At 42.8% G+C, this 144,179-nt stretch overlaps 1 protein-coding gene across 1 annotated transcript; it reads left to right on the top strand.

The window, feature by feature from the left end:
• The first annotated feature begins 43,938 nt into the window (after positions 1 to 43,938).
• suclg2 (succinate-CoA ligase GDP-forming subunit beta) lies at positions 43,939 to 127,777 on the top strand. Its single transcript, XM_079156461.1, has 11 exons — positions 43,939 to 44,053; positions 61,397 to 61,538; positions 77,054 to 77,153; positions 78,183 to 78,273; positions 80,269 to 80,421; positions 81,482 to 81,571; positions 83,087 to 83,183; positions 86,404 to 86,565; positions 87,775 to 87,917; positions 119,048 to 119,168; positions 126,738 to 127,777. Exons 1-11 carry the CDS (start codon positions 43,970 to 43,972, stop codon positions 126,848 to 126,850), a joined length of 1,296 nt encoding a protein of 431 aa, XP_079012587.1. The 5' UTR covers positions 43,939 to 43,969; the 3' UTR covers positions 126,851 to 127,777.
• The last annotated feature ends 16,402 nt before the right edge of the window (positions 127,778 to 144,179 follow it).

Below are 144,179 nucleotides of genomic sequence, written 5' to 3'. Positions count from 1 at the left end.
CGCGGTAATTCTGCGGTAATTCTGCTGTTTTATCTGCATGTCCGTTGCATCTTGTGCAACAACTGGTAAAAATAAGAGGCTGCAGCTGTCTATGCATCATTACAGATGTTCATTGCATACTTTCTTCTTTTTATAGAGCAATGAATCTACTGACTTACATTAAGCGCAGTCTGCTATCCACATCAATCTTTCCTCTTACTTTTCTCCCGCTGATCTCATCTTCCTGTTACCCATCCTGTTCATTATCCCTGCCACAGATAACGACAACATCTCTGCCTTTCTCCCGCTCTCTGTTTTACACACACGAACAGGTACCTGTGCACATGCCACAGAGAAAAACAAAGAGTTTGTTTAAACAAACGCTGCCCTTTTGTTCCCTGCAGCGAGTGGGGTCAGGAAGAGGCTGGCAGCAGATAGTGTGTGTCCAATGGATCGCTGCTCAGGAGTCAATTAACCGAGGTCTGTGCAAATGAACAGAACAAGGGTGCAATCGGCTCCAATCTCCCGCGAAGTCCGACTCATCTATTAAAGCATGCTGGTAAATTGACCGCTCTGGACTTTGATGGGATGAATTTTAAATGGTTGGAGACTGAAACATGGTTTCGGCATTTTCAGAGGAGGCAGATAGTAACAGTAAGAGAGATATGGTGCGAAGATGCAGAGGCGTTTGGGAACTGTCTGCTCCGATAACCTCCACCTTCACTTCATCGCCTCAGCATCGGCGTTATCGGGCGGAGCCGGGTGCGATACAAACGCTTCTAATTAATTACCTTCCCGTAGTCACGAACGCGTCCTCAGTCACGCCGCACCACTGCCCCCAAACACTAATCCAGGAAATCCATGTTGACAATCCTCTCAAGGCTGTCCTCTTCCCTTAACGTTTATTTCCCCTCCCCGTTTTACACGCGAAAAGTCCGCTGGTGAAGTCTTTCAGGTCAAAGATGATTTCCCAAGTGTGATTTAGCCGGCCCTCCTCTGCATGTGAGCAGATCAATGAGTTCACTGCAACTCTGCCACGGGAGGCGATGTGTTTACTGCTCACCACCTGCAGTTTACCGACCGACTCATACCTCTTCCTCCCAATACATTTATGCATTATCAACCTACTGTACTGTATATTTAATGCCGTGCCCCTGGGCAAGGCTGGATATCGTCTGAGAATAATTTCCCCACATTTACGCAGTGTGAAGTCTGAATAATTATCTTCATATACATAATGTAGCGTGTGTTTCGAGGTAGCTTTTAAACCATTTTCCTCCACTTCCGTCACCTCCGGCACAGTAGCAGCGTGACTGTGGATTATTGGCATCTTGTCTCAAATCAATCTATATGTGGCCTCACTCCGTTTCCTGCCGTGGTGTTGTTTTGTTTTATCATCCAATTAATCTGGGGAAAGGAGTCGGGTGAGAGCAAGAGACGAATGCAGGGGAAATAATCAAAAAATGCTGCTTCACTCAAAACTTTTCATGACCGTCTAACGTGTCCTTTAAAAGTGTAGCCCATTTCCCCTGTGAAAATCGTAAAAAACATCACAGCCGTAGCAAACGGGAGCTAAAAACGAAAACAATGAAAGTCTGACACTACACTGTGTACCAGCTGTGACATTAGGAGTGAGTAAAACTTTCAAATAAAATATGTCTGCCTTGTTCCTCCTATATTTCATTTCAGCGGCGTTCTGTTCAGTGAGCAATGCAATAAAAGTTTGAATCATTTTTAAAGGCCTGTAAATCGAATCTGTGGATTGGACACAATGGGGAAAAGGGGAAGAAAGGGCACAGTCATCAGCGGGCTGCGAGATATTAGAAGCTCCTCATATAGGAAGGCTCCGGGCTTCCGTCAATGTCAGCTGGCACAATGGAGCTGGGTCTGGAGGACTCGTCGGTTATTTCATCGTTATTTGGTTCAGCCTATGTTCTTTGTCTTCTCCGGCTGCTATCACAGAAGTAAGTCATATTTTTTTGAATCTTTTATTGGCCCTATAATTTAAAAAATGTTCCCCCTAGATCTATTAGTACTGTCATCGGAATCCACCCAAATGTACAACAGGTATTTGACTTGATGTTTATAAGCCAATCCACAGTGTTGTAAAGTGGACTGCACGTAGAGCCACACCTTTTTTTCTTTTCAGCAAACATGGCCGACCGTGAGGCAAGCAGGAAGCATAAGGCCAGTTTTAATCTATTAATCATATTGTTAAAGTACATCATTTGTGTTCAAACTCTAAGCAAACACGATATGTTGTATTATTCATACTGTACATATCAGCATATCATATGAAAGAAGGGGGGGGGGGGGGGGGGGGTGATTAATTCTGACTATTCTGATTTGGTTTTCTAATAATATAAACAGCTTACAATGCATCCTATTCATTATGTAGACAGAGTATTCATCTCAGGAGGCTCTGAACATTCAGTTTTTTGGAGATTCATCACTAATTATTGATATTCTAAATAGTTATGACAAGGCTGATAATGAATAAATATGTAATATTGTTTAAAACCATCACTTTATCCATTAATATGACTTAACCATTCATAAAGTATAAATAATAAAATTATTCTCATTTTTAATTAGGTGTTTTACACTGAAATGGACAGGAGAAAACAACATGTAATAAATAATTAAAGGATTTTTCTCAAATTTGTTTGATTGCTCATGATTTATGAGCACATTTATAGTAGAAATACACCATTACAATATTTTTTTCAATCATCATTTTGAATGATTTAGATCGACGTCTACTGATAGTTGAGCCAAACTTTTAGAGACTGGCTTGCGAGTGTTATCTATCATTTCAGTGTCAGATCCATGTGACCCTCCTCCACCTCATTTACCTCCGGTCTCCATCACATCAATGAGCTCATCAAAAGTCCCGCTCCACGTCTCATACACCCAGATCTTCAGCCATTGCTCTTCACCCCTGTCGATCAATTCCATTTAAATATGCTTGAAGCATCTCTTTTAATTAATGATTTAGTTACAGACGTTGTAAACAACACTGTTTCGGATGCCAGCTAAGTCATTTGTTATCTTGTTTTGAACTTGAAAAGTAGATTTTTAACATTAGCTGTCATGCTTGAAAGATAGCTTGCTTGAGTTAATTACACTGCTAATGCTAATGTTTGTTGGAAAGATGAATGTTACCATTAATAACTAATATGATAGCAATCATGGCTCCGGTTTTGATATGTAGAAATCTGAGATCCGATGTGTTTTGCTGGGTCCCCGTCTGTTTTGATGGTCACTTGTGTATTTCAGTAGACATACACTGAAGCAGAAAAGTGGAGGCAAGTCTGGGAACGGAGAAGAGACCAGAGAGAAAAGACAAACAGCAGACGGAGGGACAGCCGCAAACAAAAAACTAATGTAAAATAAAGAGGGAACGCAGCAGCAGAAACTGATAGAAAAACATTATTATGTGTTGTTTTGACTTGTGATGTCAGAAAAAAAACTTAACAAACAAAACTGAGTTTAGATCTGTCAGGGAAAAGTCTTTGATTTGACCAAATAGTGTCTAAAAGCTTACTGCCAACTTTTCTGTCAGTTCATTCAGTAGTTAATACATTGTTTTTTGTGTGTGTTTTAAAACAAAGTAAGACTAAACTGTCTACTTTTTTAAAGAAAACCCTTGATTATAGTCCTCTCTCAACAGACGGGGCCTTATAATTGAAAGCGGAAAAACAAAGATTCAAGAATTGACTTCTAGAGTTACTTCAGGGTGCCTGCTATTTTGACAAATAAAAGAGAACTTTGCTGTGCATCAGTTTTTGTTTTCTTGGATGTGAAAACTTCAAAGCTCAATATCTTCAGATAGAGGCTGATAATTCTAAGGTCACACATTCTTGATATGTAATATCGTGTGTCATTTAAGCACTCCAAAAGATCTGACAGGGGCAAAGAAATAAGGTAAGTGTCTGTGTGTTTGTCCCCGTTTTCAAGCTGTACAGGGCAGGTAAACAATAAGTAAAGCAACCCTGTAGAAACAACCACAACCTATTGAGCCTGTCTGTGTTGCGCTCGTGTACGTGAACCCCACAGGATCCATCTATCTGTTACTCCTGCTCCCTGGTGAGCTGTGCATCTCCGACCCAATAAAAAAACTCCCGGAGCTCCGCTGACAGCTCTGTGCTGCGGAGGGCTCTGATCAAAAAAGAGCTACAGCCATTCTAATAGCCACATCCCATTGCATTATATTTCACACAGTAAATATGGCGTCAACCTGTCAAGGCCCAGCGAAATTTAGGACGCCGAGCTGGCAGCCCATTTTTACAGCCAGCCGGAGTGTTTCCATGTAAAATCAGGACAGAGTGATAGATTTATGCTCACCTTGTCCAGAATGTTTGAGGCACTGAGGCGTTATTGACCCTCGCATGTAATCATGCCAAAGGCACACTTAGAAAATCCTCTTGTATGACTAAATCAAGGATTTTGTTACTGTATGACAAAGACATGTGGCCTTGAAGAGAGCATTAGCATTTTGTTCTGCTGCTGCCTTTGAGCAGTTACCACCAGCTGTTTTGTTTTATTTCTAGAAGAGGGATTCAAAGGGATTCATCGTTATGCACCCCGAAGCGCCCTCGTTTTAGCCTTTGCTTAAGTGGCAGCCCAGACATCTTACTTCTATATCTTTCTGTGCTGTCATCAGTTCTGTTTTGTTTGTTTTTTCCTTCTGTTTTTTGGCTGCAGAGTCAGATTTTAAGTGCGTAAGCAGATAGCTAGATAATCCCACTTCAAGCTTCATTCCGGTGAGGTCGCACACAAACGGTTCAATTGTCTTCAAGAGAATCGGCTCAGAAAGAATCCAGCTGCTCCTCTGACAGCTTGGCTGACAGTCTAAGGGTTGGTGTTGCTGCGGTTCTATTATTGGTCGGGACTTTCCAGACAAAGACATGGCTCCTTTCAGAAACCTTAAGCATACGTAGGATTCTAGCCTCACACTCTTCCTATTTAGGAACGCTAACGATGCATGTTTTAGGCATTTTAGAGCTGCGCTAGTGAAAGATTCTCCCCTGTAAATATTAAAACCCCGGCAGTGAGGATCTAATGATTTCTAAGTTGAGCTGAAATCGGGCAAAGTTTTCCTTTAATGGAAGCCGTGAGGAACGCATTTCTGACGCAATGAGGCAGTCGGGCTGGAAAAGGGAATGATGGAGATCTCAGTCAGTTGCGCTGGTTGGAGTCTGGTTCAAAGTAGGACTTTGAATATAAATAAACAAGACAGTAAAATATGAGACTTTGGTGAAAACGCCTCATTAATTAAGGAATTGCTTTATCTTCCATCTACTCATAGTCCATAACATTGCAGTGAAAGCTGTTTTATTCAAAAACAATCAAAATGTTAGCTTCTTTGCCCTCATCGTGGTCCCTGCTGCACTTTATTTTCGTTCTTGTCTTTTCACTAAAACCCTATAATATATCAGATAATGCTGAGCTAGGAGTGAAGGAGCCAACGGATTCCATTACTCGCAGAGAGGATATGACAGGCCGAGGAAATGCCGCTTTAGGAATCCCGCGGGTGCCCCGTGTTCTCCCGCCACGCACCATGCACACTTAATGGAATCTGTGCACTTCTGGTTTCCATATCAGTGGAGCTGAAATGTCAGAGGAGTAATATGGACATCCCCTCCTGACACTGCAGACTTAATTAAAGGTCCTGGACATATCTCGGAGATACCAAGAGAAAATAAAACAGTAGGTTGATGGGGTTGATTAGCGTTCTGCGACGGTGGCATGTTCTTCTGCCACATGGCAATTGTAAAGGCAGCATCGTACATGGATAATAAGCCAATGTTGTGACACATTATGTTGTTCTTCGTCCTATGTTGTTGCTGAGAGATGAGAAGATAGCGCCCTCATATCTGCAAGATAAACTTGAAGCTCCTGCTAGCAGTTGGCTAACTTAGCTTAGCAAAAAGGCTGGAAACAGGGAAACAGTTAGCCTGGCTCTGTGTACTGATTAGCACGTTGTATATCTTATTGGTTTAATCTGTACAAAAACCAAAGTGTAAAAAAATCACAGATGTTTGTATTCGGACTACTGCTTGGTCAGGACAAGTTTCTTGCTTGAGTTTCTGCTGGTTGCTGGGCAACAAGTCAAGATGTTGTTACATTTGGACGGCCTTGTCCAGGCTGTTTGTCCGTTTCCAGTCTTTTATGTTTGAGCGAAGTTAGTTGACTGCTGGTGGTAGCTTAATATTTAGTGTACGGACATGAGATATTTATGTTCTCACCCAACAGTAGGAATGTGAACAGGCCTTTTCCCCCAAAATGACAAGCTTTTCCTTGCAATGTACAGTCCATCATATACTCTGTAGATGCTTTTCAGCACTCTGAAGCAACGAATAGTAGAAAAGCACAATGTATTCCTGAGATGCACCTACACAGTTGCAACATAAACCTAAAAATGCATGAGCCGCCTCTTCATGCCTTCAGTGCTCAACCTGTGGTTCACATTCTGGCCTTCGGCTCCAGAATATCATTTACAGACTCAACCAGTCTCATCCGATCCAATCTTTGTGTGTGTGTGTGTGTGTGTGTGTGCGTGCGTTGTTAAAGCTGAGGGCTAGGAGAGATGCAGCAGCAGCGTTTTTTGGTTAATGTCATATTTCAACATGAATGGAGTCAAGATAAAGTTGAAATCGTTTTTAGATTTCAGGGATTTTAGCACGTTTGATGCTGACTCTTTCCCCCTGATGTATTGATTTAGAAATAAGCTCCAACTCAGCTGGCACCTTGTTGTTAAATAGCATCTTCAAAGAATAGATAAATCAGCTAGCCTCTGGTATAAGAACGCTGGCTATCTCTCTGGGTTTTGGTCAGGCCTGGTATTATAGAGCTGAATGGCTGACCAGCTCCTGCACCCTGGCTGCGTTGCAGTAAGCACCCCGAGGTTTGTATACCAATAGTGCCAGCTGATGAATTTGCAGCTCCACAGATATTATCCCACTCACTACCGCCAGTATACTGGAGCACCTTTAAGCATATGGTGGGAGACCAGGAATAGTTCTGACCTAGTTGGAGTTCTGTACTTCACCATCAAACTTCTATCTCCCTCTAGAGTCTGGGTTCCCATGTACCGGGTACCAGCGCCAAAGAGCTTCACTAGCTTTACCTTGCACGTTTTGATGTAGCTCTCTTCAATAAATACCCAGTTGAAAGAAATTGTCCAATCAAAGCAGGACATTTTAAAGCAATTTCACTGGAGACTACGACTCAACTTCAAATACTGAGAGATATAGCTTTCTTGTTATCAATGTTTGAAACATATTCATATAATTCCTGGCATACATTGTTCAGCACATTAGTCAACGGTAAATCATTTAAAACACATTTTGACTACTATTGCAAAAATCTCTGCAAAAGTAAAAATGAAATACTCGGTTATTGTATAAAGTGCATTGCAAAACAGAGCTATTTCCATCATGCACTCCACAATAAAGCTGCAGCCGATGCACTTAATACTGTTTTTCATGACTTTCTGATGTGGATCGAAATATCCCCATGCAGTTCTGACTATTGATTGACAAGCCGGGGGTTCTAAGAGCTTTGACAAACAGATATAAGTGGAAATAATCCATGCTAGCCACACTGAGGGTAGTGTCCATTTATATACATGAAGGTCAGTCAATCGATAGTTAGTATTAAAACAAGAAACACAAGGTGAAGCTTTGTCAGATCAATGTGTGGGCAATCTATCGCTGTAACTCCGCTCCAAGTTCTGACCTTTTCAGTTAAATTCTGGATCACTGAGTGCCTTTTCTTGCCTCTTTTTGAACACGTTAGCTGTAAGCATCAATTCAGAAATTAAACTGAATGCATAAAATATTTGCTAGAAGCATATTTAAATTAACATGCATAAACATTCACGTTGAAACTCTTGGATAACAATCCAGATGAACTTAGGTTACAACAAAGGAGATACATTATTCATGACTGTGAGGAAGCGGTTTTATGAATATGATATAAACTAAAGTTCATGCTAGATGTCAGGGCTATAGTTTTATTTGTCTATATTCTTGTTGCCAATGAGAGGGCCTCTGTGCATGGTAGTTCAGCACCACTCACAGCTCTCCACCAGCTGCAATCGTATGTTGCAGTCTGAGTTCAGCACCGTGGACAGCTCCCACTGCTCATACTGTTTTATACAAGACACTGTTGCTCCCATGGCCAAACACCATCATGAGACCTTGTAGCTAACCTTTCATGCTCGTATCCTAGCTAAACTGGAACACTTTGGTCTTTGCGTTTCTATTTGTATGACCTTCCCTCTGTGCACATCACACCTCTTGGATGGGATCCACCTGAACCATTTTGAGACTCCTCTTGTAAGACTCTAAATTGACAGTTTACCAAAAAAAAAGACAAAGAAAAAGGAGACCTGTAACCCGAAGTGTACTCAAAGTTGTCTTTTGATGCTTAAATTGGTGAAGCCCTGCTTTGTCCAACTGAGACATTAAACCAAGATCAGGTCCTTCCTTATATCTGCAGACCTAGAAAAGGTCATCAATGCTTTTATCTTCTCCAGACTTGACAACACACATTATTCTGGTACCAGCAAAGACTGCAACGTGTACAAATGCTGCTGGCAGGCTTTTAAGCCAACACATCACGCCAATCCTTGCTGCCCTTCACTGGTTACCTGTGAGTTTTAGAAGTGGTTTTAAGGCCTGATGGCTGCCTGAGTTCCTCCATGGTTCCAAAATGTCCACCCAGCCTTCGCCAGCTGTCAAAATCACTTTTATCATGACTTAAATGACGGTATTTGTTGTAATTGTTTTCATTATCTATTTTGAAACGTACTTTGATTTACTTTGTTTTTACTGTAAAGCTTATTTTTAAAGATGCTACATAAAGAAAGCCATTATTATTAGCAGTATTATCATTGTTGATATTATTGTTATTATTGTCTAGTGAAATATTTGAGAGCATTCCAAGACGAAGCCTGAATATAACATGAATAATATGTCTATCCCTGTGTGTGAACGCCAGTCTCCCCTCGCATCACTACAGCTTCGTCTTCATTCCTGGGTAGTTCAGGCTTGCAGTGAAATTCTTAATTCACTTATTATGATATAGCAATGTGCAGGTCTTTGTCTACCTGTGCTGCATAGCAATGCATCAAATACGCATTATTTTGTAGAGCATGTCGAAGCCTTGGCTCTCAAGGGCAGCTACATACGATTCCAGATAGATATTCAAATTTCCTGGTGGAGTTCTCAATCAAATGCTAATTGAGTTGTTCTAAAGACCCTACGGCTGTAGACGGGAGAAGTGTTATGCTGTGGATGCCTCATGTAAATGGCCAGTAAGTAACCTGGAAAGGTGAAAAAAGGTCTTGAAGTTGATGTAAACCCCAGGTGTAATGCCTGCTGGAGCGATAAGGCCCTGTTTGTTTTTCCCCTCCGCTGCAGTAAGCTAAAACTTGACAGGCACTATCTAAGCCTCTGGCGATTATCTGACGTGCCAGAGGGTTCATGCTGCAAAGACTAATTAGTTTCATTAACTTGCACTCAAGATAAAAAACAATTGCTTTCATGTAATTGAAATGCTGATTTTCCTATCCCTCAGCTCTCCCCTCACCGCTGCCGTGGCTCATTCTTCTCTGGATGCTATATCTGTTCTCTGGCCCGCCCCTCCGCCTCTGTACTTTAGGGTGATCTCACCATCACCCCTCTCTTTGGCTTTTTTTGCTAATTAACTTTGTTTCACATTAGCATTTCATCAGTTTTATGAGCTCCTGTGAAAAGCGCTCTGCTTATTTTGGAGGTGTCCTATTCCATTTCAGGATCAAGTGTTGTGTGTGCTAATGAATTCACTCACGTAGACACAAATATGTGAAAAAGCCAAGCGCGGTAAAGGTCCCGTGGTCATGACCAGGCTTGTATTAATCATAAAACAATTTCGCATCACATCCTGGTGCTGGCAGGAAATAAAGACTCCAGTAATCTGGTAAGTCTGTTTTTTTTGTATCTTTCATTATGGTGAGATAAACATGTACTGTGATGTCTCTACAGGGAGAGCTTGTCACTCAAACAGCTTGAGTTTCTGCGGATGGTGTTCTTTTTTTTTTTCTGTCACCGTTCAGTGTTCAATTATCATTTCATTTATTAATCAATAGAGCAGCAAACAAGACATTTCCTGGTATGAAAATGTCACATTTTGTCATGTTATTAGCTTGTGTATGATCAAATGTCATCACCTCCCTAGCTAGCAAATCCATCACGAATCAGCAACGTCGTTCTCATCTCCATAATAAGCAATAACAGCAATACAATTTGCAGCATCCACAGCAGCAATAACTGCGACAAAAATAACACGATAGCTGATGTCACCAGCTGGCACCTTCAACATGAAAGATCACTTTCCCTTCAAGAGGAAATCCAGATAATCTAGTCAAACAGCGTTCCAGTAAGACAGCACAAGTGTGTCTTGGACTTTAAACACACACTCACGTGAGAAAGTGCTTATCGATTGCTGTAAATCAACGGAGCTGTATTCAAGGCCACTGAAAATGACACACTCTTCTCTTTTCATTCTGAAAAAGTTTACCTGACTTCATATGACCACACATTCATTGCCACAAAGAACATTTTTTTTTGTTTCCTGTCAGCTCTGCTCTTTTCTTTCAGTTGCAGTACTCCTCTGTGTTTTCTTACTCTTTCAGTAATTATTTTTTCATCCGTGGCTTCTGCTGTCTATTTATACCCAGCATGAAGGGATTTTGGGATTGGCAGCTAAAGCGAGTTTTTGTTAGACTGTTTGTTTACATATCATCATAATTACTGTAAAATAACATTTACACTACTGTATTTCAGTCTGTTGAAGGTCATCACCACATGATAATTAGAGTCACATAACTACTGTGGAAACACTAGTAGGTGTTAAACTGAATGTACACCTTTAGAACTACATTTTATGTGTTTTAGGGGTGGCAATGTTGGTTGGTCAACCACTTTACTCCAGACAGAATTTGTTGGATGGATTGTCTTGTAATTTTGGCAGAGACATTCATGATCCCCTGAGGATAAATCCGACTCACTGTGACTTTTCTTCTTTTTTTTTCTTCTGCACCACCAGCAGGTTAAACATTATCCTATTAAATCATCTCAACATCTGCTGGATGGATTGGGACTTCATGCTTCCCGGAGGATATATCCTGAAGACTTTAGTGATCCACTTACTGTTTTTTATTCTGCAAATAATCTTACAAATATTTCAACAACAGTTGAAGGATTGTCATACAATTAGGTACAGATTTTCATGTTCCCCTCAGGCTGAATTGTAATATCTTCGATGATCCCTTATGTTTTGATCCAGCAGCATCATCCGATCAAACATTTCATATGTATCAGCCTCAGTTGTACATTGCGTTTAGTGCTAATTAGCAATTGTTAGTATGCCAATAAACATACCTCCTCTTTAGCATCATTATGTTAGCAAAGTCCTTGTGAGCATGTCAGCACCCCGAAGTTATCATTAAGCTGTAAACCCCACTGTGCCTAAGTACAGCTTTACAGAGCAGCTATTATGGCTGTAGACCAAAACTGCACACAAAAGATAGCACCAACCCACTCCTGCCTCCTCTCCTCACTTCCCCTGCTCTCTTTGTCCACTACCTCTCTTCAAACAGGGAGGGATATCGTTCACTATGGAAACGAGGTTGCGGCCTACTGAAACAAACGCCCCGCACTCCGCTCACTTTGCATACAATTTACCCTTTTCCTCTCCTCTTCAGTGCTCCAGGGATTCGGATCTTTTATATCAAACTAGATGGGAGGGTGACGTGTGTGATTTTGTCTTGCATTTTTTCGGGAATACACACACCGGGGTTGGACAGAGAGGCCCAGCAGGGACTGGCTCAGGCCTGTTTGCCCTATAAAGAGATATCGGCGTTTTTGACCATAGGAGTCTGTGCCCATCATTGATGACCTTTTCAACCACACAGACTGAATACGTTGTATTGTGGGTGCACTGTCAAACCTCTTGCAAGCCGTGGGCGGCTTTATTCTCTAAAGTGTTAGGGCTGCATGAATTAAAGATTTAAAGAGTTTGATATCTTGCCTTTTAACACTAACACAGACGTGACAGAAGTAAGCCTGAATGGGAAAAGAGCTGCTGCACTGTGACATTCAGCGTGTCATTTGCCAGTAGCAGCACATATAAAGATAAATATATAAACAGAGGAGATATGTCATTATTTATTAAGTGCTTCATTCAACAAACAATATATTTACAAGTTTATAGACACCAATAAATGACTTAATGGTATGTTGTAAACATTCATAGGCTTTCTTTGAGGCCAACCAGGGGATGATTATAGTTGCTATTTGGATCAACAGGAAATACGTTAAACTGTATTCCTATTTAACTGTATTCAAATTAAATGGATTCATTAAATGAATGTGGGCAGTTAAGACACAATTCCTGTCAACAATTTCAGTATTATTTGAGAGTTTGGCCTAGCTTCTGTTGATAGGATATTAAAAAAATTAAAAAATCGGAGGAAAATTCTTTGCTCCAAGTTTTGAGCTTGCACGTGGATTTCAGAGCTGAACATGCTGAAAGTGATTATATGCCATGCGTGATTATGGGTTAATGCGAATAGAAAGTGACAGTAATAAAGCACCGCAGGATGAACAGACAGACTGACTGGCAGGGAGAGCGAGGCACTTCCTCCTTCTGAAGCATTACTTCCCGAATTTCCATTTCAATCACCGGCAGCCCCCTGGGAGTCACCCTCCCCCCCCCCCCCCCCCCCCCCCCCCCCCGGCCCTGAAGCCTGCATGGGTGGGAGGAGTCAAGCCCCCTCATTGCCAACAGTGGTTAGCGTCGAACAGCGCAGCCTGATGTCTCTGCGTTGTTCTCCTGCTGTGAGAAACTTTCCAGAGTTTGCATGCAGCACAATCTCCATCCTCCCCTTTTCTCCGTCTTCCAAAATCTCGCCATCTCCCCCTCTCCCTTTTGCAGACACCTCGCTATCTTTAAGCAACGTGACGGCACCAAACTTTACCACCGTTCTGCACAGGAGAAGTTATTCTCACTAGACTTTGCTTGCACTTTGCCGTAGTCATCACTACACTAAGTGGAAAATAATTGAATGCCTCAAACTATAAGGACTACTCAGTAGATTCTTGTCTGCCCCTGAGGCGTGTTTCCTCCCAGCTCAGTCATGGGTCATTTGAGTTGGTCGTTACACATTAGTGTCTTCTGGCCTTGGAAGTGGAGTTCCTATTTAGCAGTGTAATCTAGCCATATAATCTGGGTTAAAGGGTGACTGCAGCTCCATAAACAATAAGGCCATTTCCCGTGACGCCCATTGTATGCCCGGCTATGCTGAGGAGTAGCAGCAGCACTCTCTGTCTGTAAGTGGGATGCACTGATGCTCACTGACATAAATAGGTCCTGCATATTTGGTAACACATTGCCCGGATATATTTGGATGCATTGCAATAAAACCTCTATTTCCGCTCTCTCTCTCTCTCTCTCTCTTTCTCGCTTTCTCTCTGTGTTTTATATAAGACGGTCACAACTAAAATGTTTCATCTCTGCACAAATGAATCGTAGTGGTACATCTTCTCATGGGTCACACACATTATACTTTTGAATACGGACGTGCTGAAGAAGAGTGTGGCTAAAGTGATCAGGAACTAATCAGGCTGGAGTAAGTGGTCCTCTGTCTCCCTGTTTCCTATGTCTCATTCTCTCTCCCCCTCGCGCTGTCAATACTGTAAGTAAGATGAAAGGGCTGTTTAGGTGAAATACAATAAAGACATTTCGGCCTCCTGCCCACCGGCTTAGGATCGATGGCCGCCAGGCATGTTTTCCAGTAACTAACATACATGAATAACATTAGAAGATGGATCTGTAATTAGTCACGAAGATCTTTCTCTCATGATTTAAGACCAGCCATGCATGAGGAGAACTTGATCTTGATTTGCTGTGCTGCTTTCAGTTACGGCTGGAGATGGAGGGCATCTGCTAAATGTCAGAGAAATGATTCTTTCCATAGACACACACATTACATTGGATTATTTTTTCTTGCTGTAAGAGCCCGTGCAATGCTATGCAAAGCTGAGCTCTATGTAAAACATACTGATCTATCTATAACAGGCTAAATACGAGCTCATGGGACAGCAGTTATTCCCTCTGACTGAATCAGTTATTCAGGTTTTTAAACGCGGTTACTTTGGATATGACTTGTGACCTGTCATGTCTACTCTGATGTTTTTTTGAATACATTTACACTTTTTCTATAAATACCAACAATGCTGACCACATGGCACTGTCAAGCATTAACTGGGTTAAAATAAATAAAGATTAGAAGAAAAAACAACACCAGGCTTTCACACTTCTTCACTCTCCTCGGCTGAGGAATGCTGTATGAAATAACTAGATGAGAGCAGACACACGGCTGAAAGATACATTGTATTACAGAATGCTATGTTTTACAACAAGTCATTGTTGTTGTTTTTTGAATAGGTAATGATGCCTTATGCGTTCTCCAGCTCAAGAACAAATGCCGTAAAACAAATCTAGTCCACTAAATCAATTCATGTGTAAAAATCTACCCCACAGAGTAACCTGGTTCATTTCAATTTGCATACATTCATAGTTTGCATGAATTAACATGACAAAATGCATTGATTAATGAACAAATGTGGCACAGATAAATGTTTTCATGCAAACTATATTTAGCAAGGAAAAAGTAATTTAACAAGAGGGTTCTTTGCCCTCCCGGCTTGAAAGTATTTTTTATACAAGCGGTGCTGAGAAATGAAACCGAAGCGGAAGAGCCAAAAACCACAGTTCCTCCAAAAAACACAAAAAAACGGTTTTGGTCTCGATAACTTATTCCCCCTTTCAGCACAACTGTATTATATTCAGTTAAATTATGCTTTATTGACTGAAACATGACAGCGAAGGTCCCCTTACCTAAACTAAATTATATATGAATCCAAATCTGCTTAGAAGACATGTTCACACTACTGGCTTTTTACGACATATTCTCAAAGAACATGAAATAAAAAAATAAAAAAAGCCCTACGGTTTTTATCATACAACAGCTTCAGTCTATTGGCACCAGTCTCCACTCCAACGGCAGTTGGTACATTCGAAGCGATGAGATGGAATGACTTTGGCTTGATGTCGGTGTGAATATCTGGTCTCAAAGCTAAATATTTGTTTGTCTGTTGTTGTCAAGTCTAGCTCATTGTCTGTGTGCATATCTTCCTCTGCATATTCCTGGGCACATTTTCTTCCTGTTTCCGTGGATTCTCCATTGTGTTACTGTTTATTTTTTCTTGTGTGCACATTCTGTCTATAGATTAGCTTACAAGACACAATTCCTGTTTTTATTTCCCTTTCTGCTGGCAACAGAAGACATCTCCAGAAAGCGCACAGCTTTTAAATGAGCCGAGCAAGTGTTTGATGTGTAAATGTGTATTCCAGACATGTCAATAGAATGCTATCAGCTTCTCGCCACCTGTCTGTCACGAGTTTTTACTTGTCACCAATGTTCTTCCCCTTCATCTATGCTCACTTCTCTCTCATGTACTTTCCCTTTCTGCCTTGACAAGAAAGCAAACTGGCAAGTGTGGCCTGAGGCAGAGCAAGTGAGCCTTTGTTTAAAAGGTTATACATCTGGGCTCATGCTGATAGAAAAGGTAGCAACATAGCAGCTGTTTGAAATTGTTTCATCGAGGACAACGTCATCACATATGCACCTGAACATGACAAAGAAAGCAAAAAGACTAAAGGCCAGAGGTGTTCTGTCTTGTCATCAATGGAAACGTTTTAGCGCTATCATCATATAAATGGGAGTAGTTTAATGAAAAGAAAGTGTACGTGTCGTCATTAACGCACATATTCAAATACTGTAGACACGCATCTGTGGCCATGAAACTGACATTTGGCTTAATGTCAAATCCATGTTTTCACATCAAATTATTTCAAACATGACTTGAAGTGACTCTCATCACTTTTTTGCAGGTGGCTGTAAAAGGCTTTTTCCTCCTCACGGAGAATGGAAACTGGTCAGCTTGGATTTGTGACAGTTGCAACGAATGGCAATGTTTTCCAAGGGGAAACAAGTATGGCAGTGGCCAAAGCCACCTCATTACAATGCAATTCCACTCTCCGTCTGTGAATTCACTATGTGCCAAACAAAGAAGGATACCACAGAGCAGTTGTCCTGACCAGTGAATGAATGAGATTGTCCTAAAATGCATAAACCAACACACAATCCCGCTCATCAGCTCAACATACTGGATGGGCAGAGGAGAGGTGGACGATGCTTAATTTCATGTCGATGTTTAGACTTGTGGTGCAATTAAAACATGTCACTATCGGAATTTGAGATGATGCAATACCATTTCTTCTCTCCCCATACTGATTCCAATACCTGCACTTGCAGATCGGCCGACACTAGCGCATTCAAAATGCTGGCATTTTTGCTAGCTCCGGCTAACGCTCTCTGCTACCGCCCGTCTGATCGGCACTGCTTGTGTGCAACTCTCAATCATTGACTTCGGACACACCGACTGTGTTTTTCAGGAGGTGATAATGGATTTTTTTTTTCCCTTTCTCATCTCTCTTGAGGGTTGCACTACATGACCCCAAGCTGATTTCCGTTCTCTATGAATGTGCAAATTAAAAAAGTTTTACTACGACTTTAAGTCCACGAGAATGTTTAAAGAAGAAAATAACATATTATCCATTTCTTCATTTTCCCATCAGACTGAGAGGCCTAGTTTTCAATATTTTAAATATTAAACATTAAAAGTTTCACTTTTAATCTTGAGGACACTGTTTGATCTTACAGACACACACACACACACGTATACACACTGTTGACATTTAAAAGAATATGAGTGAAAGGAAATTTTTGTACAGTTCAATTCAGAATTTCTTATTATTCATGGGTATTTTTCTGTAGACACAACCTCCGAGCCGCAGAACTACAGCACACTGGGTGAAGCTGAATACAATCGTAATGTATTTCCTCTTTTTTTAGGTTCTCTGAATACCCATTTAAAATCAAATCTATCCTGAAAACTGAATGAATGCCCCTTTAATACCCCCAGGGCCTGGTGTCTATGACGTGTGTGTGTGTGTGTGTGTGTGTGTGTGTGTGTGTGGGTAGTGCCTAAAGAACAAGATTAAAAACATATATGTCCTGTGTTCTTGTACTGTAAACACCTTCTGTTGTAAAACACAGCTCTGGGAAATCTGCCCATATGAGCAGAACCCCTGTTGGGTAATATGAAAAGCATATTAAAGGTCATAGATAGCCAAACCTCCCTCCCTCCAGAGTCACCACTGCGTGCTGATGTTGCTACCACCGCTGCTTTCTTCATAACCCAAAACAACGTTCATTTCATTTGTGGCGTTTAGAGGAATTAAATATCCCAGAGATGTTTAGCCCTTTTTCGATGTCTGATCTTACCATGAGCTCATTAAAAATACATGAGCTGCATTCCAGCTTTGGCTGTTGGATAACTGCTTTTCTTTCTCCCTCTCTCCACCATCTGATGGAATGGAAACCTTGTTATTAGCGTGACTAATTCCAACCTCAAGGGGATTTACATGCCCACAGTAGTTGGCAACTTGTCAGGACGCACTAATCAGTGGCTGCTGTCTGTATATGTGCAGCGATGTATGTCCAATTGTGTCATGTGGAATGTACCATGAACTTTAACCAGGACATTAAAAAAAATGCAATTTTGTTAATGCCGTGCTTATAAATAGTTTGTATAGATCCTCAATGCTTTGGGATCTCAGGATGAATCCCCTGCAGCTAATCATTTTGTAAAGCTGACTTAAACAGTCAAGTGCATTTTATTTATTTATAGAGAGGACTTAGATATTAATTTTAATAATTAAAAAGAAAACAAGCAGATAAGTAGCTTCATAATCGACGAAATGAAAGCCTCTCTGTAGCCATGTTAACTGTGGGGATCAGTTATAAAAAAGACCTGAAAGTGAGGGGTTAATTGGGGGAAGCAATAAACTAGAATGTCTCCAGCCACGCTGGTAGCTCTGTGAAGATGTACTAAGGCACAGTGGTGCTTTGAGCTAAATTGACGGGACGGAAAAATCCCTTTTACAGATGCTGTGATATTTTGTTTATGATATATTTTGATATTACGATGAAAAGTCACAGGATCACCAAAGTCATTAGGATTTTCATCCTCTGAGCACAATAGATATCTGCACCACATTTTGCATCCATCCAGTAGTTGAAGACATTTCATTGTGTGTGTGTGTGTGTGTGTGTGTGTGTGTGTGTGTGTGTGTGTGTGTGTGTGTGTGTGTGTGTGTGTGTGTGTGTGTGTGTGTGTGTGAGAGAGAGAGAGAGAGAGAGAGATTCTCCGATTTCAGTATTGATATCACAGATTTCACACACCAGGCACCAAACTGTCTGAACACTTAAAAGAAGCTCCCTGCAGCAATAAAGCCTCTGTCTTATGCTAACAGAGACTCATACGCGTTCAATCAATGTCTGACTTTTCTAATTGTTTGAAAAGCTTTTGCTGCGTCGTCTTGTAGGACAGGCCTACTGCTTCTGACGTCGACTCAAAGCAACAACCTCTATTCGTCATATCTTTTTGGTTGTTGGTACAGTCTCTCTAAAACAAAAAAAGATCACAGGTCAATGGTCTAAGATCAAATGTTAAAGGATTAATAAAACAGTGGAGGGCAGTGAACTCTTCCCACTTCCTTCTGCTGTGGCATCCATAATATATGACCCACTATCAAGGCCCATCACAGTTGAGAAAGACAGACTTTGTACAGCATGCCGGTCATTCCAGGTCGCAAATCCAGTAATCTATATTTCAGGAGTCCTCTTGTGAATGTGAAACCCCTCTGTTGTTTATGATGAGTTATAAAAGATTCCTTTTTGTTTTCCTCGATACTTTTTTAATCTTATTTTTAAGTGCCTCATCAATCTTTCATGCGGCCGCTCTTCCTGTCTTTTGTGTGATGGCTTTGATGTTAGCCTGCACTTTCCCTACCTGAATCCCATGTATTTTTCATATGCTCTCTGACAAGCAGCTATGCATTCACAATGCACTCCGCATTGTGTTGTCAAAAGTAGTAGTTTATGATAATGCAGTACTGTACATATACGCATCGATAACATCCAAGGAATTAAACAGGTTACAGTTACAAAAACAGATTGAATCTTTTATAAATCAGGGTCAAAAGCCCCCGATTTCACAGTTCTCGCCTTTTAGGGAAAAAAAAGCAATTTTCCCAGCATGGCACTGCATCTGCACTGAAAGTTGTGATTACTTGTTGCAACTAAAGAGATCATCATGCTGAGAATAATAGGCAAATATTGCAGCCGTAAATTGTGGTCCATTAGTTCAGTTCAAGGATGGATGCACGAAATCCACGCGGTGCCAGGGCAATGCTCTGCTTGATGCACAGGGCGCTCCGGCTGTTAGCTGTACAGCCCAAAGTAGTGCAGGGTCAGGTGGGGGTATCATTAATTAAAAGCATGTGCTCCACGGAAGCGCCTCTCTGCAATGCAATAAAACAAGTTTATAGGCCTCCGCTGCCCACATTCTTTTCCCCCCTCTTTTCATCTCCATGACAAAATGCCCTCTCGCTGGTCAGAGCATAACTCTCCGCCCCCCCCCTGACAGCTCCAGGATTACAACTGTGGGAAAGAGGGTGAGGTGACAACCGGGCTCCTCAAAGTCATCCAGGCAGTATCCTCTCCCTCCCTCTTCTTTGGCAGGTGCGCATGCATGCTGATCAGTTGTGGGAGAGGACTAGGGAGGAAAGACGGGAGGACAGGATCGTATGGCCTGGGCCCCGCGAAGAACCGCCACCTGATCCCACAGCTGCTGGTGCAGCCCAGGCGCCTCTCACTCTCCAACTCAATAAGTGGAGACAGGACGGGCTGGCGTGAGCTGAGTGATATGACTGGAGCCATAGCTGTGTTTCCGTCAGCTCTTTGTGTCTGCATTCACACCTAGGCTCTTCACATCTGGCCACATTGGTTCTAAGAAACACAGTATCAATGGCAAAGGTCATCGCGGTCGCTGTGATCCTACAATCTGCAGTAATGTGTCTAGAAGATTTAACTGAGGCTCCCCAAAGCCTCTGAGGTCAGCTACATGACTTTTGTTCCTTATGTTCTACTTCATGGTCCTCTTCGTTAAAGCAAGCCTGAGGCCCGGCGCACGCTGCCTGCATGAGCAGCGCGTTTGCGTCACAGAACCTCTCGCCCATGTTAACAGGTTAGATGGTGCTGACAGCGAAAATGATCTTTTGACAGTACGTTAACATCATCCCATTATAACAACATTTCTACAGTTTCCATATTAAAATAAAGCCCTCTAGCGTCTTTCTGTGGACACAATCCATGTGAACGGTGTTGTGGGAAATGCAGTGTCCCGCACGGCTCCATGAATTAATAAAGTACCAGCTTTCGATTGTGGCTTTGTTATTATAATTATTTACAAATGAGCACATTGACTTCTTAACTTTTTTCTACCTAATGTAAATAAAAATGGCATTTATAAAGAAATGAAATGAAACATTCTGGCAAACCACTACGTTGAAAGATGGACCTGGCAGCAGGACCGACGCTGTCTGTGTGGTCACTACTCTCGTGAGAGGCGGCGCAGCGGTTCAGCGAGGCAGCTGTCACGCAGGCAGTGCGGCCCGTAGCGTCAGTAATCCTTGCTGAAGCGTAGTCACTCTTGTCACAAGCGACACTTAAAGGATAAGTGTAGGCAAAATGCTAAAATGTACTGTAGTGTAGAGAACAGGCATTAAGTCAGTTAACTAACCCAGTTATGTCAGTTTCACAGAAATATCTCCGTAAAGTTTGGTCTGTCATATACCAGACCAAAAGCAAAAAGGTTTTACTGGAGCCCCATCTCATCGGCAGGGGAGGTTTTGATTTAAAGTTCATCCCTCCAAAGCACCGCAGCAACGCTAAATGTATGTAGGCCGTATCCTGCTTTAATATATTCCCCACGATGAACGTGTTGACATTGTTCCATTTACTTTGTGATGAAGACGGTGAACTACACACGGAGACTAATCAGGGCACTACAGTGCGAGCAGCCCTCGGGTTGCCCCCCAAAATCCGGCTCTAAATTGGAACTGGTTCTGAATTTGTAAGAACCAGGAGCATTTTATCAGTGTAGTTTAAGAAAGCAGTGAGTGAGATTAGTGGATTGGAAAATAGGGCTTTGGTGTAATTTATGATCACACATGCAGCCTCTCCTCCTGTCTGGTTCTCCTCTGCTCTCTGTGTCTCTGTGGCTTGAGGGCGGGGCTGAGCACACACACACACTCACACACTCTCTCTCTCTCTCTCTCTCTCACACACACATATTGAGGCAGTGGTGGAGAGAATTGAAAGATAACATTTTACGCTTAAACAACTACTGTGACTGCAATAAAGCCTTCGCAACTGAAAAGTACTTCAGTGTAATTCATCAAAACATCCGTAACACAAGTATAAACTTGGAGAAAAGCGATGTTTTCAACCCCTTTGCCCTCAGACTACCCCTCCTCACTCTACCTGCCCAGGCAGTATTCCCACATCAGCAGTAAGAGAGAAGGTGTCAGTGAACCGGATGAATAATAATGGTTGATTACTCTGATTACTGGATACTTGGCCAGGTGTTTATATGTCTGTCTGTCTCTCTGTGAAGAGATTTTGCCACCACAATAGCGTTGCAACCCTGTAAGATGCAGTCACAAAACTGCAAAATGCAGAAAGAGTTCGCAGATGGTTGTTGTCCCAGCAAAATACCAGAAGTAGGAGGGTAGGCAAGGGCTAATGTAGCGATGGCTGAACCGGTGGCTTGCAGCTAACAGTGCTAACAGTGCAAACAGCGGTGCTGACAGAGCTAACAGCGCTAGCAGCTGTAAGTGCACATTGCACAGCGGCTAGCCAGTAGAGCTCAGGGAAGCTTTGATTACAACACACACTCATTCTCTGCTCATGTAGACATTACTCCACTTTATCTTTAGCAACTACAGTTGTTTGCTGCCATATTAATGCTCTAAATCCCGTATAGAAAACCTTGAACGTCATTAATATTATTTATTTTATTTACAATTTAGATTTGCTTCCAGAGATATGTTATCAACAGCAAAGTCAAAACATAAACTATTTGTATCAAGTTTATAAAATGAACCATCAATAAAGTACAGGACCAATAGTATAGATAAGAGCAGGCTAGTATCAATACAATCTCACATACTGACTCACATAAACGGTGCTCAGTGTTTCAAACATTACAGCAGCTATTTTTTTCACCTTGTTTCCCAAAATAAGCTGAGAGAAAATCATTTTAGCGACCTTCAAAGTTTCAACACAACAGGTTTAAAAATATTCAAAATATACGAGTGGATCGGATGCCGGATTCAGGCGGGATACAATGCTGAAAACCCAAACCTAACACTCTAGCCAGCCATGCTGGTTAGTCACTGTCAGCTCGGTTTATTCAACAGATGTGTTTGTATCTCCGGATGGAAATCGGATGCTGCAACATATATGTGCTACAACAGCATCCTCCATTTTGGACTCTCTGGCCCTCTGTTTCCTCAAAGGTCGGCGCTGTCGAGACAGCTTGCTGTTGGTCAACAGCACTAATTTGCATGTCAAAGTTCATCACCACTGCGATGAATGAAATAAGGTGGGCCTGTAGCAACACAACTCCTCTGTGTACTGAATTGAGTGAGGGTGTGTCTTTTGCTTATGTACAACTTTTCAGATAAGTTTGAATGTGCTATTTATTAATTAAATATCTTTCTTTAGCACTAGCTCAGCCAAGGCATATAACAATATGTCAGCTGTCAGATAAATTATATACTTTTTTTTATCGTCATGGCAGCACTGTCTAGTAGCACGCCTGTCACATGCATCACAGCCCGATTTTCTATGGTCCACAGGTTCAAAAGAATAGATGACATGCTGCTCTTTGCATCACATTTACTAGAAAATATCAAATCTGTGCTACGTTTGACATATGACCAAAATCTGAATCCAGGAGCTTTTCAGCTGCAGTGTGAATGTGCCCCTGTCTTTCCATCTATCTATCTGTTCCCTCTGTTGGCTGTAACTCTCCGCCTGCTTCTTGCCTGTGCCTGTCACCTCTCTGTCATTTCCTCAATGTCTTTTTCTCCCTCGACTGGTTTCCTTCACTGTCCTGTTTGAACCAATTTCCTCTCCTCCTCTGCTCACTCCACCTCCTCTTCCCTATCTCCTTCTCTCTTAACACCATCGTTTTGTCCCTTCAGAACCTGGCTCTCCTCCTGCCAAATCCCAGACGGATTAACATAAATTACACATTTCACAGTGACTCTGTAATAAAACACTGTATTCAGCTTGTTTCTCCGAGAGCAAAAAACCAGTATGCACAACTCCCCAAGGTCAGGACAGACCTGAATAGCTCACCTTAATTCGTTTCAGGGAGCCGGTACTTTGGCGTGCCGTCTTCCGCAACGCCTAGTGGCCCAGGTGTTGCTTTTAGATTACACTGTGAGCTCACACAGGCATAGGAGAAGGTCTGGAATCAGGTTAGTAAATAAAGAGACACAGCTCCTCTCCCTCTTCATAAAATTACAGCCATTTTGTCAACACTCAAGACCATTTATCCCTGAGGCTCTCTGACAAACAACATGGAGCCGTGTCTGGCTGTGTCTGGCTGTGAGGGTTTCAAGGTTGACGTTAAGGCGCCGCAGCCGGAGGCGCACAGAGGTTGGAAGAGACAGGACAGCAGGCCGCTGCGTAGGTGAGAATAGCCAGCTGACTCACTATCACAACACGAAAGAAAAAACATGCAATCAGACGCCATGTCTCACCACTCACCCAGACCCTTCTCCCACCCTCCTGGACAGGTGTCTACGGAGACAGTTGGCAGACAGCAGAGCGTCTGCGATTATCTCCAAATTTAGTCAGGATTCCCTCGTTCACCCGTCACTGATTCGTCTGCCTGTTACGCAAATCCCCACAGCAGTACACACACATGCATGTAGTATATTACAAATCATTGCGGTTGCCCGTCCGTCTATTAGGCAAATCACTCAAACAAACTGGAGAAGTGCCATTTCACACCATGACCTCGCCACCCACGGCCTCAAAATAATTGATAGTGTTGCGGGAAGACCAGGCGCACATCATTAATGTTCATCACAGTGTTTCTGACAATATCATGTGGAAACATACATATCTCTCTCTCTCTCTCTCTCTCTCTCGCTCTGCCTTGGGAGAGTGAGGTATTGGAATTATTGATATTGGCCCTGAGCTTGTACTTGCCATTCAAAAATATATTGAAGTTAGGCATGTGGGCTCTAATACCGGAAAAGATGGAGCAAACACAAATCCTCTTGCAGTCAAGCTTAAAGGTGCAATGTCTAAGATTTGAATTGTTTGAGTCACTGTAGTGGAAGATGGCTTGTCAATAATACATCCATGCTCCGTGTGCGTTTTGATAGTTCATTTATTGGATTAGACACCTTTAAAACCGTTGTGATTTTGACAGTGTAAAACATGGATACTTACATATCGTAGTTTAGTTTCGTCAATATAAATACACTCTGTCTTCTAAAATATCTTTTCCAATTTATAAAATTTCCATGTAATTATTTGTTTATGTCAGTAACATATTCGATAGTTTTATTACAACACAACCTCATCTTTTTAGACGAGCTTCATGACCTCTGAGTAACTGGAGGTACTTCCCCCTGACGGACTTCTGGCCTGGCATGATCCAAATCCAAACTGTGATTGGAGATGTGCGTGTTAATGGTGTGTTAATGGTGTGTTAATATCGCCCGCTATTATGTCGTGCAAGGAGTTGCTCTCATTTAATACGTTGCTGCTGAGCACTGTGCGATTTCTCTCGGTAAAGCAAAAGAAACAGAAAACCTGGTGAAACCTTCCTGCGTTCCCTTTTTCCCCCACCGGTTAATGCCATCTCATGAAAAAGTGTCACATTGTGTGAAGCGAGCTTCACTCAGCAGGAAACGCACATCTGCAACATTAAGCCTCATTAAACCTCAGGATGTTCACTCTATGCCACAGATGTCCCACAGCTCTTACGTTTTCCCATCACACCCTGTGATCACATGAGCAGAGTAGTATTTGTCTATAGAGATGAAGATAGGAGAAGGAATATGCATTCTTTTTTTTCCTTTTTAGCACTAATGGTCATACAGTCAACACAGTCAAAGTGTGAAAAAGTGCTATACACACACAAATTACATAAGCACAAGATCTGTATGCAAACAACACGCAGCCAGAGTAGCTCAGTAATTGGTTTTATGTAATAAGACTTTTCCCCTAAAGTATTTCTTCTCCTTGTGTATGCAGTGACCCAAAGTTATCAACTGACAACCAGACGGGATCAGGGATTTAAGATGAATAACACAAATCAGCTTACTCACAATAACACAAAAGGTCTGCCGAACACAGAGAGGCAGCACTGTCAGCACTTTGCGAGAGGCGGCGGCAGGAAACGAGCTCCACTGACAGTGTAAATCATAGATCAGTTCATTAGCAAAATGGCACTGATGGATTTACACTGGGGTCAAAACATTACCAAGCGCCTGGAGGATCCTGACTTTCTTCTACAACCTTGTGCAATGTTACACCTCTGTATCCTTTTTTTCGCTGAACATTTAAATTCTCCGTTCCACACCTCGGGCAGAGCAAATTTACACCTAAAAAAAAAAAAAAAAGGCCTCGCCAGTGAGGAGCTTTCTCTCATTGAAAGTATAACATACAAGCTCCCAGCGCAGCACAAAGAATCCTAATTCATGCAGTGACATACGTGACAGACTTATCTGCATTCTGTCACAGTGACATGCCCCATGGGAGCTTGTTCGTTACAATACTGTATCGGAGCCGAAACATATCCGCACATCTCGTCTCTGTGAACTGCTAATGTATGTTAATTTGACGAAAAGCAAAGCAAGGTGTGCAGAGACGAATCGGGCATCGCTGCTGCCCCCACAGCGGCCCAGTGCTCATGAAGTTTGCGTGTTCCTCCTGCATTAATGTATCAACAGGTGGACATTTCATTATGCGGGATTGATTGGCACGAAGCTTGTTGAAAACCATGTTATGATGCAATTATGGAATGCAGAATTCGTGAGTGATTTGTGCTCCAGTGAAGAAAAGGCTCTGTGTGTGTGTGTGTGTGTGTGTGTGTGTGTGTGTGTGTGTGTGTGTGTGTGTGTGTGTGTGTGACATGCAGCAGAAATCAGGCCGTGAGTCACAGAACACTTTCTCCTGCCTACACAAAGGTTTCTTTCTTTTCTTCCCTGGCATGAATTACCTTTGCCTGGAGCCCTCTCTTTTGAAAGTCAAAAAGGGCATTCATGTGACGTGCAGAAACTCTTCAACAGAATTGCATTTCCATTGTAAAATACCGCATGAAGGCCTTTGAGCTCTGGGCAAATCCTCGGTTTTGTCGGGTACAGTTTCATATAGGGGATGTCTGGCGGTGATTAATGACTCCTTTAATTGCTGTACTTCCACAACGTCACATTAATGCACAGCTCAGTGCTTAAACAACCACTGTATTCTAATCAATTAGTTATTTATAACAGACCGTCACCTGTATCTGAGCCCAACATGTATTATCATGTAACCCGCCCTGAGTGGATGTATGTGTCATTCTCTGTATCAGCGCTGTGCTGCGCCGCTGCTGCCATGGCTGTGTCGCTCTGTATTTCTTTTCAGAGCAGCAGCACCCGGCCGCTGCCTGCCGAGGGCAACTCCGTCCATACAAGGTCAAGTAACGGTGAAGCTCTAGTCTCTTTGGCCCCGGTGCGGAGTCTGCTTTACCGCTGTGTGAGAAGTGTATGCTGGGCTCTGCTCTCACTCCACCAGACCAGAGTGAGTGTCACTCCCTCGAGAGAGGAGCCGTCACAGGCAGGAAACGTGCTCTGAGAGGAAGAGGGCACAGTCTCTACAGCGGCTTGACCAACGGCGGACGCACACAACTGTGAAGGAAATGAATGGGAGCCGGAGTTAGAGCAGCAGAAGGCAATGCCTTTTAATTAGAAAGGTGTAGCTGTGTGGCTTTTTATCAAATCTTGCAGCAGGTGTTTATTAGACATGAAATGGATTCTGCTCGGAGTTTAACAACTCTCCTTCAGGACCTGGAAGAGCCTCAGAATTCAAATTACACACCTGGAAATTTCTGCACCAGAAATCGGTGAACATGATTACAAAATATTGAATATGAGGTGGTCTCCCATGGATCTTAATTTTGAGAGCACTGCTGTGGTGTAATTTATGATTTTACTATCTCAAAGTGGTTATAAATGTTTTACATTAACATCACCATAATCAATTTGATATTAATAGCTGAGCTTCACATTTCAGCTTCTGTTCAAGATGTTATTCTAGCTTAAATGCACGAGGCTCCATTATTTATGTTGCGCGCTAAATGCCTGACCGGCACGTGTCTGTGGTACAATAGGTGGGTTGAAGGAGGGACATTTTATGTGATGTCATTTACACACATGTATAGTCATGGGAGGCGTGTAGGAGGGGTAGGAGATTTTTCAGCTCGTCTTGTGACAAAGTAATGGCTTCCAGGCCTTGTTGAGGGTTCACACTCAACAGTGTTTGAACAATATGAGGCCTCGGTGAGGCCATACTTTTCTTCTAGTGAGGATTTCCTCTCAAAAGGCTGGAGAGATCAAGAGAAAGCACGCTGGTGGCCAGCAGGCTGGTATTGCTGGGGGTCTGCCTGAGCCCATATAACTTCTCCTCTTGAGCTCCTGGAAGGTTCTATCACTGAACCACCATCCCGCTGCCACTGATTGCTAAGACTTGCTGGTTTTGAACACCCCCGGGCTTTTTCCCATTCTCCATGAACCTTAGAAGTTTGTGAAGTTGTGCCAGAAATCTCTTCTCTCAACCATGACTGCCATGTAAAGAAAGTGGTCCAAGCCTAGACATAACACATGGTTCGGGCAATGTTGTGGGACATAAATTCAACGGATGTAAGCAATAAGCAATTTTCTTCCTGCAGAGAGAGATGACTTACATGCTAACAGGCACACAAGCAGCTGTATTTCACCATCTATTTATCGCCCTGCTGCAGGGGAACAGGACACAGATGATTTCTGTGAGCAAGCTGGTCAGAATTCATCCATAACATCTTCAGGCAGGAGACCTCTTACCCCACTAGCACGTCAATGGAAGCGCCTTGCAGTCCAGGCAGTCAAAGAGGTCCTCAGAGCCAGCGGCTTAAAATCCCAGGCAGATGTATCAGACTGTCTGAAGTCTTTGCCTCATCTTGTGCTGCCACAGCGAATCTCCTAAACTGTTCTCGTGAATATTAATCTTTCCATTCACTTTGGACGCATTTATGCAGCCAAACAATTTTTTGCCTCATAAAGTTCCACCCACGTCTGGCAATCTCCAGCAATGTGATCTTATATATCAAGTGGCCCCCACATGAAGGAAGGTTGAAAAACTCAAACCAAACTTAAAGCATATCATCAAAGAAAGTGCATTGGTTTCTTGCTGTCTCTTGGTAATTCTGGTAAATAGACCAATATCACCAATATCATGAACAACATTGCAACATAATTCATGCAAAAACCTAAATCTAAAAATACTGGGTTTAGAGCTCGTAAGATTGCTTAAATGGCTGTTTTGGGGAGAAGATGTGCTCATAGATGCATTTGCTTATTCACATTTGTTGTCGTGTGCTGCATGTGGATTTCACATATTCAAGACTGTGTGCCTGTGTATATGCGCTTGTGTGTTTTCGCTCTGCACTGGATGCAGGAGAAACGTGCATTGGAAGCAGAGCGGTGGAGGCGGGGGCGACATGACAGCACGCTTGGCTTGTTCAGCTGGTGACCCTACTCATCACCTACCTCCAGGCTCTCCCTCCTCAAAAAAACAATACAATCTTTTACTCAGCCTCTCCAAGCTGTGGGCTGTGGATTGGCAGCTGCCCAAAACAATGCAACTTTAATAAAGTATCTGTACGTGGGAGACCTGGCGCATAGGGGCAAAATAAAGGCATTAAGTGCTGAATTTAGCACCAACGTTCCTATTTGTGGAAGCTTTGTCTTGGTGTGTGGGGGTTTGCACAAGGCAGAGGATCATTTCTGTCATATTTACGTTGTGTATTAACTTAGGGATAATGCCATTTTTCCATTTCTTAATTCTTTTTTGACAACAACATGCTAATACTCCCAACTACAAGGACCAGCTGAATATCTGACAGACAGCCAGTATTTACATTAATGTTTGAACTACGCTAAGGTGTTGGCAGTGTTTTTAAATCGTGCCTGAGATAGAATCATCAAACAACTAGCTGTTATGAATTATGAATACCAAGATAACACATAAGTTGCAATCTATTAGACAAGTTGCCTATGGAAGCCAAATAGAAATAAAAACAGGGAACTATACGCTTTAATTTGATAAAACCCTGCAGGCCCTGCTTTGTGCTCTAAAAGGGTTAGCTTCTTCCTTTGGTTGCCTCAAATGCATTTTATGTTGTATATTAATTACAGATCTTATAGATCAAGTGAAATACTTTTGTATATCATATAGTAAAGTAGCTTGGGTCCCATTCACTTGCCATTTTAACAAATTGTAAGGCAGGAATTATGGACTCACTGGCTTCACAGGACATTACTGCTAAACTGCAAATATATCACAGAAAACATTTTCTTTTCATTATCTAACACAGCGGTAGAAATCTTGTTTCTGCATGGCATTGTCTTACAATAGCACAGTCATCTGAAATGTCAGCCCTTCGGTGTAACGAAAGCTGAGTTTGCATGAATAGAGAAAACGGAAAAATCGAGGCAGATGGAGTGAGAGGTGGAGCGTGAGTGGGAGGGTAAGGGGAGGGTGCACGAAAACAAAACAGCATAAAAAGGATAGAACCGCACTGGAATCCAATTTAAAGGCCTAATCAGAGCAATGCTACAGGAGAGAGACGAGCAGAGCTGAGGTGGAACGGCGTGTCTGATGAGATTCTGTGAGCACACATCAGCATCCATCTCGCCCTGTGTCATGGATAAGATTGTACGCTTGGCTGTGAAAATCTCTCAATGGTGGCAAATCTGACATAGTTATTTAACACAATAGGTCCATTGATATGAATCAGAGACTGAATTAGACGCTGTCAGAGAAATAGTAGAGCAAGATTTTACCTTTTGGAGAACAAAATCAGGTTGCTTTTTTGTAGCCTTTCATGCAAGTCAATTTTGTAACCCTATGTGTACCTTCTAAAGTAAAATGATGTACCTCAAGAGAACAACATGTTCCTATATACAGAACGTGACTTGTATTTTTTTATTTTACTTTTATTTTACCAAATAAGTCAAGTCAGAACCAGTTCTCATTACGATGACGACCTGGCCAAAAAGGCAGCAACAGGAGGCAAATCATCACGAATAAATAAAACGTAGAAACATCTCAATCAATCTCACACAAAAATGACAATATCATAACATGTACAATATATTTTTAAAAAGTGTTCTGGAGAAGCAACAGTTGCAGTTATTGAAGGAGGGTAACAGAATGAGGGTGTGGAGTTTTAGCTTCTTTTGCAACTCATTCCAATCTCAGGAAACTGGAATCAGAAGCGGCCGAAGGCAGTGCAGACTTTTGGAATGACCATGTTGATTAAATTGCTAGAGTGTAAATTGTAATTGCTGTTGGAGATGATGAGTAGAGGGCGGAGATATGTGGGGGTTTTACCAAATGATAGTTTTATAGATGAACTGATACAAGTGGATTAAGCTGCGGTTATTTAGTGATGGCCAGTTGATTAGAGAGTACAGGCTGCAGTGATGAGTGTCGAAAGGAGCACCGGTGAGGAAGAGGACGGTAGATGGCATCTAGTTTATTGAGAATATTTTTTGAGACGGACCTGTAGATTACATCACCGTAGTCTAAGGTGGGAAGGATCTTCATTTTAACCAGGTTGTGCATTGCAGAATGGATAAAGGAGGCTTTGTTACGGTGCAGAAAATATACCCAAGTACTTATAGGAATCCACAAATTGGAGTTCTGATCCATCCAGGGTGGAGATTTGTGGAGGGCAGGCAGTTTGTGGTTAGTGTCTGTTGAAAGCCATACATTCTGTTTTGGTCGTGTTTAAGAGAAGGTGAAGGTCAGAGAAAGCATGTTGATACTATTGAAGCTGTGCTGCAGGAAAGTCAGGGTAGTGCTTAGGGAGGAGCTAGATGTGTACAAGATGGTGTCGTCGGCATACAAATGGATGTGAGAGCTATACCTGCAACGTTGTTTATGTAGATTTTGAATAAGGTCGGACCTAGAATGAACCCCTGAGGACCACCCTTGGACTGGGCCAGTGGGTCAGGTAGGTAACCCTCAGCTCTCACAATTTGTTCACATCCAAAAAAATAGGCGTTAAACCATACAAGATCACCTTCTGAAAGACCTCTGTCCTTCAGCCTGTCAAGCAGAATGATATGGTCCACGGAATCAAAGGCCTTTGCCAAGACAACAAACACAGCCACACAGTATTCTTTCCTATTGATGGCACATATGATGTCATTTAACACTTCAAATGTTGCAGAGATACACCCATGGCCGGTTCTAAAGCCAACTGACTGCATGGAGGTGAGAATACTGTGGGACTCCAGGTGGTGGGTGAGCTGTTTGTTGACCAGTTTCTCAAAAACTTTGGACAGGCAAGACAAGATGGAAATAGTTCTGTAACAGTTTAGGTCTAACTTATCGCCTCCCTTAAAGAGAGGGGTGACAGCAGCCAATTTCCAGTCTTGGGGGAATACACTGGAGAGGTTGAACAGGTAAGTGATGGGGGCTGCGATAATATGAGCTGCTAACTTCAGGGAGAAAGGGTCCAGAGCATCCAATCCATCTGAAGTATGAGGATCCAGTTTGAGCAGCGCCCTGAGCACCTCAATCTCCTGTACTGACTGGAAGGAGAAGTGGAGGTCACCTGGAGGGAAGGGATCAATGCTTGGCGCTGAGCCAGCAGGGTTGCCGGTAGGAGAAGGCGTAGCAGCTACAAAGGCATGAGCAGCCTTAACAAAGTGTTTGTTGAGATAGTCTGCCATTTAGGCTTTATCTGAAATAGCAACGCTGTCTGCTTTGATTGCAGTAGGTAAATGAGAGGACGTATTTTTATTTTCCACGATTTTAACAGTTTTCCAAAACTTGTTTAGGGTCAGAGCCGCTATTTAAGAATTGTTGTTTATAATAATTCGATTTTGCTTCTCTGATCAATTGTGTGCATTTGTTTGTTATGGCCCTGAAGGATTGCCAGTCCGATGTGCACTTGGATGCCTTTGCTATACATCAGAGAAGTTGATTTTTGGCAGATCAGCTCAGACAGTTCAGAGCAAAATCAGGGGCTGAAGCGGTTTTTGATTCTGATTTCTTTTGAAGGAGCGTGTCTATTCAAAATGGAAATGAATGCGTTTTTGACATCCTCAACAATCGAGATAAGGACAATTTTGTGCCATTCTACAATTGTCATGTCATGTAAGAAGGCTTGCTCATTAAAGTCCTTGAGCATACGTTTATAGATGACCAAGGGAAGGTAAACTACAAATAAAACATACACTGGCGCCTCAAGTGTGTTCACTCTCCAGAATCATCCAGTGTCGATGCCCTTTTTCTAGCCTGGGCAGGGTGAAGGAGTTGCTAATGCTTCGACCACAGGTCATGATCCCGCGTTGATTTCTCACCAACTGATTGTGTTTGATGGGGCCAACCTATAAGCACTGCTGCCTTGGGTTGACCCTCAGGTCTCTGTGGTGATGGATGAGTGCTTTGTTTGCACCATCAAGGTGCTCTGATCAATTGCTATCTAACTGACTACAGTATCTCTAGGTCATGCTGGACAAAGCGATACGCATTGAGGTCTAAAAAAGACCCATTACATGGCTGTTATGGTGCATTTATGACAAATGTACTTTCCAGGACAAAAATGTTCTCCTCTCTCTGCGCTCACCTCTATTTTTGAGTGTGTACCATCTTATCTTTCACTTTAAGAGCTGTGTGTGTGTGTGGGTGTACGTTGAACAGTAAAACCTTGCCCCATTGTTATTCTCATAAGCTCGCTCCACGAGTTCATCAATCAAATAGCCAATTCTCTTTACACATAAGGAGCAATTAATAGTTAGTTAGTTGGAAAGCAGAGATGCTTCTTCTAAAAATACATGAAATCAATTAAATGTATTATTTATTGCTTAAATGCAATTCAGCGTGGCTTTTAAAAGAAATATTCCTCACTTTTTTTTGTCGTCACAGGGTCATGTGAATAATATGCTGTATCCATCACTGCCCTTTCGTGGTGCTCTTTTAAATTTGAACTTGACACTGCATTGGACTGAATCAGAACTGCTTTTGTAACCGTGCCCTAACCTCAGAGAACCTCTCTTGTTAATGTGCTTGTAAGTGTCTTTCAACTCTCCTGAAGCCGGATCATATTTCATGTTTTTATTGAAAAGAGTGCACATTTGAGTTCATAATCACCTCTGCATTACGCCAGGGGCCCATTCCTCTCTCGCGTCTCTGATTTATGTTTCACTTATCTCTGCTCGTGGGCTTGTAGGGAGCGTGAATGTAGCTAGTGGCTGACCTGGATATCTCAGAGCATTATAAAGCACTACAGGGAATCTCAGAATTTGAGAAATTGGGTGGACGGGGCATTGCTGTGAGCATACTGTTGTTAATACGTCGTCTGCCCCGAGGGCCACATCCAGGGGCACGTAAAGGGCTACGTTTATCTATTAGCTCCAACTTGTTGTCAGTGGTGGAGCAAATCACACAATGTTAAAACCAGATTGGGTTGTCTTGAAATGTCTATCTGCTGTATATGACATACATATAGAGAAGAGGGTTCAAGAAATGCTGTTATAGACAAAGAACCGTGTGAGTATCATGTTTGTTTTTTTTACATTTGATGTGGTCCACCTGGGGTCCATGCAGACTGGTTGAGAGGTTGGCATTCTGTGGACTTGCGCTTGGGCAGTGGTTGTTTTCCTGAGTGTAATTTGCACATCAGGGAGAGCGTTCCAGCTGTGATGAAAGGAAACCGATTCATAATTCATGGAGTTGTAAATGTGGGTGCAACAGGCTAATGGGTTATATGCTGTTATGTAATGAACCACAGCGTAATGAAATTTAGGGGATATTGTATGACCCCACCCTGTGAAAGAAACTACGGTTGCCGAATAGATTTTGAAGTTCTGGCTATACATATCAAGTTAATTTAATTTCACTATGATGCAAGACGACCCCCTCTCTGTTCAAGGTGAGCGGCTTAAAAAGAATGTGTATCCGGCTGGCAGCTAGAAAAGAACGCAGTTGCACTGTAAAGCAAACAGTCTCCACTTAATTGTTCATATCCAATCTTGTCATATCTCTGTCACTGTCAAAGATGTAGATAATTGACGTGAGTCTCTCTTTTGAAGTGACACTTGAGACTCCGTGAGAGCCCAGGTTAGGTCATTCTTTCAAAACATATCATAAAAGTGAGCAATAAAAGCAAGGTAGGAGAACAGATTGGAGAGAGAGGGGTGGATAAAAACAGAGAGGGAGCGAGAGAAAGAGACGGCAATGGCATGCTAAGGAAGCACTATTCCTTTGTTCTCATGCCACACACAGGAAAAGGCCACATCAATGATGTCGGATGTTTCCAGCAAATAGCATAAAAGAGAAACGGAGAGAGCTAGGCGAGAGGAGGGAGAAAGTAAGCGTAATCCATTTGAGATTCTGGAGGGGACTCAGTCCTCCCTGTCACTCGTCCATCCTTCCCAGAAAACACAAAGAGCATTATGCATGAAGCCCAGAAGGTCTCTGAGCACGCACCCTGCTGTCGCCCGGCTCCGCCGTACAAAGTCATTCCGACACCGTTTCTCTAGGAATTCACAATGCAGCACGACACAATACAATACGTCCAAATCAATGAGGGGTTAAGAGGTGATAATTCTTACACTTTCAGCCTTGACCACCGCCTCTGTTCTCTTATTGAAGTGTGACTAACAGCCAGGCACCTTTCAGATATGACATCTTTTTGCTCGTGGGTGGAGATGGAATAAAGACGGGAGGGTTATAAAAGATGTTCAAATACGTTGTGTCCTTTGCTTTTAAAGTCTCAAAGTGCTGTCTTGGATTTTTTTCAGATTTCTGTGGATTTTGTCTTGGGTAGAAGTGCAAAACTTCCTTATTCGGCTGTAAAGTTTAGTGAAGGAAAACAAGCTAGGGATGTGGCAACCACCCAAACATTGTGCAGGTGTGTTTTGCAGATAAAGTTAGAGTAAAACACACTGTAGGGAGGGGGGAATAAAGAAACAGATAAAGGCTGAATCAGATCATGCACAGAAGGTATATGACGGCATGTCCTGATAAAGAGCTGGTGAGAGAGAGAGAGCCACATTCACCTTTGTATGCATTTTTTATGACACTACTGCTGGCACAAATCCCAGCATGTCAAGCAATCTGATATAAAGCCAGTCAAAGATCTTAACATCCACCTGCTCGCAGGCGTGTTTATGCTGACAGCTTTAAAATCTTAGAGGGATATATTTCCTCTCCCTGTAGTCATCCGCATGACTGTTCATAATAGAATATGTTTTCTATATCATTTTCATGTCCAACAATGTCATCCAAAATACATATTATGACAGTGTAATGGATGGACGACTGATTTATATGTAGTTATTGCCTTGCTGAACTTTTCAACTAGGGTGAAAGAGCATCATTCAATATGAGGTGCAACAGTGACTTTAGACTGAATGACAACTTAAGCACATCTGTATCTGCAGATCAATTGTATTCCCTTTTCAGTAACACAGTATTGCCTTTTGTTTATACGGATATGTCTTTTCTCAGTGATGTAAATACTTACCATTCGAGGACATGAAACTTTGCCACAGTTTAAATTCCAGAGTCCGTGCGTGGTTGAATATATACAATCCACGCAGGAGAAGACGAACACGTGGGCTGCGGTTGAAATGTGGACCATGACACAGGGTTTAAGAGGACACTGTTCACCAATCACAAAATGAAAAAATCCAATCAAAGAGATCTACTGTTCCCAATGGACCCCACTTGAGAAAGGCTATTTACATAATACCACATTGGAATATGTGCAAATTAGGTTGGTGAAAGACGCATTCATTCATGTGGGTTGAAAAGCTCTATGCCGTGTGCTGCTTAGCAGTAAGCCGTGTTATCTCACAGCATAATATTCCTCGGTGTGATTCCCAGTTTATGATGACACATTCTCCCCGTGTTCACACTGGTTTCCTCCTACAGTGTTGTGATGCAGGTCAGGAGAATTAATGGATCTACAGAATGATTTCTTCAACAATATGCAGGGAGAAAAAAAACATCTTGTTCACATGAACGCCTTCTCGCAACAGAACTGCGGAGAGAAAAAGGCTGCGTGATGGTTGAGTTGTGCGAGAGGCTGAAATACGCGTGTCACTTAAAATTCAGCTGTGTCACACCCCGGACCAAGCCAGTGCAGACCAATATTGGTTTTGTGTCAAAAAGCTACTTGAAAGTTGGATGTGTTAATCTTCTTGCTAATGGCCTGGCAAAGGCCTCCTTATTATTCCGGCCCCAGCCTCCCTCTACTGAGGGTGTCTCCACAAGGTTAATTAGTGGAAGGTCCCCCGAGGTTCCCCACGCGATGTGGGCTTAGCATAGTGGAGGTACCTCTACACAAACAAGGTTAATGGAGCCTCAGATAACGCCCTCCTTCTCTTTCCCTCATCCACATGCATCCACATGGAGAGTGTTACTGCGCCTTAGTTATTCACCAGCCCTTAAGGTGGAGGGGCTGGCTACCTTGGGAGTTTGAACTCTAGGTATTAGCCATTGAGCTGACATTCACATCTGCTTGCGGTCATTGCATTATTTAAGTAATACTTCAGTTGGCAATGGGAAATGGCAGTATGGTAAACAACCCACTGCTATTTCCAGCTATATTATGTGAGGAAAACCACAAAGTTTAATCATCATGCGTCAGTGTGCAGAAACAGCAACAACAGAAAAACATTTTCGCTACTAAAAAATGCATTTGGATATCATTTCGCCCGGGAAACCATTTTGGGAACTATCATCCATCAATGATCTTGCTGTGTAGCAGCTTTTCTGATGTAGGCAATAATGTCCTATTGAGCTAATCTCGAGCCCATGGGTCCGTCATCATTTCCCTGGAGAGAGAGGCAGCAACGCAAGGCTTAAATCAAAGAAATAACTTACAGCGGGAGCGGGGGGGGGGCCCTGCAAAGGTCACTGTGTCACAAATGACTTTGCATCAAGAGTCACACTCTGAATCACACCTTTCAATAAAGTGTGTCTTTGAGCCATTCCCCTAAGGCATGTGGTTGAGCACTCCGCACTTTGCCATGCACACCCGTCTTCCCACCTTGCCTACCTCACCCTCCTCCCACCTCCCACCTCTGTGACCTCCGTCAGGAACAAGATGATTTATCACACCAGCATCCCCTTCGGCGCCATTCTGATTGCTTTGATTTCTCTATTGACATTTCCGATGGGTCCCACCTGCATGCATTTTTCATGCTTGACCCGGGCCGGCGAGTGTGCATCCACAGCCGATAGTCATGAAGACAACTTATCTCTCTTATAGCCTACCTGGAGATTCACGTGCAACAATCGTGTTTGCATTGTGTTCCGTGAGTTCAGAGGTTGACCAACACCGCCCAGTCCGTCTCTGCGCGTCCTCTCCTCCGTGTGAAGATGTCGCCTTCAGAGAGAAAGGGATGAGAGGCGTCCTGCTGCTTCTTCGAGGTCACAGGCAAGGAGGGTGCTGATATATGCTGGATGTTTGTGAGGGGAATGAAAGGCGGGAGAGGAGCAGCTTAAAGTTTTAAAGCATGACCCAGTACCCCTTTGGTGACGAAGGTGGCACAGCGTGTGCTGAGAGGCTTGTGAAGGAATCTGGCTCTTACTCTCTCATATGCACATCTAAGCACTTTCCCAGCCTCCGCTGGCCTTGACACTTTGTCTATGACTGCGTGTGTTTGTGTGTGTGTGTGTGTGCGTGTGTGTGGGTGGGGGTGTGCATGTTCGCGGGTGTCCGTGCCTGTTTGTGTGTTTATCAGGTGCAGTGCTTGGTTCTGTTTGTGGTATGAATTCCATGCTCCTCTGTGCAGTGAGCCATGCTGTGTGTGATACTGAAACATGAGGGGAAAAAACAGGGCCATCTATTGAAGCCAGCATCTCAGTTGTCACCTCGTCGTGCTGTTGAAGTTGAGAGTTTGTCAACATTAGTTTTCCATTTGTTGGAAAACAAGAAAGCCTCCTTCCCCGACTCCCTCCGAGGTGGAGCTAAACCCCTTAATGAATATTACCTGCATGGCATCTCTGTGTAGATGTCCTGAGAGGCTCACCAATGCATCCGCTCACATGCATACATGATTAACAGATCAGTCGCCGCCATGAGTGCTTCTCTCTCCTCCCTCTATGTGTAATATCGCGATAATATGTCTCCCCTGCTTTGATCCGAGCTTGTTATTCCCATCCAGGGATATCTGCTGCAAAAACCAACAGGAACATCACACACTCAGAGACCCAACACTTCACAAGCCCTGTTTGATGCATCTGTCTCCAAGCATGGAGACCCACTGACTATGTTATTCCACGGCACATTAATGGGGGGCCTCCAGCTGAGTGTGGCTGACAGACATCTGGGGGGGAGAGATAGCGAAGATGTGGCAGCTCCTGTCGCTGTATTGATTCACTCTACAGCGCTGACATTCAGAGCAGATGCAATGCAGGCTTTGACAATCTTATGTTCTTGGGCTGTTGTGGATTTTATGGTGGAGAAGTGAAAGTTATTGTGGCTGGTGCTGAGGTATGGCATCCAGCACTGGGACAAAGTCTGCCTTGCTCTCATTCGGGAGAGAAAACCGTTTACTGGGTCATAATCTGTCCAAACTCTTTGGAAGCAAATGAAAGGATGAAAGGAAGAGCTCAGGCTCATACATATGCATGTCTGTGACATTGTGAACTCACAGGGTTAGCAGAGAAGATGATGACTAATTATGTTTGCCGTCTGTCATATCAAAAGATGTGCTGAGCACGGGGTGGCAAATGACCGTCCCCTTCTCTGCCCATCTCTTTCACTCTCTCTCTCTTCGCGGCGATCTCCGTCACTCTCAGGTCTTCTCAGCGTCCTTCTTGTCTATTTTAATTTCCCTGTCAGACAGTCTGCTTGCTGTATGTGTGACTAAGCCTCTAGATTCCTTGCTTGTTGACTCAGCAGTTAAGTGCATTAATTCCCCATCTCTCTCACTCATTTGGTATTCTGTCGGATAGAAAAACAAAAGTGTTCTCCGGCTAGCTAATTCCACATGAATCTATATGTAAACATATCATAAAACAGAGTTTAAAACCCCGGCTTTGAGTAGAGTCACAGCACTGTTACAAAGCTGAATAGCTACTTTCAGAACTTATATGCACCGAGTGTGCCCTTAAACTTACATGCACTGCCTGTGCGCTTGGCCTCAGTGCATTATATACATATATTCACAGAGGTCAGACCAAGTCAGTTGGTGCTTGGCCATGTCTGCTTTCCTTAAAGGATGAGAGCCGGAGTATGAGCGCATCAGCATTCAGTCAGAGAAAGGGTCATTAAATTGTCCTGACTGTGTGTGTGTGAAAGAGAGAGAAAAAGTGAGACAGACAGACGGAGAAGCAAAACCTTCCAGATGCTTGTAGATTCTTCTTTCTCTCTCTGGTCATCTGCTATGCTGTACAGCCAGTCATGGTAATGAAATGGGCAGAGTCGCGCTGTCGTCGTCTCATTGACTTTTGAGGAGGGCCCTGCAGTCAGTGGGACTGTGCTGAATTTCGCTTTTGAACCCACATCTGGGAACCGTGGTTAACAGGCCGGTCAGAGAGAAGAAGACGCGCAGAGAGAGAGAGAGGAAGAGGAAACGGAGAGTGGAAACAAAGAGACGCCTGGGAGAACAACAGAGGGCGAGCGAAGAGTGAAAGGAACACGGCGAGCGGAAACACACCGAGAGAGGGAGAGAGTTGAGACAGAAATGAGAAAGAGAAAGGGGGTAGGCAGATAAACAGAGGTCGACGTGTGGTCCAGGTTCTGGGCAGGATTATGGTATAGGCTCCCTAGCAGTGAGCCCTGAGGGTTGTTAGCCAAGCACCATTGAGTGTGAGGGAGGGGTCAGAACTGACCACACGGCCTGCTGGGAGCTGTGGCTCTCCGTCTCTGGTATTCTGACAGCTTGCAGCTCACTGAGTGGAAACCGACGATAGATTATTGAGGGAAACCTCAAATTAGTTGCTCTGCCTGCACATTTGCTCACTTCCCTCAGGGGAGGGGAGCAGAGGGAAGAAAAGATGGGACATGCACCATTAATATTACCCTCAGGGCCACAAAGAGTGTACAACCAGGCAAAATAACCAGAAAGAATGATGAAAATGGAGGCTACATGTTGTAACTTGTGTTTGGTGGCTTGTCACAGTTACAACAATGATATAAACGCACACATTGTGTTTTCAGTTTTAGTGTCTTGCGTTACACTGCATTATTACTAAAACCTTACATATTGTACTGCATATATTGTTTTGATCCCATGCATTACTTTTCCCACATTCTGTATCGCATGCTATAGTTGTAAATAAAAAGCTTGTTTTTCTGTATAAATGATTTTAATTCATGAAAATATATTTGAGAATAAAGTATGTTAGCAAAACACATTCAGCAGTGTCTGATTTAAGCCTTATTCACTGTCATAAACATGTAAGTTACACACAAACTGAACATGTAATCGTATCACAGCTGGTTTATGATGATGGGTTGATGCTTACTTGGCCAACAGCTTCAAGATTAAAATCTGAGTTTAGTGGGTTAACTTAAATTCTTTTATTTTATTTTATGAACTCTGAAAGCAAGAGCTAAATATCTATATATAATAGCTTTTGTTTTGCAGTATTGATAATATTTTGTTCACATTTTAATAATTCTGAAAATGAGCATACATCTGTTGTTGCAACCCTGACCTTTTTGGATGACACGGTATAAAGATATAAAAAGATATTAGCCTATTGAAATCCAAAATGTGTCAGTAAACCAGAAAAGGCCGCCCTATTTGCTTTGTATTCGAGAAGAATAATTACATGGACAGGACAACATCTCAAATGAGAAAAGTTGAATTGCATTAGTAAGGGCCATTGATATTCTGACGGTCCTGTCTGAATATCAATCTGTTCCTGGTGAGACGGAGAAAAAAAAGAAACAAAAGCCGTAAAATGCTCAAGTGAATCATCTTTTAGTCATTCTGCTTGTCTTTGGCTCTCAGTGAATTTTTTTGACTCAAGTTGAGCGCCACTCTTCACTGACACAAAAAGACACGTAGTTATGCATTGGGAAGGATTTGTTGACGTTCCCAAATTTTATGCCAGTGCAGCACTTTTCACTTCATTTGTGCTCTTACCCGTCAAAGAATATCTCACTGTGTGGAATATGGATCACTGACTATCAAAAGCTCTCACCCAAAAGAAGGAGTTGAGAACAAAAGTATTAAATAAACATGAGATAGATTCCCTCCCAGTTGACATTAAAGTGGTTTACATTTGCACATTTCAAAAGTTTGCCATGGTTTTAGAATGTAGATTTAGTTTTTTTGACCATAACAGGGCTTAGAAAGAGATCTCTCGGTCGTAGCTGTTCATCATCATCATCTTCTCCCCTCTGCCTCGTCCTCCCTAGCCTGCTGACACTGATGGTTTCTAAGTGAGTATCTCATCCTTCTCTCTCTCTCTCTCTCTCTCCTTCTGTCATAATCACTGCTCTTTATGATCGGTTTGCCCTCTCTGCCCTTTCAAGATGCGGCATGTAATGAGGGCTCTGGAGGGCTGTGTGAGAGGGCTATTTAGCTATTCAGACAAGATCAGCTCACACATCCCACGCTCTCTGATTCGACTGGCTTCCAATACCTCTCAGCTGAGCGAAGTGATCGTTTGTCCCGCTCACAAGGTCACGCACTGGATGGAGCTGGAGAGGCTCAAACATTCAAAGCCGATGTTGGGCTTTTAGCGTTTACTCACTTCATGACTATCACATGATTAAAATGAGCAATATGAATATTTAACCTCTATCCCATTGATAAATATTCATTCTGACTGTTTTACACAATTAAATGGCTATAAAACAATTTATAGGGTTGGTTTTTCCCAATTTGCGAACACCCCATTAAGAAAAATCCACACAGAAACAATTTGCAAACCTCACTGTCAAATGAATGAATCAGTTATTGAAATAATTAATGAATAACTTTTTTTAATTTTTCGTGGGGTTATTAAGACACATTAATCAGTAAAACTCAACATTTACTCCAAAAGGTGTTGGAAGAAGTAGTCAGATCATGTACTAAAGTAACAGTAGCGATACTACAGTTGATAACTAATCCACCCTGGGGATCAATGACGTCCTATCCTAACCTAAAACATGACATTGTCCTTTATATGTTGATTCTATTTTGTATTATTTACCTGAATCTGCAGACTAACTAAATGTATCAAATAAATGTAGCGGAGAGAGAAATATTTCTCTCTGAAATGCAGTGGAGTGGAAATAGAAATTAAAATGTTTGAGTTAATGTCATTACACCACTGCCCATCATCACAGCATATTATTCAGGCTCTTGAAGTCCATCCTCAATTTTCACATTTTCATTGGGCAGAGTGAACTTCACATTTTAAACTATATACAGTATATTCTAAGTATACACTGCCATATATATGAACATACATGTGTACATAATGCACACATAACTACTCATCACACATGGGATTATTCAGACACTTAAATCATCAACAAACCACAAATTATCATACACTGTAAGAAAGGGGGCCGAAGGGGACATTTTTTTAAACTTAATGTTACTGTAAAATTACCTGTTGTGACCTTTAGGATAATCACAGCCTCATGAAACTAAACAACCTAGACTTTACTTTACAAACACCTACAGCATTCAGATGTTATAAGGCTTACCTATTGAAATGACAAAAATTGGGTTTCTGAGCAGTTTCCAAAACAGATCGGCTCGCTATTCAAACGCTGACAAATGCAATTCTTGCAGTATTCTCCAAATGTCAAAAGTTTGTGATACCAAATCCCAGCATGACTTTTTCTGAGGTGTTCCTCAAGGTCTTGGTGTCATAATGCGGTATTTTACTCTAATCTTTCAACATTTGAATAGGCGCCTAATGTTTATGATGTATGACTATAAAAACTTGATACACAGTGTTGAGCCGCATCTGAGATTAATCTTCAGGTTCCCAGCTTTCACAGAAACAACTTATATGTGGCATACTGTTGGCGCGCTATCTCCCCATAAAGATCCCCTGTCTCCCTAAAAAAGAAAAAAAATGTTATGATAAAGAAGGGTGGAGATAAAGACATAAAACTCTTTGGGATTTTACATAAATAAGTTGTCTGCATATTCATTCATGAGGCCGAGGTTTTTTGTTTTTCTTAGTAGTTGTGCTGTAGGGTGTTGATGGGTGTACTGTACATACAACCAGGTTTATAAAAACACACATGGAATATGAGTGTAATTTTAGAATGTAAACTCCTCCTCAGGTATATATATATATATATATATAAGGGTGAAAAATAAAATATAAAAAAGTAATAAACAAAAGAATAATAGACTGCTTGTAGCTGCAATTAGAAAATAAGATATTGACCATATTTTCAGAGTTTTAGATGTAATTGCACTGTAGCCTGGATTTTCCGACATAAACACTTCTCATTGGATTAAGTAGGCTGAGTGTATATTTAAAACTCAACTACTACAGTACATTTCAACGGTTCTGTAGTGTTCGGCGTGCACACAGTTCAAGCCCCGCCCATGTCTTCCCGATGACCTATGAACGGCTCCGCGTTAACGCACACATGCTCCCGACGTCATCTCTCTCTCTTTGGTCTTCCGTGTCAACATGGCGGCTTCCATGGCATCCCAGGCTGCAGCAAGAGGACTGAGAACAGCAACCTCAAAGCACTTACTCCTGGACAAACTCAAGGTACTGTTTGCGGCTCACACTACGGAGCTGGTTCCACCTCGCACGGGCGGGTTCGGCTGCCCCGTGTCCGTTGTCACCTCCTCGGGGAGCTTGTTCGTGGAGCTACGTGGCTAGCAGGTTAGCATGTCTGAGCAGAGAGCAGTTTGACAGATCAAAGTTGGAACAGTAGTGACAGTCCGCTGGTGCTGTAGCGACACTCTGTCCACCTCGTCACGTCATGTAACGACGGCTGTTCTTGCAATTGACACGAGCTTTGCTCTGCACTAATGTTACAAAATGCTAAGTACAACATTCATCTGTCATCTCTTGACATTGACTTGCCATGCATAGCCCTGTGTGTGTGTGTGTGTGTGTGTGCGCGCGCGCGTGCACATGCAATTTGTATTATGTTCGCTTAGATATAATATTTCTACATTGGACTATGTGAGCCTTTTGGTTCATTATTGACAGCACACGTGTCCTCTTGGTTATAAAGACAGCTATGGAGAATATACCTGAACATATAACTACCAGGACAAAGCTCAAAGTTCTCTGACTGCAGATAACACCACAGTCGAAAGGTAAACTGTTGCACTTTGATCCTCCAAATGTCTTGTTTGCGAGCTGACAACAGCAGCTCTCAGACTTTTTCCTATTAGGTTTGTCTACGTACACAATGGTGAATGATTACGGTTACATTGTCATCTCTTTTGCAAACAGAGCGTAGGGCCTAATGGAAAAACGGAATGAAACAAAACTCCGCATGAGCCACACAAAGGAAGCCGAAATAAAGCCCCCCCCCCCCCCCAGCCTTGTATTGACTAACAAACAAACACACTCTTACTGAGACGAAAGCAGAGTTGTGTTTTCGTAATACATTTCAAAGCTTCAAGAGAACTGATGCAGTCAGTATCCGAGGTTTGGTCTTTATTGGACTAGTGTCTGTCTAAATGTTTGTAACTCTCGTGCAGATGTCCGGACTTAGAGGACGGATTAGATCAGGAACCTGTTGATAATGTAAACATTGTTCCAGCCAAGTCGGCGCTCACTGTGGCACAGTGTTAGCAGTACAGTGCACTTTCATACAGTGTTTTTTTCTTGTCTTGCTTTGATAATTGGAACAGGTTTTTACATTGAGTGGAATATGTTTTTTTGTTTTGTTTGACAGCTGGTGTGCCTGGAGCACATCTGTTAACACGAAACTCTGGATTGATATTGTGAATATAAATGAAAACATTTCTTCATTCTGATTCCTTCCGGTGAGAATGGGATATCGCTACCAATAAGGCCACAGTCTACATGGCCATCGGGATGCAGCTCCTACTGATTAATTTTGATACTAAGTAATTTAACACTGAATATTGGAAACAAATGGGAAATGCTTGTAGGAACTTCCCAAACTAGGAACTTCCTTTTTTTTCTCCGCACACTGAAACCTACAAATCACTGTTCAGATGACGGAGGGAACGCTGCTCTGAAGGAAAAGGGCGACCCAATTAGGTTGAGAGGTAATTTCAGGTATCAAATTAAGATATAATATTAATTTAAATATATGTGGAAATTACAAGGACTGTGTAAAAGTTAGTAGTTATGTTGAATTCAGCCAATATTTTCAAACACTCTCTCTTTAGACCCAACATTAGAAATGAACTTTATTCATAAAAAATTTACATATTGTCACATTATACAGAATTACTGTATTATAGCCAAAGTAAATAATAACAAATACCACATGTCCGTATAAAATGTATGTGATGTCAGGCATTATTTTGGAATTGGTGTCTTAATTCCCCCTTTCCCCACCCACGGGATCAAATTTCAAAATCCATCTGCTCTATTTACGAGAAATAGCCTTAGTGTCATTGCTGCTTGTGATTGTGGTTTCTAAATGGAATACTTACTCTGCATATTTGTAGCTAAACAGTAACTAGCAGACACACACACACACACACACAAAAGCAGACAGACAGAGACACAGAGATATTCGCTCTATAGAAAACGGCAGAGGAGCAGAATTTCTCTATAGGAAACAGCAGAGGAGCAGAATTACTTGTTGAGCTGAGAAATGTTCAGGATACTGTTTGCACGACATAGCGGGGTGCTCTGCGGTATTTCTGCGTCCCGTGTGAACCAGGCATGAGCTGTATTTCCCAACTTTGCCCACCTGCTCTGTACCTTGTTCATACATCAGCTATGTATGCAAGACCCCATGCACTCTGCAGCAATCGGGAAGTCTAGTGTTCCCAAAATGTATTGTTTTACTCAGTGGTGTATGCAGTGGCATGCCCTTAAGAAGTAAATATTTGAAAAATGTACTAATCTCACATTTACTGGTTGCTGTACCTCTCTTCCATTACTGGCACCTGTGTGTCTCTCCCTCCCTCTCTCTCTCTCCCCCCCCCCCCAGGGGATAAGGGTTATGATCAGGGATTCTCTCTGCTTTATAGCACATTATCAGAGCCTGAGCTGATTGACAGCTGGGTATCTCTGCAACAGAATCAAATCCGCTTTGACAGTATGTCAGCTAAGCCGAGGAATTCAATTTGAGATGATTTGTCGACAACAATGCAAAGGACATCACAATATTCAGATGGCTAGGCTCCAGGATGCTCTTAAAGGGAGAGTGGGATGTTATTTTTTTTTCACACACACACACACACACACACACACACACACACACACACACACACACACACACACACACACACACACACACACACACACACACACACACACACACACGTATATATAAATCAAATCTCTTGAATTCTTGTCTGCACGGCGAGATAATCCTCCGGCTGTTTTTCACTGTCGCTGCACAGTGGTGAATTTGTAAACGTTTGCTAAGTTTCTACTTTTTCTGTAAGGTGTTCCTGCTTAGCAATAACCCAACAGTGACGAAGCCCAGCATGGTTTGAAGGGAACACACTGGGAAGAGAGGTGGCTCAATGAGACTCGGTCCTGAATATTTTACAGAGGATGGGGGGGGGGGGCCCTCCGCTTGCGACGACTTCTTTTGCTGGAACTTCAAACGACGGGCGGCTTCCCCATCTGTCTCAGCAAGAACACATTTACATTTCCTCCCCGCAAGGAATACTGGAGGACGAAGTTAGCTCTAACTGGATTTGAATATTGCCTCACCAAGGTTAATAGCCATTTCTGTAGCTGGTGAGGTGCTTAGGCTTTTTCAATAATTTAGAAGGGCTGCAGTCATTAGGAAACATTGGCAGCCTCTGAAACGGGGAATGCGATGAGTGAATGCACTACCTATTAGCTTAACTTCTGCTGTTGTTCGAGCGCCGATAATGAGGGAGATGTGGGAGTGATGCTGAAAATGAGTTGCGGGGAAAAAAAAAACAATGTCAGTGATTGCTGACAGCTGTAATTCATTAAAAGTGCAGTATGTTGAAGATTACGTTCAGCCGCCATTCTAGCCCATCCATCATCTTTTTGAAATTAGGCCTTCAAACATATCGTAAGTGTGATTTGGATTTCATAATTGAGTTTGCCTGGGGCAGCTTCCTGTGAACTTTTTTTTTCTCCTTAAAACTTGAGTTTCCCTCATCAATCTGAGTGAATTTCAGCAGCGTTAATCCGGCATCGTGATTGTATGCTTTTTTTGTGTCGTAAAAACAGTGATGTCCATGTAAAGGTGCATTCACACCAAACGCGGCGCAAAGTTTTCGCGCAAGTAGATCACATACGAAGTCTATGCACAGACGCGATGTGGAGACTGGAGTGATCCGAATTGGCGATGAAGCAGCGCGATTGACGCAAAATGAGTTGAAATATTTCAACTTCGCCGAAAAAAATCGCGTGGCGTGATAGCCTATCAGCATTGAGATGCTCCTCCTGTCATCACTGGAAGTAAATACTGTAGCCGTCTGTGTTCACCCAGAGCTCTACGATACCTCATATTAGTAGAGAAGGCGTTTAGTTTCCCGGGATATCTGGGACTTCCACAAGTACTAAGCTGAACTAGAGGTTATTTTTTCCATGGTTGAAAGGCGGAAATATATGGCGGACAGTTAAACGGCTTCCAGGGTGATGATCAATTTAGAAGCTACTTTAATATTATTAAATTGCCGGCAGTTATAGTACTCTACTGATGCAGCCTCAGAGACTTTGTCTGGATCTCAAGGCACTGGATAACCCTCTTGCAGTGCCAACAGTTGCTAATGTTGTGTTAACCGATCACAAATGTGGCTCCGGGCTATATTCCTGCAACCAAGGTCATGCATGTGGACTTGGATGTAGATGGGGTGAACTTTGACGTAGCTGCACATCCTCGTATGGCCTTCTCCTCATTACTGCGTTATCTACCCCCTTTTGACTCGACACCTTTGATTGTGACTCTGTACACCCTGTCTTATTAACTATGCTAATTACTGAAATCCCTATCTGTAGAGACACAACAGTCAGGTTTTCCTTTCTTAAGCCTGTCTGCAGGAGATTAGACCTGCCCTGCCTAAAGACCTGCCAATGATGCAAATCTGTCTCACTGATCTAAATCCTGGAGCCACGCTCTGCTGCTCCCGCCTCCGTCTCTGCACCTCTGTTCTATTACCGGCTCTCTAACAGGCACATGTCATTTTTCTCTCCATGCTCCAATGGTCTGGGCACGACCTTAGTTTTGAAGAGGCAAGGACATAGAATTTGGTGTTGCCCAAAATATTGATTTTTCAGTACATATCGATTCTGAATATGCGAAACTCCCTCACTCACAGTGCTGTCTTCTCGTCACTCATTCCATTGGCACCGGTGGTATACAATCATTTACTGGTTGGCGTTTTATAGCCTTCAGTGTTTCCCATTAATTACCTTGATAGTGTCGGCCCACCACAGTTTCATAATGAACCGGAAATATTTCCACACCTTGGTGGACTTGGTGTGATCGCTGCGCCTTTTCTGTCTGTTGCCACAAGATCATTTTTCGTTGTCTATTTTTTCTCAACAGTGTGTGTCTCGCTGATAAATTAGGCGGTGCGACACACCCCAAATCTCTAGATGAGACGCCTGCGGTGCTCAAGGTCCATGTGTCTTCCATACAGTACTGGTCCAGATATAAAATACTACTCTGTGTATTTTCAATCTCTTCATGTGGGTTAAGATGTAAAAGGTAACATCCGCTTTCGGTTCTGTCGGAGATGTAACTTCTTTCAGATGTAATGTTATTGGCTGTGGCCAAAGAGGTGAAATAATCTTTGAAAAGATAAAACCACAGTGAATTTGTGGATGTTTTACCCCAAATATTCTTTATTGCAGAGGTTCAGATTGTTACTACTGACTGAATGAATCACTTTACATACTCCTCCCAAAACATATTTAGATCTATATCTCATTTTCATTCTTAGTTGGAGCCAATAAACACATCCGTTTTGTTGGTTTCTTAAGATATGTTCCATTACGTTGCCAAAAGAGTGAGAAGAGGTAGAATCATGTTTTGAGTCAGTATCCCCTTTTATTGTTTAATACCGTTAAAAAATAAATAAATACAGAGGTATACATTTTAGGTCATATTGCCCACCCCTAGTTTATGAATAAATTGATTACTAAAGCACAGAGTTCTTTGTAGATCTTTCCTCAAGTGCACCGGATTGATGCATTAACCTTTAAAATGCTACAAAATGTTTCTTCCGGGGGAGCATCCACCCTCCACAGTCTCCCAAAATCCTGTGGGAAACACTGGCTTTATTACAGTAGGCCTACTGATCTTTTAATACAATTCTAAAATTGAATTGATATCATTCAAGGTAGCGCGTGGAAGTTAGAATTTCCAGTATCGTGAAGACACTCATGGTAGGAATGAGAGCAACAAAGTACGTCTCTTGTGCCACACGTCTCCTCTTTTGTCCCTTCGTTTGCTTCATAACTGATATCATCAAATTCAATATTTAAAAGACCTTTTCGGTAGCAGGTTAACAGAAAGTAAAGGTCTACAGTGTAAAAGCAGTCGATTATTGTTTGTGAGGATGAGTCATTATGCTGCTGTCAAACCAGGGTTCCATCCCCACTCTGTCTCTGCCATTACTTCTCATCCAAATCTATGGAGGCGGTGCCAAGGCTGAGGACAGAGGGAGGAACTTCTGCCATCAGTATTCAAGTACTTCAGTAATTAAAGGAGACCAGGCTAGTTGGCTCTCTGAATTAGCCCACTAATGCTTCATGAGGCGTGCTCCTGTTCCACGGCTGCCTTTCAGTGGAAATATGCCTGTGATTCACACTGGCCTGTTTATGCAGAAAGTCCACATCAACTCTGCTCCTTCGCCTCCTCCGTTTCCGTTACTGCGTGTCTCCCCTCTCACGGCTCGCCACATAGTGCTTGTCTAATTGCAAGGCGGCCCGTATTTATGAGTTGCAAATAAGTCGAAAACTGCCACCTCATTAGCGGAAAAAACATTCCACTGCAATAATAAGTGTGACGATGATTTTGATCGTGGCTCTGAGTACTGCTCGCTCTGATTTAGCCTGTGCTCATGGACGTGGAGACCATAAAGCTCCCCTTTTAAATTCTTCCCGGATGGTTAGCTAAATGGATGGGGAAAAGAGACGAGTTCATAACCTGAATGGGGACAAATCAATTACATAGAGTTGGTGAACTGGCAATCTGTTAATTTCTTAAACATTTGATAATGCCCCTTGAGGAGCATTCTGGTTAATTAACTCTGCAGTAATTTCTCGTCACTAATAAGGCTGTGTCATTTCAAAGGGGTTAGGGTCTGGCCATGACAAGTAATGAGGATTTTAACCTCACCAGACATCTGGGGATACTACTGTGTAATATGAAATATTCACAGCTGCAGTGGTCCACTCGCTGTGGTTAGCGGTTTCAGACCCAAATGCACTGCTTTGTGCCAGCTCTATCAGATCAAGTGCTTCCATTATAATTCCTTTTCACATTAAAGAAAACATTATCGTTCTAACAGGTTTAATGTGTACCGATAATATAATACGCTACTGCTACACAGCACTAAACAGTTTCCTTTAAGTCAACAAATCCAGCAAAAATTAAAACAAACAAAAAAACCACCAGATGCCCAAATGTACCAAGCAAAGCAATGCTTTGAGCTAAATGCTAACATCAGCATGCTAACAACACAATGTTTAGCAGGTGTAATCATAACCTCCTAAAAACGAGCCATCACGTAATTATAAATATTATTTTGGTGTATTGTTATCATATTTATAGTTACAGTAGGAGAAAACATTAATTTGCATCATTGTCAATTGGATCTTGGTTTTAATGGTGACATTGCCCGTAACTCTGCCCTATTTTTCTGCGAACATTTTTTTTTTCTGGCAATTAAAGAAATAAATCCACTAAGGTAGGCCTTCGGGGATTTTAGTTGGCGATGAATATCTGCTGGTCATCTGGAGAACAATAACTCGGAGGATGTTCAGCGTTCTAAAATTGAATATGTTTGTGTAGAATTGCGCCTCAGAAGCTACAGCGTTGACTCTCTTAGCAATTCATCCTGGATTGACATATTGATAGTTTCCCCTGTTGGAGTCGCACTTTGTCCCCCATTGAGACTTGTTAATGATGATGGCCTCTGTGTGAGTGTGGTAATGGCGTCTGGTGCTCAAGGTATATTCTGAATCCCAGAGTGAGTGATGAAGGCTCTTGTTCAGGTGTCCTATAAGGTATTGATTGGCTCATGCAGCAGAAACCGCTTTGCATGAGTCTTCCATGTCCTCCATCAGAGCAGTCTTTCCAACATGTCCGCTGACGGAGTTCATCCAGCAGAGCACTGCGTACTGTAAGTTCAAAGAAAACACAGCCTGAAGAAGGCCCGGGCTGTTGTATTGGTTTGCATACGTGTCGGTAGAGCGGCACATAATTACTTTTTTTCCCCTCCATTATAGATGAATGTACTTATTATTTTCTAGCTTACTCAAATAATTGCTGTCTATATAAAGGCAGTAAATAGTGAAAAAATGCCCAGAGACCACGTGATGTTTTCAAACCAACCGTCCAAACCCCCAAAAAATCGTGCAAATTGATATTTCGTAAGTGGATTATTCAAATAATCATTTATATGTAGGCCCGGGTGTTTGTTATTTTTTGTCCCTTTTTTTTACACTGCGTAATATCGGTAAAAAATCATAAAATGCCTTAAATATGCGCAATCACATGCTGAGCTATCAAAATATTCATTTAACTACTTGTCATTTTATGTGATGAATAGATGTTTTAATGATTAACATTACATTGTATGAATTTAACGGCATTAATAAAAGATAGTGTGGGCTGGATTGTTTAAACCCACCGATGCCCCCAGTTAGATAAATAGCCTGTTTTCAGAGATAATGGTCCCTTAGTGTTAACAACTGTCACATCTCCACTCACTATTGGCTGCATCCTGTCAGGCTTCACTCCCGGAAACAAAATGCGTTTTTTGACCCTTTCGAATTTCTGAGCCACAGATTAACGAGGAGTGCAGCGTTGACTGGCTGCTGTTTATGAGCCCGATCAAAGGTGATTGGCTGCTTTGTAACCTTCCCCTGTAAATTAATGCTTATGGCTCTAATAAATCTCCAAGGGAGGCAGAACTAGTCTGTCAGATGGTGACTTTTTTGACATTGTTCCCCTCTCTCTCTCTCTCTCTCTCTCTCTCTCTCTCTCTCTCTCTCTCTCTCTCTCTCTCTCTCTCTCTCTCGCTCTCTCTCTCGCTCTCTCTCGTAGTGATAAAGACAACCGCTTTAAACTAGCCCTAGGATATTGACTCCTTAAGTTTAACAGAAGGGCAAACGACAGAGGAGTGGCACACGTGTCTTGAGATGACTTTGGAAAGTGCCACGATCAGACGTCCCCCTCACTGTGATGACACTTCTCAACAACAAGTGCAGTTTGACATTGTGTGTGCCGCTCTCCAAACCAAAACACGAGACTGCACAATGTTGTGCCTCTCAGGAGAAGTCCCGATGTTGCACTGATGCAGTGCCGAATACCATATGGACCAGCCGATGAAGTGTTCTGGGAGCGGCGTTGACCGTCCCTTCATTTTGTCCTTCAGTGCCACTCGTGGTTCAGTACAGCTGCGATGAGGACTTAGCAATCTGATGCAGCTGCTGCCATCGCGCTGTCTGTCCTCTCCGCGTCTTTGTGTGAGGGCGCAGCCACTCTGAGTGCTTTGTGAAGCCGTATGGTCACATGCTTTATTCAGCACATTTTAATGTTCAAAAAGATTCCTCTTTTCTTTTATTTACTTATGTCAACACAATTTAGGAAAACAAAATTGCCTTTGTGAGTGTTCAGGTTGGTTTTGCAACTTTTCTCACCATTTTGTCACGACTGTTTGTGGTCTAATTCAGTTTATGATGCATTGCTTTTAATGATTTTCAAACTGCAAAAGGTCCCAAATGTTTCTTATTTTCTTTCCTAAAATATTTTTTCTATTTTGTGTCAAGAGATCAGCTCAACAGAGTAATTAATGCATTTCACTGAGACAATTACCAGGGCTACTTTTAATGTGAGTGTTTTATAAACAAATTATCCTCGTAAATGTCCACTTTAGGAGACAATATGAGCACATTACATATTTGTTTTTTAATCAGATTTTAAAATTCATACATTGCTTGAATTTGAATGAACATAAAATATATATATACACATACAGCACCCCACTGTGAGTGTTCTCAAAGACCATTAAGTGCACCATTACATTTTGACTGATTATTTTTTTTTTTTTTTAATTTTATTTTGGGCTTCAAACAAAGATGTTTCCTTAGGGAGGAAGAAGTGGGAAAAAGTTAGTACCCACCTCAGCTACGGTGTATTTCCGTGACATTTTGTGATCACTCTCTGAATGTCAAGTCTCTTGCTGCAAGCCTGCTGAAAGCAACGTTCTTTCACGGAATAAGTTCTTCGTCAATATGACTCCTTTCTCCTCTGCCTCATTTGAATTTTGTTGTCAAGCTTTTTGCATCTTGCAAAGGGTGTAAAGCATAATGGAGGATATGACGGGCTGTTATTGGAGTGGTGTTGCATTAATACTGAATGTCTTCATGGGTCTAGTGATGGCATGTTTCTACCTGCTGGACGTTCATGTGCGTAGAATGGCTGATTTGAACGAACTGGGAAGTGAAAGGAGACCGATCTCTGCTTAGTGATTCATTCCTCATGTTAATGCTTACATTTCCAATTTGCACCTCGTAGTTTCTATCTAATTCTGTTCTATGTCATGAATGTTACTGAGAAAACGCTGGCTCCATTGATTAGCAGAGACCTGCTCCTTAAATAGGCATGTTGCCTTGTTTTTCATCATCTCCATATATATTAATATAGCTATAGTTCTATCATCGTCACCGCTCCGACTCTCTCTTGCCGCTGCGCCCCGCTTCCTGTCACTTGGATGCACTCATGAGAAAGATCTTGAGTGCTTTTGTGTGTAGAGGAGTTTGCTGTGAATATTTAAATGCCATCTCGGGCCCATGTCGGAGCATGCGACTTTGTTTGTGCCTTTAGTGCATCTTCACCAGTCTGCATCGCGCATCCCATGTGTGTCTGCTTTTGTCTTTTTGTGTGTGTGTGTGTGTGTGTATATATATATTAAGAATAAGTAGAGCAGTAGTTGGGTATAAAGACTGGGTAGCATTGTCTCCAGAGTGCTGCTGATGATAATTACTGTAGAGAGAGGCTCTCAGAGGACTGCAGGCCAGCTGCCTGCCTGCCTTGCTGCAATACTGCCATTCGCCACTTACTGTACTGCTTTCTTCTTCTAGAGCAGACATGTAAAGCTTGGGTTATTTCTTTCTCATCAAGTCCTCAGCAGTATCATCTCTTCACTATCTGATAGCATTGAGCAATACTAGGAGAGAGTAAAAGCATAATTGTGCTCATGATTAGTCGAAGGGGAGGAGGAGTGTGTTCTATAAGAAGGACTCAGGAGGGATCTTTTTGTGATTTATCTGTTCCTAATAAGGCAAATTGGTATCATCCGTATTATAGTTCTTATACTTTAACTTTCTATCAAAGAACCACAGTATTCCTTTTTTGACTGCGGTGACTGGATGAGTCTTGCAAAGTTCCAGGTATATTCAAGGTGGAAACGTTCCATTCAAAGGAGTTTATGGGAATTAACAAGAAGAAATATGAATTAAATGGAAATATACATATTTATTCAGACTTTATTGACCATGTCATATACAGATAGAAACAAAGTGTTTACTCCATCATTAATAGATATAATCCATTAATTTGTCAAATGCATACAGTGTAAAATCTGCCATGTGGTGAGTTAGCAATAGCAAGGAAAATAAAGTACTATGAAAATTTTAGTGCAAACTTAGGGCGTAAAGTGAACAACACATGTAGAAATAATGTTTTACAGTAAAGAATAAATATACATTCATTAAAACTCCTCAATTAGCTCAATTAAGATACATCCCACATTGTAACGGCTAGCTAGCAGTTATTAACAAGTTATAAACGGTGCGCTTTCCTTAATGGCTACTATATGCTGGCTCACGGAAATGTTACAAAAAATAGAAATAAAATGAAAACATACATGAAAGTCTATAGGGATTTGGCTCAGACAGTGCTTTTTGTTGTTGGCTGCACACAGGAGAATGCACTGCAGAGGGATGCACTTTTATCAAATTCCTATTTAATGAGATGCTGGCAAATGGTCTGTACATGTGATGGAAGAGTGTGCTGCTGAAGGCAGTGCATGGTTACACTTTTAAATTTCCTTCCCTTTGCAGGGAAAAATTTCTCCCAAATGTCCCCAGCTAGAATTGAAGCAGATATCGGCTGTGTGTCTTTACAGCTTACCCACCACAACTCTGACCGTTTCACTTCAGCTGCCAGGAAAAAGGACTTTTCCTTTTTCTTACCCTGGAAGCCTGAAATATCTCCTCACACTTAGCAACTCTATAGAACATCTATAACACCTTCACTGATACTTAGGAGCACGGTTTCTTCTAATTAGAGAAGCGGCGTGGTGGGTTGTTTTATGGGTTAAGAGCTATTTTTATAGATAATGAGAATGTCTCTTACAGAACGTGTTGCCGGGTGAAGCAACAAGATTGCCGCCTGTTTTCTTATTCAGTGTTTACCTCTGGAAGGCGTCGAGCCAGATGTGTGTGCCTGCGTGCAGGTTGTATGTTTCAGCATTGCCGTGACTGATTTCACAAACGGCTGTAGTAATACAAAGCCTCACTTCATCTTTTTTAATTATGCAGTATTATTATTACTCAAGCAGTCAAGAATACCCGCCAAAGTCGAGGCAAAAGAGGAAAGAAAAATAGACTTAGTGTTGTAATTTACGGCTTAATAACCTAAGCATAAACCACCAGAACCACGATCAAAATGAAGAACACAACATTTACACAGGCAAACAAATGTATTCAGTCACGTGTCATCTGTCCAATCGTCAACATTGGCAAGTCTCTAATATCAGTCGACAGTAAAAGCATTTACAATACATATACATGTATACATTCATAATGCATCACTTCACCACTCAAGTGTTATCATCATCATCATCCATGTTTGTTTCTGCTTCCCATCCAGTGATATGACCTGAACACTCACAAAGTAAGTGAATGTGTCAACCAAGTGCTATTTTATGCACTTGGCTGTAAAAAAGAATTACACGCCTCTGATATGCTGATTAAAAATGTTTAGATTCTGGAGTTATTATGGCATATTAAATATCATCAAGTCTAGCGTGGCAGATTAGCTGTGATTCGTTAGTTGGGGAGCTCAGTTGTCCACAGTGTGGAAAATTCCCTTCAGCTTTGATACTCACGATATGAATTAAAAACCAGAAACGTGGCAATATAAATGTAATAACTTTAACACATGATGATATTACGACACTTGGGGGATATTTATAAATGCAGAGTTGACCGTAAAATATAGAAGACTAGAGTTAAAGTGTATTTCTATGCCATTAATGTTACAAATTAAATTATTCTTTGGATTTGATATGAATTACACACTCAGCTGCTAATGGTCTTCATATCTTTGTAGTTATGCACTCGTGTTACATTTAAAGTGGTAGATTGGAGATAAAGGAAACAAACAATCAGAAGTTGTGTGCCAATAAGTAAATAACTCACACTAGGCTCCTCTGAGTGGTTGAACCATAGGTTTTATTTTGAAGTGTTCTTTAAATAAAGTTTATCATTATCAATATATCATCATGATAATTTACACCTATTAAAAAGACATCAGCAGACAGTTAAATTAAAGTAAAAATACATCACTGGGTGACGACTTCCATGCTGCATGTGAGGTGGAATGGTCTTTGATCCACTGTGTCTCCGGGTCTGGTACGCATTACAGCGTGCTCTGGTGCCTCTCTGCTCCTCGGTGTTTTGCCCAAGGTAACTGCCAGCGCCTGGAGGGAAACCTCCAGGCCCCACTTGACTTCTCCAGTAAGCAGCAGCTGTTATTTTGGGACGTCTGCGTCGCTCTTTTTTCCCCCCTCCTCATCCCCACTCCTCCCTTTTCTGTTTTAATTGATATGTATTGCTTGGTTCGTCCTAGTTTGCTGGTTTGGGAATGCCAATGGCAGATTTACATGATTGCTGCATATTTCTCTACAAAGGTGAGCCCTTATTTTGTTCAGAGTTCTGGCTTTTTGAGACTCGACTTGTCCGTTTAGACTATGACAGTGGCTTCCAGGTCACATTATTGTCATTTAACAAAGGTGCTTTTGAGTCTGTGTACTGCAACACTTCCTTTATCTCGTGAGTGTTTTCTGTCTTCTCAACCTTAATAGGACTTTTTTGTACTTCAGTTTGCAATGGATCTTTTGTGATCAAATGTGCCAAGAGTACCATACGGTTGTACTTAGGCTTGCTTATTTTAACTCTGTTCAGATCACATTAACGTTTCCAAGCTATTTTATAAATAATTGTTGGATAAAATTAGGGATGCATGGACTAGTCGTGACGGAGCCTGCAGCCGGCAGGGGATTTATCCTGCTAATTGTTATCTTGAACCGTCCTCTGTTACTAAAGTGAAGCCATAACTGACGTTAATGTTTCGTCACCAATGGATTGTTGTCTCTAACACGGAGAGTTAACATCGCAGAAGCTTGGACCAGAATTATTGTAAAACATCTAGCTTGTCCGTGATCGCAGTGCCAGCTTGATCATATTCTGGATATGTTTTGGGTTCAGAGTTCAAAATCAAATCCTAATTGTCAGACCTGTCAGTTAACATGTCTCGCTGTGATCTTGTGCTACTTCATGTTGAAAGTGGGCCCAACCTGGTCCTGTGACAGCCTCTCATCTGCCATTTTCCTTCGTCAAAGGAAGAACAAAAGATAGATGGACTGGAGACATGCACCCAGGCAGCAGAGCTGATCCTCCCGAGGCAAACGGTTTAAATGGCGAGGGAAGTGGATGTTTTAAGAGAGGAGGCTCTGCCGGTACCTGACAGCAGTCAAATGAGTCCACAAAACAGGGAGAAGTCGTTCTGCAGCTTGGCTTGTTAAGGCTGTGGGATATGTTCTGTTAAAGTGGACATGCAGGCAGGAAGATAAAGAATGAAGAATGAAGAAGAACTCACAGACTCAACAGACGGACGGATCCATTTAGTCCAAATCTGTTTTAGTTTTTCCCCATGTGCACTTCTATTTTTATTCCTATTCTATTTTTTTCCGATTTATTCTTGTCATCTATATTGGTATGCAGACTTTTATGCAATATCGGCCGGTGTTGGAGATCGCCTTTAAAGCATTGCGCCAAATGCCGTGCACACTATCCAAAGAGCAATAACTGAAACGTATGAAGAGTATGGTATTGTAGAGGTGACCTGCAGATGCCCCTCATTACTGCATTGAATTATGCGAGAGAAGAGGCCAATCTGGATCAACATGTACTGTCCTTCTAGAAAACAACCCATTTGGCTCTAATGAAGTCTACAGACAGGCTCTCCCGAGAGTTGGAATGGAGAAAGCACGCTAATACACTGTGCGTTGTGGCACAGAGAGCCTTGGGTTTGTCATGAATTGTGAATCACCAATCATGCGGGGTTTTGTTTTCAGTTGAGGCCCATTGATCATTGTGCTCAGGTCTGGATTTAAAAACAGTGCTGTGCCCAATTAGAGTGGCCATGTGAAACTCATTAGCCTTTAATCACTGATAACTATTAGGCCCGAGGGTTAATTATGGTTACAATTCACTTCCTCCATCACTTACTGGTTGAGAGATGTTGAAACCCTCCCACCCATGTGTTCTTCTTATGTCCCTCAGAGCTCCAGTGACACGGACATCTTTGTTCCTGCTGTATGCAGAGTCTTAAGAAAAATGTGATTTACTTTTGTTGCTCTTGAATCCATCCTGTATATTATTGTTCCTTGTGTATGCAGTGTTTTTCAAGTATGAATGTTTGATTGCATGTGTACATATGTTGCATTTTTAAGGTAATCCTCGGGTATCTGAATGTTTCATTCATTTGTATGCATGAGAACACAATTTAGTCTTTTTCCCTTTTTACCGTGTAAGCCTTAAAAAATATAATACACAACAAAGACATGCACGGTCAACAGTGAGTCCAAAATATTGAATTGTATCTCCCTTCTAAATGAAGCTGTTAGCAGACAAATGACTTTGCATGAATCCTTTCGACTCTTTGTCATCCGTGGAACATGCCTCCGCCAGATGGCCCCGGGGCTAGTCTGTAATATACTGTCATAGAATATCTCTGTGACACAATACATTGACGTCTTTTGACATAACATCAACACTGTAACCTCTTCACATTCTGTTGATAGTGTTCATTCTGTTTGGTTATGTTTTAAACAAAAATTCTGGCCAGATCTAACACATCGCACCTTTAATTGTTAAGCCTGACGCTGAATGCTGCAGGTGTATTGTTGTCTTTGTCCAGGTCCCTAAGTTTAGTCAAATTCACTGCTATGAGTTAACGTAATATTTCCTGAAAAACCTTTTCAAATGACATTTTGCTCAAAGTGGCTTTGTGTCCCAATAACACCCACTGTGGTCCAGCTTCCCCACTTCCGACTCTTGTTTGTTATATAGTGAAAGTTCCTGAGAGGGAAATGATGGCTCAGCATGTAAATGATTCTCCAGTGTGTGCTTTTCCTTACCCAGTGAAGATTAAACTAACATGATAACAACATCAACATTGCAGTTAAACTGAGCTAACCTGTTATCCACTGTGACTCTGCCTGAGCTACACGAGACATGAGAGACTTTAGGAGATCTGCACCAACGTAAGGGGCACATCTGCACATGACAATGCAGACGACTTTATTTCACATACTCTTTGATGGTTAGCTAAATATTTACAGTATCTCTATGTTCTTGTAACATTTGGCCAAGTCTGTTTGTCCGTCTTTATCTGCTTTTTCAAAAATAATTTCACTCAGTCAGTTTCGAGGGACGCGGATTCAATTTCAAGGCTAGTGCACTGCTTGACGCTATTGCCATATTTTAGGCTGTGTTTGTCTGCACAGAAATGTATTTTTCCCACTGTTAAGCACAAAGCCCACCGGAAAAAAAATGAATGATTGTTTTCAAGAGTAGAATATCGACCGTGCAGACTTAAAGCACAGAAGGTGTGATGGAGCATTTGATTGTCCTGTGTTGATGTGGAATTGACAATGTACCACGAATAGTATCTCGGTATTAGTAAAACATACAGTTCAATAACATATGAAGAGCATCACAAGATGCCTTCATCATCTGCATTGTCATGTGCAGATGTGCCCCTAATGTTCATGCAGATCTCCTAAAGCATCTAATGTCCTGTGTAGCTCAAGCAGAGTCAGTAGATAAAAGGTTAGCTGAGTTTGACTTAGTCAGCAACAGAATGTAGTGCGATCCTGATATTATTATCATGTTAGTTTAATCTTCACTGGAAATACACACACTGGAGAATCATTTACATACTGAGCCATAACTTCCCTCTGAACCCTTGTTTTCCCTTTACTTTAATGGCTTTTTTCTCCTTAATGACTCCCCGAAGATGTTTCACGTGAAAACATTTGCACGTGCACTCGTACGCATGCACACAGTGGCGTGTGCTACTGTGGAGGCATTGTAAGTCTAATACAGCCTCAGTGTCTCCGTCGCATTAAAAAGCCAATTTCCTTTTAATAGCAACAACAGCTGGAGCTGACACGGCCCGTGTCTGCTGATGGAGCAAACGGCTTCAGAGCTGTCCTGCAGCTTAGGCCCGGGTGCCTGCCTCATTACAGGGCAAGGGCAGAGAGAGGAGGGAGGAGGGAGGAGAGGATGTAGCGTGTGAACTTTGAGGCAGGTGTTATTGTTTGGTGTTTAACGCTCGAGATCTGTACCATTTTATAGCACTGTTTTAACTATATCTTTCCCTTACTATGTGATAATCATACTCATCCTGCCTCCCTCCTCCCCTTCCAGGGCACCTGGCAGAGTCCCAGGAGATGGCTCAATCTGCAAGAGTACCAGAGCAAGAAGCTGATGCAAGAGAGCGGTGTGGCGGTCCAACGTTTCTATGTGGCCGACACAGCTTCTGAGGCCCTGGAAGCTGCAAAGAGGCTCGGTGAGTACACATACATACATGTAATTACTGTGTAATTGTACTTCTGTACGTTGTGAAACCTAAACAGTCCTATCCGTGCCGCTCTGCAGACCTGCTACAGGCTTTGCGTTATCAGGGTTGAAGTTTATCAAATTCAATCTCATCCTCATGCTGTTTATTTATGTGCGGAAGCATGTATTATTACTTTTTTGTGCCTGCTCAGTTTTTCATCACACACTCATCCACGCTAATTTGTTTCACAACCTCTCGTGTTCAGTTTCTCACATTTTGCATGTTTTGTTTCTCCTTTTTTTTTATGCATTTATTTTTAATCCTCGGTTACAATTGGGATTATTGCCCTCCCCTACACACTCGCACAAAGCCTTGCAAGGAAGTGCCTGAAACTCTAACTTAATTCTTGTCACACAAATACATTGTACTCTCATGAACGTAGATCGTTTAACACACATTTGTCTGCACCCACACATGGCGTTCTCTTCCATCTCCTACCTTCCCCTGTTCTACTTTCTTCCCACACACCGAACCGCCCAACATATACAGTATATATTTCCACCCTCAGCATTATATTTTATTCAGCGTCCTCTCCAACTCCAGCAGTGGCCTGCTGATAGTGCATCCAGGTTGGTTGTCAGCCAGCAAGGTGCCACTCTTGCTGCCTTTGAGCTCTCCGGCGCCCGGGGCGCTGCTTTCAATGGCCCTGGTTTACGATGCAGACAAAGATAAACTGAATAGGAGGAAGAGGACATATATTCTCATGACGGTACCTATATTGTTTGTTTGGTAGGAGAAGAAATGGAGAGACAGAAAACTCAGCACTAAGAAGTTAAAAGGGAATAGAAAGCAAATGCAGGATTTGCAAGTCGGATAGCTTTTGGATGGTTGTGGCATAGTTTATTGGGCTGTTTTTAGTGTTGTCCTGGCGACTGAATAGCGGCAACATTGCATGTATGGGTTATTGTATAATACATTTCGGGACATTTTTATGTTGAACTGCAAAATAAGGTGTGTGCAGAGGGAAAGGAACGTTATCCAAATGGTGGCTGGAAGTGATTTATCATTGCGGATTGTCCACTGCAGTGGAGGGAATTGCATGTCTGCAGTTCAGAAATGTTTTTATTGGTTTCTTCAACCGATATTTCAAGCTCAGGAGCAGAGAACTTTTTCTTGCACTCTATTACTTTCTAGAAATTGACAAGACACGTGTTTAATAGCCCAGCATCCGCTCTTAATTAGCAGCGGTGCATTCAAATGGACTTGACTGAGGCTGTGACCACTTGCGTCGTGAGTGTTAGTTAATTCCCAGCTAAATTGAAAACATGCTCCACCGCAAATCTTCACAGCTCAGGCAGTGATTTTCGGTTGGCTTAGTAAATCAACCCCTTTATTCCCACAGCGTGCTTCAGAGCTGCTCTATCTTCTTATCTCCAGTCATGCACTAAGCATTGGTCAGTGTCCTAGTACGTGTGTGTGTGTGTGTGTTTCTCACACTTTGTGTATCCTGTGACAATTGCTGGCTCGCCATTAAAAGCATGCAATCGAGCATCCACGGACGCTTCATTTCTTCAGATACACACCGTGTCCTTTCATGCTGTCGCATGAATGTGGACGGCTCGCTCTCGGGCCATGTTAGGTGACGGAGAATGAGAGTAAAAGGGGGAGATCAGTGGCCTCTTTAGTTCAGATCTGTTGGGCTGAAATGCTAAGTGAGACTTGTCGCGCTCTGGCCCCGGGCCGAGAGAGAGAGAGAGGGGGGGGGGGGGGGGGGGGGAGCAGGGTGTGAAGCCAGCCCACGGAGCTCCGTTTCATGGCTTTCCACCGTAGAGGACACGGGATACGGCTCCGTACGGGGGATAAGGAGGGCTGGAGCTATCTGAGCTGACCAGGAGGGACTCAAACAGATTTCTGTGTGGTGCTGATATCCTGCTGTGAGTCCCTGGTTCCCTGCATACACAGTAGAATGAATCAGTCAAGCATGACGTAGATGAATGACATGCGTAGCGTGAGCTTGCCCACATGAAACACAGACACACACACGCACACACACACACACACACACACACACACACACACACAACACCAACCAGTATTCTCCTCTCCGCTACACTCACTTAACCATGAAGTGGTTAAGTTGACAGTTCAATTGCAGCTATGCTTTATAGAAACTCTTCTCACTCCTCTTGTGTACTATAGAGTGGTCCAACTCTCCTAAAGTGGACACAGATTGATTTGTTCTATTACCGCGAAGGAAAAACAGCTTAAAATCTTTCTCCTTCTCTATCAAAACATAAAAAAAAAAAAAACAGATTCCGACATGGACCATTGATTCCCTTTACCTTGATTGACAACTCTGGTGGAGAGTTTACATCGTGGCAGATGGGTGACTCACAACCAGCACATGGCTCATTGAAAGTAGGGCCCCATACTGGGCGAGCTGTGCAGGGAGGTATCAGAAAGTCCAAAGTTTTTGTAATGTGCACTCAACTGGGACACTGAAAGAATGGCACTCTTGCTGTGTATCCAAAACCAATGAACCAGATCCACAAGTCTCATGTCCAAGCTTTTAATTTGTGTGTGTGTGTGTGTGTGTGTGCCAAGGACCAAGCTATAGTTTTGAAAAGTAAACTTTTGGACCTCGAGGTTACATAACATAACTTTAATATTTGTTTTGATTGAAAATGTTATATATCCTTGTCCTTTTTTGTGGATATTATCCACCTCCCAACTGCTTTTTAGACATTCGGGCAGTCAGTTCTTTTGTCTGCTTATAGAGCTAAGACAATTTATGCTTCCAAAAAACGTGCTTTGCTCCTCAACAGTAAATGGAGAAAGTACAAGTAAACGTCTCTCTGGCAGAATCAATAATTGACGTTTGTAATGCGATGCTACAATGGCATGCGGCAGTGGACTTTAAACCAGCTCTTCTGTTTCCTTGCTTTCTAATGTTTGACCTAAAAGCGGTCCCAGAAATTAAGCTACAGATGTTTGTGGTGCAAACCCAACACTCAGCCCATTAAAGATGGATATGATCAAGTGTCTTTTGTTGGCGCCTTTCACTCAGTGCTTCACTCAGTGCTTCAGGCTCGTGAAAACATCAAGGACTTGAGTAGCAGAGCACTTAAGTAAAAGAGTTCACAGGTTCACACATTATATATAGTACCCATTAGTGTAAAAAAAAAAAGAAAAACATGCTCAATGTCTTCAGATGGACAAATACAAAATATAATACAAGTTTGACTTCAGACACATCATCAATACATCTCAATGAAAAAACGATCTGTGGAGCAAAACGTGCACGTTGGATGAAGCACGGGCACACCTAAGATGGTGATGCTGCTTTGGGAAAGAATTATTCCAGGAAAATCACTTGAAAGAGTTTTGTGACACTTTAATACATCGCTCAAATAATCCCATATTTGAAAAAAGGAATTGTGGGTGATACAGATTTGAAAGAAGTCGTCTTCTTTGCCAGATCCACCTTCATATTTGGCTAAATATGTTATCGATAACGGTGTAGAGCTTCAGTCAATGCAAGATAACTGAATTACTTTTTCCTTTTGCAGTGACGTGAGCGCTGTCACATTTACACACAAATGCAGGTTTTTTTCCCCACAAAGACCTGGTTTCTATCTTGCACTTTTGAGACATCAAAGCAAGTCCGGTAATGAATATAGATTCCGTGTTTGCACGGCCATGCGCACACTCACACACTCCCACACATAAACACACATACCTGTGGTCTGCTACAGCCAAAGAGAATGTGATTATGCAGTCCACTTTGTGTGTCGCCACCAGCTTGACAGATGCATCTGTTGAGCAAATCTTGATGGATTTTCAGTCTGAATTTTAAATCAAAACCACATTTCTCCTCCCCTTGCTTGCTGCGAGAGCCCTTCATGTCTGTCATGGCTCCTGCCTCTCCCGGCAATCATTCACTGACAAAAGCAGCGATGGAAGAAAACATTGCTTCGGATTCTTATCTTGACTGCATGTTGAGCCTGCGTGATGAATGGGAGCAACATACACTCGCGCATGTGTACACCTCTTATCGGATGAGTTCGGAATGCGTTGTCTTATATCTTATATCTTAACCGTTGTCATCATCCTGACTCTCCTTTGAAAAATTGTGCTGCGATGACATTTTCTCTCTCTCTCTCTTTCTCTCTCTCTCTTTCTCTCTCTCGCTCGCTCGCTCACGTGTTCAGTTTTGGAAGTTATCTTAATTTCTTACACTCCTCATTCACCTCAGTCTACCTCTGCCTCTCTTTTTCACTTTGTGCTTAGCACAGCCTCACTGCCAGAATGATGATTAACAGAGGTGGGAAGCGTTTTAATTTATTTCACCCTGCTATGAATATTCAGTGTAAACAGAGCAGTTTTTATGCATGGCTGTCAAGTCTCATGTGTGCTTATTAGAGGGATAGTTAGTTTGATATTTTGGCTTACTGAATAATAGCGTGCTGCCTTGACATAAGCCAACTCATTGATGGAGCAGGTGTGTGTGTGTGTTTGCAGGTGTGCAGATTTGGTTATGCTTGGCTGTTTATGATGGTGTGTGAGAAGGATGGAAAGAAAGAAGCTATAGAATTTATTCATTTGACAAATGTGTCTCCATCAGTTTCATTTTGCCACGCAGTGCTGCCTAAAGCCGACATGCTTGAAATCACTCCAAATGTAGTTGACTGAGGTAAACATTTGTTCCTGCTTAAAAATAAAAAAAAATGTTTTCTTGGCCACGCTCCATACAGTATATTTATTTAGTGGTTTCTTTATTCCAGAAAAGGTGAAATGCTCTTTTTTTTCTTTCTTTCTTTTTGCCTACTGGGGATCCTCAATAGCTCAAGTCAATGAGGCTTACACTGTGCCACAGATAATGTGTAAATAAGAGTAGCTCAAGGCCGGCCACACTGTGTATTCTGAAGTGATTGTTTTCTGCTCATTTAGTTGTGGCAGCTCAGATCCCCGCTATGCTTCCGGCCTGTGGTCTTCAAAGTGAGACGGATGTCGTTGAAAACCAGCAGCTAGCATCTTTCCACACAATCCTGGCTCAGTGTTTTGTGCCATGTGTTGCCACCTAAGCGTTACGCCTTTAGTTTCAGACAGTGTATGAATTAAATGTAGAGTTAAACGCCCACTCGGATGATTCATCGATGAGCGAGTATCTTGTATTTTATGTTTACTAAGCACCACCAGCATCACTGCCGCCATCCTAGTGTGTGGCGGGTTTTGCTGTTGTCCAATATTGAATTTCTGAATTCAGTACGCATTTTATAAAAAAATAATATAGGATCTTCGCATAAAAATAAATAACCAATACGGGCTGAGCATGTGGAGATTGCAACAAGCCAACCTGCAGTAAAAACCGCCCAGGAGCGGAGGCATGCACCGGCACACCGAGGGCTGGCTGAGATAATATGATCTCGCCCTTCATGAAATCCAGTGGTATGAGTTTCCCATTGTGCGCTGAGGTGCAGAAGAGGCTCCCTGCACAGCAGCCTCTGCTGGACGGACTCCCAGACACATCCGCTGCGTTTCCCCGTCGCTAACCGTGTGGAGCGACATGTGATATACATACCACACACAGAGCCAGGGGCATGTCGGGAGGAGCCAGAGGGTCGAGGCAGCTGTGACTGTGACAGTAACTGGGAGGACAGACGTGAAGCGCCCTGCCATCCAGCATATTTCTGCTTTGGTGTGTAGGGTGAGGCGTGTACGCTTTATGATAACTTCTTGGTGAATGGAGCTGATGCGATGGTGTAAACGGGTTACTTTAGACTCTTTGTTTTGCTATTTAATTTGATGTTTGCCCCTATTTATAAAGTTCTCAGCAGTGACGATACATTAGAATGGTTTGTTGGTAAGGGTTTTAAATAAAATGTCTCATAAGATACGGCATAACACCCATGCTCACACTTGCCTCCACATTTATTTTGGTGGCGATATCAACAGTGGTGCTTTTTCTGGCAGCGTGCAGAAAAGCATTTACACCTCCGCCTGGGCCTGGTAGTGGTTTATGAGCTCATCTAGCGAGTACCATATGCTTCTTCACGAACCCAACACGCTGTCTAGCCTGTACCATCTGTCATAGAAACGCTCCTTCCCCACACGGGCATCACCGCAAGCCACTCCGAGGACTTCCTTATCCATGCGTGACGTTTGTGTCTCCCCCTAGTCCTCCCCCGTACTCCTCCTCTGAGATGCTGCGCTTGGCTTTTTCCCCGTCGTCTTGGTCTCGGATGTTACCCCGTCAGTAAACTACTGTCAGCTATTTTTGTTCTCTTTGTTAACACAAAACGTAGGAAACAAACTAGCATGAAGTCGTGTGTGGAAGCATTGTGTGGATAAAAGTAAAGGCTGTTTACTTTCTAACAGCAACATTATCACAGCAGCATATCTGAAGTCACCTGTTAGCTTGTCACAGACCCCGCCGAGCAATGTCAATCCTACAACGTAGTATCGGATTGGGCTGCGTTCAAATTAATTTGTTCTCATTCATTCAAACGTTATGAAAAAGCTCTAAAGTGCTGTGGGATTTATGTGCCAATCAAACTTGCATAGTTGCATTTTATGTCATTTTCATGTGTTCATACTCATTGACTTCCAGAAAATGTACTGTAGATAAAGACGGCTACTAAATCTAACATGCATGAGCATGACAGAAGGCACGCTAACAGGTTTCCGTGAAACATAAAAGAAACTAAAGTGCAGCTTTACTTGAATATAGATGATTATTGCTTTCTGAAGTTAAATGAAATGAAATGCCTAAATGTGTTTTATTAGGGCTATTCCATGATTCATTTAACAGTGAATTTGTAAGAAGCGATGCAGTGATATTTGTTTCTTATTGCTTTCTCTCTGTGAGCCTTTTTCTTTGTATTCGCTCCAGTTCGGTTCAAATTGTTTTCTTCCCGTGATTTGTTTGTACAACAGTGTCGTATAAGGCCTCGGTCCTTTGTCATCAAATTCCAATATGCTCAGCTCTCGATGTGCGATATCAATCCTGTCTCACCGATGACTCAGAAAGTGTTTGGACAAACCAAACATTTGAATGTTTAGTGTTGAATAGGAAAAAGGAACGTCTCAGCTGTACTATACACCTTGTGGACACATGGGACCTTCCTTCTTCACTGACGAATACATCTTACTGTCAGACATGGTACATGTTCAGGCCTATCCTTTTTACCACGCGCTCCCTCCTTCTCATTCACAGTCCCCACTAGAGCCGCCTCGTGCACTTCAACACTTCAAGCGCCTTTTAAGACCACTTTCATCTTCCCCCTTCAGAAAATGAGGCAGAGTCTCTGGTGAGGAGCGCTGACAGTTGCAGTTAGTGCTGAGTATAGTTGACTCAACCGCGGCCCTTTCACTTCTGTCTTTGTCTGAAGTAGTGTGAGGACCCTCTCAGAGCTTTGTGTGTTTGTACACCAGCTGGACCCCATGTCCTCTTCTCATTGGTCCACTGGGCCGAGGCCACGGAGGCAGCTGCTCATCTATTGATCGTACCATTGGCTCTTGAACATCAAAAGAATATGCAGCCTCAGTCTCGCGGAGTATTGCACGTGTATTCTCATCTTTATGCCATTTCATTTCCACTGGCGAGCGGCTACAATTGTCACCTTCGTTGTTTCCAATGTAAACACACGGCGGTCTGGCTGTGAAGGCAACAGTGTCGTGGAGAAACGGGGTCCGTTTAATGATGTCCGTTTCAAATGGGTGAACTCATGAGCCATTGTGGGAGGGGAAGGAAACATGAGACCCAATGGACTTTGTGTATATGTTCTCGAGTTCTACAACTATGCGAGACAAGAGAAGTTAGCAAGCTCTTTTTATAATGAGGTCATGGTGTCGGAGTAAGATGAGAAAGTGTGAGTGCAACTTTATAAAAAAAGCTACTTACAAAAGGTACTTACAGACTGAGTTGAACTTCGTTGGCGGACCACCAGTGTTTATTAAGTCCAAAACACTTGTCATGTGATGCATCATGAAGCTGCGAGCAATCCTCAACAGACACGTACAGCATGGTATATACAGTTAAGTGAATTGTTGTTGTGAATTGTTGCGGGTATATTAACTTTTTGACACTACTGACATGAGGACATTTGGACCACTTTCTACAACTGTACATTGCAAATGGGCAATTTGCAAAAGACTAAAATTTTATGATTACAGAATAATAGATTGTTCTAATTCACTTCGCTGTTCCTTGTTCATTTGTGTCGAAAAATCTTGAAATTGTACTCCTTATTTACACTTATGAGACGGATCTGGTATGTGCACACTAATAAAACAAAATCACTTGACAAAAGTGCAACCGTTAACCGTGCTGCTGCTGTTTTCGTGGCCAGCGTTTGGAACAAGTAGTGTATTACGTTCATAACCTCTACGTAAATGGGTTGAGGTCCATTTTACATAGCGATTAACTGGTAATGTGAAATCAAAACAACATAGTTCTGTCGTCTGCATTTTACCTTCATCTTCTCTCTTGCTTGAGTCCCTCTCTTTTAAGTCCTCTCGTCTCTTTTTCTCTCTTCGTCTTCCTCCAATTTGTTCACTCACTTCCGTCTGCGCTTTCATTTTGCCTTTGCTTCAATCTGTTGTTGCTCTCTTGTGCTCAGCGTCTGTCTCTGTCTGTAGTGCCTAACACACCTCTGTCCATGCCCCACCCCTCCTGTAAAAGAAAAAACCTAGTGCTACAGCAGTACCTCAGTCTCCTCGTTTGCCACTTTAATAAAATTGTAGGGGAACTAAATGAGTGCATGGGAGTCAGCTGGAGAACGCTGCGGGTATCTCCGTCTCGCCACCCAACTCCCCTGCGGGGCTCCCGTTGATGGACGGAGCCGCTCTGGTCCCTTCAGAGGGCTGGCCTGTCTCAGGGATACAGATGTTCGTCTGCAGTTGTCCTGTCGCCAGTACGTGCTGAGATAACACACACTGGGAGAGGATGGAGATGCGGGCTGGTTTGAAACATAAGCTTATTTACACGGGAAACCGCGGCCTACTGACAGACACCTCGCCAACTTCATTCAGAAAAGCCTATTGGCTTTTCCAAGGGCCTGTTGTCTTACGATACATCGTCTTGCTCTTAGGGTCTCTCGTTTTAGTCAGAAAACGCCATGCATCGGAAATTGTCTTAACAGCTGTAAATAGGCTTTGCGAGGTAAAGCGGCCTGTCTCTCAAAGAGCTGATTTATGTAAGCAGCTTAGTGTTTCCACCTCCTCATTACGCGCCCTAACCTATTCATGTTGAGGGTGAGACGTCGAATTACTTCTAACACATCCCCCTCTATCGTATTAGGATGATACTGGTGTGCCAGTAGAAGTGAACATGTAGCCTATTATTTGTTGTCGGGGTGCTTTTGCGTGAATGCAGTCGTGTTGGTATTAGATGGAGTTAAGTCAGGTCCAGAAAAAAGGAATAGTCCTAATGGAGTGAAATGCACAAAACGTCATTGGGCTTTGCTGTCGGGACCTCCAACCATTAGGCAAGCTTCATTACCCGTCAGGGGAAACGGCATTGCTAGTAGTGCACTGGCCCACCAGTGCGTCAGCAGCAGCAGATGTTGTTGGCTTTTGGAACGGTCTGATCTGCTATTGTTCATGCTGAACTGATGAAAAATGTTGAGTCAGTAATGAGAAGTGAGCAGCTCATGTTTGTGCAGCCATCTTGATCACTTATTTAAAATATTTGCTGGAACACGCATTGTGTGCAGCCCAGAGTCGGTACTTTGCTAGATAACTGTCTCATGATAGAAATAAATGGAGAGAAAGATACTTTGTTGTCAAACGGAATGATTCTCCCCACTGATAACCCCCGTAGTCATTAAGCACCCATCGTTCCACAACGCCATTATCATTACCGTCACCCCTCTGGTTGCACGGCGGTGGAAAACTCGCTTGTCAGGGATTTGAGCTGCACCTCTCCGTCGCTGAGAGGAGACGAGAGCTATCGCAGGATGTCATTAGAAGTGCTGTCTATGTCTGAAAGCCAGGTGGACTTGTCCTCTAATGAGGACTCGGCCGTCATGCCAGCGGTGGCTGGAGGAGGTGTCACACAGAGGTGCCACTCTCGGTCCGGGACGCTGATATTCTCCTCCGCTGAGATGGCATCGTTAGAGGGAGAGACGCTCACATTGATGGCGGGCTTAACCAGAAAAGACAGTGAGATGGTAATGATATATTAAGTTGGAGCGAACCAAGAGGTCAAATTGTTATCTTCGACCCTTTTTTTTTTGTGTGTCTAAATCTTTGTTTGTCCCTTGTTATACAAGTCCCAACATCTGGTCGTACAGACATGCCAGTAGCAAGAGGACTTTGCAGAGCGTGGTCAGGTTTGATCAACGTTTGTTGACTTTTCAACCTCAACTGAACAGGGAAACATGTTCAGCTTGAAGAATTCCAAGGCCATTATATGTCAGCATAGATGGAAAAACCCAAGGTTTTTATTTTCATATCTTTTCTTTTTTGGTTCACCTGCCTTCAGAGCATGAATGGACAGTCATTTTCTGCATGACATTTTCGCGCTCTGGCAGAATTGGAAACGGTAAAGGTTTATGGAAAGCTGCACCGGTCCGAGATGATGCCAGCATTACCTCTGTTGTTAAAGGAAATCATCACACAGGGTGTCTAAATATTAAACGCGGTCAACTCTGTCAAATGGCCCTACCGATGCCAAAGTGGAATTTAGGGCTCTCGCAACAAAAGAAATGAGTTACACTCATACGATTTTTTTCGACTTACCGATTAGTTGATTTAATTTGTTGAGTTTCTCCACAGAGAATCGCACAAAAACACAGCTTTAAATCTTGTGTGTGCTCATATGTTTCTTGGGAATAAGTCATTCAGCATGAAAAATGTCTAATCAACTCAAGAAATCTTAGTGGAATGAGACCAAAACGACTAATTAGTTGACTCATTGACTAAAGAAGGGCAGCCCTAGTGTGTTTAAATATATATTGTGAAGCAATGGCTATTACACTGAACATTGTCAGGCCATTAACATCAATCAATAAAGGGAAAACAGCGTGACCATGTTCAGTTTGCTACTTGCAATTAGTAAAGCTAATGAGATTGATGCCCTGTTTTATGTCATCAATATCCTGCATTGTATTTGGTACTTTTAACCTACTTATTTTAGGTTATTAGTTAATTGTTCCCAATATCAGTGAGTCGTGGATGTGACACAGCCCTGTGGAAAAGTGAGTCAAACGCTAGAGCCGCTCCAATAGCTTTCTGAAGCTATCAGTGTGCAGTTGACAACATAATTGATGTTGTTTAAAGACGCGCCATGTGTCACTAGATGGAAGCAAATGGAAGCACAGATTGTTGTTTGTTTTTATACTCATAAGTGCTGCCCGGAATACCCCTGAATTATGAATTATGTTTCAGCCGCTTGGATCTAACTCCAAACAAACATTGAGATATAGAACAATTATACGTCCAAAGTACGCTATTTATTATAATGGTCCTGTAGACTTTCATTTCAGACCTTTGCCTTTTCTAAAGACTACGTTTGGCAGTAATTAACACTTTCCTGCAACATTAGCAGGAGGCTTGCTGTCAAGATGAGCACAGATCCTGAATTTTGAGGTCCTTTTTTTTTTTTTTCTCTTCTCTTCATTCTGGTGTTAATGGCATGTCTCCATAGGAAGGCTCAGGCTCTCTGTGTTATTGGAAATGTGGTTGTGTTTGTGTGCGCTCGTGTTTGTTTTCTCCTCTCTCCCAAGAGTTTGATTAGTCGTCTCCATTTAGCCGCCACATTACTTTCATTACAGCACACATGCACGCCGGGGAGGGACGCCCTGATCCTTTTCTCTCTCTCTCTCTCTCTCTCTCTCTCTCTCTCTCTCTCTCCATGCAGATGGTTGTCACATCTGACTCTCTCTGGATTGGGCGAACAGCCTAAAATCTGTCCCCCCCCCCCTTCCTCATGGCACAGACCTCGAAGGCTTTATTAAATATCAGACCAAAGCTCACTCTGCTGCTGGCCACCCATTGGCTATGTGGAGAGTTAAAGCAGGGGAGGGGGGGAGAGAATAGGTATTTCCAAAAATGCACAGAGAGAAAGAAAGCAACACTGATTGTAGATGCGACGTTCTCTGTGCCAGCTGCTGTCACTGGCAAGCAGACTGGGAGTTGATTTGCACTCATTACTGGGAAATGAGTTAGGCCTTAGGATGATGACCGCATTACTCAGATCGCATGCGATGTGATTGGAGATGTTGTGTGATGTTAATCTCCTCCTCTGTGTCCCCAAGATATAGAAAATAAATGGAGATGGAAATCTTCCTCCGCATCTTCACAGTGGGCCATTTATGATACAAATGGAAGCGGAGAACTGATTATGCAACCGCGGTCCCCCCCCCCCCCCCCCCCCCCCCCGGTTTTCATCCAACCGATAATATAATAACCAAACCACTTTCTGCAGGAGGTGTTTCTAATTACTGTGACAAGTCAAATAAATGAGTTGTTGTGTATCAGGTGCAGATATGCACTCTGCGTATTGCACAGTACTGAATACATGGAGGCATCTTGACCAGAATGTAGAATGTATTGCTGTCTAAGATTACATATCGCTCCGTAACAGTGGAGCTAATGTGCCCTTCTTTCCCCTTGCTCAACGCGGTGTCTGGGTTGAACATAAAGCCATGACTTGTCTCTGATTTTTACATGCTACTACTCCCTTTTCCATCGACTCATCATTCTGCTCCGCACTCATTAGGGACCAACCTTTTTGTCAGGGAGTTAGATGCCCATCTCACGTCTGTCATACTACCAGATAATGGCCGCCCTGCTCTTTACCATGCGCCGTGTTCACTCTGATCTTTGAGGACATCATTATCCTCTCCATGTGTCCCAGCAGAGTGTGGTCTCAATGTTAACCACAGCATTTGGTGAGAGTCTTTTTTTTTTTTTTTTTCTGTGAGAATGGTACACATAGTTTCATCGTAGAGTCTTTGAAATGCAGTGTGAATGCATTTTATTACAGCATACCATTCATAATTGCTGATACCGCTACAATATCTCATAATATGCAGGTTTGCTATCAGTTAGTCGTGCAGAAGGAATGAACACCTGCCTCGTTCTCACTCCATTACCATACCTGGAACATTACATGCCTTTTTAATATATTTAATATACCCTCGCTTTATAAGATTTTTTGTTTTTTAAGACCTCATCAATGTGTCAATACTCTCACCTTTTTTTTCCTCCACACCTCAAACAATGCAATCTCCCTATTGGGCTCCACATCTTTGTTCTTCCACTTGTTTCCTTTTTTTTTTTTTTTTTTTTCTTCTTTCAAGCAAAAGTCATTTCCTCTGTGCCGTCCCTCTCCGCTGCACATGCCCACAGGACACTCTATTTCATCTTGCTTTGAACTCTTTTTAATTTTGCGCAGTAGCAGTTTTTTATGAACATATTTATTCATTTATGACTCCTCTCAAAGCCCTTTGCATATGAGCACACCTTTATTCTCTCGTTCTCCCTCTTTCTGTCTCCCCTCTCGGCTCTCCACAGAAAACGGGCCTGACTGATGCAGTGTTAGTTTAATCCCTGCCACCCTGTCAGAGGCTATTTTCTCTCGGTCCTTTTTCTCAATACAGCAGCAGTGAGCACGGACCGAGCTTTTTTTTTTTTTAGGCTCTCTCAGCTCACCAGCTCCTGTCTAGACGTTCTCCACACTGCTCGTAGAGTTTTTTTTAATTTCTTCTACGCTGTCAAAAGAGGGGCCTGTCTCCAGCCATGAAGGTCAAGGCGTCTTTCTCGCCACCGCACGGCAGATCATCCCCTTCCACTCTCCACAACACCCACTTCCCACCCTGATGGCAGCCACCTGTCAGCGGCTGAGCTCCCCCACCTAGATAATAATAACCTAGCTAGAACCCATCTTTCATCAAGTGTCCCGGCTCCATTTGAATAGAGGGAGATTCGGGGCAGGATGCCGAGCAGACAGCTGAGGGGGTCTCTTCCTGATGTGCGAGCTCCTGCAAGGTGGTAGTGACAGCAAAGGGGAAGCAGGGGGTTGTTATTTAATTGAAGCAAGGTCACGTGAAAGTTTCCAACAGTGTTGCCCTTCCTGGTGTGAGATTGTAACATGTTGCCAGTTGTATGGGAATGCACCATTTATACAGTTTTAAGTGTATATTGTATCTGGCGGTATAGCTCTACAGATGACAATGTAGGCATGTGGGCCGGTCCAGACTGAATTATTCGATGGATTGCCGTGAGGTCTTGTACAGACATCAATGTTCCCGAGAGGATGCAACCTACTGACTCTGGAGATCCTTTGGCTGTTCTGCTAGCGCCACCACTAGATTGACTTTTTTGGATTTTAGTGACATGTCTGTACAGCTATTGGATGGATTGCCATTATATTTTGTACCGATATTCTTGGTGCCCAGACGATGATTCCCAGTGATTTTTGGTTAATCCCTCATTTTTCACGTAGCACCACTAAGAGGTCAAAGTTTTCACTTATCCAGTGAAATATGTCTTCATCGACAAGATGGACTCAACAACTATTAGATGGAGAGCCATGAAATGTGGTTCTAACATTCATTCTCTGGCGTTTCCTGTTTCCTTGATGAAGGCTCCCATTCTGTCTGTGAGCTCGCCTGGTTCACTACTGGCGAGGAAATAAAATCAATTAATCGATACTTTGGCCTACAAACTTCTTCCCATGGAGCCGACGTGAAAACGAAATATTTAGGTCCAGTAAATGTCTCCTGTCACTTAGCCTGGGGAAGGCCGGTTAGCGAGCCGCTGTCCCAGGAGCTGCTGCTGACAGACGGGCAGAGATGTTTATCAAACACGGAGTCGGCGTGGATTGGAGACAGAAGGCTTATGCACTTCTCATGTATTTCTTTATAGTAGGGATTTCTTGTAAAACTCGACATTTCACTTTTCATTTAATGAGAGTGACGTCGGTTGACTCCCGTGATGCACGAGGAGCAGTGCAGTGTGCTTCTGTATTGCTTTTCTTTTCTTTTTTCCACAATCACATATTTATTTCCATACATGAATGTGTGTTTTTGTACTATTCCATTATTTATTTTTAGAATTTAAAATATTCATTGATAGCTGCAGTTAGCATGCTAACACTGTAAACTAAATGGTAAACATTCTCCCTGCTTAACATCAGAATGTTAGCATTGTCACTGTGAGCACGTAAGTATGCTGTTGTGCCCAAGTACAACCTCACAGAGTCGCTAGCAGGACTGCGCACTCTTTGTCTTGTTTAATAGATATTTTATGACCATTTCAACATGCGTACAGTAGTTCCGTTACTTCATCGTAAATTGGTAGTGCTAGGGTTATTTGCCTTTTGTGGATGGGTGCTGAACACTGGAGCGTAAACTTTCTCTCCATCCCGACATAATCCCTAATCTTATATCACATAACACACTCACCCCTGCTTCATTCAATCAGACGGACAGATAACAGGCAGACTCGAGGGGGCATTTAAGGTACTGAGCCTACATCTTAAGTGCTCTGTCTCTCTCTCTCTCTTTGTCTTTCAGATGCCAAGGAGATTGTGTTGAAAGCTCAGATCCTGGCCGGGGGCAGAGGCAAAGGTGTGTTTGACAGTGGCCTTAAAGGTGGAGTGCACTTAACCAAGGAGTAAGTATGCCCCTATCTCCATTTCACACTGCGAGTTACTGTAGGAGATAGATTCATGTTCGTTCTCCTGCGACAGCGACTTTTAGAGTGAGGAGGCTCAAAGAGCCCTCTGAAGATGCTCCCTTGGCGCTTGTCAGTGTTACTTGTGCTGCAAACAAACAGTTTTTCTTTCCACCAGTGTCTCATTTTCAAACAACTACCCTCAATTAAATGTTGAAAAGGGGATTTTGAGGTCGGCAGAAGCGTTTTGCACCCCATACTGAGTTTTCCTCTCTCGGGTTGGTTGGGTTTTGTGCCGCTGCTGAGATATATTTGGCTCTATCTTAGAATTATAAAGTGTGATGGGTGTATTCCTCCAATGAAGGCTTATTCTGAAATTGTGCATTTTCAAAGATTTTTGTTTGTTCGCTCAGGCACTGCATTTCCCTCGGCCACGTTTTCATGCACTAAAACAGCGCTATCTTTTTAGTAAAGGTACCGACCACTTACTGCCGCCTTAAAGGCAAAAAAAGTGATTTATGACAATTCGCCCGGCTATGTATCATCGTCACCCTACTTCAGGGTTCAGAATGGCCGGGAAACTTTTTCAAAGTGAAATACGCTGAAGTTCATCGTCCCCAGACAGTGTCATGAGTGCACAGTTCACCTTCCTCTCATCTATCAAAGGATGAGTACAACCCCATCTTCATTTTTACTCACTTACAAAAGCAGAGCAGGCGTACAGAAGCCGCCCCGGCATGTGGGCTGCTTTTAAACAGAGCGTACGTCGAGGTTCATTCACAGCGATGTGTTGATGTATCCGAAAACTGTGCTTTGTCAGAATGTTACATAAACGCCCAGAATATGCTGAGGCATGTCTCTCTTCAACTGGAAGAAAAAAAAAACCTCTAGAGAGATAAAGAAATACTTTTTCTGCTTTTCTCATCTTTCATTTTGTAAGTGTATGCTTTTCAGTGTTTGTATTTCAATAGAAATTAAGTCTGTTGTTTGAAAGAGGATACTGTTTGACTTAATACTTCTTTCAATCAGCCCCGCTGTGGTTGGCGAACTGGCCAATAAGATGCTGGGTTTCAACCTGACCACCAAGCAGACACCGAAAGATGGAGTGAAAGTGAAAATGGTGAGCCGCTGAAGGAAAGAAAGATTTATGTTGCGCTTTCTTCTTTTTTTTCCCCTTCTTTTTCTGACCTTGTTTTAAGGCATTTTGAGTCCAGCAATGCAGTTCTGTAAAATTAATGACTGTGAAGGCAGTCTGGCTCTATGGTTTTGTGTTGTTTTTTTTCTCCACTAGGTTTAAACAGTAGCCATCCACCGTTGTTTACTGTGGGTTTGCGCTGGCTGGTGTTATGGCTCATTGCATAAATTGAACCGGGCCCACTTTGAATTTCAAGTGTTTGGTAAACAACTGTTTCCATGTGCCACTAACGAGCAGGAATATCATTTTCTCTACTCGCATGCTGCATGCAGTACACTTCCAGGTGATGAAGCCTTCTTGGTCTGTAGCTTGTGTGTGGCCCCCCCGCTCTCTGTCTTTATCTCTCCCCATCTCTGTTTACCCCTGCTACCCCCCCAGCCCCCCCCCCCCCCCCCACACACACACACACACACACACACGCACACACACTTGTGTGGCCCCCCCGCTCTCTGTCTTTATCTCTCCCCATCTCTGTTTACCCCTGCTACCCCCCCCCCCCCCCCCCCCCCCACACACACACACACACACACACACGCACACACGCACGCACGCACGCACGCACGCACGTTCCACCTAACTCCTGCTCCTACCGCAGAGTTCAGGTGGAATCAAGGGAGTGTCACACATGTCATTTTTTATAGAAAGCCCCTGCAAGCTCAGAATTCTCTCTGTGTCTCAGAGGAACAGGTAAACAAACTAAAACTGGGCAAAAGTTGAATTAGATGTGAGCGAGAAGAGACATGACCTCCTGTTGGTTCTACCAAGAACATCCACTTTTGCCTGTGGCACTGGAACCAGACCTGGGAGGAGCGTCCCTTGACAGACTTGAAGGATCGAGAACAGTAACTGCGTCGTCACAACCTCGTCTGTCAGACGAGAGACAGAGCTTAGCTGTCAACCCCGAACCCCCTACTGCACCACAGAGCAGAGAACAAAGGAAGGGGGCACTTCAGCATCTGCATGGATTTGCTCTCATGGCACCGATGATGATGATGAGGAGGAGAGATGATAAGGGGAGATTGGGACAGAGGGTGTAAAAGATGGTTGTTGAAGAAGACTGGGTTTGAGGTGAAAAAGAAAGCTGGTGGGAATAGAAAAGTCTGAGTGAAGAATCAGGCAACAAATCGGAGTGACTTAAGAGAATGTTTGAGTGACTGGAGAGGACAACATTTGGACAAGGAGCTAGGGCCGCCGTCTGGGAACACGGAGTGGAGGGAAGGCTATCCATCCTCATTAGCTGTGCGGTAGGGTGGAAGCAGAACATAAGGGCTGTGCATGTTCAAACAAACACTTCATCTGAATACCTGCAGCCCATTAACCACCACACATCAGATTTTTCTTTTTTTTTTCTTCCTCTCTTTTCCAAATGAGCCTCTCGCTTGCTTCCTCTTTCCTCTTATCTTCCGGACTCTCAGCGTTGAGGTCCCTGCATCTCATTCACAACTGATTTTCTCAGAGCTATGCTTCCTAGATTCTGCCTGTGTATATGTGGACCCTGTTTATTTGCCTGTGCCAGTGTGTCCTATGTATATCAATGTAAAAAGTTAAAGTTAAGTTCGCGAAGGTTTGTCAAAAAACAAAATCAAATGGTGTTTCTTATTTGGGCTTCAGTAGGTACCCTTATGTGATCATGAAGTCCAAACAGTAGAGATCATCATTTATTTATAAAGCAATGTTTTAGTCAGGCCTACCTTACACATGCAAGAATGATCCCAGTCACTTTGACATAGTGAGGCATAAAGCTTGTTAATTAAACTCTGGCATGCATCAGTACTCACAATCAGCTGATACCCAATGCCCAGTTATCTGTATCGGTATTAGAACAAAAAATAGATAAAGACAAATCGGTGCATCTCTCAAGTTAGTATGGTAGCGACATTCCTCCTTCAGCCCCTCTTTCTCTTGCTATGCCACATCCAGGTGATGGTTGCTGAGGCCCTGGACATCATCAGGGAGACTTACTTTGCCATCCTCATGGACCGCGCCTGTAATGGTCCTGTCATGGTCGGCAGCCCTCAGGGAGGTATGGATATCGAGGAGGTAGCCGCCAGCTCCCCAGAACTCATCTTCAAGGTATACGATTTTTGGCTCGTACCCATCACTGCAATATCTTAACGAGTACGAATAACTAAATGAAACGTATCTGCCTCAAAAACCACGCAGCATGTGAAATGGACTAATCTCATCCGGCACAATGGAACTCTTAAAAGGGCGCAAACACCTCGCCACGTTGCTCTTTAATCAACAAAAGTTGTATTCGTCTTGATATCTCACCGGGGCTCGATTGCCCAGTGAGCCTTACAGATGGAAGCTGTGCTCATTTCGTATTTTTCAGCTAATTCAATTAATTTCTTTCCTGCCTGCATGTGTAGCGCAGCAGCTGAACATGATGCTGACATACAGCAATACACTGAAGCTTGACATGAACAAATACTCAGCCTTCTGTGCTTTATTTCGCTATTAATTAGATTCCATTTACAGAACATAATCCACTGCAGTCACTTGGCTACTAGGCAACAGGTCTTTGTCAGTGTTAACAGATGTACCATTTAAGCACTACAGATTTTCTATTGTTGTATATCTTCCTTTAGCATTTGTCCACAGATGTTAGAGCAGATTGGAAAAATCCAGCTGAGATTTATGTCCTTCATTATTTCCTCCGAAGATTTGCGGTTATATATGCAATACACAGCTGTGATGTTGCTCATCTCGCCCACGTGATGGCCCTCCGCACATCTCATTAAAATGTATATGGTCCAGACCTAGTTTAAGCGGAATTGTTTACACCAGCTTACGACAGCTGTCAGTTGTTTACTTTATTTTCCTCAATGCTGTGCACCCTGAAATCCCTCAACCATTTGTCTTCCTATTTAAACAGCTATATGCAAGCTTCTCGTTATCAAAGATACGAGGGTCTGATGATCATAAATCCATCGTTTCAGCCCCGAGTCACCCCTTCTCTCTGTGTCGGGCAGCTTGCCACTACTTGACTATGATGCCTGCAGTTTGATATGAATATCCGCTTTGTGTCAGATTAAAAACCCAGCGTTTGAGCCTCTTGCGCACTCTCACTCCCTTTCTCCATTTGTGTCCCACCCTTTTTTTTCTTTCACTTTCACTGCAAACCCTACAGGAAGTCATAGATATATTTGAAGGGGTGCGAGACGACCAGGCACTTCGCATGGCAGCTAATTTGGGTTTCAAAGGACCTCTGCAGAGACAGGTAATGGGCACGCTCGCTTTAATGACACGATGCAAGGAGGAGGCAGAAAAATCTACAATGCATTGCGCACGCACACACACACACACACACACACACACACACACACACACACACACACACACACACACACACACACACACACACACACACGCACACATATATCCTCATTGACAAACACACCAAACTTGGGCTATTATTAGTTTTCCGGCGACAAGTTGCGAGGCGTCATTACACTAGACTCACTTGCCAGGTGGTCTATTGTCTCATATCTGGCAGTGAGGCACAGCGCTGTGCCAGGCTGAGGATCACTAATGGTACCGTTATTTCATACAACATGCCTCACATGGATTTTGTGAGTGAATTATGCAGCGAGAGTCAAAACGCATCACAATGGGCAGACTATAATTTTGAAAACGGTGAAACAAAAGAAAACGCTTTCTTGTCATCTCGAGTTTTAAGAATGTTGCTCAGGCAGCATTCGCTAAGAAAACGAGGGCAAGGAGGAACACTCAAACACTCAGAGTCCACATTCTGCAAGAGTATAGAGTTCATTTAAATGCCATTTGTCTCTTGGCATCAGATAACTGATTTGTTTTCTCTTCTACAGGCACCGTGGCATGAGAAATCAGATCAGCTCAGAATCTTAGCACTTGTAATACATATACAGCAGCCAAGTGAATCTGCTTCTAGCGAGAGTCAAGGATGTTTTCAGCTTTGTTTGCATCATATTGTATGCGATCCTTTTTTTCTTTTTGCCAGATACTGAATAGGCATTGATTTTTAAACAGCCAAGGAGAGGAATAGAAAGTAAATGGTTAAGTTTCTGCATTGTCAGTATGCTTGTCCATGGTTGCTGCGAGTCAGCTGCCACACTGTTTAATTCAGAGATAATTACAGGTCTTCTTCTAAAAGACCTCTACTGTCTGGAATGAGTCATGGGATGACTGTGTGTGTGTGTGTGTGTGTGTGTGTGTGTGTGTGTGTGTGTGTGTGTGTGTGTGTGTGTGTGTGTGTGTGTGTGTGTGTGTGTGTGTGTGTGTGTGTGTGTGTGTGTGTGTGTGTGTGTGTGTGTGTGTGTGTGTGTGTGTGTAAAGTAGGTGAAATTGGTGGACTGTGTCTGGAACTGTGCAATTTAGAAGTCTTTCAATGCCATTTTAAGCCTTCAATACTAAAGAACATTTGCAGCAATAGAGAGATCATTTAAATTGGGGATTTTGAGAGAGATTATTTAAGTGAGGAATCTACTAAAGATTATATTCTGTAACCACATTCGCATGTGCTGTAACTCATGTCCTTTTTTGCCAGTTGTCACACCGTTTTGAGCAAAAAATAGAAACATTTAACATTTCAGCACAGAGACATACATATTCATACAATACAAACTAAGACAGCGCGTTGTTTAAGGTGATTTTGCCGTGTTTCATGTAGCCTGTGTGGGAGGCTGAGCGGCCTTGGAGAGGCCGGCTGCTCGGAGCCGAACCGTGAAGTAATTACTGTCCTATGTGGTCCTCGCAGGCAGCAGATCAGATAAAGAGGCTCTATGATCTGTTCCTGAAAGTCGACGCCACTCAAGTCGAAGTCAATCCTCTCGGAGAGACGCCCGAAGGACAAGGTACCATGTAACGCTGAAAATGCCCGTCTTTCTGCGTGTGTGTGTGTGTGTGTTGACTTGGCATCAGTATTTGTTTGTGTGAGTTATGCATGCCCATGCGTGTCTCTGCGTGTGAGTGTTTTCCTGTCATTAATTGTTCCCCCAATCACCCACACTATGACACTTTGAATAGAGAGCATTTTTGCACAAACATGGAGCTAGCTGTTGATCACTGACTGTGGGATACAGGCAGACCATCTCCTCGGGTCTGAATGCATTTAAGAATGTGAAATGTATTTGCAACACATTGACGTCAGTTTCCTATCAGCGTGACTTTGTCTGGATTAAAATCCAAATGGCTCCAGGGAGCAGAGATTTCCATATTCATAGCATGTTGATGTTTGTTGATGAGTCCTAGTTGCTGATGATTAACTAAAGGCGCACAGTCTATCATCGACTAGTAATGAGGAACTCCAATGAGTGATTGCAGCAACGTTCATCTTCTTCTAAAAACCAAAAAAAACGTTTGATCAGCTGAATGCTTAAATCAAGGCCTTAAAAGTGATTGAAATTACTTAAATTGAAATTTGTTTTAATTTGAATAAAAAAAACAATTATCAGTCCACCTCTTCAGCACCAAAATCTAAATAACAAGGTTTTGTTTCTGATAAAAACAGATGTGTGCTTATTATTTTCTACACATTTTTTTTTTTTTTTAAGTAAACGAGCTAACTTTAGTATCTTAGAATAAAACGTAATTTGCTAAATACTATTTCAACAATTAGTAATTGTTAGATTTGTCACACTATTCACCCTTTTGTGTCCTAAAAGAACAGTTTTCTCTTGAATCTTTTTGTTATATGTCTACCTTATTCTGAAAATGAACAATAAGGTGAACCAAAAACAGCTAGAAGAGCTGATCCTAAACGGTGTGTTCGGCTATTCAGCAATTCTGAGCTGTACCAGGCTTCTCCTGATCACTATTTACCATAGCTACCATTCCAGCTTCAATTCACGGGACCAAAGCCTGCCTCAGTCCGATTTCTACAGTCGCTGCATGCGTTTCTCTCTCTTCCTGTCTTAAGTGTTCCCTGACAAATGAAAACACGTGAATATCCAAATAAAAAAAAGCAGAAATGTGTAAATTTCAGTCCCTTGTTGTCACTTGAATTACAAAACATGACACAAGTGTAGGTTAGCAGGTAAACATTTCAAGCGCTCATCATTCAGACGAGAAAGACGTCATACATCGTCACGAAGCATTTTCTATTAGTTGAGACGCTGCTTTTGTTGAACTTGTAGTGAACTTTGTTTTTCTCCCAAAGCAATGAGAGCGATTATTTTGTCTGTGGCGCTGAACACGTATTGACTGTGATGTGTCCTATCGAGACGCGTTACGACACGCTGAAGATGCATCAATCCTTTGATGTTATTTAGTCTCCGCAAAAACAGATACTTGTTCAAAGTATGCTTTATCAAAGATTGACAAGAGGAGTTTTTTGTTTCATGATTTCTTATGAATATTAATGAAGGAAATGACTCCTTTCAAACGATGATTTTTCACTGAGAGGTGTGCGGCTTTCTTTTCCAGCAGCAGGAAGAAGCAGTGGCCGTGATTGAGGCAGGCTTTGTAGACAAAGCCTCGCATTAAAATCATTCTTTTGGTTCGATTTGTTCACGTCACTGGTGAGCGCGGACATTTTCCGGCAGGCCTTCAGCAGACGTGTATTGGAAAGGCAAATTTCTCAAGGGTGGAACATTTTTTTTTTTGTCTCATTTGGTAGTATCCAAATTCATTTTGTAAGATGGACTGCAGTAATGGATGTTTTAAAACAAAAACAAAAGGATTTGTGTAGTGGGAGGACACCGTATGTCTACTCCACAGTCCCAGGAGAGTGTTCCCTGCTTGTACCGTGTTTATGTACACATTTGTTTGTGTTTCTCTTTCTGCGTACGGCACCCCCAAAGCCAATTACCATATTTTTATATTTTCTTACACGTATTTACTCTCACATGTGGGTGATCTGTTTACCTGCAATGTGCTCATTAAAAAGGTTCAATGGAGATCTTGAAAAAAGCAATAGACGTAATACATAATAGTTGTATTTTCAATGTTTCAAATGTACAGACAACTGATTCCTAAATCTTTCTCAATGTTTGCCCCTGTTTTCAGTCTTTATGCTAAGCTAAGCTAACCCGCCGTTGGCTACTGTGATGGCAAATTTCCACTGTGACTTATTTGTGTTTTTATTGTCAGAACATTCAGTGTTTTGGCCCTTTTTGTCTTGTGAGATAAAACTTCAAGGTTTTAGGACTTTATAAACAAGGTTAATAAATGTCAGACATGGTCAGTGAGGGTCTCTCAAGTAGAGTAATACATATATGTGTGTGTGTGTGTGTGTCTTACTCAAGGGCATGGTATTGTCAGCTTAGATAAGGGGCTGAATGGGGATACAGACAGTTGACCATTCAATAGTTAACCACAGAATGGTCACTGTTAGAGAATGTCCAGCTGTCTTAGTGATGACTCATCGTACCCCCCCCACCCTGTGCTCAGGTCCTTTATAAGTCGTGCAAAACCTGCACCCTGGGTTTGTCCTTGTATGACGATTGAACCTTCTTTGTGCAGAGAATAAATACTCTAAAGACAAACTTCTTTTCTCAATGTTCTTAATTTAATGATCACAGGACTCACTCGGTACTAAGTCGTTTTTCCCACCACACTACAGCTACATATTTACTGTACAGACGACAGACGACAGTGGTCTCGTTCTTCTCATCTCAACAGCCTTTTTCAAAATGTTGTACTGTTCCTTTAAGTAACAGTCACGTTTTTAGGTGTTGTTGTGTATACAGCCCTTTGACTGATTTATTAGATACTTTTTCTGCTATTTCTTTAGGTAGCTTCATGAGTGTGCCCGGTCTCTTTGAAATGTACTCTCTTTGAAGTGTAAAGCAAATGTCCATTTACTATAATGGTCTATCCCTAAGAGGCAGTGTCACAAACACATGCCTCAGTGCGCCAACCTCTGAGATAATTAAGACCAGTATGCCGAGGGAACACCCCTCAGTTCATTAATTTCAGGTTTTAGAAATAATAATTAGCTGTCTTTTTACATCTGAAGTCCTGCTTCTGTTTCCTTTTCCCTTGCCTGCCTTCTCCCTCTTTCCCACTTTTGTGCTTCCTCTGTTGCGAGTCTTCATTCCTTACTCAGTCTTTGTCATCTCCTCATTCCTCCAGTGGTTTGCTTTGATGCCAAGATCAGCTTTGACGACAATGCTGAGTTTCGTCAGAAAGCAGTCTTTGCCATGGACGACATGACTGAAAGCGACCCCACAGAGACGGAAGCAGCCAAGTGGGACCTCAAATATATCGGACTGGATGGAAACATTGCCTGCTTTGGTATGGAAACAAAACCCTGTAACAGAACTCATTCCTGCACACACACGCACACACACACACGCCAGCCATTAAATTAATTTTCCCATAAGCGAACCTCTCCTGGCATCAGGGTTTAATGCGTCTCTCAAGTCGCATAAGTGAAAAGCTCGGACACAGTTAAAACTTAGTCAAAGTAAAGACAGCCTCGGCTCTCCTCCCGTCCACATTACAGGCAGCTTTCTGAAGACTCCAGAAGGAATGCTCCCGTAACCAATGCGTTCTAATTAGCTATAATCCGCCCAGAAAGTCTCCAGCGAGCCAGATTGTTAGCATTCTCATTAAAGGCCCCCTCTCTTGTCATAAATCAAAGCTTTTACAGTGTACAGCAGCACTAACAGGTGCTCTTGCGTCTCACCCCGTAGCCTCATAAACACATTAGATGTCTGTTAGCGCTACCCCCCCCTTCTGCATCCCCAGCTCCCGGCCTCTCTTAAAGTAACAGCAGCTTTTAAGGCCCTGCAGCTTCCTTGAGAGCTCCGTAAGCCACCAAAGTGGCAGCTGTTAAAGCAAATGTCCCTTTTATTGAGACCTCTGTTGTGGAGCTCGCGAAGACACAAGTTCAGCTCTGCTAAACCAAATGAGGTAAGATGTTTTTGTGCACTTGGCTCCTGCACAACTCAGCAGGGTGCCCCGCGCTGGCAGTTGGCTAAATGATGAAACAGGTCGCAAAAAAAAAGTGTAGCAGAGACACTTTTAATCAACGCTCTTTTCTCTGAAGTCGGGAGTTGAGTCATAATCAAATTTTCTATGTCTTGCTTGACTTGAGGCATTGAATATTCCCGTTTAGAAGATTTCCAACCAATTCACTTTTTAAGTGTGACATCTTTTTTACATTCTTCTTTGGTTGATGATTTACTGCTGGAGTCCTCTTTGGGTTACACGTCATCTTTCATTTAGTGAAAGGTAATGTTATTTTAATTCAATCAAGGCTGCTGGCGACACACTTTTCTCTCGGGGACTTTTTAAAATGTCTTTATTTCTGGACTGAATGGTCAGATTTGACTTGATTGCACTAAATAAATACATTAGGTCATTATTAGGCTATAGTACCATTAACTCTCACTCAAAGTATAAAATGGTTACACCTGACAGTCTTACTCTGAAAAGGCAACTTTCATTTGGCCAAATATATGTCTGCTTATTAGTTGTCCTGGATTTTTTTTTTTCCAGTGAATGGAGCCGGTCTGGCCATGGCCACATGTGACATCATTGACCTGCATGGAGGAAAGCCAGCCAACTTCCTGGACCTGGGGGGAGGAGTCAAAGAGAGGCAGGTGTACGAGGCATTCAAGCTGCTGACTGCCGACCCTAAGGTAGGAACAAACTTTTCCGAGTGCGTTTTTGTCTCGCAAAGCTTCATTGTTACAATTGATCACATGACCCAAATGGTGTCCTTATCTTAAAGCACATCGTCAAAGAAAAAGTCAGGGTGAAAAAAAAGAGAAGCTATTTTACCACCTGTTGCGTAGTCTTTTGATATTGCAGTCGTGTACTTGTCATTGCGCATTCATAAAGCCTGCTTGGTTAGCGCTTTGTTACTGATACAACGGCGCTCATTAGACTGAGGGACCTTGGCATACGTCCATGTTTCACTGAGAGAGTCTGTCTGATTATGTGCCGTCATTTTCAGCTGCAGAGGCATGAATCACTGCCCTGCTTTTAGAGACTTGTCATCGCATGTGCATCCACACACATGTGCACATGCATAATCACACAGCAGAGGCTCATATGTAACTCAAAGCATGCCCTTCTGAAAGTCTTGCAGCTCGGGCTGAGTGGCAGCTTGAGGGGTTTTACAAGTGATTTTGCTCTATGTTCAGGAAGCTTTTTAACTCCAAACTAAACAATATGAGCCTTGTAACAATACCACAGTGCAGATTGTGTGTTGACAGTCATCACACCGCTAATTCCCCCGCTGCTGTCGCTCCCACATCCCCGGACTGATCTCCGGTTGCCTCTGTATTAGCGTCTCTGGCAAGGCGTGGTTGTAATACAGAGGAGCATTTGATACCCATTCAGTCTTCTGCCCCTTTTTTTAAACCGTTATTTACACATGCTGATTTCACTTGGCAGGAAATGCTTTCAAAAAAGATTTCCACTCACCTGTAAGTTGACACATTCAAACCACAGTTAGTAATCGGTAAATCTACTAGAGAGGTGGCGTCTCACAGCTTTCCTTTACATGTCTGATTTCCTTACCTTACTAGAATAATGCTAGCTTTCTTAATTTAAACATCCAGAGACCATGGAGAGAGAGAGAGAGAGAGAGAGAGAGAGACGCTGTGAATAAAGATGCAGTCTGCTCTTACATACTTATTCTGTCAATACGAGACCAGCAGAAAACTCAATTTCATTTTTTTTAAAGGTTGTGCCTCATATTTATGGCACAGCAGCGAACAGACCCGTGTCGCACACCTTTTGTAGATGAATGCTGAAAACCTTCCAACCTTAACACCCCAGCAGGCGACACACTGGCTCACTCCGAGTTCCACTTTATGTAGATTCTGATGGTCTCATGTGAATACAACTCAATGGTCTGTGGAGGGGAATAAAAATGATTATGGTGGGAAAAAAGAAACGGGATCAATATGGGGAGAGAGAAACTACAATGGCTTGTCACTCTCGCTTGGTATGGGGCCACCATCCATTATTATTATTGAACCCTCTTAAAAGGTGGAAGTCTGCAGAAACAAAATCGGGTATTAAATTCTGCATTTATTGCATCGCGCTCTCAAAAACAAAACAAACAAAAACAGTGCGGCATGGCCAACAGGATGCTCCTCCTCCTCCTCCTCCTCCTCCTCCTCCTCCTCCTCCTCCTCCTCACTCTGCCTGTTCCTCCTTCTCTCCCTGTCTTGGGCTGATTCCCTGGATCCAGATGGGGGAGTAAGCCTGCTGTCTGTCCCTCCTGCTGCTGTGTATGGAAATAGAGACAGGGAGCTCCTCCCTAACAGGGGAAAAAGTAGAATAGGATTGACATTAAGCTGGGTTGGAGGCACCATTAGCATTTCAACCAGGGGAGCTGAGAAACCTGCTCTGATCTGTGGAGGGAATGTTAATCATTTCTCATAAGAGCGCGCAGGAGAGAGCTGCTCATTTACATTTAGTTTTTTTTTTTCTTCTTTATTTCGCCAATTACCACTCCTAAACTAGGACATATAAGCAGAATTTGAAATTGAAATCATTCCTCAGGCTGGGGGGGAATACGATGAGGCAAAAGTATGGTTTCCAATAATTCGTCAATAACTTATAATTTACTGCTTATTTGCCTTAAATATCAAGGAACACCTTCAAATTTGCACCCCTTTGTGGAGAATCTATTCACTGTTTGAACGTCCCACACGGACCGGTTCACATGTATTTCACATCATTATTGTTCCACCTTTTTTTTTTGAAGGCATATGTTATGAGGATGCTCATTTCCACTGGTGCTGCATAAAATGAGTTTGGTGGCGGCTGTAGGGACATTAATGTTCTGCTGCATGCGTGAAAATATGCCACTGTTTGTACTGTGACTTTTGACTTGGAAGATTTGAATGTTTTATGTGCTTCGGCAACGACAAAAGTGCATTCAGCGACCAAGCCAGGCAGCATAGTAGGAAATATCCCGCTCTAATGACGGCATACATTTCCACCAAAACAGGTATTTTGGTGTCCGTCTTTCTTCCTCAGATGCTTTTATGCTTTTTGTCTCCCTCCCTCCCGTCTCTCCCGCTCTCTCCCTCTCAGTCTCCGCTTTGATGTCTCAGGCTCATTGTGCTGAGAGGAGTGGAAGTGATGCGAGCGTACTGCTGGCACTGAATAGCAGAGACGGAGTCTGAGATGACAAAGCCTCCTCTTATTAATTGCTCAGCCAGTATCTTCTCTTACAGCGTTTATTCCATTAAACATTATTATTATTTTGCAAGAAAAGGGAAGCGAAAACGGATGAAATGAGGATACTATATATGAAGTGAGAACAACGTATGAAATAAAGAAGTCTAAATCAAATGATTGAAAGCAAAAAACAAAGTGTAATAAAGCAGTGTATAGCCCAGCGTGTTAAATATGTGAGATGTTCTGTAGCTCAGCTGGGTGTACTAGACCATTCAGTTTTGTTTGATATTCGGCCCCCGGCTTTTTAAGACATATTTATTTCTCGTGCTAAAATAAATAGCTCCACTTTCTTCATATTCACGTATAGAACAGTCTGTTGACAGAATGGCTGAATTTATTAAGGTTTCTCTCACATCACCTGTAGGCACAGAGCACGAACAGGCAGCACACACCGACAGCCAAATAAGCTCGTTATTGCCTTGTGCCTTGTGCCGTAAAGAAAGTGGCAGATGGATGTTATATCCAACTCGACATCCTTTTTTTTTCCCTCGGTGCTTAAGGCAGTTTTCTGTAATTTTTATAGGCTAGAGTAAATGATGACATTTTTCCTCAAACACACCGTTGTTGTTGTTGTTGTTGTTGTATGTTTGTAAAAAGCTCACCACTATATCATCTACATAGATACACTCTCTTCTATCATATTTTGAGATATAGTGTCATCACACAGTCTATGCAAACCAGCGATCTTAACATCTCTAAAATATACAAGCAATTAATAACCACATACTGGTGTGTGTGTGTGTGTGTGTGTGTGTGTGTGTGTGTGTGTGTGTGTGTGTGTGTGTGTGTGTGTGTGTGTGTGTGTGTGTGTGTGTGTGTGTGTGTGTGTGTGTGTGTGTGTGTGTGTGTGTGTGTGTGTGGCCTGATTATAACCCAATTTCATATAAAGTCATAGAGACACGACTTCCATTTGGCGGTAGTCGGATGACGATGGAGATCAATGGTGTTTATCTGACTATCAGATTTGGGTTTCTATTCACTATCAACCAAATGTCTCCTTCTTTTTACAGAATCCACAGTATTCCAACACTGAGTGAACTGTTTTTGAGGGTAGATAAAGTCCTTCCATCTCTGAATAACGTTTTGTTCTACTGAGGCTGTTGGCAGGGAGCCAGCGTCACATTTCCGTCGCCGTGAGAACTTTCTGCTCGGTGCTTCTGTGTTCCTGTGACTGCAAAAAACTCAAATGAGATGGAGGAAGAATAAAAAAAACATACTGTTAGAAAAGAAAAATAGAGCAAGTTTTAAAAGGCAAGTGGCAACTGTCCATCTGTTCACCGTTTTCTGATGATATTATCATATTTAGATAATCACAAACTGGGTTTTTGTGACACCCCTAGTTTGTGTGCATGCATACCACACAGTACAGTATATGAGTCTATATATAAGTGTTTGCGTTCTCCGTTGTTACCTGCAGGCTTGGTGCATGCTCCTCTAGCTCGCCGTGCGGCTGTGATGTTTCAGGGCGAAGCAGGCGTGCAAAGTGGGAAGGCTCCTCTCTCAGGAGGCGGAGGCACAGATTGGCACATTAGCATTAGTTCAGCTGGGTGACCCACCTCCCGGGCAGATATGGAGGTGTGTTTATAAGCATGTGTTAATTTTGTTGCATAATTGCGATGTTGATAATGAAACATCTTTTCAGCTCCCCTTGGCGTGTGTGTGTGTGTGTGTGTGTGTGTGTGTGTGTGTGTGTGTGTGTGTGTGTGTGTGTGTGTGTGTGTGTGTGTGTGTGTGTGTGTGTGTGTGTGTGTGTGTGTGTGTGTGTGTGTGTGTGTGTGAGATCTCAATTTGGAATGCTGAAGCTCACCTGTGAGTGAGTAATCTTCAGTTTTTCTCTCTGAATTGCCGCTGTGTTTCGGGATTGTTGTGCATGTCCCCTAGTGCTTCAGCCCTCATTGCCCTAAAGCAAAAACTACATACAATTTGCCTTCCTTCCAGCTCAGTGGCTCTGCTTTAACTCACCTTTAGTCCCACTTAAACCACTTTCCTTCTTCTTGCAGTGACTCTCCTGAGGCCGGCCAAGTCCAAGTCCCATCTCCCCCTTCTTCAGGGAACGCACCACTATTGCTGCTTTTCCAACTAGTTTGAAGCTTCATTCATAACTCCGACGCTGCGCTCGGCCTCCGCCGCTGTGTCTGTCCTCAGTCCAGAAGTCAAAACTTACTGAAAAAAAGAGGGATGTAATCATTTCCAAAAATGATTCATCTGAATGTTTGCTCTCCGGCTTGCTGCACACAAAGGGTGGCATGGTCTGAATTAACATTTATATAACCACAAGAACACAAAATCATATTTTAGCCATTTTTTTTAGGGTGATGACACAAACAGTCAAAGCTTCATTCGAAAACCTCAATAGAAGCTTTGAATGTAAAAAAAAAAAAAAAATGACGTTTGGTACAGCCCTATCTTCTGTTTCCTATAAAAAGCGTCTTTATTGGTATTATTTAGCACTACTAGCGTTGTGATACATACCTGAGCATTTATAGTGGTGCCCCGGTGCTTCTTCCTGCCTGTCTGCCATCTATCTATTTCCTCTTTTGTTTTCTTCCTCTCCTTCTTCCAGTTCTCTCTCTCTGCTTCTTTGCATTTCTCTTTTCTTCCCTGTAGCCTTTCATCTTGCTAAATCCTGTTAAAGTCAATGTGAGGCGCTTCCCTCAGTTTCGTGCCTTCTAGCTAAATCCCACAAGAGCCCGTGGCACTGCCTTTTTTTGTCCTCATATGGAGATGTCTGAGTCCATGTCTAATGTGCTTCAACTATGGAGTCACAGAAAAGGCAGTGGCTTTGGTCCAGACCAGGTGAGCCACAGAAATGGGTTTGTATAAAGTGCACCATCCTGTATTCATGCTGCACGGGAAAGATGGAAAGGAGTCCCTATTTTACAGGGCTGTGCCCTTAGGGTGTTACGGCACAGCTCCATTCAGTCATTGTGCAGAAACACGAATAAGTGCAAATACGTTTTGTTGCACCCACATCATACACCAGTGTTTCCCCACAGGACTTTGTGAGACTTTGGTGGATGGACCTCGGATCCTCCGGGGTCTGATACACTATACCTGCACACGCATGCAGCGCCGCACGGGCCCCAACAACTTTTAATCACAAAAGTCACTTGTGATGTGAGAGGGGAAAGAAAACACCTTCCCGCCGGAAGCCGAGGCCCAGTGGGAGATGCCGGCTCCCTGTGTTATAAACAGAAGCAATGCAAAGCAGTTGAGAAAGCCGAAAACAAGTTACTCCACGGTAATGGAGTTCATTCCCAGTGTGCGGAATGTTGCACTAGTACTAAATGGGGGGCCATCAGTGGAGGAACGAGTACTTAGTCCAGCCAACACACTGTGGGGCTGCCATGTTGAGGTCAGGCCAGAGAGTGAACATTACTGGTAACCGGCAGACAGCGTTGTGTGTGTGGGGTGGGGGGGGCGGGGGCGGGCCTCTCCATGTGATGAATTCCTCTTTTTTCAGTTATATGCTGTGCAGGTCATTGTATTGGTTTGCCATTATAAGGGAAAGGCTCTACCTCCTATAATGGTCTTCCTGCAGATCTGCTTACAGTGCATTAAAAAGCCTGCGTTAGTGACACATACTGTGTTTTGTGTTTTGTTTTTTTTGGCCATCATTACTCTGGTATATTTAATATCGCTGCAACAACGTGGGGAGCTTATGCTATTGGACAAACCCAGTGCGCTGACCCTGTGTTAGTCCTTGAAAGGTATTCATCATGAGACGGATGCAATGTAATTGGTCGGCGTGGACACATGGACACACTCTTTGTGTGTGTGTGTGTGTGTGTGTGTGTGTGTGTGTGTGTGTGTGTTTCCAGTTTGAGCATATCTCTTTTGTGTGTTTAGATCTCAAGGCTGTACATTGAAAGTCTCTAAGGTACAGGGCAAAAGTTCGAAGACTCAGTTGTGCAGCCTTCGTAACGCACACGTCTATAGACGGCCATTGCTCCGTGAACTCAGAAACGTATGCGTCAGACATTACAGCTTCCTCGTGTCTCTAGCGAGGCACAACTTTGATGAATTATTTCAGCTTTGCCAGAACTCATTGTGTATTTTTCATACACGACGTCTGTTGACAAAGTAACAGTTTTCGATGAAGATGTATTTTAGTTTTCCAAATGTCTTATTTATATTGTATGAACAAGCCTATAGGGGCTGCAAAACTGAGTGATTGTTCTTGCAAGTGACAGCAGGTGCGTCTCTGTTGTGTAGAAGTGTTGATTGGCAGAGCGGCTGGGAGGGTGGTCCCTAAAGAAAATCACTTTATTTTTTTTGTAGTACTAGGCATATAGAAGCCAGCAGGCGATGGAAAATATCCACAAACTATTCTGATGGTACGTGAAGCGCCTTGTATATCTTGAATGGGTTTCATTTTTTTACATAAAAGGAAATAAAGCATTTGTACAATTGTAACATTGGATACATGATTCACAGAACAGCATTTGTTGGCATTGGCTTTGCCTGCTAGTTCTTCATTGTCTGTACTGTAATTATAATATGATGGAATACTGTAGATTTGTTCTGACTTTGTTAAATTGATGCAATGTATGTAATGTATGTAATGTATACAGACTTCCATCTCTGTGACCTTTAATTTAATTGCTTTGCTCTTTAGTCTTTTTACATTCTACATTATTGTTCGTCAGCAAAGTTGAGTTGAATCAATTCAGCAGTGCATATGAGAATGCCTGATTACTACATTTCTCTTGACTTTCCCTGTGTCATAATGACATCCACTCTTTACTTGTAACTCTTGGAGACACCGAATGTTCCTTGCTGCCACATGTCACAATGAACACTTTGTTTGATTTGGTGTTGATTGAGTTTAGGATCTTAATCAGGGTCACGGTACTCTCAAAACAAGTCAATTATGGCGTACCTCATAACCGTGCAGCGCCACCAGGACTTTGGCCATCTGAGAATTTCAGTTCTTCTGCAAGATAACAATATAAGGGGTGGTTATGTGATTCTATTTAGAAAAAAATGCTATGATACTTTTGGGATGTAGATAATTAACATCCAACTGGTAACCGGGAATACGAATTTTGAGTGCTTATGATATCTTTTAAACGGTTAAAAGAAATATTAAGAATAGGAAAAAAGCCCACCGTAAAGTTACTGTGAGGAACTTTTTACCAGTTAAAATAGTGTCTATTAAATACCGATGCCTATATATGACCTAGATAAGTAAACAAGACCATCAGCGAGAAGATGAGCTCTTTTTATGAAGTTATTATTAATGCTTGTCATCGAGGCCACCGGCTCGAATTCCGCGCAAAATCAGACCCTGCTGCAGTAAAATGAGAGGTTTTCTAAAGGGACTCTGATGCTCAGAAACACGAGCGCTTTTGTCTACAGGGAGCCGCAAATTATACACAAAATGAAAGTTCCTCGTAGTAGCTTAATGTGAGCCTGAGCCTGACTGTGAGCAAGACACAGGAACTCGTTCACGTTGTCCTAGGCTTGCAATACACTGGCTGAAACCCTGACTGAGTATGCCAGGCAGACACACAGCTGACAACCTCGCAGCTAAACTATTTGATGGGTCGGAGACTTACTAACAAAGTGTCTGAATGTGTTCGTGACAATGCAGGCAATATGTGACCTGGGGGCTGCCTGTTCGGCGCATACACTGCAGCTGGCAATAAACAATGGATTTAACATGGTTGTGCATCAGTTATTGTTGCTTTTGGGGTTTGGTAGGCACTTAAGCCACAGCACCCCTGCATGCAGGCACTGATCTAGTCATGTAACTGTTAATCAGCGAGTATCCAGCTATTGGTCAGAAAAAAGAAAATCAACATTAGCATCCCTAGTTTTTCACTGCATCAACCTGCATCAGTTATTCGGCAGATTTACTAAGTTTGACTGCAGTGTACATATAAATATGTATTTCAGTTGCACATAAGCATGCAAAATAGCTGAACATATTAAATTTCATTATTACAATAATTATACTGGCAAGTTGCTTGTTATTTTAGCCTTTCAAATATTAGTATTATGTTAATACAATAATATGCTGCAGGCTAGTTTATTGTCTTCTGAGGGACTAATTACCCTTTTTATACAAACGGTGCTTCATAACAGTGCTTCAGTTCATCTAAATGGGTCAAGCTGCTCTTGACCACGGTGTAGGCTGGACGGCAGCTGGCTCGGTGAAAAGGCGTTTCTAATATGTAAAGAAGTTTCAGATGAAGAGAGAGAACGCATGCTAGTCCAATAGAGAGACGCGCAGAGACCATGGATGAGATGAATTAAAACACAAGAAGTGGTATGCATTTTAATCAATTAATACATCCAATTTCACGGGCCCCTTTGGTCTCGTGGCGAGCTACGTAACTGTAGTTTGAATAGTTGAGTCTAGTGAGACGGGGCAATCGCACGTGAAGGGACAACGGCACTGGCTCACTATCTTTCACACGCGTCGCCTTGTTGTCCTGACACTGTCATGGTCCAAACAACAAATGCATGCAGACGTTATGAATTTGGGGCGAAAAAATACACTTTGCGCCTCAGGAGGTTCATGCCTTAAGCGAAGGACAAATGTGGTTGTCAGAATCCATGCGCTCTCCCCCTCATTCTTCTCGCGAAGGTTAATTTGAGGAAGTGAAGGAATTGTCCAGAGATGCGCCATGGAGCTGATGACTTGTCAGATTGATTTGCCCTTCAGGGAACCGGTGCCTTGTCTGCCTCCATCTCCATTTGATCTGGGTAAGGACAGCGCGGCGTGCTTTTAAAGACTCATGTCATTTTCCACTGCCCCATCAGTAGACAAGACTGTTAGTTAACCATCATGTATGCATAAAGACTATGGATCTCTAATGTATTCACCTCATTCCAGCACCTTGTCTTGGCACCAATTTGTCCCCTGTTGATACACACACACACACACACACACACACACACACACACACACACACACACACACACACACACATATAGAGAGACAAGTCCCATGGGCATGTCTGATTGAGCTTTCTCCTGTCTGCCATTCCTCATCCGTTGGAAATCAATAGAGGATCTGGGATTGGAGCTCGAGCTAATTGAGCTCTGCTCTGTCTGTTCTCTTATTGCTGCCAGGAGCGATTTGTCATCGCAGCACCTGGTTCACACCATGGGGCCAGCGGGAGCCAGCCAGCGATCAGATAGGGCCTTTGGATGCCACAGGGAGGGGAGAGCCGCGTGTGATTGAGCAACCTTGTGAAGTTGAGCACTCGGAGGAAGGGCATAGCAACGAAGGACTTCATTTATCCTCATGTGCCTCTGTAAGAGCCGTTTCTTCCTCTACACCTGATGACACAGAAAAAAAAAAGAAATGTGACTTCTGTTGCACAGTTTAGGAAGACACAATTGTTACAGTTGTGGTTATCCCTCTCTACCAGATGTCGCTAACCTAATATTTTCCACAATTGACTGAATAATTTAAACAATGAAGGGAAAATCTGAAGGCCGTCTGTCTTTTTGACGGACTGGAGCTCCGGTGCAGCTGCGCCACTGGGTGCAAAAGGAGCGCATGCTGCGGAATTTGCTCCCGGTGAAGCGAGTTATTGCAAGATGGGGAAATCCCATGTTCAGAGAGTCTGGTAAGTCCAGTCTCCAGTGTGAAAGCAGAGCGCAGGTTCAGCCTTCAGAACACTATTATAATGGCCATTAAAAGTTCTCTGCCAGAGGCAAATTGAGAAAAAATGCTTTGCATTTGTTAACATGTAAAGTGACCGCACGCAAGGACCTGATTTCTTTTTTTTACACAGTTAGTGGACCGAAACTATGTATTTGCTGAATTTGACTAAAAGTGTATTAGATTAGAATCAAAGGTTCAGCCTTTAAATAAGCCTTTAGCCTGTCTTATAATAAAAAATAAAAAAAGCGACAGGTGATACGAGAATATGACAGAATTTGTACAACCCTGTCTGTAAAAATGACGGACAATGAGAAACTAACACAACCACTGCTCTCTACTCTCTTTACTTTTTACTTGATGCTGAGGCCGGTCCTTGGTAAAATACTGCATAATGGTCATTGCACACATTTTCATGTATTTCCCATCCCCCCGCTAAGAGACATTCAGAAAATACACCATTGTTCTTGGCAGTATCACAAACCCATGATTCTCTAGAGCTATATATATATATATATATATATCATGCCATTGAAGCAGCGGTTCTGCTGTGTTTACACCTCACACATGGTTTCAGCATATTCACGGATCAGTAACCCACGATAATGCCTCACACTAAATGGGGTATGCTGTTGCTAGCCAGTGTTCTCCTTACAAACTGCTTTTCTACTCTTCTCTGAATTATAAATGGAGATTCCTTCCATCCAAACCATCTGCTCTCATCACTCCACCCTTTGCCACCATTCCAGTTCTCCGCCGCTCCATCTGCCCGTGCTCCAAGACTTGAGGGAGTATCACCATCACAGACAGCCATGTCCAATGCTAAGAAGAGAGATTGCTGCAGAAGTGTGACTATATAACCCCCCCCCCCCCCTCGGGTCATGCTCCCCTTGGCGCTTACTGTCTGTGTGCACATGCTGGGAGATTATGTGAGACCACTCAAACACCCAGTTGATGAGCTCATTTGTGCTCTCTGAGCCATGTACTGACACCACAAACACTGTACCCTTTCCTGTCCTCTAGGGCTATTAATGTGGGGGATATTTTTTTTTTTTTACAGTTGTGTGTCGAGGTTAAGCTTGCGTCATTGAAACACAGGTCAACTGCAGTGATAGCTGTTGAATGTTGCTGTTAATTAATTAGCAGAGGCTAAATGACAGCCAAAAATCTAACAGCATGGCAAAGCCTTGAAAATGTGTATATATATATATTTTTTTTTTATTTTACTTCCCTCGTTGACTGCAGTGGGTCAAAGTGCACCTCACATCATTAACTGCAGTATGAGTCACTGTTTAGCAGACGATGCAGTAATACCAACATAATTAGAGGATACTTAGTTGAATACACTCTGAAATTTAACCATCAGCATCATATCGGCTGTTGAGGATTAAAAGAGAGGATTAATAATATCTGATGCTCCTGTCGACTTCCATGTAAAGGGATGCTCCAACAATTGTTGGACTTACATTAACTTTGGTAACTCACAAAAGAGTTCCGATAATGCAACTCGATGGCGACTTTAATTGGACAGAGTTCTTTTTTTGGAAAGCTCCCAGAGTGCCACAGATGACATCATACAAATATGTTCCCAGTCCCATGACAATTAAACTGACCTTTATGTGAAAAAAACAGTTGAGTGCTAAATGCTGCTATAAGGCTAATATTGGCAAATCCTAAATAAATCTGCACAATTTCTTTGACTCGTACTGCTTGCAGGTTAGAGACATAACCTTACTGTACTCTACCCAGACAAATCATATGAATGCTTTGTTTTAACTGGAAGATGATGAAAATCAGTTAATGCTAAAGCAGCTGTAAGTAAATACATATACAAATAAATAATGCATATCACAAGGTTACTATCACGTTGGTATGGAGAGAGTAAAGTGAGCATTGATGCAACTAGATGAGTCATTTTAAGATTAGGTTGGATCATTTTTCTGTTTTGTGCGTTTATCTGTAGCTGCCATGTGCATCTGCATCACTTAATATCGGTGTATGAATCCAGTCGTTCCTGGCTGTGGATTATATGCTTGTGCCCAGGCTCCTGGAGTTTGCGTTGGCTCCAACAGGGCCCTAGGCTCCCTAACAACCCACATTAACCTTCTGACTTCTGAAATCCAAGAGCCCTTCTGCCCTTTCTTTCGTTGTAGCCCCCTGGCTTTTTGGGATGGGTCACGGTTGGAGACACCGGCTCCTCTAAACCAGCTGTTCCATAACACCCTCAGTATGACACTTGCAAGGACAGCAGTAATGTTTTGCTTCATTGAATATTTGTCCAATAACGGTGAGATTAGGAGTTTCGCACTTGCATTAGCAGAATTGAACTAAATAGTCAACAGACAACCAGAAAAAAACAAAAATCGCAAAATTACAAAGACGCTGGCTCCAAAAAATAGTCTTCCTTTCTTCCAACTGTGTAGCCTGATGAGCAAACATTTACAAATGTATTTCATGTCTTTTTAAATGTCCGGTCCCTCCCCTCCCCCACTCGGTGTGTTTCAGGTATCTGTTGCTCTGTATGGCAAGACATGCCGGCAGCAGTACAGCGAGAGATTATTGTCAGTGTAATTGGCTTTTCCAGGCCTGATTTGATACGATCCTCTTGTCTGATCCGCGCACTTCTTTATTATCGAGCGTAATGGAAAGACGTTGTGGCTCACATGAAACGTTCACCTCATCACATCTCCAAAGAAATCGCCTCTTTCATTTTGTTTCCGTGCTCAGGGTCAGCTCTCGCAGCACGCCCACACGCACAGAAACAGACGCATATATTAGCGTTATACATATGCTGCAGACAAAAGAAGGCAACTGATCTTGAATTTAGAAAACAAGCACAATATACTTCATAGTAACTGACTGTATTAAACAAGTCTATGCATTTACACAGTCCTAGATATGCAAGATTTTGAATTGCATTTGTTCAGCCATTATGCACTACCTCTCATTTCCCTTATCCAGATCTTATTGCCCCCTCATTCCTGATAACTGACAGCCGAAGGGAAGAAGTGGTATCAGATCACATGATCCAGTTCAGTCCCATGGTACGCTGTCCAAGCTGACACGATTGTCTGCTGCTGCAGCAGTCTACCTTGTTCACCGAGCAGCAGAGGCAATGTAGAACATGGCTCTGCTACACTGTTATCTCAGTCAATATCTGCTACTGCCGTCTGAGGATACAGATGGACGAGATATTTGCAGTGGGACAACTGAGAAGTACCATAAAGGAGGTGGAGAAGATTGAAAGGCGGCAGACATAGTTTATAGAATCAGTTTTTAAGATATTTTACATATTCACAAGATACCATTAATGTCAACTCTGCAAATTTACGGGCTACATTTAATAAATTTGCAAATATGAACTTATGCCAAACAAAACCAAAAAAACTTAAGTTCTGTTCAAGCTACGTTATTTCTACATATACAACTACAAAGTTCTTCCCTTTGTTTTGTGAAATAGCTTGTCCTACGCTAAGAATTCACACCTTCCTAATACGTAGTACAGGATGTCCCCCGTTATGTCCTCTTCTTCATTGCCCTTCTAGTGTTGACAACAACCTCCCGAGGCCCTTTACTCTGATTCATTTGCAGCACTATAATAGACAATATCAGTACAGAGTTGTCAGTTAATTCTTGATAAAAGGTAAATGCAGTCTGAGACTTGTGAAGATCTAACTGTGGAGTAGTGCACCCATTATTTATTGTTATCTCACCTTAATGGATTCTTAATGGATCCTGATAAATGGGATGAAGAAGTTCAAGTTTCCATTTGGATACCCACTCCAGTCCTAATTTGGAGCATCTACCGCACCAGTGCTGAGTAAATGACTGATTGACAATTATGTGTCTTTGCTATTATATCGTCTTTCCTGCCGATCCAGTCTAGCATCGACCTCATTGGATTGTCCAGCCAATAGTGTAGCATTACCTTTCTGTGGCACTTCTATGAGCTAATCGAGCTTTGATCTCGTCTGCTATTTGACGTACACTTGATGATACCCTTGTCATGTTTGAGGCTAAGGTGCGGCACTTCATTTGCTAAGGCTAAATGAGTGCAAAGGTGTGCTGCAAATCAAGTTAAATTACGTGCGGTCTGAGCAGATAAAGTGCTGGTAAGGGCACAGGAGTCGCTGCCTTACAGAACAGCACAATGTAAATAATGTGGCTGACTGTTTAAAGCCACCTTGCTGATATGCAATGTCAGCTAAAATTGCTACCTAACAATAGCGAACTTCATGGCGTTTGTCAAATCGCTTAACAGTGGTGGAAAGTACTGTAATTTACTTAACCCTATTTTCCACTTTATACTTCTACCCCGCTACATCTCAGAAGCAAATATTGTACTTTTTGCTCCACTTCATTTGTCTGACAGCTTGAGTTACTAGTTACCTTGCAGATTCAGATTAGCAATACAAAATATAATCAATAAATGGATAATATTATTATATCAATAAGGCTGTATTGTTCCCCAGGGGGATATTAACAAGCTACCCAGTAGTTTGTCAAGTAATATATATGAAATATATAAAAAAATTAAATTTAGCTCCACATTTGCAAGCTGCAACATTAAAGTAAAGAACAGATAATTTTATAATGTAACAAGTAATCCAATAATGAAATATATTGTTCTGAAATGGGCCTGCATAAATAGTACACTGCTTTTGGTACTTGTATTATATTTTGATGCTAATACTTTTGGACTTTAACTAAAGTGCCAGCTTATTCTGTGGCCAACCTTGCCTGTTGTTAGACATTTTGATTAAAAGAATCAAAATGCAATACAAATTTAATTGAAAAACAAAAAGTGGATCAAAAGAAGATGGTTTTTTTGTTGTTGTATTGTAAAGTCTAAACTATCCAAAAGGCTTCTTTTGTGTATTAAAATCACTAATCCCCAACGGGACGAGGCCCAATCATGTTGCATCTTTGTTGCTTCTGCAGAGTCTGCAGGTCTGATTTATACATAATCAGTAATGGAGAGGAGAGAAATGAGATTTGACAGAGAACAGCAAGTAACTGATCAACGGGACAAGAAGACGGGATTTTCTGCTGATAGAATGACACAAGATGAGTCTTTTGACATTCTGCTGAAAATAATTCAAGGATATTTTTTTGTGTGTGTTATGACCCTCAGTAGACTATTCAGATAATTTGAATAGTCTACAAAATATGGGACGACATTTGTAGCAATTAGAAAAACCTGAATAATATAATCAAACTCTTTCATTATAGATTCTTCAACCAGATAATGCGTTTAAATCAGCAAGCTGTATTAATGTCCTCTCTTTCAGCTGATACTATACTTATCTTAACAACAATGCTGATGCGGGTGTTCCTTTGTACACTCTGTTGTAGTTGTAGTTTAAAATATTTATAAGAGTAAATTGCCTTCGCTGTTTAAATATACAAGATCAACTTTTTTCCCAAAAATTGGATTTGGTCTCTACAGCTCCATTCATGACAACCATACGTGGATTTCTATACAACTCACCTGTTTGAATTAAAGTCAGGCTTAAAGTTAGGCATAATTGTGGGCGTGGCCGCTTTGAGTGACAGGTTGGTGCCGTCTCGGGTTACTAGCCGCTAGCTGTCTCCTCTGCTGCGTCGCCTGAGTCCGCTTCAGCTTGACCAATGATTCACCTTTTGGCCCATTTTTAGAAATGTAAGATTCAGTCTGTAGACTGCAGCTTTTTCGTCCTTCCCTACACAGCCCTCCACAGCCCTATGACATTCATCGTTGTTGTTTTTTTTTAATCTTTTACATCCACAGAGTCCATTTTTTTTCTTCTATCAAGCAGGAAAATGACTGAAATCGTGTGTAGAGAAAGGAGAGGAGTAGAAGAGCACTGACAGTGAGGGAGTGAGTGTGAGAGTTGTGTTGAAAACAGCGGCAGAGAAAGGAAAATGAGAGCGAGAAGAGTGCAGAGGGTGAGGAGAGAGGGACGAAACGGGTGTGGAGAGCGGTAAAATGGGTGGAGGAGTGGGGGGGTTGGAGGGGTTTTCCAACAGTGATTACATTGTCCATCAGGCCACAGGACGGCCTGCATCAGCCCACAGGATTGATGTTTGACAGAATAATTAGAAAACTGTCTCAGCCTGTAATCACTGGAGCTCATCTTGCCGGAGAAGACTTCCATTCGCTTACTGCCACGCATGGACCCACGCACACACACACACACACACAAGCAGGCAGGCTTGTCCGAGCTATCCATGGTTGACTGGTATATGGGACAGTGGGTTGACAGAGTGGTAAGATGGAGGTTTATCTGCAGAGGTGGGGTATGAAGGCGAGTGTGGCACCTCACTCACTGGTTCACTGAAGGCAGGAGTGGAGAACACACCGATGGTTTTAGAGGTGCTCGAGGTAGGCTTTATGGACTGGAAAAAAATGAATTAAGTGGAGTTTTACTACAGTGGGTGGCAGAACGAATGAGATGTGGGACTGAAGACCCCCTGACCCTGCTTTGACTCTTTCAGTGCTGTTGTGTGTGTGTGTGTGTGCTTGAGGAGTGGGAGGATCATATTGATGTGGTTGCTTTGATATTGTTATAATGTTAAACCACATAGGATACATGCTGCCAATATACTAAACAGCTACACACTCCCCTGCAGCAGTGAATAACCCCTAATGTACATCGCTAACATTTCACAATTCTTTTCTGACACCGCTGTAGAACTGTTATAATGTCCAGAGGAAACATTCACTTTTTGTGCAGATTTTCTGAGGACACGTAAACATTGAGATTGACGGTTCGTTCTTGACCTTGGAATCAGTAGTTGACAAAGCAATCTTACCACAAGATACAAGTTTATAATCAATAAATAAAGTCCATAAAGTCTTGAACAGTTCTTCTCCAATGTGTAGGAATATATTTTCAAGTGTACTCTTAATATTTCATATTTCTCGTGATCATTTTTTGTAATGAATTTCACATCAGCACCCTTTACATCCTTTCCCGACGCTTCAGCGTAATCAAACATCGCCATCAGTCGCCATTCACCTGAAAGGGCAAAAATGTGTGGATTTTTGTTTTAAAGAGGTTCCAACCAATGCATTTGTGTATTTATTTAATTTTATTTAAATGTTTTGGCATTTTAAGTAGTTGTACACATGATTTGACGGTTTTCTTTTAAATATTCAACCCTGGCTAGGATAATGCAACACAAAAAAGTAAGGATTGATTATTTCTCCGACTGTGACTAATGACCTGGTACACACCAGGATATGGTCAGTCCATAGTTACCAGCTCGAACTAATGGCTCTCAAACGTCCACAAGAAAACCCGGAAGAGTTAAATTACTGAAGGTCTAAGGTTTTCATTTGGATAATAGCCTAAACCTGCACGTGCAGTTCAAAGGTCTCATTATTTTGTCCACCTTATATACCCTTCCTGGCATGGGGCAAGCCCTTAGATGAGACCTCCATCGATCTGGAATCTATTCCGCCGCTTCCTTTTCCTCCTGAGGCTTTTATTGGTTTCTCTGATCCCTCTTAATACCTGAGCAAACCCTTAATGGCTAATTGATATGCTGCTCTGTTCTGCTGAGCTCCATCAAAAGTCTTCAGGGCCAAATGTCAGCCTTGGAGCCATTGGTCACCCTCCTCCCCCGGAAGACGACTAAAAGTCCTTCACATTTGCATATGAGAGCAGACCACTTCTCCATTTGATGAGACTTGAGGACATGGGAAACTTTATTTCAATAGCTCCCATCAACAACGAATAGGGTGAGCACGCCAGCATGCCCAACCACTGTATGTATCCATGCTGGCATTTTTAAAATGAAATCCTCATTGTTTTAGAAATATCTGTCCATACTAAAGCACATCACATGACCATTAGTATTATTGTGCTTCCTATTCTAAAAGGTCTTGTTTTGTACTTAAGATCTTTCACTATATTTCCCCCCCACACACACACACTCAAACAGACAAATTCAGTGAAAAGAAAACAAGTTTTATTTTTCAAACTTAGTTAAAAGGCTACCTGTAAGTCTCGCTCTATCTCTCACTCACACACGCATCAAATCTGCTTTAGAAATGAACATTTACAAATCAAAAGTTTTCAGAAATTGTGGGTCAAAAAGACTTTGGTCAACGCACGTCTCACACTCTTCCTTGTTTTCGTTGTTGGAAAGCAGCATTTAAGCTGCTCTCCGTTTCTTTGTAAACTTCTCGTTTACCCGCCATAAAACATCATGACTCTCACTTTTTATAATGCCTTAAATCTCCGCTGAACTGACTGGCTCACTGTGTGTGTGTTGTATAATCAAAAGGTTAATCCGACGGAGCACATCATCAAACATCCTGGAGGACGTTTCTGAAATCCTGGTGGTGTTACTCATCATCAATTTCTTAATTAAATATGATGAGAGACACATACTTGCCATTATCACCACGTGCTTGATTTAGAAACCTTACATCGATGATCGTGCCATGACTCCTCGAGTGTCGCTATCTTTAATGTGTTCATCACCCTCAAGCAGGTGATTGAATGAACCATCCGTCAATCAAACTCTCATCAAAGCCGGTCCGTAAACCAGTCGGGAGAAGAGCGACGCCGCCTTTTCTCTCGCTCTCTGCTCTTCTTTCAGACATGCTTCCATTTGTGATATAACGGATGCTATTGCAGCATCTACGCTAACCTATGTAGGAGCTGTCGTCGTTGTTTAGAACAAACAGCTGCGTCTCCGTGTCGTGTCGCGTACATCTAAACCACGCCTGTAGCGACCAGTAGCTCCTCATACAAGTGATGATGATTGGTGTGTTCTCTGGCTTGCATGGAAACAAAACGCCTTAAAGCCTGAACATGTGTTTTCATGTGATGTGAGTTCCTGCAATTCTTGCGTGATCTTGTGACATTGCGAGAATCCAGTTGCCATGCAAGGTATGTTTCCTCATGCCTGCACTGTAAATATGCAGAGTATAGTGGAATTTGATAATATTACAGTGAAATCAGGCTGTAGACCAGATTCAACCTTTAATCAGTATAATTTTTCTCCATTTGATTTGTTTCTAATGTTTAAACGATGAGATGATGTTGTGCTCCACTTCAATGGAACCGCATTGAATTATTTATTACCTCTTTTAATGCTTTTGGTCAAATAAGCGTTTTTTTGTAGCAGTTGACCATGATTGACACTTCCTGTGTACAGGATCTTGTTCTGTGGCCTTGCTCCTCCCTCACAAGTGAAATGCTAAGTTGTTTATTCATTAGTGGAATGCACTTCACTAAAGGTGAGCGGATAGCCTGCACATTTAGACATGCAAATGGTGAGGAGATGCCAAAAAAAAAGCGGGCTGCGGCGATGATTTGCCTTGCAAAGCACACCCATCTGCCCTTTCGATGGCTCATTGGCTCCCAAGATCAGGTGCAATCTGAACTGGAATCATTTGGATAATTGACCTTCTGTGTGCATACATTAGAATAAATTAATTTTGATTGGCCGTGCAGCATTAGGAACAAAGCGGGAGATGTTGGTTCTTTTATATTCAGCTGCTGATTTGTTGTACCCAGTCTCCAAAGTGATTATGTATGCCATTCGCCAACTATTATGCATTTCCTCAGTTAAATAAAATAATTCTTCCTTTGAGCAGAGTAAAGCACAAGACAGAACCAAACTCAACTTTTTAGGTTAAGCCTCAGTCTGACTTAGTGAAAAAAAGTATCCACTCAAATGTGTGTGGGTGCACTGAATTTGCATGCATATTTCAGTTGCGTGGGTGGGATTTTGTATATAAATCGACGTATCTGTATCCATGTAAACATGCTGAGTGTCTGGGCCTGCCTCGTGTGGCTCCTGGTCCTCCCTTATTTCTCCCATCCCCATAATTGACCTTGCTTTTCCAATGAAAGTGCCCATACTGTGAGTGTCTACACCAGGCACATGTGGGACTGTATGTCTCATTGCTGCCTGATGGACAGCCATTAACCCCTGGTGAAGAGGTTGAGGAATATTTATGTCTCCCTGTCAGCAGTGTCGCGACACCCTCTGGGGATGAATAATATGCCTGCCCTACACTGCCTCCAATTGTTGAGTCCAATTCATAGCAAAGTGGTTTGAGTGTGCATTGTGCTGTGTGTGTGTGTGTGTGTGTGTGTATGTGTGTTGTGTGTGTGCGCCTGCTGATAGGCAGTGTGTGAGTTGGTATGTGTGTGTCCAGGGGCATCGGGTACCCTGAGGTGAGCAGCAGGAGACGAGTTCTACATCCCTCACTGACATCTGACAAACCTCCCGCTCACCGCAGAGGTCGGTGTCTCTCTCTCCTCGTCACTCTGCGTCACGCTTGAGATCCTGCAACAGCGTAGTTTCAGTGGGCTGGTTTCAGAATTCATCAGTCGCTGTGTTTTTTTCTTAATTAGCCCACATGGGTAGCTGATACCTATACCAATCCTTTCTGTTTACCACTATTCTAGAGTGGCAGCCCCTGGGAACTGAAACGTTCATCGTGGTCACATTCGTTTATTACCACCCGCTCATTGCTGAGACTGTTCTCACCTCTGATTGGTGGAGATTATTGGAGCATAACAAGAAAGGCTGCAGATATTATTCAGTGCTGAAAAAGTACTAATTCAAATTCAACAGTGAAAATAATTGTATCTATATTTGTATCTCTGATAACTTTAACTTCCTCTTAAAGGTGCAAGATACGAGATTGGTAGTATTTTGATTAACTCTTAAAGGCTCTCAATATGGCGACGATGAGCCAGCAGCTAAACGCAAGCATTCTAGCAGCGCAAACAACGTAGGTCGGCTTTTTTAGCTGTAACCGTCGTATGACAGCAGGGCAGAGATTCTATTTTCAAAGAATTCCCATTTAATATTTCTGACTACCATTATTATTAATGGCACAATAATAAATTGCATCATAATGTGTATTGTAAAGGTCTTCACTGTGCTCCCCCAGCTTCTTAAAAACTAAATGTAAACCCTTGAGTTGATATGATTGATAAATTGATGGTGCATTTTCAGTGCTTAACAGTTTTACAGCCAGGTAAAAGGGTGAAATGTGTGTGATCTGTACAGCTGTGTTCATTTCTTCAGAGCCACCACCACCACAGAGCATGCTCACTGTTAACTTACAAGACAAAATATTACAAACGGACAAATGGAAACAGTCGGAAGGGGGGGAGGCGAGGTACACGATTGGCCCCCGTGTTTAACTGGCCCTTCACACCCCACAACAAGGGGATCCCCGACTGTACCTTTGACTCAACACCATGCACACCCGGCCCCCTCAAACATCCACGTCATAATAATTGTCCCCAATTTTGGATAATCTAATGAGAATAATATAAACTCTAAACAACATTTTTGTTTAGTTTTTATAATTTAAGGAGGTATTCAAATCCTATTCCCATGCAAGCTAGCCTGAGCACTGGGTATTAGGGCTATATTAGGTATATATATATATATATATATATATATATATATATATATATATATATATATATATATATATATATATATATATTAATGGCTATTAAGTTGTCATAACTTTCTCTATCTGACCAAAGTATTATGATAAAATGCTAGAATTGAGATTGTATGGCAGCAGTAGAGTCGAGATGAACTACATTACGAAGCACATCTTCACAGACCTATTCAGTTTGCCCTGAGGCAACGGTTGGTCTGAAATTCAGTCTGTGTCGAGATGAAAGCTTTTTTTTTTTTTATATATATATATATGTGAATCACGATAATGTCAATGATGGCTAGATGTTTGCACAGGATGTTCTGGGAAATGTGTTCATGGAGAATGGTTTTTTGACTCTTTGTCATTTTGTGTCTGATAAGTGGCTTGTATCCACTCAGTGAAGGCAAACGGAAAGGCTTGACATTATTGACTGAGAACATCATGACAGTTTTGAAGTTTTGATTAATAATCTCTAAGAACAAGGGCAAGGGCAAAGTTGCACGTGCTCATGATGATGGTGGAAGAGAGAAAAATGCCTTTTGTTTTGTTGGCATGCTGACGGCAGGTTAAACAGCATGAATCCGCTGAAACGTCGTGCTTGGTGACAGCAGTGTACAATCAGTGGTGTCGTGGTACGAGGAATGTTTACCTCGCTCCCTTTTACTTTGACACAACAGCTTTGACTTGTTTCATTCATTCATGGCCACCATAAAACCTTAATTACATCCAAGAAGATAATGGTCCACATTATAAAGCACGGGTTTCTTCAACATTTCGTACTCCGTTGACTTCCTTCAGCTATTGGCATTTCTCCAAATAGTTAGACATAATCATGCCAATGCACGCAGTGAGCTGCTGCAATCAGAGCTCGTGAGCTTGTGCTCGCAGCGGGATTTTTGCACACGGCATGATGCAAACGTAAAAGGTGTTATTTACCTTGATGTGTTAGAGCTGCTTCACAGTGTAATGCGCGTTACAAATAAAACCGGGTACAGTTCTTGAGGAGGTTTTTTTTCACAGGTATCTTTCATGTCTACAGTCAGAAAGAAACGCATATTAAGCAACACAATGAATATAGTGGCAAGACAAACTTGACCTGCAAGCAGCCAATTATTAAAATGTGTCACTAGGCAGCCCCCCCAAATCCCATGGGGACCAACAATGTTACATGACTGCAGCAGAAATGGAGATCCATAAAAAAAACAGCTTTCCACGCTCATTTATGCCGCATGTTCTAAGAAACGAATCAAAAGGGGAAAAAAAAGCAAGTTTGGAGAAAATGAGGGAGGAATTTTATAGTAATACTGTCAGTCATGACACAGTGCACAGTTTTTATGTTTGGTTGCTATTTTCAACAGTTTTTGATTAATGTATATTATTGATTCTGCTCACACTTGTCAAACGTGTTTTAGATATTCTTAATGGGAATGCCTGCTTTGGATTAGAGGGGAAATGATTACAGTCATGAAGCACCACATGCTGTATTATTTTATCTCCCAACAGTCAACACCAACTGGCCCAGGCTGGAATAGGGTTGATCCCATTTGTTTTTGTTTTTTTTGTAATGCCTCTGCACTGTGCCCGGACGCATTATGTTTTTTGGGGTTGTTCGTCTGTCCGTAGGTACGTTCGTCCGGTCCATTTTCGTGAATGCGATATCTCTGGAACAGCTGGAGGGAATCTGTTAAAATGTTGCTCAAACGTCCGCCTGGATTCAAGGATGACCTGATTACATTTTAGTGGTCAAAGGTCACTGTGACCTATTCTCGTGATATGTCTCGGGAACGCCGTAAGCAATTTCCTCAAATTTAGCATAAACCTCTCTTGGCGCTCCAGGATGAACTGATTAGAATTTGCTGATCCAAGATCACAGTCACTGTCACCGTACGTCCTTCCACTTCTTATGAATGTGATATCTCAGGAATGCTTTGAGCAAATTTTTCAACGTCCATTTGCATTCACGGTTGAACTGACTGTGACCTCATAAAAGACGATTTTGGCAATAACTCAATAATGAATATGCTAATTAAGGCATTTAACACAAATGTCTAATAGGACATTTAAAAAAAAAGGAAAAAAAATCATCTAAAAATGATAAAGTGATGACATTTTGGACAGACATGAATGCAAACTGCCACATTACTGGTGGGTGGAGACATGCAGCCATGAGGCGGAGATTCTAGTTGTTTTTCGTTTGCAGCCAGAGATTTAGTTTGGAAGTGAGTAAATGTTTGACTGCAAACAGACAAGTCTTCTCACTGGAGCTCTGTTATTAGACACCAGGCCCGTACTCCAACAAGCTGACAATCTGACCTCATCCATAGCACCACATATCCTCCAACATGTCCCATCAAATGTTTAATCCCCCTTGCCGACTTGACAGAACTAGCTTTAGTAAGCCTGTAAAGCCCATCTTGGGCTATACAAATAAACCTGACTTGAGTCGTAGAGAACCTCACTTGTGCAATGACTGATTGATTGAAAAGATACTGCCACACTTCTGTGTCAGAAGACGGGGCAGAATGGTTAATTAAACACTGCTGCAAAGCAGCCGTCATGGCCCGTGACCCTGCTGCTCACTCACAAAGAATAGCAAACCTTAAGGCTGTAATGGCCATCTCAAGAATCCACCCTCTGGTCACATGGACTCTGCCAGATCTCACTTTTACTCATTTCCCTCCCCCTCTTCCTCACCCACACTTTCACATCTCTTCCACCTCTTTTGGCTGGAAGCAAAGCCATTCTGGCCTTGATTGGTTTCTATCCTGTGGCCTGTAGAGAGAAAGGGTGTCTGGTGTGTGTGTGTGTGTGTGTGTGTGTGGGGGGGGGCTTATAAAGTACTTTAGGCCAGGGCAGTTGTCAGAAGATTTAATGATGTGGATAAATGTGAGCGAGACATATCGATACAGGGTAGGGTTCAAGTGCTCAAATGGTTTTGCTCTCCTTACAGAACATGAAGACTCGAGAGTTGTTTGATTTTGGTCGTGGTTGAAAATAGGCTCACTTAGACTAAAAAGAGCACTCAGATACCTTGCCCACAGCAACTACAGTATATGATGTGGATGTATTCAGCATGTGTCCCGTTTATGAAGAAGCTAGGTTCCATATTTCGGTCCTTTTTCATAACAGGAAATCAGTCCAAAGGCTTGGAAATGTCAACGGTATGTGAACAGGAGCTAACATCAGGTAATGTGGATGGTAGACCATCTTTATGTTCCCCAGATGAAACCTTGTCTACGCCTGGCATCGATCAGGCAGGTATCCAGCCGACTGTTGCAGTGGGTTTGTTACCGTCAAGTGAAACTTCAGATGCCACCGTCTGTCAAGAGGTGTCTCCACCGGTGACACGGCCAATCTTTGACACAACGCTCAGTCTGTCTCTCCGCAGTCCCAAGAAGGGGCTGTCATGCTTCAGCAGGCTGGATAATTATTTCCCTCTTATCCCTCCATGCCAGGGACAATCCTAGCCTTCAATAGAAGCTAGGGACCGCACCACTTCCCATCACCTCTCTCTCTCTCTCTCTCCCCGTCTCCTTTTCTTCTCCATCTCTCTTCTTCCATCTGTTTCACTTCGCCTCACTCTCTGACTTCAAGACCCTCTTTTCCCTCAGTCTGTCTTTGTGTCATCCTCTCTGTCTTCTTCTGTATCCTCTCTAAGAATAGATACGCACAGGCAAAATAGCACTTCAGTTTGACAGAATTGATGCTCAAAGTAGAAAACGTAGCACACAAGTTCGCTAGATGAACACCTTTTTTCTACATGGGTTACTCATTTGATGCTCCCTACATATATGACACAGAACACATAGAGTCTTGCTCTTCCTTTCATCCACACAGCCTTATCCTTGTGTTGTGAGATGAAGCACAAGAACACATTGGGATAAATTCTAAGGAATTGGCTGATTCCAAGAAACTGTTGGCTGCGTCTTAAGTGCGAGTGCTGTGTTGTGACAGTGCTACCGTCGTTTCCTGTAACAAGGCAGAGTGTTGCTTATTTGTGTACCATCTATATTCAAACACTAATTTAATACCACCATCATTTTTGCTTTGTATGGGAGATAATGTTTTGTATTCAGTACTTGCATCAGTTTGTCATGGGTCCAGATTTATCTAGCTGTCGCGTCCCTTTTGGCTCTCCCATCATCTAACGTAGAACAGTGGGTAGTTAAGCTCAGCACTCTCTGGTTCGGATGCAGCAAGACAGGCGGCCACTCTGGCATCCAAGTCCAAATACAAAGATATGCGAAGAAATCCTAAACAACACATTGACCATGTAAGGCAATTTAATCCTATCTCGCTTCAAACTAGGACAGAAACGGAATAATCGTTTCTCACCAAGCAGCCGTCCCGTCATTCCAAGAAGTGTGATTAGAGCCAGCAGGCCTGCCTTGATTTGGGAGCCATGCATGTTAACCTGTGGCCCCAGGGCCGAGCACGGGGCTCCCTGCAGATCGAAAACAAATAAACAAGGCCTGCCAGAACAGGCGGTGTCGGTACAGGCTGTCTCCAGTAGATAAGACAGAACAATTGCCCTTAATAGGCCACAGAGAGACAAACACCCATCTTCAGCCTTGCCTTTTTTTTTTTTTACTCCTATCTGCTTGCTGGTAACAAAGGAAACAAGATGCTTTCCCTTTCCTTTCTTTCCTGCAGAGAGATTAGCGCCGCTTAAGAGGGGTATGGGCATGAAAATGTGTATTTGAGTGATAATTCAGCAACGCACGCGCAACTCGTGACAAGGAGCTGTGCAGAATGAGAGGGAATACAATGCTCTTATTCCCCTCTGGGTTGAAACTTGGAGGAGAGAAGTACAGCATGTTTGTTTGCTATTTATCGGTCTACGGAAGGACTACGAAGACTTTCTGAACACGTGATGTTGCTTTCCGATGTCTTTATATTTCAGTCCAGACTCCCATCGACGTATAATCTGGTAGATTTTATAATCAGACATGCCTTTTATCCACAAGAACAACACACACACACACACACATTCTATCAAACATGCATCCAACACACATAATGACAAAGGCAGGAGGAGTACAATACAGAGCCATGTGAGCATGTCAAATTGTCTGGGTTACATTTCTTACTTGTCCTGAATGCACTTAGTGGGGCGTATAATAGCAGGCAGAAAAGCCTGTTTCCCCTGTGAAGGCCCTTTTTTGACTTTGACTCAAAAAAAAAGAGCCTTGGCAGGGATTCTGAATGCCGGCAGCAATGATCCAATTTTGTCAAATTTGAATCATTTCACCGGCGTCCCAGGTAGAAGGCAGCGGCTCATGCCGTAACACTGCCTGAAAGGACGCACAAAGATCTCTCTAAAAAAAGAGCGAGCTGGCACATTATACTTGGTGCCTTATGCTGATCTCTGATGAAAGAAATCCACCCCGCTGCCAAGTTAGCTCACCTGAAATGAATGCCTTTTAAAGGAGAGAGGCAGTACTCGTTTCTGTGGCAGGAGGTAAAATGCTACAAAGTGTGATGTTGAAGATTTTAGACGGATTGGAGTGTGCAATGCTGTTTCATACCTTAAGGCTGGATTTCTGAGCCACTGTGAGCTGAATGGAGCAGAGCAGTTGTTAGATTTTTGATTGGAGAGAGGGCGTCAAACCAAAGAGATTGACCCGAACTTTGGCTTCCATTCTTTTAGCCAGTTCATCATTGTGGCATTTTAACCCCTTACGGACCAGCACCTTGCTCAGAAATACACTATTTTATAACTCAGGACTGCAAAAAGATCAATAATGCTTTACCAACGGTATGTGTTGCAATTAAGAGCTGAATGAACTGTCCTCGCAGAGAACATGATTAGAGAGGTGAAAAAGATGCACATATGTTTGCCTTTCTGCTCTTTTAGCTCCAGTGTCTTTGCATATTTTCAATTAAAGGCTGTTTTCCCCTCTGGGCACGCAGTAGTTAAGCATTATCTCACTTCAAATTACAGTTGTGTGTGTGTGTGGTGCTGTAACTCTGGATCTGTAGTCTGTAGTGGAATAGGCAGAAGTGGTAGAACTTTAACATTAGATGTGTGCTTGTTGTCGGTTTGTACGGGGTAAGTAATGTTCCTTGGGCTGTTTCACTTGCTTGTAACCAAGAGAAATTATAAGAAGGGAAAAAATTGCAACAAACTTAGAAGCACGGTGCAACTCAGTCCTCCTCGCAACATCCATATTTCTATAAACAGCATTTACTTCTTTGCCAAGCGACATAAATCATGTCTTACGTATCATTAATATACATGGGTGTCAATAGGAGACGCATGAATGGAAGAAAAATGGTTCTTCCCAATAGACACAGAGTTGAAAAATGGGCTGCAAATAGGGCAAGAATAGAGCCTTCTCTCGTGAGGCTGCAAAAAGGCATCTAAATCTCTGCTGCCCCCCAGTGGGGGCCAGATAATGCTGTTTGTGAGACCCTGAGTCAGTCTCCTCCACCCTAAACCCTATGTTGTATCGTCGTCATTATGTATCAAGTACATTGATATCATAGAAGATGCCCCATGTTGCTGTGGCTCAGTGTCAACCATCTAACACGAGGAGCAATGTTACAGACTCGAGCTCAGAGATTTGGTCAGTAACATTCAGATACGCATCTCTCCTTTGTGTCTTTTATTAAAGTGGCTGTGTACAAATTCACAGTGGCAGAGGCCATGTTGAACCTGTGCCCCTGCTGTGGGCCACACCTGCACAGGACAGTGGGGCAACACACACTCCCATGTATGCCCAGAGGCATCAAGCAAAGATGGACACACATAAATGTGTGAACTGCAGATAAAACATGCTGTCAGAAGAGCGTTTGATACACGGCTGAGGTTTGAGAACCAACGAGCCGTTTACATTTCACACCTCTTTCTTTCCGTTTGCTTTTCTCCAACTGCTGAACTCTTGTCTGCCACTCTTCACAAAATGTATGCCGAACATTGAGTTTGACTGTAGTTTTCTGTGTGAATGTAGCTTTATTTTTTTTACCGCATATTGTTCATCTGTCGTAGAGCTGTACAAGTGTGTGTGTGTGTGTGTGTGTGTGTGTGTGTGTACATCTGGCTTTTCACCTGAAAGCTATGCTCACCGACTTGCATGCCTGCTGGGTCTGCCGGTCATCACGTGCGTGCGGGTCGTACACATGAGTGTGCGGTGACTGTGCGACGGTTGTAGATTCCCATCAGCAGTGTGGTCAGTCCCAGAGACGGACATGGCTACCTTGAGGCTACACTTGTCCTTTTTATATGTGATACCTACTGTACATTAAAGAGTCGCTCCTGCAATTTTACGCATGAAGATCAGTTTAATTGTCACAAGGAGTGCTGAACATCCTGAGGGAACTTTATATATATATATATACCGTTCGTGAATGAATAAAAAAAGAAACTAACTTAGGAAGTGGAGTTTGAAAAGTGGAGCCAGTGTTAATTTGAGCTTGACTCGTACAAATGACTAGAAGTCAGGATACCTTGGCCCCTGAAGCTTTGAATTGGACCATTCTGTTATTAACCTGTCACTTTTTATTTCCCCAACTTGTTGACAGTGCAACACTAAATTGCAGCAGGGACCCTTTTCACAAGGCTGAAATAACAGACACAGTTACACACTAATACAAGATATACTTGTTTTTTGCAAAACAGATTGCATTTCTTAAACAATGACTCCCATATTATCAGAAAATGATGCAACAATTAGAAACTTCAAAACCTAATTCTGTTCAAGGCTTTAGTGATTCGTCCGAATGAACACAGAACGTACCGTATCTTTGGTCCTGTGTAACTGAACTGTGTATCAGTGAGAACATGCAAACTGTTCTGCTCTGCTATAGAAGCCTCATCCATTATTTAACTCCATTAGAGCACCTCATCACGTACGATTACAGGAGTAATCTGGAGGTCGTGATTCATTTTGTTTTTCATCTGAACATCCGAGTCGTGTTCATTTACAGTTTGGGACTGTCTCCCTGCCCTTTCCCCTTGTTTTTTTTGGGGGGGGGGATTCCTGGTCCCACACCTGAGCGATATATATATATATATATATATATATACTTCATCAGCATGAAACAGTTCTCTGTGTTGACCTAACGGTTGGCTCATCTTCTTTGCATGACGTTCAGAGTCTTTATGCTGCTGCCTACATCCATGTTTGTTTCAGAAACTCTCTCCTGGTCTTGTTTATGAGGAGATGCTCATTTGGATAGCGCGTAGAGGACAATGCCGTGGCTGTCGCTCTGATAGCTATCCAAGGCCTTGATCTCCTCTCCCTCTAAACATCATTACCACACACTGAAAACATACACGTTCACGACGGGCACGCACGAACGCCCACGAGCTGCTCATCCAAATCGGCGCTAACAGATTAGCAGTGATTATAAACAAACATGGAGGATTAATCCTGTGTGCTCTCAGTCTACTTTTCCACTGTGCTAGCCAGGGTAATTACCAAGTGCTAGATTGTTAGTGTAATTGCACATACACACACACACACACACACACACACTAGCTGCCTTGCTTCACTACTTACTGATATCAGCTTCATGCTCATTTCAGAAGAAAGTCAAGATATCGTTTGCAAAGAAACTTCAAGACAGCTGAAGGGAACACGGTACAGACAGTGAGATTGTTTGGCACAACTTGGCGTGTTCAAAACTCCAAAGTTTGTTCTTGATAGCTGCTCAGGGAATGTGGAATGTGGGATCTATCTTGTATAAGCTCTACGCTGCCTCAGACCTCGTCTCTTTCTGTTTCCCGTGGGATTCAACCTTCGGCTTCCCAACCAATGTTATCAGCAACTTTTGATTCCCAGCAGACTGAGGAAGAAAGACACTCTCGAGGTTTAAGGTTGTGAATGCACAGACAAAACACTGTGTTTAAGGGCATCTGCCAAGGGTGGAAATGTGTATGTCATTCTTTGAATGACTTCTATATATTTATACTGAATGAAGATCGTCTCCTTCAAGCTGGGAGATCCGCATCTGCAAATGTGAACCCTGTTTATTGCAATAAAGCTCTGAGAAGACATTTGCTCTCTGTGAATTCATGTTTTATATTCTATTAAGTGGAAAGCAAAGAGTTTTATACCCCACAGTTTTAAAGGCCTAACATGACACGTGGCTTTGCCACATTAGAATGTTTGAAAACAAGCCAGGTGTGCAGCTTCCTCCGTTTTGTCATGTGAAATATTGAAATATTGCTTTATTATTTTTGCCTTTGTCACTCGCTGCTGCCCTCTTAACTTCAACATATATTACTTTTATTCTGTGACGGTGTTGAATAGCCTCTTGGTGCACGACATGTTGTACACAAAGGTGGTGAGGCTGCTTTATTACATGTGTTCCTCTGTCAAGAGATTTCAATCTTTGAAACAATTAGTTTTGCACTGATGTTTCCAGCTGTATCGGACAAAGTATTTGAAGAGCTTTACAAAGGATTTGTCAATGGTTGACTGTTTTGTGCTTCTGCTTGGACAAACCTTGTCAACCCATCATAATGAAAGTTTGACATTACACTGGATTTAATCCTTTTTTTTTTGTATTCTCTTCTTTCACAGGTTGAGGCCATTCTAGTCAACATCTTTGGTGGAATCGTCAACTGTGCCATCATCGCCAACGGTATCACCAAGGCTTGTCGAGAGCTGGAGCTGAAGGTGCCGCTGGTGGTCCGCCTTGAAGGTAGAAATACGCTCTTCCCCACACACACACATACACACACACACAAAGAAATCCAGGTTTAGCCTGTCTGACCCTCTTAGCACGCCAGGCCCCCACAGACACTCACACAATGCGCATCATCTCCCTCAGAAACATGGACCATTGACCTCCATCGAGCCTGCATTGACAGGACTTGACTCTGATGAGGATTTGATGATGCTGGATAATGACATTGGCCTTAAAGCTACAATTTAAAACCAAGTCCACACCTCTAGTCACTCGTCTTGATGGAGCGGTTTGCCTTCAGAAAGCACATACAGCTTTAGGCAGAGGTAACCAGCATCTCCAACACCAGTGGAGGCATCATGCAAACTCTGGTCCTGCCAATCTGTAATTCAATATCAATTTATTTTTAAATATCAGTGATTTTATTTACCATGTCTTTAAATATCTCTTTTCCTGCAGCTCTGGTTATCACTGTGACCTTCCTGACAGTTAGCCCCATAGATACAACCCATGTGGCCACTATCTCCAACTTCAATGAATAAAGCATACAAACGCTAACAAATGACTGATAATATCGCCAGTTCTATCTAATTTGTTATACATTTATTTGCCGTTTTTGTTTAGTGAAAGTATATATTAGCACTTTGTAGTGTAATTGGTAAACAGCACAAGCGCTGCCGGATTTAAAGCACATCTTTCCCTCCTTGTGTTAAACTTTGGAGCCATTGTATTATTGCTGCTGTGCTCTCTGGAGCCTATCCGTCTTCATTGTGGCCCCGTGTCCCAGTAAGAACAGCAGTGCATTCCTCATACGTGTCACATTGTGCCGCTACCGTCATTAGCGCCACCCAGAATAACAGTAGAGATGCACTGATTGGCTCACCTTTCACCTGTATATGCTAATGAAACCTGCTCAGGTGTGTGTGTGTGTGTGTGTGTGTGTGTGTGTGTGTGTGTGTGTGTGTGTGTGTGTGTGTGTGTGTGTGTGTGTGTGTGTGTGTGTGTGTGTGTGTGTGTGTGTGTGTGTGTGTGTGTGTGTGTGTGTGTGTGTGTGTGTGTGTGTGTGTGCGTGCGTGCGTGCGTGCGTGCGTGCGTGCGTGCGTGCGTGCGTGCGTGCGTGCGTGCGTGCGTGCGTGCGTGCGTGCGTGCGTGCGTGCGTGCGTGCGTGCGGGATGGCAGCGGTGACTCCCGGAGGCGCGGGGGCCAGTTGGTGGTTAGCTTAATTGTCAAGATCCTGCTGAGTGGTGTGTCCAGAGCAGAGAGAGAGAGTGTGTGTGTGTGTTAGCACTTCATACTGTATGTCCTCGCGCACTTTGCTAATATAGTTTGTAGGTCAGGGCGCGTAAGCTGTTTCTAGAACCCAACTGTGCACCGAGGCACTACAGTACAGTACGGACACGGCTGCTCAGAGTGTGAGTGGAAAGTGTGAGACATACATGAAGCAAAGCATCATGATCACCATCCCTTAAGAATGTGTGACATTGTTTTCACTATTCTCCTGTTGAACGAAAGCTAATTTCACGTCGGTCTATAATATAAGAAACTTTGCACCCGAACCAAAACGGAGGCTGTGACGAGCACAGATGTGCGGCTTAAACTTCAATCCCACAAGTTACCACCTGCACACCAATTTAATTTGCACAATTTCAACAATCTTCATGTTTGCCGGTTGACCATGCGGCTGAAGAGCGAGCACACAACTCCTGAAATGCGTCGCCGCAGAAGCGACTGGATTGGCAAAGTATCAAAACAGACCCCTTAGTTAGTCGCCCCGTGTTCCTCATACTACGCCATGTAATGCAACCTGACTCACAAAAAGGCTGAGTACAGAAGGTCACGGCTGGCGGTTGGGCCAACCGCGTTTTTCCTGGCCCGGGCCTAATCCAAGCTTTAGCTGTGGGTCATTACATCCTGGGCCGCAGTCTTGTGGAGAAGATTGGTTCAGAATCAATCAGCTCAGCTTGCGAGGCTGACCGCCGGGCAGTGAGAGCGGCCCAGCGCTCTTCAACGGGATCAGAATGGATTAACTGGAACACTTTTAATTGGGAAGGCTCTTTTTAAACAGGCCTGGGTTGATTACATTGGTGGAGAGTTATGTATTCCCATATGTGGAGGAGAAGGGCCATGTTGTCTAGATGCTGATAGGGTTGAATTAGCTGATAGAGTTCCTTGAAGTACGGGCTGACACAGAGTCAAACTGAGCAAAAGAATTAACACAGAATCTATGTAGACACACACATGTTTAAAGGTATTGAAAGGAAGAGATATACATGACAAAGAACTGTACTGCCCCCTTTGGCCACAGTGTGAACGTTGACATATTGCTCTGTGAGGATGCTGTCTGCCACTATGGGGGGAAAGAAATCCTCTTGAATAGCCCTCAGGGTCCAGAAAAAGGTGACTGCATTGGCTCTGTTCCCTGGCCTATTGATTTACGGAGCCGTTCCCCAGCTGCCTCTCAAACTGCGGTGGCTACTTTCTCCTTAAAAGGTGATCCGGCCATAATTCTCCCACCTAATTAAAAAAAGAGAGAGATGCTCGGTCCAGCAGTATGGTTGAAATGGCCTTTTCAGTCTGGACAATGTCATCGTAGATTAAATAGCTGTCTGCTGCAGCTCATGCACACATAAACACATGTTCATGTACATACACAGAGTTATGCTACATATTAAAGAGACACTGGCTGGTTTTGACACGGATCTGACCATCTTTGTTTATATATAATATGAACTCTCAATGTCAGAGACGCTCTGTAAATCTACTATACTACGCTGTGGATGTTTGTGTGTCTCTGAAACAAGATTCTAGACAACATCACAAACATGAAAACTCTGATTGACTGGCTAGCACATCAAAGGAAAAGCGTCGGCACCGTTCAGGATTATCTCGCTCAGCGTTCAAACGAGAAGCATTTGATGTTTGACACACAGGGCGAAGGCGGGAAGAGCGCGCCTCGGCCATTTTTGACTGAAGGGAAAAAAAACCAACTGTTTGGTGCTGAATAATATAAAGATTAACAATCCAAGTTAGAACAAGTATATATGATGACATTTAGTGATGAAAGAAAATGCTTTTACATCAGTTATTTAAGGTAACTTTGTAAAAAGGAATACTGCCTCTGTTATTTCATATTCAGTGATATAAACAGTTTTTTCCTCTCTCTATCTATATATATATATATATATATATATATATATATATATATATATAAGAGATTATGGCTGGCGAGGTGTCCATTATCATGAATTAGCAGTCCATTAATTCCTAATAATGGACTCCTCTAAGGGCATTATGCTCGCAAGATTCAAAGTCAATAACACCGCGTACCGTTGACGAACAGTAAATATAATCCGACAGTATGTTTAACAACAGGACTGGCTGGCTATCCAGCCATGTCATTGTCCTAAAATGAACATCAATATTTTCAGGAGCACATGAGAAGCCATGTGTACTGCAGCCTGAAGCAGCTAGTTGAACAGCAGACGGGATGTGAGAGGCGACTCCTGCGCTGTCACACGCGTCCGTGAGTTCAGAGGTGCAATGTAACTTGCTTCTTGCAGCTTGTGTGTTCTAGTCCCCACGCCGTGGTGTTCAGGGGACAAAACAGACGGTTTAACTGGAACTACTTAGTCGGTGTCAGAAATATTTGTTGTGACACCGACAAAAATATTGAGCTGATTAAAAAAGTCTGCTCTTCCTTTTTGCCTTGTCAGAAACACATAGAAAATAAACTGCCGTGGCTGTGGAACCTTTCTGATCACACGCCGTCATTTTGATGAAAACACATCACAGTGCAAAAAGCAATGGTGTGAATATTAAGATTAATGACGGTAGAATTATTGTGCATTCTGGCTCGTTGTCACCTGTCACGGCTTACTGGGAGCCATTGTTAATGTAATTAGTAAAACCTGTGCTTTTCCTGCTATAGCGAGTCAACATGTCTGTGAGACAGAGGCCAATGGTAAAATCTAAAACATAGCAGAACACGGAGCACAAGTAGAGAAGAGTCAGCAAACTGTCCCACTTATGTCCCATTAGCTAAAGTGTGCCAACATTAGTCGGGCCACAGCAACTAAACCTCTTCAGTGTCTTAAATCAAGCAACGGGTGTTTTATTAGTTATGAATTCAACTACTCATTTGTAATAGAACGCTGTTATTTCTATTACAAAAAGTAATTCCTTCCACAGAAAGTCTCACAGTCTCACTTTTATTGAAACCTAAGCTGAGAGCGACTGGATCAAGCTAATTTCACCACCACAGAAAGGTATTTAGATAAGTTATCAAGCTTCACATCATTTCCTTTGTTTCCCCTGTGATGTACAAGTACAGAGTAACTCTGTGGATCTTCTCCTCTCATCAGATCGTAGCTTCACTAAACTCGGCTCGTTAGGACAGAATTAGTCACAAATTTATGAACTACAGCATCAACAGAACTTCTCCAGCGCAAGGCTTTTGCACAGCCCCCCAAGCCTGATTATCCCGTTGAAAGATGGCGCATTACAGTGACATTCTCTACAATAGTCACAAGAAAGCTTGCACATTAGTGTGGATATCCAACAGAAATGTGTTATTTAGATGGCAAAATACTTAAAGGAGCTGTATTTAACATTAATACAGCAGCTTATCTATGTGAAGATATGGTGAAGTAATGTCTATCTAAGCAGAGGATGAAGTCACTCGAGCTTCTCCTTGCTTTGTTGACGTAGCCGTGCCGCCCACACGTACAGCCGTAGCACCCAGCCTCCGGTTCCCACCGTCGGCGCTGTCAGCAATGTCGCCGTAGTTTGCACTGTTAGCGCCGTTAGCGCTGTTATCTATGAGACACGGGCTCGCCGTCGACATGTTGAGAGCAGCTGAGAGGCGATAGAGATTCTCCAAATCTGGGAACTTGCACCTTTAAAGCAGCTTGGTGTTTACATCTTTGACTTGAGCAGTTTGTTCAAACAGTTCAGTGTGTTAACTTGTGTTTTTAATATTACAATCTTTATCTCCATGAGACGTTTGTAACCCACAATCAAACATTGTGTTTTCAGTTCCACCAATTCTGCCATGCATTATGCAACTTTATTTTACTTTATTTATGTGTTTGTGTGTGTGTGTGTGTGTGTGTGTGTGTGTGTGTTAGTGTAGTGTACTGTATTTATGTATGTCTTTATGTAATGTTATATTGCACTAATTTAGAACATTAATTAACAGCCATTGGCAGCAATGAATAACCCCCTAAAAGCCTGGAGGTTGTGTAAATCATGTTGTGCTATGGGGCAGTAAATTCTTTTTTTTGTCTTTTCAGTTATTCTCATTTCACTTTAAAATTAGAGCCTTTCTTGGTGTGAGTGCATTATGTCACTGTCTGGGTCCAAGGCTGTGAGTAGGTCTCTGGCAGCACCTAGTGGCTGCAGGTGAACACACACATTCATATATTAAGCATATACAGACACATACACACACACACACACACACACACACCTATTGGTGCTGTTTACAACTGGGCTCCGTCCTTTTGCCTCTGCTGCTGTGAGCTAGCATTGCTCCCTACTGCTCACAGTGGAACTGCAGTCCTCTCTCTCTCTCTCTCTCTCTCTCGCGCTCTCTCGCTCACACACACACACACACGTGCAGAGAAAGACCCACGTCAATGCATGACTCTTCTTTCTCACTCCCACAGATGTGTGATTCCCGGCTCACACATTACATTGATAACACAGGTAGCACAGATGCCGTGTCGTAATGCCGCACACACTGTTGCTTCTCGTGAATATTTGCGGCATGTGTTGTTTACTTTATTTCTGTATTTATATACTGTACACTTTCCATCGGCATATTTGTCTCCTCAGTGCATCTCTTGCATTATGCATTAAATGCTGTGGGCACATATGGCTGCTTCTGCCGGAGGTTTATCTCATGTTGGTTCAACTTTGTTGTGCTGCTACTTTGTTTTAATCATCTGACAGATGAGCCTTTCAGTATATTATGGATCTGTCAATCCCAATGGAGGTCAGGGGTCAGCCTTCTGAATGTAAAGCATCATTGAGACTGTAGATTTGTCCGTGGACACACACACAGAGAGAGAATATTCCATCCTTCAGTTTTTGATGAGAAAAGGACTTGGGGAAACCCAATCCTCTGTTTATGTGCCAGAGCAAAGCCTCTTCCTGCTTGTATTCTAATTAACAACATCGCAGAATTGATTGTTAAGAGTGTGAGCCTGCGAAAAAAAAATAAAATAAAAAGTGTTTGGAATGACTTATTATCTAGCTTGGACAAAAGAGATGAAATATTAGGCGTTAAGTGGCGCCGGTAATAGAATTCTTCGCGAAAGGTGTATTGATCAGGGTGGCCGGGCCTCCAGAGAATTCACATATCATGCAGTCTTAATTACACGCCAGCCAGGAGAGCTAAGGTCAACCTGTAAGCGTCTGAGCATGCACATGCACACACACACACACACACACACACACACACACACACACACACACACACACACACACACACACACACTGCGCCATATCACAGAATTGTCCAGAGTGAACGCAGAGAGACACCATGGCACAAAATTGGCAGTTAATTTCACATCAACATTTTGTATTTTAATCATAAACAATCATCAAAATGGTTACTTATCTTATCTAAATGAGGAGCTAAGATTATAGTTTTGAAAACGGGTGCTTGCGTGGTGAAAAGTGTTTTATATGATACACTAAACAGAGTAATCAGATTACACAATGCTGGTTCACTTGGTGCAGTATGTGATGACCAAATGACTATTTGAAGTAAGATGTCTTTACGGAGGTGTTCAGGTGTTCCAGATAGATGAAGACAGAAATAATTACAGATAAAAAGATATTTTTAAATAAGAACTGAAATAAAAATAACAATCAAAAAATGAATCGGATGTGTTTTCCTCTGAGTGCAGGCGGAGTAGAGAATTGCTGATACCAGATCAGACAGAAATCAGTAAATGCCACATCAACAGCTGTCTTTTGTTGTTTTAGCAGCGTGGGCAATTCTGCTTCATTTGACCTTTTGCTCCAATGCCCTCGCTTTCTCCATCTCACTCGCTCCCTCTTTTCATCATTGTCCTCTCCCTCTCCGTGTCCTTCCGTCCGCCGCGGTGCCCCCTGCTCTGTGTTGTGACAGGTTTGTCGGGCTCGTGTTTGGCTGCGCAGTGTGCGGCGCTGGGAGGCAGCCAGTTCAGTGTGTAGAGCCGTGGGGCTCTGGAGAGCGTTCTCCGGGTGTCTCTCCATCTCTGTGTCTGGTTGGTTGGGGGTCTACCGGGGCATGGATGACACCGTATCACCCAGCACCTGCTACACCTGACCTTGCTGCACCCGACTGACACACACACACACACAATTGTCCTCTTGCCTCGCTGACGGTGTTCTACCACCGTTCACCCATAACTCCATCCATCTGTCATCATGTGCATTGATTCCTCCAAAGGAACTCTTTGTCTTTCACACAGTGTGGTTTTTACATCAGTGCAGATGGCACGCCGGGTTCAACCTTGTTAAGCCCTTTTTTTTTTTTTTTCTTGTCGGTTATTGTTGTCGCCTGTTGTAACGGTGTTTTCCTGCGTCTTCTAGGGACCAACGTCAACGAGGCCAAGAGGATTCTGACCGACAGCGGCCTGCCCATCACAGCAGCAGAGAACCTGGATGACGCTGCAAGGAAAGCAGTGGCCGCCATCAAGAAATAGAAAACTCTCAGTGTAACGTCTCCACTCTCGGTCGCCAACATACGTCACCGTCAGCCTTTTCTTACACATGCAGACCTCCGGGACCTCGAGCCCTTTGCTCTCCATCGGCCTTTACTGGTTTTTAGTTTTAACACCAGCTCCCCAATAATTCTTTGACCGACAACTCTGTGTCTTTATCGCAGGTTTTCAGATGGTGTATCATCACTCACGTCACCTGTGCAGTGTTAAGTAGCAGATTGTACCCTTGTTTTTTAATCTTTAAATCACTTGGCCTTGCCTACATAATCTTGTTCTGGAATATCATAACGCTTTAGTGACCCCCCCCCCCCCCCCCCTGTCAGCAATTGGAAAGAGATCTAACACTTTGTGCATTCCATTTTTCAAGTCGATAGACGCCGCGCTCTCTCTCCGCATTGTGTGGAATATTAGTTTAGAGGGATTTTCAGCTGCATGGTTTTTTTTAAAGGTACAGTACGACTGAATACCGCCTGTTCTTGTGAAATCTCTCAAACGGCTGGAAAGAAAAGGCAGCATCACAGCGAGCACATCTTGACTTTGGATCAGTCTGTTATCTTAGTGACAAACAAATCCATCCAACGCCTTATCTGTGTGAATCAAATGAGGTGGATGAAGTACCCACGCTGTGAATATCATACAGCAGGTTAAATGTGAAGTGCTGTATGGCAAACAGTGTGTTAACTGCTTAAATCTGTGCCTATTTCATGAAGGCTAAAGGGTTTTGTAAACTATCCTGCCAACTCTTTCGGTACCAGCAGTACATTCATACAGAGGTGTTGAGAAAACAAAATCAAGACTAGAACTGAACTTAGCTTTTGTATAATCATGAATGTATATTGACAGGATCCCTTGAAGACAGTGTAAAAACTGTGTATATAATTTGAGAGATTAAAAAGAAATATTTCAAAACTAGTGTCTTGTTTTACTGACTTTTACAGGAGAGAGCAAAATAAATGAAATGTCATCGGTTTGGACGCTGTTATCAGTTGCAATTTGTGTTGAACAGCTTTGTATGTTGTGGCAACGTATCAAAAGTTATTGCTGGCTTAAAAAACGATTTATCATATAACGATTTAGCAAGGACAAAATTATACCAATTCCTACAGAAGACTTTATTTTGTTGATTTTATTAACACTGGAATACGTAGATTTTGGATTCGTCTGCAGTAGTGTAAAAAGTTTGACGCTGATTATATATGTATTTTACACCATTTTCCACTCTGCCTTGCTTTTTCATCTGTGGATTGACACACACACACACACACACTCTTAAATCCCTGGAATCACACACCTTCAGTCCTTTAATGAAACTCAAGTGCAGGTTGTCCCAAGAGAGACTTGAGAGGAGAGACTGTCCTTCATAGGCCCTGTGTGAGCAGAACAGAGGCACAGAGAGTTGACTGAGACCTATTCCTGTCAGACACACTGACTGTGTGATGGATTATCTGTCAGGCAATCTGAGAGGACGCCCAGACACACAGGATCGACTGCCACCTCCATGAAAGACACACACACTGCATCCCCCCCTCCTGTATGCACCAGGAGGTTTTCTTTGACAAGAACGCTCCGAGAAAACAGTCTCAAACTGGAGCTCTCCTTTAAAACACCAGCAACTAGTTCTGTTTTTATCGGGCAAAGTCGAGAGGACTCCAGAAGTAAGTTGGCCCCTTTGGTAACGGCGGCGGTTACTCGACATCTTTGCTTTCCATATAGTTAGAAGTGACATGCTGTGTATTAACTGCCAACCTTGATACAAAGTGGAGAGGGGTATTGAGTGAAATTGTTGACTTACTATTATAATTAATTTCTTATTTACTCATTTTTAAGAGTCTCTATCACCAAGACTCATCTCAAGACACAAATTCAGAGGTGTGTGTGTGTGTGTGTGTGGCTCTGTGCTGCACCGTTCCAACAAGCCCGAGCCGTAGAAATGGGCTGAAGGGTTCAATAATTGCCTTATTTCATGCTTTTCCCTCCGTGTGTCAGAAATATCCCTGCTGATGGATTGGACGGAGGAATTTAGAGGCTTGTTAAAGCGAGCTTCTCGGGCCCTGATATTGTTTAATTCGGTGTCAAGCTGGAGGTCACAACGAAATGTGCACACTGATTTACTTGGCAAAATTAGTGCCGCTCCTTCATATAAATATAGATGAGGGGGGGGGGGGGAGAAGCTTTGGAGGTCAACCTGAGGATATCTATCATGTAGCCCGCTGCCTTTAACTCTGCTAATACCTCTGGAGGTGAGAGTGGGGGGGGGGCGGGGGGTGTTGTTTTAAACGACCCTTTGGGCGGGCTTTCCTTTAATTAAGCTGCATTAATATGCCCGGGGAGTTTTATTTTCCACCCTTAGTGGCCCACTTTATTTGTCTCTGTAATTGTCTATTTTGCTTTCTCAAAACGTGGCAGTTTTGTTTTTTTTCTTCATGTGGTTCTGTATTGATGTCAAAATGGTAATTGCCACTTTATGAAGCTGCCGTCAGTGTTTAAGCGTGCTGTGAGAGCCGGCGCTCGTGAAGCGCATTCTTTCAACAGGGTCAAGGCTGTCTCTCAGGAAGTATTGGATATTTATTGAGTCATTCGGAAGCAACAACTGTGAACATATTAGTTCATAATAAAGCAATAGCAGTATGAATTGCCTCCGGCTATTGTACTTCGTCTTTCAGGGACATGGGGTTGCTCAATATTTACAATTTTCTGCCTGTGCATCTGTCGACCAGACAGCGAAGAGATAACGTGTGTGTGTGGGTGTGTGCGCTGGTGTGTGTGGATTGATTCTGTCCTGTATGTCTGTCGGTGTCAGCATATTGATGTTTGCGTTCTTGTGTGCGGTGTGATCATGTGTGTATTCGTAAGTTCTTTGTGTAAAGACGGTGAACATTTTGTTCCCAATGGGATCATCCAAACACGGAAATGTTTGTTTTTCTTCTTCTTCTTAGTGACAGAAATATATAAATTGAGAGAGAGCAGGTCCAGCCTCACCTCTCTAAAGCTGTTATTGTCTTACTACCGGCCCGAAATCATAAAAAATAGTCTCTGGCAGGTTTTATGGGGTAGAAGCAACACACTAACTGAGTGAGTAAAACATCAAGAGTGAAGGAGGAGTCGGGGCTGTCGGCTGCCGTTGAGGTCCTCAGATTTGGCCTTGGCCCGCAGATGAGCAGAAAAATCCATTTCCCCCTCTCCAAACTGTTGTCAGTGTGTCTGTAATTGAAGGACTTAGAATCGATTTGAATTACCTTGGCTGTCTCGAGAAATTGAGCGCAGAGGAAGCGGATTTTAAAAAGTTTCAATAAGCAACGTACCCGCTGAATCTTCCTTTTTCCATGACAATGTCTTGTTTTCTCCGAGCTTCTCTCACAATCGATACATTTGGAGGGTGTCTGTTAGTTTCAAGTGCAAAGTTTGAAGGCGCAAATGTGGGTAAAGGCAAGGGAACAGCTAGAAAAGTATTGGGTCACTTCACTGTAACGCAGCCTTTAAAACTCTTATATTACAAGGTACAAAATCCTAGATTCCTAATATTTTTGGTGATCTTGTATCGGCACCATTTTGAGTGAAATGTTTTCAACCACTATCAATATACTGCTTCCTTCCTCCCTTCCTTCCTTCCCTTCCTGCTTCCTTGCCTCATTCCTTAATTATCTTAGTACTTTTTAACAGCAGGTAATGACCCCTTTTTTGGAGAAAAAGAAAGCAGAGCTGAATACATCATAAATTCTGTCTTTTCAAATGTACATTAACCTAGTTCCCATCCTGCTTCTATCCATCCCGCCTCTCCATCACTCATCTTTTCCCTCCTGCCATGCCTCTGGCCTTTCTGCCCGCCATTCAGACATTCATTCATTAATTTGTTCATCTTTTTGTAATTCAAGTTGTTCTCTGCTCATCCTGCCATGATGCTTCCTTCCTCTCTGATCTGTCTCTCCCACGTCGTCATTCCACTCCACTGTGCCTTCTTTCCGTTTTTAATCTCTTGCTGTCATGCAACCTTGCTTCCTTGCTTACTTTCTTTCATTCTTTTGGTCACCTTCCTCTGTACCGTCTCCCTTTTGTTCATCCATCATTTTTCCTCGTTAACTCATTCCTTCCTCGCTTCCTTCCTTCCTGCCTTAGGATTACCCTTTGAGTGAGCCTGTGGGGGAAACAGAAAGAAATATAGAAAAGTGTGTAAATACATCCTACACCTTTTAAATATTCCCTGGGTTCTATTTGCATGCTAAACTTTCTTCCCGCTATGTTGTCGTCTTTGGCGAGCTGCCCGCGATCCCGCCGTTGCTTCAGGACAGCTGCCTCCACTAAGAAAAGAAATCTTCTCCTGGAATGACAGTAGTTAAAAGCTCATTTGGTTTGACCTCTGAAAGCCAACGCCCCCTAATTAAAACAGTGGCAGAGGCAACAGAATGCCGTTTCAAATTGCTTGATAATTAGGCTCCCGAGTTATCCTGGTGGAGCTCTCGGCAGGTGTTCAGCTGACACGCTCAGACACTCCATTGTCCCACAATGCCGCGCTTTAATGCCGTCTGCTGAGTAAAAATAAAGGTGAGACACAATCCTGAGGGGCCCGCACAGACACGATGCAGAATTTAGACAATGTTTTTTTGTGAGTTGTTCGTTTCTCCTATATCATACTCATTTTTGTTTTACATACGCTCACTCTATCATTACTGGAACCATCAACTTCCATAATCATGCTAGATGCAGTATACAAGTGTGTGTGTGTGTGTTTGTTTTGTGTGTTCAGCGAGGGCTGTGCCACGGGGTGAAGGTGACTTTGACACTTAATAGCGACAACGGTAGCTTTTCGCTGCCTTCTTTTCTCCCTCTGCCGTCTCATACTCGGGCTGAATACGTGAAACCTGTATGTGTCGGGTGCTATCGCCGTCAAATGACTCTGCCCGTAGCGCGCCCTGGGAGGAGGGTTTGTTGCCGAGCGCCCGGGAAAAGTGGCCTGTCACCTGTGATTTTGGCAATAATATAAAGCCGAGCGGTAATGGCGAGATGAAGGTTGCTGCCGCGCTGAAGCACTCTCACCCGTCCAGCCATAAACAGACACAGTAAACAAGGGGGATGAAGTTTAGCGTCTAAGATCTGCCTTGTTGTGGATGCTTTTTGATGCGGGAGCTGTGGGTAATCAGAGTAGGTCTGTTTGTGTTTATTTTTAGTTGTGTACTGTGGATGTGTGTCAGAATCTACCTGAAACTCATATCTCTGTGTGTGTGTGTGTGTGTGTGTGTGTGTGTGTGTGTGTGTGTGTGTGTGTGTGTGTGTGTGTGTGTGTGTGTGTGTGTGTGTGTGTGTGTGTGTGTGTGTGTGTGTGTGTGTGTGTGTTCTGTTTATTCCTTGTGAAAAGATGTGATGAGCTGTTTGTGTAGGGAAATATGCTTGAAGGTTTGTTTGCGTTCAGGGTTGCAAGTGAATTGCTTTTCCCAAAAAGGTAAACTCATGCCAGCTTAGCGCATCTTGGACTTGAACATTTAAATCATATGGCAGCAATTTGCATGAGCTGAAAACTTTAGACGGCGCAATGACTAATTGTAAACTGTGTCTTGCCTTTGTTTACCTGCTGTATTTTTGCCGAGCACACACGAATCAGGGTGTTTACACTGTGGCACACATTCATTAGTGGGAGCTTCCACCTACTGTAGAGCACAGCCCTCCTCTTCCATGGTGGGGTTTAAAGGCCTTGTTGTTAATGGGCTTGTTGTTGCTGGTAGCTGGTCAACACGTGTTTATTTGGGTTGGCTTATTGGGTGCACACAGTCTCATGGCTACTGGGCGTTCAGACAGAGAAAAGCCTTTCTCAGGTGAACAATAGAAATACCTCGCCGCCAGTGTTCATTGGTGGGAGGACAGTGAGGGGTTGTATCTTAGCAACTCTGTTGAGATGCAAATGCAAAAAATCTGAAAATATTTATTGCTGGGATTTTGCTTTTTTTTTTTTTTTTAAGTGTTGAACAATGGTGAGGCTGTAAAATTCACATTTTCCTTGAAAATGTTGCCTTTAAGACTAAATAATATACATACATATATCGTCTATTAGCAAGTTTTCATAGTTGACCCATCAAAACCCACTAATGTCTCTAAACATACAAATACCTTGCCCTTAAAAAACCACTATAAATACCCTGTGTGTGCTTCGGCTACTTTTTGAAATATAACTGTAAAAGCAAACTAAAAAACAGCACGTTTTACCAACATGCTCTTCTGTGAACATCCAGTCATATACAATGTGTGTACCGTAAGATCAAAACTTCAAATACAACTAAAATAAGTGTTTTTTGTCCACATTCCATACTGTAGTACCGGGTTATACATGCACGGGCTCCACCAATGTGTCTTTGTGTGAGAGAAAGAGTGAAGCAGATAGTAGAGGAATGAAAGCAGGGCACGCTCTCATAGATGAACACATTACCTACAACCAAAAGATATTTCAAACACTTCCCCTTGTGAAATTCTCCATTACATGGGTCAATAGAGGGCAATGGGAGAAGAATAAATACCCACACCTCTCCCAAAGACTGCAGCCCTCTCCTTTGCCTGCACACACACACTCACACACACACACACACACACACTGGCTGACACTCGCTGTCAGCCCATCTGATTGCCTGTTAGGGAGTCTCACCCACCACGACAAGTACCCATTTTGCCAAGAACCATTTTCCCCGCCATGTCAGATATGGGGATATTAATGAATGCACAATGACAGTACTTAGGGAGCCGAGCAGCTATCCTGCCTCTGCAAATTTACCCGCAGGTCACTTTTGTTCGACGGGAAAAGGAAACTATGGAAACAAACAGGTGCAGGTCAGAAACTCATCTTCTCTCCCAGATTAAAAACTCATCTTTCAAAGCAGCATGGCGTCATTGAGGCTGATTCTCAGGGCTCTGAATGCAAATGGAGGTGTGATTAGGCACATGGGGGGGGGGGGGGGGTGGATTGTTACAGAGGAGACGTAGCTGTTGGAGAGGAGAGCGCTGTGTTCCTCTGTCCAATTACCTCTGTAAGGATAACTGTGTGTGAGAGAGAGAGAGGGACGAAGGCTGCCTCTGCCTCTGCAACACTCAAGGTTTTGTTTATTTTTGACACACTTTTTTTGGTCGTTTTGGTAAATTAGCAGTAATGCAGCGACATGATGTCTGTCATGCTGTACTGGACATTCAAGATGTGTCAAAGACTACGGGACCTTTACAATTTCTTTCAAAGACAATTCAGAGCTTCTTGTATATTATTGCATTGCCATCAACGCATTAGTGGAAACCCATCGGTATTAAAATGCATGTAATCCTACCGTACGTGAGCTTTAGTGGAGGGCAACAGTAGAATATTGATTGGGGAGAAAAGTTACTGCATGTTTGCTCCACTGATCCACCTAAGCCAAAAATATGACCGGGCGTCTCTTTGAAACGCTCTCACCTCCATGTTCGTGATGTTATATAAAATGAGTCGAAACTTTAATGAATTCACAGGTCATTAAAGCACCGCTTCTGATGCCTTTTTAATGAAAAACGCCCCGGTAGAGCTTAGCCAGCCGGGATAAAATGAGGCACATTTTATCTGCCGTTGTTTCCTCATTAACCTTAAATTATGCAAACCAGTATAGTTCACATTCAAGTTTCTGGACTGCTCCGATTGCTCGTTCTTACGGTACCATTCCCCCCCCCCCCCCCCCCCCCCCCCCCTCTCTCTCTCTCTCTTCCTGAGAGCTGAGCGCTTTCATGTTGACTCCAACAATCTGAGGGGTCATGTCTGCTTTCATTTCCACCGATTCCACTGCTGCTTTTCTTCTGTAATGAGCTCTGGTAAGCAGAAAAGGTCATATTGCACAGCAAGATGAAAATATAGTTTCATTTTTCTATCTGCAGACTGCATATGTTTGCACAGGCTCATTCCTCCATCTTTAGACGTGTGTGCTTGAGTGTGTTTGTGTGTGTGTGGAAGCCCCATTTAGCCACAAAGCTGCTACCAAGGTCGGTATGAACAGAAACGCATCTATCCCCACACACACACACACACACACACACACCTGTCCCTGGCACTTTAGTTACCTGGTTTTGTTGATATTAGGTGGGGGAACCACTGCTGCCTCAGGGCACAGCTTCATGATAAAGTATACATATTTATCTGGTCTGCTGCCGTCAATGATGCTGTCTGGATTGATGAGGATTAGTATTTCACACCAAATCAGTTGACACCCTGAGAGCTGCACAGTGGCCAGCTGGGATTTAAAGGGATTCATAATAGGGTGGAATGTGTTTGCATGTGTTCTGTTGAATGTATTGCTACATTAGATTAACTCTTTAGATAATGTTGTACTCACGTACGGTAAGTATTTCCTGAAATCTGAGAAAATTGTAGCAACGTTGCTAAAAAAGGAAGTCAGACAAGACAAGAAAAGTGGTCAGAAATAATCTGAACTACTTAAAAAAACAGAAAGTTAGAATGGACTCGGCGCGTGGAGCTCAGGAGTTAGAGGGGGTCGTCCACTTACAGAAAAACTACAAAGACTGGTGGTTGATCCCTGCCTCCTCCACTAATCCACGTTCTGATCTCATAGGTCTGTAATAAGTCCGTCCTATCATTTCAGTCAAAAATATAATATACATAACATAATCCTAAACATAAGTATAAAAGTGAAATACTGCAGTAGTCCACTGACATTCACACCAAGACCAACATTAACTGATTTATACATCCAGACCACACAGCGAAATAACCCTTAGCTGTCAGATCTTTGGATAAACATGTCTGCATCCCCCGCTGTATGAGTCGTTTCACTGTCGATCAACAGAGTAGGGAAATAGGAATTTCACTACGGCTCTGTCAAGCAGTGAAACAGCTGTCAATTTGCCATCTTGGTGGAGCTACAAAGTTGCGGCAGCGAGCTGGGAGATCCCTCCTGTCTTCCTCCACCTGGATCCATCGCCCTCGACGAACACTTTCAAGGACGCCCGACAAACTCCTCGGTAGAGTTCGATCACAGGCAACGATCTCGAAGTTCTCTGTGTAACAGCTGCTTCGGCTTCTGCTCAGGGAGAGGCATGTGTAAAAGACAAACAGGGGGAAATAAAAATAGCATCTATCTGAAAGACATAGTGTTGACTGGGATTTATTAAGTGATCTAAAAACAGGTTGAATGCAAGTCTTTAACTGTAAATGAGAGGTTCCCAGGAGATGCTGGTAAGTTGTCAAAAAGAAACTACAGAGCTAAACCACCTGCTGTAAGAAAAGAAATTAAGATCATCATCATACGCAATTAATAGCACACCTGTCATATGAGAAGATTATTGTCACCGCTAGTGTGACAGTCAAGCCTGTACCATACCAGCTGCTCAGCTGTAAGTCTTGCAGTTATGCTACAGTTAGTTATTTGGTATTTATTTTGGCAAGCACTTACACTTTGGATTTATAAGATTCCAAAAACAGAGACAACATTTTGGACAGCTTTGTAATTAATAGAAAAGGAAAACAACTCCCTGTTTCAGCTGAATAATAAAAGATTCAGGTTAAATAAAACGTATGCACAAAGAACTCTGTCTCCTGTCCAGAGCGCTGCAGATGACATCGGCCAAAAAAAAGGCTTCAGCTGCTAGTTATTATACTGAAATCCTAAGTCAAGTTTATGGAAGTGCTCAAAAGAAATTATCTGTATGCGTTTGAGAGCAAGAATGTGTGCATGCGTGCACGTGTGTGCGTGTAGGTGTGTGTGTTTGTGTTTGTGAGCCACAGATGACATTTCATCAAATATTTATAGAAAAACAATCTCCGAACAGCGTAATTAGAGGCCGGGTTTAATGTTGGCTTAATCTTTGGGCTCCTATTTCGCCGCCGTCCTCTCCGCGTGGCTGTGGGAGCCAGTGCCGCAGTGTCTACTGCCAAACGGGTGGCCAATGAGCACCTTGGCGAGTGATGTCATGTTCAGCACCTCGTCGGTGCCTCATCTTTGAATCAACATTTGATTTCTCCCCCCTCTCCCCTTTCTACCGTCATTCCTATTTATCTCACTCCCAAATTTACATAAAGCAGCTGCAATGTAATACGCTGACACACACACACACACACACACACTTGGCAGTAGCCACTACATTTCTTCTGAATGGTTTTGCAGAAGAGGAGCTGCTGCTGCTGAGCACATTATTATATTTTCAGGTTATTAATTACTTTCCAATTACTTAAACAAATATGCTACATTGAGTGCCTAATTTCCCTGCTAAACTGCAGCAGATGGATGTGGCTTTGGCTCGAGCCAGCTAGCGCTCTGTACCTCAGCATAAAAGGAAAGCACAGAGATGGAGAGGAATATTATGCACCGGTCGCTACTGATGCTGTCTTAGCTGCAGCACATTAGTTGATTAGTGAACCCTATAGCAGGGCAGCATGACGTGCATGTTTTCTGTGTAGCCTTGCAGAGAAGCAGCTGTTATTTATTATTCATGTACTTTTAACTATAAAAAAGTTCTGGCGATTTGGCATTTTGCAAACACTTTTACAAAAGCCGTTTATTTTAGAAAGGGGAGCGAATATGCCCACATGTGCGCACACACACCTCCCGTAGTGTCCTGTTTGTGTGTTCATCTGTTTACACACACACACACACACACACACACACACACACACACACACACACACACTGACTCCCGTACAAAGCAGGAGCCAAACTCTTAAGCCACATCTAAAAGCCTAATGGGAAATCTCTCCCCTAATTAAGATGCATGAATAATTCAAGTGGTGGCACGCTAATTAGTATTCCATCAGTCCTCTGCGGCGATGACGGCCGGTCGAGGCACATCGCAGCTAGTTACGCGAGGAGGAGGATGGCTGAAGTGAGGGAATGTCGACACCTTGAGAGCTGCTTGACAGAGTATCCTGTCATTACTGTAGAGAGGATGACAAGCTTCCTATTTTTCTGTGTCTCCATCATCAACAACAACGTGATTCCTTTGCCTGGGGAGAATCTGGAGAATAAGATACAATTTGGGAGAAAATTGAGCCTCTGGAGAGTGACTTTTTTTTCTCTCTTGCATCTAACTTCAGCCAGACAAAAGCAATGTTACATTTATTTGTCTGAGCCTGTGCAGTTTCCAGTCACCCTGGGTGTAGTGAAACCTCCATATACACATTGAGCGTCTTTAAATGCATGATTTAGCAGTGTTATGGCCCCGCAGTTATTGCCTCTCTCAGAGGGGCTGTTTGACGCAAGTAAAAGCAATAAAGAGGTATTAAGATGGAAATTAAGTCTGGATAAATCACCGAGGTTAACTCAGCTTGGCTTACAATTACAGTCTACCTTCAATGAAATGTGCTACTTTATTTACAACAAGATTATTAACCCTGTATGAAAATGTGTTAATGCAGCCATCATATAATCCTTCACATTGTTTTCAATGCAAGAAGTCTGACCCGATATCGTGTTTAATTTGATTACAGCTAGTTCTTGTAATGAAACACACTAATCACAAACACAAAATGAATGTAAGAGTTAAGCAGTGGCTTCTGTGCAGGTCTCTGGCTGTGTCACGATATTTGAGGATTCACTGTTTCTCACACACACACACACACACACACACACATGGAAAGAAGAAAGGGCTCCTGTGGGCCTTTGCCTGTGTGAGTGTATGTAGCCCCGGGGAGGCAGGCTGAGGCTTTGTGGCGTCTTTGTGCTGGTTTTAACCTTGGCTCTGGGCTAAACACACAGGGAATGTTCTGAGAGGACCTTCAGCCATCAGCAGCGGCTTTTCATATACTGCTCCACTCCTGTGGGAGCACCGCCACAAACACGACTATTGATCCACTGTCATACTCTCACACACTCCTCCCCTCGCCTTTTCTCTTTTGTGTGTGTGTGTGTGTGTGTGTCAGCCAGGCTAAAAAATGCTTTCCAAAGTGGTCCCGGATCCCATGATGTGGTATTGGGTCTATTGATGTGTTATAGCTGTCCTGTGTATCCTGTGGACTTTGGCTCTTGCATTATGTTTCTATTTATTTTCATCTGTTTCCTTTAATCTATTTATAGCTATCCATACCAATGTGTTCATAATATCAACTTTGATCGTTTATGCTACATTATATGGGGACTTTCACTTCCTGGAAAACAGTGAATCATGTATGGTGACCTCATGCTGGACGACAGGCATTACCTGTTTTCTTCCTTTCTGGCATGACGTTGATTTACGTCGATGTAGAATCATCCTTTTTGATGATCCTGTTGTGTTACATTATGCCCCAAACTACTGTTTCAATACGAAATGTGTAAAGATACACAAAGGTGTAAAGATAACATTTTCATACACACTTAGAAATGTTAAGTTAAAAAAAATACACTGCTGTATACTGACTAAAACACTCTCTAAATTACACTAGCAGTTAATTGGAATACATTTATTGTTAGAGTAATAATTGAACATTTCCCCGATATTAAGTACCAAATTTCACAGGAGAAACCTCTCGGAAATTATTCATATTTAGGAGATTACAAACCTGTAAAACAAAGTATCACTGAAATGTCATAGGCTACATTAATAGAATTTAAGATAAGAATATTTTTTTTGTAATTGTGCAGAATCCAGAGTATGGTTCATCTTCATTTTTTCATTTGATTCACTGTCAAAAAAGTTGTATGGAAAAATCCTGAACATTTTCAGACGGATCTGATTGAAGACTAGAGCAACACAAATATTTGTGTGGAGAAACAATTGCATACACATTACTTAGCGCCAAAATATCAGGTAATAATTATATCTGTTTATTTTTAAAATCACATAACCACCTGACCACCACGTCAGGACCCTCAGACGCCAAGTCGACCACCCAACAATACTAAAATAACTGAGATATTAAGTACAGGGGGAATCGTTGAAAACGTGGAACAGCAAACTCCTGACATATAGAGAGACATCACAAATAAATACAGAATCATTAAATTCAGAGGAGAGGAGGGAAGAGTTGTGAAGAAAAAGTGAAGATGGAGAGAAAGAGGAGTCCGAGGGACTTCGATCCCTCTGCACGCTGAATAAATAGCAGGCCATTTCCACATCATAAATATCATCCCCGCTTAATGTGCTGAGCTCAGAGGTGGGCCCAGACTGCGCTACCCTGTGGGGTGTTTGAGGCGGGGGCGGTGCTGACTGTGAGGAAGGATCCTTTACCTGCAGCCTCAGGAGAGAGGGCGAGGGGCAGCTTAATCCCTGATGCGTGTACCATATCTGTCCCGGTCCCAGCGGGGCAGATGTGCTCCAGATGCCAGGATGGACCAAAAGGGGCATTAATCATTTTCAGCCTGATGACTCTCCCCTTCCTCTCCTCAACGCAGATGAGTGTGTGTGACGGGGGGGGGGGGGGGGGGGGGGGGGGGGGGGGGGGGGGGGGGGGAGTGAGTGAGTGAGAGACATGCACGCACACAGATGTGCAGTACTACTCAAGTTTCTTGTTATAGAAATGATCACGGGGGACCAACTGTCAGAGTTTGAACAGAACAAGAGGAAGGTAGTGTATTTTCTATCTCTTTTATCTCTTTTGAAGGGAGACCTCTCATGCTTAGCGAGTCGGTGACATTGGGCTCTGATCTGTCCTGACGTGTGGAGGGTTGAGCTCATTTTTCTGGATGTCAGCCCTTGTCCCCTCTGATGAATCCTGCGGCCCGAGGCCTGGGCGCATTGACTCCCACGCTGGCTGCAGGCAGGTGATTGATGACTGGAGGAGTACTCTGATTTCCCCCGACCGGCCTATCTGACAGCCCCAGTCACCAGGCGGACATCTGAATCGGGCCTTCCGCCATCCAATGCCAAAAACAATGGCACATCTCACAGCTTACAGTGCCTGCACTGCTCTTGTGTTTTGAAACAGTGGAAAATCTAAGATAGAAATGCCCGCGCAATGAAAAACAATTGCGCCTTTGGAAGGCTGAGGTGTATTACACCCACGCGGACATGAAATACCAATAAGCTGGCTGTTTTCCACATTCAAGTGCAATTAAGACGGATTTTGTAGTATATCTTGGGTCCCATTCAGAATAGCTTCTCTCAGCATCCTTTCGGGCGATGAAAGCAGCGAGCCAACGTCTCACTCCACAAGCCCCTGCCTCAGCTATTTGGATGATTTCTTTGCCTTGGAACACGCACAGGTGGTGCATCGCCTCCTCAATTAGCATCTTGTCCATAGCCCCCCATGTCCCATTCCCTCCCACAGCAAGAGTGTGAAATTTGAAAATCCTCCACCAGCGTGATTGCTCTTCTCTTCAGGGCACCGCGCTGCTGAGGCAGCATAATGACAATCACCATAGTGGCCCAGGATGGCAGAGCTGCAAAGCAGGGGTGTTTACAGGGGGAAGCACCGCGAGCCAAACCCAGCGAGGAGAGAAGGCAAGACAGTGATTTAACAATGGAATTAGAAGTGTCGTACTGCGTATCTCGGATGAGTCATCAGGTTTGCTCAGCCACACTTCTCCATGCCAGTCCTGACCGTCTGTTTGTTCCACGAAAATATCCTTCATTCACTTCCCTCCTGTCAGACTTCTCCCTACCTCTTTGCGTCCCATGGCAGCTTGCCAGGTGGGCAAAGTTGTGCCTGACAATTACCGCCTGCTCGCCTGGGACCGAGGGTGAACGTCTGGCTGGTTAGAGGAGGCATGATTGGCTGCGCCTGTCCCTGCTGATGGATGGCTTTTTGGGCACCTGTCTCAGTGGAAGAGGTAGCAGATGATGGTCGGGTGAGGGATTTCTTTTTGGCTGTGTTCTTTAATGAGCTCAACCCTTTTGTTCAAAAGTAGAGCCGCTATTAACGATTGGTTTCTTTCTTTTAGTCCTCGGATCCGTTTGGCTTTGACCCAGGAGGATGAACAAAGAAAAGACCCATAACAGTTTAAAGCTCAATTCACTTTAGAAAAGTTACGTAACAATCCAATAAAGAGCAGGACAGATGATCCTGATCCTGAATCTCATAGCGTCCTGGCTTCCGTAGCATGGGCGAAACGGTTGCTACAGTAAGGGGGAGTAACACTTATTGCTACTTTATTACTATTTCTGCACCGACAAACATGACATTACAACAACAGAGGTCCGTGCGCGTGTCTCTAACCGCATGGATTATCTCATCTCTTCTATTCAATCCGATCCGGCCAATCCCCTCCCCGACCCAGGTGAAGCCATTAATTCCCCCAGTGACACCTCCACTTATTCACCTTCAGCTTCTTATAGCCCGGCCAAACATTTGTCACGTTGTTAGCATCTTTCTGACAGCCCACAGGAAGCACGGGGCCACCTGTTTCCGGGGCCCCGGACCCCTGGGCTGCAGCGCCAAGTAGCAAATATTATTTAATCACAACCTGCAGCTCGACCAAAATGAGAAATAGGAGCAGGGGGGGGAGGGGTGGAGGGACGAAATGCACCCGTCCAGCCAAGCCCAGACACATTACTATGGCAGTCTTCCCAGTGTCCTGCCCATCAGAGCCCAATCAAATATTCTATTACATTATTCTCCAATTTCTGCCCCCTATCAGCCTCGGGGGCCCAAGGGCCTCGCTAGCACCGTCGGCCGAGGAAATGTTTCGTCTGCAGCCATCTGTGGTGATGGGAGGACATATTGGAAATCAAAGCAGGAACAGGAGGAGGGTGCAGAGGGCAGGTCCCACGGCTCTGGAGAGGCTCCTCTTTGGCCAGGAATTACCGCTCTATGGAAGGAAGGAGTAGCGAGAGGTGATCTTCTAAACTGCTTGCACACATTGTTTACTGTACATATGTGTCGATGCATACTATATGGAGGAACCTTATGCTTAAATGAGTAGAAATACAAGCCAGCACATTTTTTCAAATAGAAGCCAGTCACATGGGACTTCCCACACATCCACACCAGGAAACAATACACGTTCAGAAACAGGCTGGGAAAAGCAGAGTCAGAACTCTTCAAGTTGAGGAATCACAAAGCGGTGAGGTAACAGAGAAATATCAAGAGAGCAAAACTGTGAGCAAAAGTGGAGGTCAGAAAAATAAACACTTCAAAAAATAAAAAAAAATACTGATGCCAAGATGTGAGAAAAAAAAGCTCTTTAAAAAGCCGGAGAGACTGGCGAGGACACCCAGTGAGGACTTTCGCCAATTAATCTGTCCTCTGCTCGGGCTGCCCGCTGCCTCCCTCTGAGCGGGGTTTACTGAGCGCTCTGTAATCTTCCCCCAAAAAATACCCCTTCAGGAGACACTTCCTAAGGCCTCGCAGTATCTCTGCAATACAGTTGGCATTGTGGTCCCGGCTTAGAAGCAAAGCTGCCCAGATTTTGGCTGCACATTGAATAAGTTCATTGAAAATTTTGAAATCTGGCATAAAAAAGGAAGGGTACTTATCATTTATTTTTAGATATTTTAATACAGTTAAGAAGCACTTGTTAAAGATGTGCCCTGCTGTGGACTGTGAAGCAACATACCATTTATTGATATTTGGCATTCATTTCTGACACTGAATAGTCATTTCAACTACTAATATTGAACAGTTTATTATAATCTAGAATCGAGGCTTTAACTTTTTAAGTAGTTTTGTGACGGTCCTACAGTTGGGACCACAGCAACAATAATTCCCTGAAAATACAGGCAATAAAAATAGTGTAATCAACAAACTATTAAACTATTTCAATCTACATAATGAGCTTGTCAGTATTGTTTTAAGGTAGACTTAAAAACATTTCCTTTAAACAACTCTTTAAAGGAACTGTATTCAACATTAACATCAACATTAATATAGCAGCAAACAACTATTTTACTATTTAAAGATATAATAGAGTAATTTCTACTTGAGCAGAGGATGAAGTCGCTCTCCTTCTCCGTTGTAATCCAAGCTTCTCCTTGTTTTTCGTGTTCGTGCATGTGAGCGTGCCCGCTGGATAGCTCACGGCTGCTGCCCCGCGCTGCTCTCACACGGCTGATAACGCAGTCCCCACCGACAGCGTCATCGTGGAAGCGTAGCACCGACCCTCCGGTTGCCCCTCAGGTAAACACTGATAGCTCTGTCAGCACCTAGTTTGCACTGTTACCACTGTTTACCACTGTTACCAATGAGCCGCGGGCTCACCATTGACATGTTGAGAGCTGCTGAGAAATGCTCCCAATTTCGGATCTTTTAAACTAATTTGCAAATGAATGCACTAATTAAAGCAATTAAGTGTGTAGAAGCCCAAATAATAATACTGTGCATCTATCAAGGGGTATAGGGTTTAAGTGAGACAGTATTTGGTTGTAACACTCAAAGGGGACACATTAAACACTGGAGCAGCTTGTTGCAACTTAAACATTTCCCCGAAGAGAGAGAGTGAGAATCCAATCGGCAGTT

This window comes from Pholis gunnellus (assembly GCF_910591455.1).
Source record: "Pholis gunnellus genome assembly, chromosome: 3".
Lineage (NCBI taxonomy): Eukaryota > Metazoa > Chordata > Actinopteri > Perciformes > Pholidae > Pholis > Pholis gunnellus.
This window is presented reverse-complemented; position numbering and strand designations above follow the sequence as displayed.

Coding starts and splice junctions, on each gene's coding strand:
- suclg2 (XM_079156461.1), top strand. CDS start 43,970: ATGGCGGCTTCCATGGCATCCCAGGCTGCAGCAAGAGGACTGAGAACA. Junction 61,539..77,053: donor GGAAGCTGCAAAGAGGCTCG/GTGAGTACACAT, acceptor TTTGTCTTTCAG/ATGCCAAGGAGATTGTGTTG. Junction 81,572..83,086: donor AAGGACCTCTGCAGAGACAG/GTAATGGGCACG, acceptor TGGTCCTCGCAG/GCAGCAGATCAGATAAAGAG.